Here is a 139,429-nt window from a genome sequence, read left to right on the forward strand (position 1 = left end):
CTGCATAATTGCCTAGCCAATCCCTTCCTTGCTGCAGGTATAAATACACTGTGCCTGAGCAAGGAAGACGTCAGTGCTTTGGTTGTCAAACCTAGTTCCTGTTTGTCTCTCTCCTGTGATTGTCTTCCAGGTTCCAGCTCCTGTCTCAAGACTTCCACCATAGAGACCCGCACCAGCATTCTACCTGCGGTGTAGCCTGACTCTCCAATCCATTGTGGATTCATCTGTTTCCAGCTACAACATTACCTGCTTCCAGCTCAGCTTCCAGCAGAGTACAGCTTCCCTTAAAGGGCCGGTGTCCTTTCTACACTTTACCACTCTCCACCGGTATTATTATTTCTCCGCTCTCAAGTTCTACATTTCAGTTCATATTTCATCGCTCCCAAGTTCATTTATTATTTAACTGGTTCCAGCCAGTATCCACTCCGTGCTAACAACAGTCTGGTTCCAGCCAGTATCCACAGCAGCTGTTTTACCTTCAGCAACCCAGCTTTTCCTGGAACACCAGCTGGCACAATCCTGGGTTATCTCCATTGCTACAGTCGGGCCTGGTAAGGACTTTCCATCTAGAAGATCATAAGAACTATCTCACACTACCAGTGCCCTGTGGCTCCTGCCATCCTGTAGTACCCAGGAACTGTATTTATTATTTGCTGACTTTTACGTTTTCTTTTACTGCTGCTGTGTTGCGGAGTTGTCATAATAAACATCATTGACTTTTATCCAAGTTGTCGTGGTCACGCCTTCGGGCAGTTATTATTCATGTTACTTACATGTCCAGGGGTCTGATACAACCTCCCAGGTTCCGGTACATCTCAGCCCCTACAACTGAGGCTGCCTCCCGTCAGCTCAGGCCCTCAGTTGTGACACATGTAGTGTGTGGCTGCAAACTGCATGGATCTGCTGCGTTGTAATGCTGATACTTTTTTTTTTCAAAGTACCAATAGCTTCATATAATGTTCACAATTTTTATGCAGGATCAAATAGCTCAATAGGTAGGGTGTTTGATTAGAATTCAACAGGTTATAGGTTTGAATCCTGGGTATGGTAGTTTGAGATGTGTTATTTAATAAAGTATGTTGTTCTGACTGCCGGCATCCTATCACCTGGGATATCATACTAAATAAATGGAGTTGATTAATTTTTTTTATTTTATTTTTAAACTAGGGACAATTTCCAGATACTTTTCTTTATAACTGAGATTGCCCCCTGGAACTTCACATCAGTTGACAACTATGCATGAGTGGGCAGTGCTTGCTCTGGATCTGCCCACCCATTTATGTGCCGTCATAAAAGTAAGCACAACTGACAGTTATCCTGGGCGTACACTACACAATTATCTGTCAGGCTATCTATCCAGTCTGGATGGATGGAATGAAAATCTGGTAATGTATAGGAGCAAATGTCAATTAACCATTTGCTCCCAAACACTAGAAAAGTGGTCAAAAATGGTCATTACACAAATTAGTTAAACCCAAAATTTAACCAATTTGTTTAGGGGACCATTTTTGTCCATTTTCTAGTGTTTGAGAGTAAATCGTTGATGGTCATTTGCTCACATAGATAACCGGATTTCTATTCCAACCAGCCAGTGTTGGAGATATGGTCTGCCAGATTACATAATGCATACCAGAGCCATAACTAGACTTTTTGGTGCCCTGTGACAGACAATTATATGCCCCCCCCTCCCCATTTTTGCAATATGGACAAAAGGCGCATGCCTTGTGGGGAAGGGGCATAACAAGATTGGTCTCAGAGAAAGCACATGAGATATGAAGATATATCTAGTATACTTGACACTCAATGGTTTGTGGTATTGCCGGGGTGCCCTCCTTAAATGCATATACAATCACACATGGCGTGTTTGTGCAAATGGCATATCAGCAGTCAGCACTAACTGGTGACATGCCATTTGTACAAGTAAGCCATGTGTGACTAATATATAAACATACTTTATTAAATAACACCTCAAACTATCATACCCAGGATTCAAACCTATAACCTGTTGAATTCTAATCAAATACCCTACCCATTGAGCTACTTGATCCTGCATCTATTCTAACCTCCAAAAACAGATTCAGTTGCATTTTCCAGCGTGTTTTGTTTGCGCCTTTGCAAATGTCTTACATCGACAAACTTATTTAGTACTATTTTGCAAATAGGGTTACATTGTCGCAACATTGTGTTCCCTAATTGCTTGATTTTTTTAAATGCAACAATTGATAAAGACACCTGATAATTGCTCTGTGGAGTCTTATTTTGTGTCTACTTCTTATCTACATTTAATTCCCTACCTCTAATCAAGGCATTTTTAAATGCTGGGGGCTGCCAGGACGTGAGGCCTACCTAGACTTTAGATCTGAATTTGAATGTACTTGTGAACTAACTTAATTTCCTACTTCTAAATTCATTCCTAAATTCACTACTTACATTAATCCTGTAGTTGGGCATTTTGAGCCTTCAATTGTGGGCATTGTTTTGTGTCCAGACCAGCAGCTGGTGGTGTGCATTTGCTGGAAAGGCATCGAAGACCTCCGATATGCTGCATCTCCTGATGTGTGTCTCCCTCAAGTGGCTGTCAGCAAATGCATGCTAGACACCCCATTCCAAGCTGATTGTGACATCACGGAACATGCATCATAGAACAGGCATGCTAGAATATGGGTCTTCAACCTGCGACCCTCCAGCTGCTGTGGAACTACATATACCAGCATGCCCTGCCTCAGTTTTAGCATACCTTAATAGCAAAACTGTGGCAGGGCATGCTGGGATGTGTAGTTTCACAGCAGCTGGAGGGCCACAGGATGAAGACCCATGTGCTAGAGCCAAGCCGCAGGTACATTGAATGCTAGCAAGCTGAATATTTAAATCCTTTTTGTTCCGCAGCATTCCAATGTGGAAGATTCCATGGAACCAGAGATTATTCCATTGAGAAGGACATGCTGCCTGGATGACTACACTGTGCAAATTAAATCACGGAGCCAGTTGGTTTGTGGGTGGCTCTGGTGACTGGGTGGTTGGGTGGGTGGTGTGTCGGAGGTGGAGCACATGCAAATGATTGTGTATCATCCAGCTAGTGAGAGAGAAAACTCATGCAGGAGTGTGCCTGCTTGTCAGTGGGTTATGCACCTTGCCAGACGTCAAATCTACATAGAGCAGCTGGAGGGGACAAGAGCAGGTTTGCAAAATATAGATAGAAGAGCATATATGCTGGCACATTCTCCATGATTGTGTCAGCTTATGTTTTGGTGCACTGCACTTTCCTCCACTAAGTTTTAGCCATTTTTGTTAAGCTCAAGTGTAGTTGCTTCTCGGCCTTTTGGCTGTGATCTTGTATCGTGGTTGAAGGGTCTGCTGGAGGGAGGGATTGTTTTCTTCATTGGCGAAAGACCAAAAATATTCCAGGATGGAAGGCTTGGGAACACTATCCGTTTTTCAGTTGTGGAAGAGCACAGAGGTCGGATTGGACTACATTCTATAGTAAAGGATACCTTTCTATTTATTGCCCCTCCCCTTATATGTGACTGTGTTACAATAAAGCTTCTGTCTTGTGATTCCCTCACCCTCTTACACTCCACACACATAGCCTTATTAACTGTTGTATTATTGTATAGTTTAAATGTATAGTGCAGTTCATGATTTATAGTGTAGGCTGGCCTGTGCTGTAGTTCTTGAACTGTACTATACCGACAGCATTTGTATTGTGTTTTGGCTGTGCTGCAACACAGTACTTATGTGTGTAATGTTTATGTATGTTTTTTTGCTTCTTTATGTCAATAAAGACTGCTTTTTCAATCCAATATCTGAAAACAATCAATGTTTATCTTTGATGGCAATAGAAGTGGTATGATATTTGCTGCTTTTGAAAGGCAATATCTGATATGTCCCCTATCTGGGAACCATATATTAAATGGCTTTTCAGAAAAGGAAGATGGTAGAAGAGCTTTCAGTACTTGTTGGACCGATGCACATTTCCTATTCTAGCCTCCAAAAACAGATTCAGTTGCATTTTCCAGTGTGTTTTAAATGCGCCTTTGCAAATGTCTTACATCGACAAACTTATTTAGTACTATTTTGCAAATAGGGTTACATTGTTGCAACATTGTGTTCCCTAATTGCTTGATTTTTTAAATGCAACAATTGATAAAGACACCTGATAACTGCTCTGTGGAGTCTTATTTTGCGTCTACTTCTTATCTACATTTAATTCCCTACCTCTAATCAAGGCATTTTTAAATGCTGGGGGCTGCCAGGACGTGAGGCCTACCTAGACTTTAGATCTGAATTTGAATGTACTTGTGAACTAACTTAATTTCCTACTTCTAAATTCATTCCTAAATTCACTGCTTACATGAATCCTGTAGTTGGGCATTTTGGGACTTCAATTGTGGGCATTGTTTTGTGTCCAGACCAGCAGCAGGTGGTGTGCATTTGCTGGAAAGGCATCGAAGACCTCCGATATGCAGCATCTCCTGATGTGTGTCTACCTCAAGTGGCTGTCAGCAAATGCCTGCTAGATACCCCATTCCAAGCTGATTGTGACATCACGGAACATGCATCATAGAACAGGCATGCTAGAACATGGGTCTTCAACCTGCGACCCTCCAGCTGCTGTGGAACTACACATCCCAGCATGCCCTGCCTCAGTTTTAGCATACCTTAATAGCAAAACTGTGGCAGGGCATGCTGGGATGTGTAGTTTCACAGCAGCTGGAGGGCCACAGGATGAAGACCCATGTGCTAGAGCCAAGCCGCAGGTACATTGAATGCTAGCAAGCTGAATGTTTAAATCCTTTTTGTTCCGCAGCATTCCAATGCGGAAGATTCCATGGAACCAGAGATTATTCCATTGAGAAGGACATGCTGCCTGGATGACTGCACTGTGCAAATTAAGTCACGAAGCCAGTTGGCTTGTGGGTGGCTCTGGTGACTGGGTGGTTGGGTGGGCGGTGTGTCGGAGGTGGAGCACATGCAAATGAATGTGTATCATCCAGCTAGTGAGAGTGAAAACTCATGCAGGAGTGTGCCTGCTTGTCAGTGGGTTATGCACCTTGCCAGACGTCAAATCTACATGGAGCAGCTGGAGGGGACAAGAGCAGGTTTGCAAAATATAGATAGAAGAGCATATATGCTGGTGCATTCTCCATGATTGTGTCAGCTTATGTTTTGGTGCACTGCACTTTCCTCCACTAAGTTTTAGCTATTTTGGTTAAACGCAAGTGTAGTTGCTTCTCGCCCTTTTGGCTGTGATCTTGTATCGTGGTTGAAGAGTCTGCTGGAGGGATTGTTTTCTTCATTGGCGAGAGACTGAAGATATTCCAGGATGGAAGGCTTGGGAACACTATCCGTTTTTAAGTTGTGGAAGAGTTGAAAGACCGGATTGGACTACATTCTATAGTAAAGGATATCTTTGTATTTATTAATCCTCCCTTTATATGTGTCTGTCTTTCAATAAAGCTTCGGGCTTGTGATTCCCTCACCCTCTTACACTCCACACCCATAGCCTTATTAACTGTTGTATTATTGTATTGTTTAAATGTATAGTGCAGTTCATGATTTATAGTGTAGGCTGGCCTGTGCTGTAGTTCTTGAACTGTACTATACCGACAGCATTTGTATTGTGTTTTGGCTGTGCTGCAACACGGTACTTATGTGTGTAATGTTTATGTATGTTTTTTTGCTTCTTTATGTCAATAAAGACTGCTTTTTCAATCCAATATCTGAAAACAATCAATGTTTATCTTTGATGGCAATAGAAGTGGTATGATATTTGCTGCTTTTGAAAGGCAATATCTGATATGTCCCCTATCTGGGAACCATATATTAAATGGCTTTTCAGAAAAGGGAGATGGGAGAAGAGCTTTCAGTACTTGTAGGACCGATGCTCATTTCCTATTCTAGCCTCCAAAAACAGATTCAGTTGCATTTTCCAGCGTGTTTTGGATGCGCCTTTGCAAATGTCTTACATCGACAAACTTATTTAGTACTATTTTGCAAATAGGGTTACATTGTGGCAACATTGTGTTCCCTAATTGCTTGATTTTTTAAATGCAACAATTGATAAAGACACCTGATAACTGCTCTGTGGAGTCTTATTTTGTGTCTACTTCTTATCTACATTTAATTCTCTACCTCTAATCAAGGCATTTTTAAATGCTGGGGGCTGCCAGGACGTGAGGCCTACCTAGACTTTAGATCTGAATTTGAATGTACTTGTGAACTAACTTAATTTCCTACTTCTAAATTCATTCCTAAATTCACTACTTACATGAATCCTGTAGTTGGGCATTTTGGGACTTCGATGGTGGGCATTGTTTTGTGTCCAGACCAGCAGCAGGTGGTGTGCATTTGCTGGAAAGGCATCGAAGACCTCCGATATGCTGCATCTCCTGATGTGTGTCTCCCTCAAGTGTCTGTCAGCAAATGCCTGCTAGACACCCCATTCCAAGCTGATTGTGACATCACGGTACATGCATCATAGAACAGGCATGCTAGAACATGGGTCTTCAACCTGCGACCCTCCAGCTGCTGTGGAACTGCACATCCCAGCATGCCCTGCCTCAGTTTTAGCATACCTTAATAGCAAAACTGTGGCAGGGCATGCTGGGATGAGTAGTTTCACAGCAGCTGGAGGGCCACAGGATGAAGACCCATGTGCTAGAGCCAAGCCGCAGGTACATTGAATGCTAGCAAGCTGAATATTTAAATCCTTTTTGTTCCGCAGCATTCCAATGTGGAAGATTCCATGGAACCAGAGATTATTCCATTGAGAAGGACATGCTGCCTGGATGACTACACTGTGCAAATTAAATCACGGAGCCAGTTGGTTTGTGGGTGGCTCTGGTGACTGGGTGGTTGGGTGGGTGGTGTGTCGGAGGTGGAGCACATGCAAATGATTGTGTATCATCCAGCTAGTGAGAGAGAAAACTCATGCAGGAGTGTGCCTGCTTGTCAGTGGGTTATGCACCTTGCCAGACGTCAAATCTACATAGAGCAGCTGGAGGGGACAAGAGCAGGTTTGCAAAATATAGATAGAAGAGCATATATGCTGGCACATTCTCCATGATTGTGTCAGCTTATGTTTTGGTGCACTGCACTTTCCTCCACTAAGTTTTAGCCATTTTTGTTAAGCTCAAGTGTAGTTGCTTCTCGGCCTTTTGGCTGTGATCTTGTATCGTGGTTGAAGGGTCTGCTGGAGGGAGGGATTGTTTTCTTCATTGGCGAAAGACCAAAAATATTCCAGGATGGAAGGCTTGGGAACACTATCCGTTTTTCAGTTGTGGAAGAGCACAGAGGTCGGATTGGACTACATTCTATAGTAAAGGATACCTTTCTATTTATTGCCCCTCCCCTTATATGTGACTGTGTTACAATAAAGCTTCGGTCTTGTGATTCCCTCACCCTCTTACACTCCACACACATAGCCTTATTAACTGTTGTATTATTGTATAGTTTAAATGTATAGTGCAGTTCATGATTTATAGTGTAGGCTGGCCTGTGCTGTAGTTCTTGAACTGTACTATACCGACAGCATTTGTATTGTGTTTTGGCTGTGCTGCAACACAGTACTTATGTGTGTAATGTTTATGTATGTTTTTTTGCTTCTTTATGTCAATAAAGACTGCTTTTTCAATCCAATATCTGAAAACAATCAATGTTTATCTTTGATGGCAATAGAAGTGGTATGATATTTGCTGCTTTTGAAAGGCAATATCTGATATGTCCCCTATCTGGGAACCATATATTAAATGGCTTTTCAGAAAAGGAAGATGGTAGAAGAGCTTTCAGTACTTGTTGGACCGATGCACATTTCCTATTCTAGCCTCCAAAAACAGATTCAGTTGCATTTTCCAGTGTGTTTTAAATGCGCCTTTGCAAATGTCTTACATCGACAAACTTATTTAGTACTATTTTGCAAATAGGGTTACATTGTTGCAACATTGTGTTCCCTAATTGCTTGATTTTTTAAATGCAACAATTGATAAAGACACCTGATAACTGCTCTGTGGAGTCTTATTTTGCGTCTACTTCTTATCTACATTTAATTCCCTACCTCTAATCAAGGCATTTTTAAATGCTGGGGGCTGCCAGGACGTGAGGCCTACCTAGACTTTAGATCTGAATTTGAATGTACTTGTGAACTAACTTAATTTCCTACTTCTAAATTCATTCCTAAATTCACTACTTACATGAATCCTGTAGTTGGGCATTTTGGGACTTCAATTGTGGGCATTGTTTTGTGTCCAGATCAGCAGCAGGTGGTGTGCATTTGCTGGAAAGGCATCGAAGACCTCCGATATGCTGCATCTCCTGATGTGTGTCTACCTCAAGTGGCTGTCAGCAAATGCCTGCTAGATACCCCATTCCAAGCTGATTGTGACATCACGGAACATGCATAATAGAACAGGCATGCTAGAACATGGGTCTTCAACCTGCGACCCTCCAGCTGCTGTGGAACTACACATCCCAGCATGCCCTGCCTCAGTTTTAGCATACCTTAATAGCAAAACTGTGGCAGGGCATGCTGGGATGTGTAGTTTCACAGCAGCTGGAGGGCCACAGGATGAAGACCCATGTGCTAGAGCCAAGCCGCAGGTACATTGAATGCTAGCAAGCTGAATGTTTAAATCCTTTTTGTTCCGCAGCATTCCAATGCGGAAGATTCCATGGAACCAGAGATTATTCCATTGAGAAGGACATGCTGCCTGGATGACTGCACTGTGCAAATTAAGTCACGAAGCCAGTTGGCTTGTGGGTGGCTCTGGTGACTGGGTGGTTGGGTGGGCGGTGTGTCGGAGGTGGAGCACATGCAAATGAATGTGTATCATCCAGCTAGTGAGAGTGAAAACTCATGCAGGAGTGTGCCTGCTTGTCAGTGGGTTATGCACCTTGCCAGACGTCAAATCTACATGGAGCAGCTGGAGGGGACAAGAGCAGGTTTGCAAAATATAGATAGAAGAGCATATATGCTGGCGCATTCTCCATGATTGTGTCAGCTTATGTTTTGGTGCACTGCACTTTCCTCCACTAAGTTTTAGCTATTTTGGTTAAACGCAAGTGTAGTTGCTTCTCGCCCTTTTGGCTGTGATCTTGTATCGTGGTTGAAGAGTCTGCTGGAGGGATTGTTTTCTTCATTGGCGAGAGACTGAAGATATTCCAGGATGGAAGGCTTGGGAACACTATCCGTTTTTAAGTTGTGGAAGAGTTGAAAGACCGGATTGGACTACATTCTATAGTAAAGGATATCTTTCTATTTATTAATCCTCCCTTTATATGTGTCTGTCTTTCAATAAAGCTTCGGGCTTGTGATTCCCTCACCCTCTTACACTCCACACCCATAGCCTTATTAACTGTTGTATTATTGTATTGTTTAAATGTATAGTGCAGTTCATGATTTATAGTGTAGGCTGGCCTGTGCTGTAGTTCTTGAACTGTACTATACCGACAGCATTTGTATTGTGTTTTATCTGTGCTGCAACACAGTACTTATGTGTGTAATGTTTATGTATGTTTTTTTGCTTCTTTATGTCAATAAAGACTGCTTTTTCAATCCAATATCTGAAAACAATCAATGTTTATCTTTGATGGCAATAGAAGTGGTATGATATTTGCTGCTTTTGAAAGGCAATATCTGATATGTCCCCTATCTGGGAACCATATATTAAATGGCTTTTCAGAAAAGGGAGATGGTAGAAGAGCTTTCAGTACTTGTAGGACCGATGCACATTTCCTATTCTAGCCTCCAAAAACAGATTCAGTTGCATTTTCCAGCGTGTTTTGGATGCGCCTTTGCAAATGTCTTACATCGACAAACTTATTTAGTACTATTTTGCAAATAGGGTTACATTGTTGCAACATTGTGTTCCCTAATTGCTTGATTTTTTAAATGCAACAATTGATAAAGACACCTGATAACTGCTCTGTGGAGTCTTATTTTGTGTCTACTTTTTATCTACATTTAATTCTCTACCTCTAATCAAGGCATTTTTAAGTGCTGGGGGCTGCCAGGACGTGAGGCCTACCTAGACTTTAGATCTGAATTTGAATGTACTTGTGAACTAACTTAATTTCCTACTTCTAAATTCATTCCTAAATTCACTACTTACATGAATCCTGTAGTTGAGCATTTTGGGACTTCGATTGTGGGCATTGTTTTGTGTCCAGATCAGCAGCAGGTGGTGTGCATTTGCTGGAAAGGCATCGAAGACCTCCGATATGCTGCATCTCCTGATGTGTGTCTCCCTCAAGTGTCTGTCAGCAAATGCCTGCTAGACACCCCATTCCAAGCTGATTGTGACATCACGGTACATGCATCATAGAACAGGCATGCTAGAACATGGGTCTTCAACCTGCGACCCTCCAGCTGCTGTGGAACTACATATCCCAGCATGCCCTGCCTCAGTTTTAGCATACCTTAATAGCAAAAATGTGGCAGGGCATGCTGGGATGTGTAGTTTCACAGCAGCTGGAGGGCCACAGGATGAAGACCAATGTGCTAAAGCCAAGCCGCAGGTACATTGAATGCTAGCAAGCTGAATATTTAAATCCTTTTTATTCCGCAGCATTCCAATGTGGAAGATTCCATGGAACCAGAGATCCTTCCATTGAGAAGGACATGCTGCCTGGATGACTACACTGTGCAAATTAAATCACGGAGCCAGTTGGCTTGTGGGTGGCTCTGGTCACTGGGTGGTTGGGTGGGTGGTGTGTCGGAGGTGGAGCACATGCAAATGATTGTGTATCATCCAGCTAGTGAGAGAGAAAACTCATGCAGGAGTGTGCCTGCTTGTCAGTGGGTTATGCACCTTTCCAGACATCAAATCTACATGGAGCAGCTGGAGAGGACAAGAGCAGGTTTGCAAAATATAGACAGAAGAGCTCTCCAGCCTAGTTTGCTGTCTGTTTCCACTTCTCTTTTCTTGAGCCGCTCCCTTCTATGCCCTTGCGCACTATCCTGACTTCTCCCATCTGCTTACTTTGTGCCTTCCAACGCACAATGCGAACTACAGGTAGTGCTGCAGGGCCCACACCCTTTTACTTGCCATACAGAGCAGCTCTGGAGCTGTTACAGTGCCCAGCTTCTGCAAGAAATCAGCTTGAATGCTTCAGGGGCTGGGGCATAGCCAACATGAGCCCCACACCGAAGGAGGGTGGAGGTGTTTAATGCGAACTAGGGGTCATCCAAGCGCCGCAAAAGGCCGCCATGCCCTGCACGCCCCTTTTCTCTTTTCATATGCAGACGAGGGTTGAAGCCAACTTTGACCCACTGCTTGGATGACATCACCATATGCAAATCCATCTGCTGCAGGTCTTCCCCCAGGAATGCTTGCACTAGTTGTTGCATTTGGTTTGTTGTTTGGGGGTGCTTCAGTATTAGGCAGCCTTCTGCCCTCCCATGTTCATCTGAAAATATGTGTTCTACCTGCAGTTGTTGTCCGCCGAATGAGAGTTCCCTTGTGCTGCCTCAGTGGAATCTTCTTTACTTGACAGAGATGTGCCTGAGCAGCGGCCCTCCCCAGCCCTATCCCAAATCATACTTATTTTGCATAGGAGATACCATGGTCATGAAGATTGTTCTCCCAGGTTGAGGTTCATTCATTGCATTCTTGGTATGCTGACCCCTGTGATTTCCCCAAATGTGGGAAACTTGACTGCATTATTTGTGGTAGTGGGGGACTGTGTTTGTGCTTTCCTCTGGTCAGCTCTGGTAAAAGTCAGATTTCTTTGTCTCAGATCTTCCTCTAGCCTTGTTCTTCTTTCGAGAGTTCCCTTGTGCTGCCTCAGTTGGATCTCCTTTACTTGACAGGGGGGTGCCCAAGCAGCGACCCTCCCCAGCTCTAGCCCAACTCCTACTTACCTGCCAGGTGAGATACTATGATCATGAAGGTGCTTCTCCCAGGGCAAGGCTTACCCATTGCTCTCTGGGTGTGCTGCCCCTGTGATTTCCCCAAATGTGGGAAACTTGACTGCATAATTTGTGTTTCCACTGGTCGGCTTTCATATAATTCAGATCTCTTTGTCTCAGGTCTCTCTCCAGCCTAGTTTGCAGTCTGTTTCCACTTCTTTTTTTTTGAGCCCCTCCCTTCTATACCCTTGTGCACTATCCTGACTTCTCCTCCTGTCTGCTTACTTTGTGCCTTCCAATGCACAATGCAAACTACAGGTAGTGCTGCAGGGCCCACAAACTTTTACTTGCATTACAGAGCAGCTCTGGAGCTGTTACAGTGCCAAGCTGCTGCAAGAAATCAGCTTGAATGCTTCAGGGGCTGGGGCATTGCCAACATGAGCCCCACACCGAAGGAGGGTGGGGGTGTTTAATGCGAACTAAGGGTCATCCAAGCGCCGCAAATGGCCGCCATTCCCTGCATACCCCTTTTCTCTTTCCATATGCAGATGAGGGTTCCAGCTAACTTTGGCCCACTGCTTGGATGACATCACTGTATGCAAATCCGTCTTCTGCAGACCTTCCCCCAGGAATGCTTGTACTAGTTGTTGCATTTGGTTTGTTGTTTGGGGGTGCTTCAGTATTAGGCAGCCTTCTGCCCTCCCATGTTCATCTGAAAATATGTGTTCTCCCTGCAGTTGTTGTCCCCAGATGAGAGTTCCCTTGTGCTGCCTCAGTTGAATCTCCTTTACTTGACAGAGATGTGCCTGAGCAGCGGCCCTCCCCAGCCCTATCCCAAAGCATACTTATTTTGCATAGGAGATATCATGGTAATGAAGACTGTTATCCCAGGGTGAGGTTCATTCATTGCATTCTGGGTATGCTGACCCCTGTGATTTCCCCAAATGTGGGAAACTCGACTTCATTATTTGTGGTAGTGGGGGACTGTGTTTGTGCTTTCCTCTGGTCAGCTCTGGTAAAAGTCAGATTTATTTGTCTCAGATCTTCCTCTAGCCTTGTTCTTCTTTCGAGAGTTCCCTTGTGCTGACTCAGTTGGATCTCCTTCACTTGACAGGGAAGTGCCCGAGCAGCGACCCTACCCAGCTCTAGCCCAACTCCTACTTACCTGCCAGGTGAGATACTATGATCATGAAGGTGCTTCTCCCAGGGCAAGGCTCACCCATTGCACTCTGGGTGTGCTGCTCTTGCGATTTCCCCAAATGTGGAAAACTTGACTGCATAATTTGTGTTTCCCCTGGTCGGCTCTCGTATAATTTAGATCGCTTTGTCTCAGGTCTCTCTCCAGCCTAGTTTGCTGTCTGTTTCCACTTCTCTTTTCTTGAGCCGCTCCCTTCTATGCCCTTGCACACTATTATGACCTCTCCTGTCTGCTTACTTTGTGCCTTCCAACGTCAATGCAAACTACAGGTAGTGCTGCAGGGCCCACACCCTTTTACATGCTTTACAGAGCAGCTCTGGAGCTGTTACAGTGCCCAGCTGCTGCAAGAAATCAGCTTGAATGCTTCAGGGGCTGGGGCATAGCCAACATGAGCCCCACACCGAAGGAGGGTGGAGGTGTTTAATGTGAATTAGGGGTCATCCAAGCGCCGCAAAAGGCCGCCATGCCCTGCACATCCCTTTTTTCTTTTCATATGCAGACGAGGGTTGAAGCCAACTTTGACCCACTGCTTGGATGACATCACCATATGCAAATCCATCTGCTGCAGGCCTTCCCCCAGGAATGCTTGCACTAGTTGTTGCATTTGGTTTGTTGTTTGGGGGTGCTTCAGTATTAGGGAGCCTTCTGCCCTCCCATGTTCATCTGAAAATATGTGTTCTCCCTGCAGTTGTTGTCCCCAGATGAGAGTTCCCTTGTGCTGCCTCAGTTGAATCTCCTTTACTTGACAGAGATGTGCCTGAGCAGCGGCCCTCCCCAGCTCTATCCCAAATCATACTTATTTTGCATAGGAGATACCATGGTCATGAAGATTGTTCTCCCAGGTTGAGGTTCATTCATTGCATTCTGGGTATGCTGACCCCTGTGATTTCCCCAAATGTGGGAAACTTGACTGCATTATTTGTGGTAGTGGGGGACTGTGTTTGTGCTTTCCTCTGGTCAGCTCTGGTAAAAGTCCGATTTCTTTGTCTCAGATCTTCCTCTAGCCTTGTTCTTCTTTCGAGAGTTCCCTTGTGCTGCCTCAGTTGGATCTCCTTCACTTGACAGGGGGGTGCCCGAGCAGCGACCCTCCCCAGCTCTAGCCCAACTCCTACTTACCTGCCAGGTGAGATACTATGATCATGTAGGTGCTTCTCCCAGAGCAAGGCTCACCCATTGCACTCTGGGTGTGCTGCCCCTGTGATTTCCCCAAATGTGGGAAACTTGACAGCATAATTTGTGTTTCCCCTGGTCGGCTCTCGTATAATTCAGATCTCTTTGTCTCAGGTCTCTCTCCAGCCTAGTTTGCTGTCTGTTTCCACTTCTCTTTTCTTGAGCCGCTCCCTTCTATGCCCTTGCGCACTATTCTGACCTCTCCTGTCTGCTTACTTTGTGCCTTCCAACGCACAATGCAAATTACAGGTAGTGCTGCAGGGCCCACACCCTTTTACATGCTTTACAGAGCAGCTCTGGAGCTGTTACAGTGCCCAGCTGCTGCAAGAAATCAGCTTGAATGCTTCAGGGGCTGGGGCATAGCCAACATGAGCCCCACACCGAAGGAGGGTGGAGGTGTTTAATGCGAATTAGGGGTCATCCAAGCGCCGCAAAAGGCCGCCATTCCCTGCACATCCCTTTTTTCTTTTCATATGCAGACGAGGGTTGAAACCAACTTTGACCCACTGCTTGGATGACATCACCATATGCAAATCCATCTGCTGCAGGCCTTCCCCAGGAATGCTTGCACTAGTTGTTGCATTTGGTTTGTTGTTTGGGGGTGCTTCAGTATTAGTCAGCCTTCTGCCCTCCCATGTTCATCTGAAAATATGTGTTCTCCCTGCAGTTGTTGTCCCAAGATTAGAGTTCCCTTGTGCTGCCTCAGTTGAATCGCCTTTACTTGACAGAGATGTGCATGAGCAGCGGCCCTCCCCAGCCCTATCCCAAATCATACTTATTTTGCATAGGAGATACCATGGTCATGAAGATTGTTCTCCCAGGGTGAGGTTCATTCATTGCATTCTGGGTATGCTGACCCCTGTGATTTCCCCAAATGTTGGAAACTCGACTGCATTATTGATGGTAGTGGGGGGCTGTGTTTGTGCTTTCCTCTGGTCAGCTCTGGTAAAAGTCAGATTTCTTTGTCTCAGATCTTCCTCTAGCCTTGTTCTTCTTTCGAGAGTTCCCTTGTGCTGCCTCAGTTGGATCTCCTTCACTTGACAGGGGGGTGCCCGAGCAGCGACCCTCCCCAGCTCTAGCCCAACTCCTACTTACCTGCCAGGTGAGATACTATGATCATGTAGGTGCTTCTCCCAGGGCAAGGCTCACCCATCGCACTCTGGGTGTGCTGCCCCTGTGATTTCCCCAAATGTGGGAAACTTGACTGCATAATTTGTGTTTCCCCTGGTCGGCTCTCGTATAATTCAGATGTCTTTGTCTCAGGTCTCTCTCCAGCCTAGTTTGCTGTCTGTTTCCACTTCTCTTTTCTTGAGCCGCTCCCTTCTATGCCCTTGCGCACTATCCTGACTTCTCCCGTCTGCTTACTTTGTGCCTTCCAACGCACAATGCGAACTACAGGTAGTGCTGCAGTGCCCACACCCTTTTACTTGCCTTACAGAGCAGCTCTGGAGCTGTTACAGTGCCCAGCTGCTGCAAGAAATCAGCTTGAATGCTTCAGGGGCTGGGGCATAGCCAACATGAGCCCCACACCGAAGGAGGGTGGGGGTGTTTAATGCGAACTAGGGGTCATCCAAGCGCCGCAAAAGGCCGCCATGCCCTGCACGCCCCTCTTCTCTATTCATATGCTGATGAGTGTTGAAGCCAACTTTGACCCACTGCTTGGATGACATCACCATATGCAAATCCATCTGCTGCAGGCCTTCCCCCAGGAATGCTTGCACTAGTTGTTGCATTTGGTTTGTTGTTTGGGGGTGCTTCAGTATTAGGCAGCCTTCTGCCCTCCCATGTTCATCTGAAAATATGTGTACCTCCTGCAGTTGTTGTCCCCAGATGAGAGTTCCCTTGTGCTGCCTCAGTTGAATCTCCTTTACTTGACAGAGATGTGCCTGAGCAGCGGCCCTCTCCAGCCCTATCCCAAATCATACTTATTTTGCATAGGAGATACCATGGTCATGAAGATTGTTCTCCCAGGGTGAGGTTCATTCATTGCATTCTGGGTATGCTGACCCCTGTTATTTCCCCAAATGTGGTAAACTTGACAGCATTATTTGTGGTAGTGGGGGACTGTGTTTGTGCTTTCCTCTGGTCAGCTCTGGTAAAAGTCAGATTTCTTTGTCTCAGATCTTCCTCTAGCCTTGTTCTTCTTTCGAGAGTTCCCTTGTGCTGCCTCAGTTGGATCTCCTTCACTTGACAGGGGGGTGCCCGAGCAGCGACCCTCCCCAGCTCTAGCCCAACTCCTACTTACCTGCTAGGTGAGATACTATGATCATGAAGGTGCTTCTCCCAGGGCAAGGCTCACCAATTGCACTCTGGGTGTGCTGCTCCTGCGATATCCCCAAATGTGGGAAACTTGACTGCATAATTTGTGTTTCCCCTGGTCGGCTCTCGTATAATTCAGATCTCTTTGTCTCATGTCTCTCTCCAGCCTAGTTTGCTGTCTGTTTACACTTCTCTTTTCTTGAGCCACTCCCTTCTATGCCCTTGCGCACTATCTTGACTTCTCCCGTCTGCTTACTTTGTGCCTTCCAACGCACAATGCGAACTACAGGTAGTGCTGCAGGGCCCACACCCTTTTAGTTGCCTTACAGAGCAGCTCTGGAGCTATTACAGTGCCTAGCTGCTGCAAGTAATCAGCTTGAATGCTTCAGGGGCTGGGGCATAGCCAACATGAGCCCCACACCGAAGTAGGGTGGAGGTGTTTAATGTGAATTAGGGGTCATCCAAGCGCCGCAAAAGGCCGCCATGCCCTGCACGCCCCTTTTCTCTTTTCATATGCAGACGAGGGTTGAAGCCAACTTTGACCCACTGCTTGGATGACATCACCATATGCAAATCCATCTGCTGCAGGCCTTCCCCCAGGAATGCTTGTACTAGTTGTTGCATTTGGTTTGTTGTTTGGGGGTGCTTCAGTATTAGGCAGCCTTCTGCCCTCCCATGTTCATCTGAAAATATGTGTTCTCCCTGCAGTTGTTGTCCCCAGATGAGAGTTCCCTTGTGCTGCCTCAGTTGAATCTCCTTTACTTGACAAGGGAGGCATTTTGGATTTTTTCTTTGGGTACCCTTACACCTGATGGGCTGAATGAGAGCATCGAACTGAACAACATTGGCAGTCTCTGAAGATTTTATCTATTGATTTACCTAATATATTATTTATTTAATATCCATTTATTGTATGTTTAATAAATAAACAAAATTATTAGAAGTAGCTATTTTGGAAACAGCTTTCCTCTTAGGATGAAACTGTATAATCCTGTTGTGTGTGTTCCTTTAAAGTTCTTTAGTAAAATCCACTAGTAATGATGAACATCAGATTTCTTCCTCCATCCTCTTTTTACACTTTCTCTTGGTTCTATATATATATTTTTTTTTTCTATTTTTATTTTCCCCCCCTCCTTCTCCCAAAAGGCCCCCCTCCCTCCCCCCCTCCCTGTTTTAAATTTTAAAATCTTTAAATATTTAAATCTTCGAATCCTTAAATTCTCTGTTTAATATTTATTTTTTCTTCAATTCTTTTTGTTGTTTAAACAGCAATGTAATTATTCCAGGGGTTAAAATAATGAAATATAGAAATAATATTAACAAAAATTAAAGGTAAAAGTGAATTGATAGAATGATCCCATTAAAAGTAAATAAATAATATGGATGTTAAGCTGAGCGGGTTGGATTCGAACATGGGACTAGCTGCATAGAGTGCATTTGATGTTTCCCCTGCGCCACAAGAAATGCTTTAGTAGTGGCATGGATTTATGTTACCCTAAAAGGTTTTGATAAAGCTAAATATTTATCTTACTTAAAACCCTTTAAGAGGCCTAAGAACACTGTACGCTATTGACGTATGGAGTACCGTAAGGGTACGCACGTTGCGTAGCAATCGCTTAGCGTAGCGTACGCTCGGGACCACGAGGAGATCACCAGCGGCGCAGACGCTCACAATGTTAAACCTTTACATGTAAACCATGAACAATGTATTATACAGGAAAAACCTTAGTGTAATAGTGGGGTGTAGATGCAACACAATGTAACCTTATTAACTTAAAGCTGTTCGAGCGTCTCCGACAGACCTGAGAATACTTAACACCATAAGAAATACACAAATGCCGGGCTTAGGGTCTAACGCCTTATATGAATGTTATACTTGCAAAAGAATAATACAATACAAATCATACACTACCAATATAACATAGACTAACTAACCAGATAACTACACAGGAAATACAATACAATACAAGTACGTTTAAGGAAAAAAATGAGAGAAAGAGGAGAGGAGAGAGAGAGAGATATGGCCCACAATACCAATAAATACAATATGATTGCGGAGAAAAACTTACGCACAAGGGGAACGATCGCATGCGCCTCTGGATATCCAGCTCCCGATTATCAGCAATGAGAACCGCTGAAGAGTGAGAGCTGGATATGATCGGCTTGTCTATTTATGCCCCACACACACAATACAATTCAATGGTCCCTACAATCTCATTGTTCATTGGACACAGGAATTCGTCTTCGCATTATAACAAAAGGTTATAGGTTGATTCATACAGGTGGGCTGTGACTATTTCCAACTGCTCAGGTGGGTGGGAAACTAGGTTTCCCGCCGCATGGATAAGTAAGTGCAAATAATAGTAAAAGTACATAAACTTCTTATGTCCATAACTATTCGCACGAGCGATTAATTTGCTTCAAACCAACACCGGAATATTGCTAATTAAATACTCTTCCGATGGATACTAAACACCACTGTATGACTCATGTCTGACCCTTCGTATCAAACAAAGAGGGATCTCTCTGTCCATGAACATGCTATATTAACTAAACTTTCAGATTCTATCAAAGGGACCATAATCTACAAAATACATTATATGGTTAAAATATATATCGATTGAGTCGCCCGCTAGACGCATACAAACTCTACCGTAAATCCGCATATCGTGCGCCTGCGGGTGCACGCGACTGCGAGTATGCGCACGCACGGGAGAGCTCTTGCACGCGCAGCGGGAGCTCGCATGAGGTGCAGATATGGCAGTGTGCATAGTGATATTTTTCTGACTTTGACAGTCCACCCTTTGGCAGTCAACAATAACTGCCACTTCCTAAAACATTTCAAAACGAGAAAAATATATATCAAGTGTAAATACATTTCTATGATTGGGTAAGGGAGGAGAGGAGAAGGTAGGAAAAGGGTATGACCTATTGAGATAGCAGAAGCATGTGTGTATGAATCCATGTTTGGGGGGTCATGTATCATCGTGCCGTACGTGTTTTAAATCAAGCTTCGAGGTATTGCGAAGTATACATTTGAATTCCTTCTTATCCCGTGGTACGGGTCTGTGGATGGGCTGTCAAACTTTACCGAGCTCTTTTCGGCTGTGGTTGTAACAAAATGGGGGAGCACATTTTAGTTGATGATACATGAATGGGGGAATATGTGAATGCTGATATCTGTGCGGGTATTCCCTATCGACTATGGGGTAAATTTACTAAGATTCGTGTTTTCCCGTTTCAGGTCAAAGTTCAATCACGAATGACATCGAAAGTGTAAAACTGCAACTTTTTAAATTTGTTACGACGGATTTACTAAGCTGTCGTATTCGGGTTTTTCTTTTGTTCCGATGTCGATGTCATTCGTGTTTTTTTTTTTATTTTTACGGCAGTGATTAGCAAAACACTGCCGACTTTTTTACAATGAATCTCGGCCGGATCTGTGTGATCCGTGCTGGGGTTCATTTTTTTTTTTTTTTAAATTAAACACTGTAAAATCCAAAAAAAAAATTGCGTGGGGTCCCCTCTCCTAAGCATAACCAGCCTCGGGCTCTTTGAGCCGATCCTGGTTGCAGAAATATGGGGAAAAAATTGACAGGGGTTCCCCCATATTTAAGCAACCAGCATCGGGCTCTGCGCCTGGTCCTGGTTCCAAAAATACGGGGGACAAAAAGAGTAGGGGTCCCCCGTATTTTTAAAACCAGCACCGGGCTCCACTAGCTGGACAGATAATGCCACAGCCGGGGGTCACTTTTATATAGTGCCCTGCGGCCGTGGCATCAAAAATCCAACTAGTCACCCCTGGCCGGGGTACCCTGGGGGAGTGGGGACCCCTTCAATCAAGGGGTCCCCCCCCCAGCCACCCAAGGGCCAGGGGTAAAGCCCGAGGCTGTCCCCCCCATCCAATGGGCTGCGGATGGGGGGGCTGATAGCCTTTTGTGATAATGAAAAGATATTGTTTTTAGTAGCAGTACTACAAGGCCCAGCAAGCCTCCCCCGCATGCTGGTACTTGGAGAACCACAAGTACCAGCATGCGGCGGAAAAACGGGCCCGCTGGTACCTGTAGTACTACTACTAAAAAAAATACCCAAAAAAAGACAAGACACACACACCGTGAAAGTAAAGATTTATTACATACATGCACACAAACATACATACATACTTACCTTATGTTCACACGAGGGTCTGTCCTCTTCTCCAGTAGAATCCAAGGGGTACCTGTTGAATAAATTCTACTCACCAGATCCCGGGTCCCAGGGTCCTCGGGGCAACCATTTGTAATCCAGGTACTTGCATAAAATAACAAAACGGAAAGCCGAGCCACGAACTGAAAGGGGCCCCATGTTTTCACATGGGACTCCTTTCCCCGAATGCCTGAAACCCACTCTGACTTCTGTCATAGTGGGTTTCTTCAGCCAATCAGGGAGCGCCACGTTGTAGCACTCTCCTGATCGGCTGTGTGCTCCTGTACTGAGTGACAGGCGGCACACGGCAGTGTTACAATGTAGCGCCTATGCGCTACATTGTAACCAATGGTGGGAACTTTCTGCCCTGCGGTTGACCTAAAGTGACATCACCGCTGAGCAGAAAGTTCCCACCATTGGTTACACTGGAGCGCATAGGCGCTACATTGTAACACTGCTGTGTGCCGCCTGTCACTCAGTACAGGAGCACACAGCCGATCAGGAGTGTGCTACAACGTGGCGCTCCCTGATTGGCTGAAGAAACCCACTTAGACAGAAGTCAGAGTGGGTTTCAGGCATTCGGGGAAAGGAGTCCCATGTGAAAACATGGGGCCCCTTTCAGTTCGTGGCTCGGCTTTCCGTTTTGTTATTTTATGCAAGTACCTGGATTACAAATGGTTGCCCCGAGGACCCTGGGACCCGGGATCTGGTGAGTAGAATTTATTCAACAGGTACCCCTTGGATTCTACTGGAGAAGAGGACAGACCCTCGTGTGAACATAAGGTAAGTATGTATGTATGTTTGTGTGCATGTATGTAATAAATCTTTACTTTCACGGTGTGTGTGTCTTGTCTTTTTTTGGGTATTTTTTTAGTAGTAGTACTACAGGTACCAGTGGGCCCGTTTTTCCGCCGCATGCTGGTACTTGTGGTTCTCCAAGTACCAGCATGCGGGGGAGGCTTGCTGGACCTTGTAGTACTGCTACTAAAAACAATATCTTTTCATTATCACAAAAGGCTATCAGCCCCCCCATCCGCAGCCCATTGGATGGGGGGGGACAGCCTCGGGCTTCACCCCTGGCCCTTGGGTGGCTGGGGGGGACCCAATGATTGAAGGGGTCCCCACTCCCCCAGGGTACCCCGGCCAGGGGTGACTAGTTGGATTTTTGATTCCACGGCCGCAGGGCACTATATCAAAGTGACCCCCGGCTGTGGCATTATCTGTCCAGCTAGTGGAGCCCGGTGCTGGTTTTAAAAATACGGGGGACCCCTACTCTTTTTGTCCCCCGTATTTTTGGAACCAGGACCAGGCGCAGAGCCCGATGCTGGTTGCTTAAATATGGGGGAACCCCTGTCAATTTTTCCCCCATATTTCTGCAACCAGGATCGGCTCAAAGAGCCCGAGGCTGGTTATGCTTAGGAGGGGGGACCCCACGCAATTTTTTTTAAGAAAATAACCACTTTCCAACCCCTTCCCACTGATATACATGCACGGATCTCAAGGATCCGTGCATGCCTATACAATCACGGATTAAAAAAGCAGGTCTGTTTTTTTTTAGCACTTTTTTACGAGTTGTAATTTTTCACGGCAGTGTTTGTTTTTTTTTTGCTTTGCACTTCTTAGTAAATTACCGAGATTCATACTTAAACAGCCGCGTTTTGACCGATGGTGTATTCATTTGTATTTTTTTTGTTGGACTTCCAAAAAATTACAAATGCCCTCATCACTGCCGTGATTATTGCTTAGTAAATTACCGAGATGACACTTTGATAAAAAAACGGCATCTTGGTCAAAATCGGGACCTTAGTAAATTTACCCCTATGTGTGTAATTACCTGAAGGTTGTAGAGATGAAGATAAGACACAATTATGGTAAATGCAGTGGTATTCTATGTCAGGTTAATGAACATTTGTCGGTTGAAGTCTTGTTCGGTGTCTGTTGAATGCAGTCTTCTTTGGGCTTTTGTCAAAAGGTGTGGGCAAAAAGCTTTGTCAATGTCCATAGACTTACAAAAGTGTTGGGCTAGCGTAATTTTAAAATTTCTAGGGAAACTGGGGGTCTATGGCATAGTTCATCAAATATCTGTGTATAAGGTTGTCAAAACTTCTTCTTTAATCCATCAGTTGTCTGTATACAGGGTCATCAAATTCCTCGTCAAAAAGTGGGTCTTTTTACCTTGGAAAAACCGGAAAAACAGGTGAAAGAAACGGACCGTATAATCGCATTTTCATCACATCATTGTTTCTACAGTTGGGTCATAAATCAAATCCATTGGAATTACAATTTCCTCACTCCTTAGACTCATTACCCTGGTACTACGTTTGCACTTCATTAAAGCCTGACTGCATCTAAATGTCAAGCCAATCGTTATGACAACACCTAAGATACATAGAAGAAACTTCCCTACATCCATTATGACTCCTTGAGCCCATTCTCCTAAACCAGAGAACCAATTTCACGGGTTCAACCATGACACCCAACCAGTCAGCTCATTACCCACAGCAGCAAGGGTGAGATTGTGTCTCCTGCGAAATTCCCACTTTAATTGGAGAATATCGTCCATCTTTTGGTCTATGACCTCGACCGGATCCTCGGTACTATTCGTTATATATGTGCAGCATTTCACGCCGTACTGCGTTGCCAGTGTGATACAATATCCACCTGTTACTGCTGTGAGATAATTAAGAACCATTCTATGCTGAACCAGTTCTGTTTTATAAGCTTGAAGCTCTCTTCCAGTATACCTAAAAGTGTCATCATACATTTCTGTGATATTGTCTAACAAATTTGCAAGCGCAGATATGTATTTATAATTCAACACTCCTCTGGCGGTGCGAGTGATGTCTAACGCGAGTAGAACCTGAATCCCGGTGGATTCATGGATCATGTCAGAGGCCGGATGCTCTGTTCTTTCTATCAGGTGCCGTTTAACTATGTGCTCGTAATGAGTATGAGTATAAGGAGCTTGGGCACCACGGTGTATATCTTTCATTTTGGCATGTGATACAGTCATTACTTCAGGCAGTACTTTTCCAATATAACACAATCCTTCAGAGTTTGGGGCAAGCCACTTATACGCCTTCCTCCCGCATATGAAATAGGCATCATCGGGGAGAACATATGGGACGGAGTAGGACATAACCATATTACACATCTTCCATGTGAAATCTCCTAACCCTAATTCTCCCATCTGTCTGGTACACGTATCAGTTTGTACGATATGTGCACAGTATCCTGGTGATACCTCTCCAACTCTCGTAATCCTACTTCCTAGGGTATACCTATATCGGAAAGATTTTTCTCTACTGGCTATGTGGCGTATAAGCTCTGTATCTGTCGGCATTCTATCTGCTCTATATGAAAAGGTCATGGTTTGGTTACTCCATGACACTTCCCAATTTCCCGGCTTTCGGGGATTGGAAATGTTAAAACATATTAGGGATCTATCCACATGATATTGGTGGAGCTTCAAACTAGGAGGACTGGAGATATTAAACCTCCTGTCCACCGGTCCCCCACCCTTTAGCTCAAGTACCTCCCCTACCATTAAAGGAAATGGTACTAGTCCTGATTTGCTATGACCTTGAGGTACTTGAGAGCATACCCAACAATCTGTTTGATTTAACACACTACCCACTAAGGAGTGATAGTCACTCAAGGGCTGCCGGTCCATGTGGATATTAAAACTGGATTGGCATTTCTTGATGCACCCATCCTCAACTACATTGTCACAGAGCCTACAGATACAGTTTTCTTCAGCTAACAATCCTTCACAATTCCTTCTATTGTCAATGCTATCGGATCGTTTTCTGATACTCGCCTTTACTTGTTGGTTAAGTTGTTCTTGGAAAACTACGCCTCCATCTTTGTCATCAGAACCCATTCCAGAACCTTTCTCGACCTCCATGGTACTCTCGCCGGAACAGACTGCTCTGGTCAACATCATGGTCAACAGGAAAATCCGGATCACAGTCTCTTTGGGCAAGTCCATCTTATAGGAGGAAACGAAGAAGAATGAGAAGGGGGAAAAATAATTTGAGGGAGAGGGGATGGGAAGTGGAGAAAAACAATAAAAGGGAACAGGGAATCGACAACTGCTTTTGATCTTGTGATTTTCAATGCTCAGGTGCCGCCTCAGTCCTCCTGGAACAGACACTCCAGTGATACAACTTCCTCTACCGTCTGTTCCTTATCACGGGACCTCTCTGGATCAGCAACCTTCTTACAATGGGACGAATGAACCCAAGTCTCTCTCTGGACAACCTTCAATGCTGTAGTGCTAGTCAATAAGACTTGGTATGGTCCTTCCCATCTGTCAATAAGGCAACCTGAGCGTAGAAAATTCCGTATCATTACATAATCCCCAGGTTCAATGTCATGACAATTACTATCTGGTAAATCAGGAATCAATAACTTCAAATTATCATTTTGATTCCTTAGCTGTTTACTCATGTTAATCAGGTACTTTACAGTCACTTCATTGTTACACTTCAAATCATCCTGAGGGTTAATCATAACATGCGGTTGTCGACCAAACAAGATTTCAAAGGGAGACAGATTAAGAGGGGACCTGGGAGTGGTTCTGATGCTGTACAGTACTATGGGTAAAGCTTCTGGCCATGCCAATCCTGTTTCTGCCATAACTTTGCTCAGTTTATTTTTAATAGTGCTGTTCACTCTTTCCACCTTCGCACTCGCCTGTGGACGGTATGGAGTGTGCAGCTTACTATCAATTCCCATCAACTTACACATTCCTTGAAAGACATCACCTGTAAAATGGGTACCCCTATCACTTTCGATTATTCTAGGGATACCATATCTACACACAAATTCCTGCACAATTTTCTTAGCAGTAAACATAGTGGTATTTGTGGCCGCAGGAAATGCTTCAACCCAATTTGAGAATACATCTATACAAACAAGTACATATTTCAAATTTCGACAAGGGGGTAATTGAATAAAGTCAATCTGTATTACCTGAAAAGGGCCGCCTGTAGGTGGGATATGAGATGGTTCTGTTGGTATTGCCTTTCCGATGTTCTTCCTCAAACAGGTAAGGCATGACATTGCTCTCTTACCTGCATGAGATGAAAATCCTGGGGCGCACCAATATGCTCTTACCAACTTGCACATTACCTCCTTGCCCAGATGAGTCAGCCCGTGTGCTGCCTCAGCTAAACATGGAAGATATGCTCTGGGGGCCACTGGTTTACCCTGTCCATCCGTCCAGAGTCCTGAGGACTCCTGGCCATATCCTTTTGCCTTCCAGACTGCCTTTTCCTGTGTGGAATACAAATTTTGCATCTCACACAACTTCTGTGTGTTGATGGTATTAAATACCATCAGTTGTGTGGTGTCTGTCTGTCTGGGGGTACCAGCTGCTAACTTAGCAGCTTCGTCTGCTCGGCTGTTACCAAGTGATACTGGGTCCTGGCTATATGTGTGTGCTTTACACTTGATAACAGCCACTCTGTCGGGTTCCTGTATCGCTGCTAGAAGCCTTTTGATGTGAGCTGCATGCGCTACCGGTGTACCAGCTGCCGTCATGAAATTTCTGAGGCGCCATAGGGCTCCGAAATCATGGACTACCCCGAATGCGTATCTAGAGTCGGTGTAGATATTGGCTGATTTGCCCTTAGCCAGTTCACATGCTCTGGTTAGGGCGACCAGTTCAGCAACCTGGGCTGAGTGAGGTGGGCCTAGCGGTTCTGCTTCTATGGTGCCTTGATCATCTACGACTGCGTATCCAGTACACAAGTCTCCCGAGTCCGACTGTCTGTGACAACTACCATCCGTGTAGAAGGTAAGATCTACATCTTCCAGTGGGTTGTCACTGATGTCAGGCCTTGCGGTAAAATTTTGGGTCAAATATTCCATACAATCATGTGTGTCCTCCTTTGTATTAAATTCTCCTTCCCCACCACTCTCATCCTCCACCCTTTGTGCCTGTCCAGGCACACCTGGGAGATATGTTGCAGGATTTAATGCACTGCATCTCCTTATGGTGATGTTTACGGGGGCCATTAGTGCCAATTCCCATCTTGTAAACCGCGCTGATGAGACATGTCTGGTTTGGGCAGAATTTAGCAAGGCTGACACTGCATGTGGTGTATGAATTGTGAGGTTGTGACCTAGCACTACATCTTCGCTTTTCGTTACTAGCAATGCTATCGCAGCAACGCTTCGCAAGCATGTGGGGAGGGATCGCGCTACCGTATCTAGCTGAGCGCTGTAGTATGCTACCGGCCTGCTGGCATCACCGTGCTTTTGGGTTAGGACGCCTGCTGCGCAACCAGCACTTTCTGTTCCGTACAGCTCAAAGGGTTTCCCATAGTCTGGCATACCTAATGCTGGTGCCTGCGTTAGGCACTGTTTAAGTCTCTCAAATGCCATCTCGGACTCGTCTGTGTGCGAAATCCGATCAGGCTTGTTTGAGGAGACCATCTCCTGCAAAGGTAATGCTAGAATGGAAAATCCTGGGATCCAGTTACGGCAATACCCACACATTCCTAAAAATGTTCTGATCTGTTGCTGGGTTTGAGTCAGAGTCATGTCTCTAATTGCTTGAATTCTATCAGCGGTCAGGTGTCTCAGTCCTTGTGTTAGACAGTGTCCCAAATATTTTACTTTAGTTTGGCATAATTGCAACTTGTCTTTGGAAACCTTGTGTCCTGTGTCTGAAAGATGAAACAGGAGCTGTTTCGTATCCTTCAGGGATGCTTCCAATGAATCTGAACACAGTAGTAAATCATCCACGTACTGTATCAATATTGATCCACTCTCTGGTTGGAAATACTGTAAACAATCATGCAAAGCCTGGGAAAATATACTTGGACTGTCTATGAAACCTTGTGGTAATCGAGTCCATGTGTATTGGACTCCTCTGTATGTAAATGCAAACAAATATTGGCTGTCAGGGTGCAGAGGTACCGAAAAGAAAGCGGAGCAGAGGTCAATAACAGTGAAAAATTTCGCAGTGGGAGGGATTTGCATAAGGATGACAGCTGGATTTGGCACTACGGGGAACTGACTCTCAACTATTTTGTTAATCCCCCTTAAATCCTGCACTAGCCTGTAACCCCTCCCCCCACTCTTTTTCACAGGGAAGATGGGACTATTGGCTGTGCTGGATGTTCTTACCAGGATGCCCTGTTGTAGCAAGCGCTCTATTACTGGGTATACTCCTAACTCCACCTCTGGCTTCAGAGGGTATTGTGGGATTTTTGGAGCTATCCTACCTTCTTTTACTTGCACAACTACTGGAGCTACGTTTGCCATCAATCCAGTGTCTTGTCCGTCTTTAGTCCACAGTGACTCTGGTATCTGGGATGTCATTTCTTCTACTTGGGATGGAGTCCTATTTGTCATAATGGTATGTGACATTAATTTTGATGGGGAGTCTAACATGTCTCGCACTTCCTGAGCGTGATTCTCAGGTATGTCCAAGAATACACCTTCAGGAGTACAATAAATGACGCACCCCATTTTACACAATAAGTCTCTTCCCAAGAGATTTGTCGGTGCCGATGCAGCCAGCAAAAAGGAATGCTTGGTATGTAAAGGCCCTATTGTAATCTCGGCTGGTTTGCTAACAGGGTAATGCTGGACTACTCCCGTTACTCCCATGGCTGGAATTGTCTTACCAGTGGTTCTCATGCCCACTGTCGAATTTATCACTGATTTGGCCGCCCCCGTATCTACAAGAAAGTTTAATGTTTTACCAGCTACATCAATTGCAATTTCGGGTTCACTACCAAGACTTGCAATCAATTTTACTGGCTGCAGATTACAGGTATGGCCACACCCCTATTGGGTATGGTGACCTCCCTGAATCCCGCTGGCAGCAACTACTTGTGAAGGGGTTAACTGGGAACTGCCAGAGGCTTGCCAGTCTCTGTTCGGGGGGTATCTTTTTGTTTCCCCTGCATGTGGCTCATAACTCCGTTTCTGCGGACCCTGCTCCCAATGTCGTGTGTCGTGTCGTTGTCTAGGGGGTTGATAAGACTTTTGTATGTTTCTCGATTTACAGTCTCGTGCAAAGTGTCCCTCTCTATGACAGAAATAACAGGTTACCACATTCGACTTACCCACAGGGTTTGGTGATTTATACAAAGGCTGCCTTGTGGTCAGGGCCTGTATACTTACGGCCATTAACTTATCACCTTGTAATTCCCTGTGTCTGGTGATATTCCGATCGTGATCCACAGCTGCCTCTCTCAAAGTAGCCACCGACAGACCTCGCCAACATGGTTGCGTGGTCTGTACCCTTGTCTTTAATGCCTCTTTTAAACCATCCATTAGTACAGATACTGCTACTTCTCGATGGTTTATGTTTGTTTTAATGTCCTCTATGCCTGTGTATTTTGCCATATCTAGTAATGCCCTGTGAAAATACTCTGCAGCTGTTTCTGACTCCTTTTGTTTAATGGAGAAAATCTTGTTCCATTTAACTACAGCTGGAAAATACTCCTTTAACTGTAAACTTATCCTTTTTACATTGTCTTTGTTGTACACATCTGTAAGAGGTACATCCTGATCCAATCCACAGTCAGCTAAAAATTGAGCCGAGTCGACATTGGAGGGTAAACAAGCCCTCAGCAATACCTGCCAGTCTTTGTTATTGGGCTCTAAAGTGTTCCCTAGGTCTCTGATGTATTTCTGGCTAGCAACTAAGTCTTTCCTAGGGTCAGGGAATTCAGACACTATGGTTCTTAATTCCATTCGGGAAAACGGGCTGTACATGGCAATGTTCCTGATAGGAGTGACTCCTGTAGTGTCCGTTTTCCCATTTGGAACTGCTATTACCCTAACGGGAGCAAGTTTAATAACATCATTCTGTGTAGATTCTACAGCCTGTGGTGAAATGGTTTCAGCATAGTGTATGGTGCCGTACTTACCTGTTGATACGACCTCACCTGTCCCTCCGCTAGGGGCCTTTGTTACTAATCTTAAGGGTTGGGCCGTGCCTACTGTTGTTTCTGATATGGTGGCTGCTAGAGAGAGCGCCGATATTGTTGCCGATTCGTCCTCTTGATCACACTCCTGGGGAAAGTTCAAAACAGGGTACAACTTGCACGGGTTAATACTTGCATTGGTTAACTTATTAACATTTACACAGTTGCTAAGTGTTTGTTTGTTACACCCTAATGCGTCATTCTCCGCAACCGATTTCTCTCCTGATATGTATGGTGGCGGCGGTGCCGTAGCTATCAGTTTCCTGATAGGGTTAGATCCCGCCGCCTGAGCCAATCCTCTCTGTATTTCACCCTCCTGTTGCCATAACTGCAAATAATCATAATGTTTAATCCGTCTCTTTGTTGATTTAATGAGACATATCCTCCTCCTTAGATTTTGTAACACTTCTGGGCTAAAGCTGCCTACTCTTGGGAACTTCTCCCCATCATGTACCGTCATTCTCTCCCATTCATCACATAAAACCTCTGTGTGTGAACCGTATTTTTCACACATTACGTACCTTGCCGACCCGATTGGTCTGTTTACTGAATCAACCCGAACCGAGGTTGATCGCCCCCTACCTGAACAATTGGCCCCCATACCTGTAGGTGTTGCTTTCACCACCTCTGACCTTCAATCAGGGTCTTCAGCGAACCCTTACAAAAACCAAAATGTTCAAGATAGGCTGACGGTGGCGGTTTACCGAGTACCCCACTCACTCGCCCAAGCCGACCAATACGACCTACACACTGCCCTAGTGCTGGCGTACTCGACCCAGGGCCCCTATGAACCTTCGTTTACTGGAACATGTGAGTGTGATCCGCAGAGCATTAACCCTTTCCAGTAACTGTTGGTTGTTGGATAATTCCTGAGTGACCAGCGAACTTCCCTTCAGAAAATAAAAAATTACACAAATCACGTCAGAATGTACAAATAGTGTTTATGACCCTTTTTGTACACAAATGGTACTGGTCAGATTAACTAATGCACACAATTACGTGCGGTACAATCAGTCTGCACATAAGCAACTAATCTTATGTGCAGAGCGACCAGTGGAATCGAAAATTGCGGCTGCGAATTCCTTCAGCATGAGCTTTAATGGCCTATATGGGTTCTGCACCAACCCCCTGGGTTGTGCTCTTTTCTCTATTTATAGCGGACTTCCTTGTCTGCTGTACCTGGACCTCCTGGTCAATTCCGGACCTCCTGGTCTGTGCTACAATAGACCTCCTGGTCTGCTATACTCTAATGCTCAGATTTTATGTTTAACAAAGGATGCCTCCCTTGCCACCATGCACGTCACTTACATGTATGTACCCTGCGAGAACTCGACTTCTTGTGGTTTAACCTCAAAAAATTGTATAAACTTATATATGCAAACACTCACTCACCACATGTACACTTTTGTTTCTATTTCTATTTCTGCGCAGAAATTTTCTTTCCTTTAGACCAGATGTGTTGTAAATTTGGAGAAGGATCTGTTAATCTAAATTTCGGACACTAAAATAGATTTGCGCTATTTATCGCGTTGCCACCTTTTCGCCTGTTACAATAACACTAGCGTGTGATTTGAGTTACGTGGGCGTACCCGGACGCTCCGTTGCGTAATATACGCTGCGTGCGTCGGCCTTTGAGTTGCGTACACGAGTCTCACCCTTTGTTAGAGACACGTGTACACAAAGCAAATATCCACCGTAACACAATTTTACACGTTTATCAATGTAGATGATCCTCGATCATCTACCGAACACCACACCAATCTCTCCTTGTATCTTTAGGTAGAGCTGCGTGCGTGCTTTTCAATTTACACCTTAATGTATTACTTTTACTCTTTAACTATGAAATAGCGGCAAATCTCTCTTAGCACGTTTATCAATTATAAAATGGCAAACAGAAGAGTGATATATGAAAATACACGAAAATGAAAAGAAATGCAGATATGTGCGTGCGTACGCAAGACAGAAATAAACAGTTTTAAAAGACACTAGCGTGTTGTTCTTACCTCCGGTTCCGGATTCCCTCAGCACCCTTTACTAAGCGAAGCAGACGCTTATCCAGACAGCACTACGAGGAATATGACCTCCCGCCCTTTGCTGATGGATAATGTCTGCTGAAATTACCTAGTGCAGATATGTGAAGGACGGACGAGCCGCCAATTGATAAAGCTAAATATTTATCTTACTTAAAACCCTTTAAGAGGCCTAAGAACACTGTACGCTATTGACGTCTGGAGTACCGTAAGGGTACGCACGTTGCGTAACAATCGCTTAGCGTAGCGTACGCTCGGGACCACGAGGAGATCACCAGCGGCGCAGACGCTCACAATGTTAAACCTTTACATGTAAACCATGAACAATGTATTATACAGGAAAAACCTTAGTGTAATGGTGGGGTGTAGATGCAACACAATGTAACCTTATTAACTTAAAGCTGTTCGAGCGTCTCCGACAGACCTGAGAATACTTAACACCATAAGAAATACACAAATGCCGGGCTTAGGGTCTAACGCCTTATATGAATGTTATACTTGCAAAAGAATAATACAATACAAGTCATACACTACCAATATAACATAGACTAACTAACCAGATAACTACACAGGAAATACAATACAATACAAGTACGTTTAAGGAAAAAAATGAGAGAAAGAGGAGAGGAGAGAGAGAGAGAGATATGGCCCACAATACCAATAAAGACAATATGATTGCGGAGAAAAACTTACGCCCAAGGGGAACGATCGCATGCGCCTCTGGATATCCAGCTCCCGATTATCAGCAATGAGAACCGTTGAAGAGTGAGAGCTGGATATGATCGGCTTGTCTATTTATGCCCCACACACACAATACAATTCAATGGTCCCTACAATCTCATTGTTCATTGGACACAGGAATTCGTCTTCGCATTATAACAAAAGGTTATAGGTTGATTCATACAGGTGGGCTGTGACTATTTCCAACTGCTCAGGTGGGTGGGAAACTAGGTTTCCCGCCGCATGGATAAGTAAGTGCAAATAATAGTAAAAGTACATAAACTTCTTATGTCCATAACTATTCGCACGAGCGATTAATCTGCTTCAAACCAACACCGGAATATTGCTAATTAAATACTCTTCTGATGGATACTAAACACCACTGTATGACTCATGTCTGACCCTTCGTATCAAACAAAGAGGGATCTCTCTGTCCATGAACATGCTATATTAACTAAACTTTCAGATTCTATCAAAGGGACCATAATCTACAAAATACATTATATGGTTAAAATATATATCGATTGAGTCGCCCGCTAGACGCATACAAATTCTACCGTAAATCCGCGTATCGTGCGCCTGCGGGTGCACGCGACTGCGAGTATGCGCACGCACGGGAGAGCTCTTGCACGCGCAGCGGGAGCTCGCATGAGGTGCAGATATGGCAGTGTGCATAGTGATATTTTTCTGACTTTGACAGTTTTATATAAGTAAATGGGGATCCTTAGTGCTGAGTCTCTGAATTATGTATATGTGATTATAGATATGAGGTATTGATTGAAAGATTATAGGTTAATCTGTATATAGATTATATATTTTCTGTTATTTTTTAAACCACCTTGTTGCTTATTTTATTATTATTTTTAATCACCATGTTGCTTATTTTTATATTATGAAATGCCTTTATATGTGCAATTGCAATTAGAAAGTTGTTCCATATGTGAGTCATTACATGTATGCATCCAATTAGTACATGTATGTATCCAATCAACTAATTAGTAATGCTATTGGTCCGGTGCATTTTAAAAAGAGCCTGCTAGGCTGCTGATGTATCCTCTGACGAAACCGCTCTTGGATAACAGCGGAGAAACGCGTAAGAAAGGTGATTACCGGACACTCTGATTGCTGAGATATAAGCCCGTTCATGAACGAGCTACATCACGGCGGACGTCTGATGTAAAGACAGCGGTGAAGGGGAAAAAGCAATTTGAGACCGAGCAAAAGGAGGTCTCTACCCCACGGCAGTGAGAAATATCCCGACCGCGAGTGCCAATATGATCCAGCCACGGTTAACGGGGGTCGTAGCATACCGCTGTGTTTCACCAACCATCACAGCGCTCTCCCCCTGTTTTCTTTCATTACTCACGTGAGTTACATATGAACTTTAACTGCAGTAAATAAGAGGCGTTGGTTACAACTGTTGCTGTTCATCCACAAGAAGGAATTTAATGTATCAATTACAATTGGAAAGTAACGATTAAATTACAACAGCTGTATCCAGGAGGATTTTTTGGACACTTTAATAAACATTCCGTTGTCATCAAGGGCAATATGAAATAGATCCTGATTACATTTAGATATGGATAGTGGTGCCTATATATGTTGACTCCATTGTATTTTATTGAATGTGGGTTTCTTCTGTCTATATATATTTTTTTTAAATAAAGAGCTTGTATATTTTATTTTTTGCGCTCCCTTTATAACAAATGTGATTATCTTTAAAATTTGGTTTATTATTGGTAGAACAGTACTACCTATGGGAGCAGCATTTTATAATATATGGTGAAAATTAATAGATGTATAAAGATTAAATAAGCAACAAATTGGTGAAATAGATAAGTTTTGATAGGAGCGCTGGGTTCTATATATATATATATTGACATTTGGTTATATATATGTATAGACTTTATAAATTCTTGACAGAGATGTGCCTGAGCAGCGGCCCTCCCCAGCCCTATCCCAAATCATACTTATTTTGCATAGGAGATACCATGGTCATGAAGATTGTTCTCCCAGGGTGAGGTTCATTCATTGCATTCTGGGTATGCTGACCCCTGTGATTTCCCCAAATGTGGGAAACTCGACTGCATTATTTGTGGTAGTGGGGGACTGTGTTTGTGCTTTCCTCTGGTCAGCTCTGGTAAAAGTCAGATTTATTTGTCTCAGATCTTCCTCTAGCCTTGTTCTTCTTTCGAGAGTTTCCATGTGCTGCCTCAGTTGGATATCCTTCACTTGACAGGGGGGTGCCTGAGCAGCGACCCTCCCCAGCTCTAGCCCAACTCCTACTTACCTGCCAGGTGAGATACTATGATCATGAAGGTGCTTCTCCCAGGGCAAGGCTCACCCATTGCACTCTGGGTGTGCTGCTCCTGCGGTTTCCCCAAATGTTGGACACTTGACTGCATAATTTGTGTTTCCCCTGGTCGGCTCTCGTATAATTCAGATCTCTTTGTCTCAGGTCTCTCTCCAGCCTAGTTTGCTGTCTGTTTCCACTTCTCTTTTCTTGAGTTGCTCCCTTCTATGCCCTTGCGCACTATCCTGACTTCTCCCGTCTGCTTACTTTGTGCCTTCCAACGCACAATGCAAACTACAGGTAGTGCTGCAGGGCCCACACCCTTTAACTTGCCTTACAGAGCAGCTCTGGAGCTGTTACAGTGCCCAGCTGCTGCAAGAAATCAGCTTGAATGCTTCAGGGGCTGGGGCATAGCCCCACACCGAAGGAGGGTGGAGGTGTTTAATGCGAACTAGGGGTCATCCAAGCACCGTAAAAGGCCGCCATGCCCTGCATACCCCTATTCTCTTTTCATATGCAGATGAGGGTTCCAGCCAACTTTGGCCCACTGCTTGGATGACATCACTGTATGCAAATCCGTCTTCTGCAGACCTTCCCCCAGGAATGCTTGTACTAGTTGTTGCATTTGGTTTGTTGTTTGGGGGTGCATCAGTATTAGGCGGCCTTCTGCTCTCCCATGTTCATTTGAAAATAAGTGTTCTCCCTACAGTTGTTGTCCCCAGATGAGAGTTCCCTTGTGCTGCCTCAGTTGAATCTCCTTTACTTGACAGAGATATGCCTGAGCAGCGGCCCTCCCCAGCCCTATCCCAAATCATACTTATTTTGCATAGGAGATACCATGGTCATGAAGATTGTTCTCCCAGGGTGAGGTTCATTCATTGCATTCTGGGTATGCTGACCCCTGTGATTTCCCCAAATGTGGGAAACTCGACTGCATTATTTGTGGTAGTGGGGGACTGTGTTTGTGCTTTCCTCTGGTCAGCTCTGGTAAAAGTCAGATTTCTTTGTCTCAGATCTTCCTCTAGCCTTGTTCTTCTTTCGAGAGTTCCCTTGTGCTGCCTCAGTTGGATCTCCTTCACTTGACAGGGGGGTGCCCGAGCAGCGACCCTCCCCAGCTCTAGCCCAACTCCTACTTACCTGCCAGGTGAGATACTATGATCAGGAAGGTACTTCTCCCAGGGCAAGGCTCACCCATTGCACTCTGGGTGTGCTGCTCCTGCGATTTCCCCAAATGTGGGACACTTAACCGCATAATTTGTGTTTCCACTGGTCGGCTTTCATATAATTCAGATCTCTTTGTCTCAGGTCTCTCTCCAGCATAGTTTGCTGTCTGTTTCCACTTCTTTTTTTTTGAGCCCCTCCCTTCTATACCCTTGTGCACTATCCTGACTTCTCCTCCTGTCTGCTTACTTTGTGCCTTCCAACGCACAATGCGAACTACAGGTAGTGCTGCAGGGCCCACACCCTTTTACTTGCCTTACATAGCAGCTCTGGAGCTGTTACAGTGCCAAGCTGCTGCAAGAAATCAGCTTGAATGCTTCAGGGGCTGGGGCATTGCCAACATGAGCCCCACACCAAAGGAGGGTGGGGGTGTTTAATGCGAACTAAGGGTCATCCAAGCACCGCAAAAGGCCGCCATGCCCTGCATACCCCTTTTCTCTTTTCATATGCAGATGAGGGTTCCAGCCAACTTTGGCCCACTGCTTGGATGACATCACTGTATGCAAATCCGTCTTCTGCAGACCTTCCCCCAGGAATGCTTGTACTAGTTGTTGCATTTGGTTTGTTGTTTGGGGGTGCTTCAGTATTAGGCAGCCTTCTGCCCTCCCATGTTCATTTGAAAATATGTGTTCTCCCTGCAGTTGTTGTCCCCAGATGAGAGTTCCCTTGTGCTGCCTCAGTTGAATCTCCTTTACTTGACAGAGATATGCCTGAGCAGCGGCCCTCCCCAGCCCTATCCCAAATCATACTTATTTTGCATAGGAGATACCATGGTCATGAAGATTGTTCTCCCAGGCTGAGGTTCATTCATTGCATTCTGGGTATGCTGACCCCTGTGATTTCCCCAAATGTGGGAAACTTGACTGCATTATTTGTGGTAGTGGGGGACTGTGTTTGTGCTTTCCTCTGGTCAGCTCTGGTAAAAGTCAGATTTCTTTGTCTCAGATCTTCCTCTAGCCTTGTTCTTCTTTCGAGAGTTCCCTTGTGCTGCCTCAGTTGGATCTCCTTCACTTGACAGGGGGGTGCCCGAGCAGTGACCCTCCCCAGCTCTAGCCCAACTCCTACTTACCTGCCAGGTGAGATACTATGATCAGGAAGGTACTTCTCCCAGGGCAAGGCTCACCCATTGCACTCTGGGTGTGCTGCTCCTGCAATTTCCCCTAATGTGGGACACTTAACTGCATAATTTGTGTTTCCACTGGTCGGCTTTCATATAATTCAGATCTCTTTGTCTCAGGTCTCTCTCCAGCCTAGTTTGCTGTCTGTTTCCACTTCTTTTTTTTTGAGCCCCTCCCTTCTATACCCTTGTGCACTATCCTGACTTCTCCTCCTGTCTGCTTACTTTGTGCCTTCCAACGCACAATGCGAACTACAGGTAGTGCTGCAGGGCCCACACCCTTTTACTTGCCTTACAGAGCAGCTCTGGAGCTGTTACAGTGCCAAGCTGCTGCAAGAAATCAGCTTGAATGCTTCAGAAGCTGGGGCATTGCCAACATGAGCCCCACACCGAAGGAGGGTGGGGGTGTTTAATGCAAACTAAGGGTCATCCAAGCACCGCAAAAGGCCGCCATGCCCTGCATACCCCTTTTCTCTTTTCATATGCAGATGAGGGTTCCAGCCAACTTTGGCCCACTGCTTGGATGACATCACTGTATGCAAATCCGTCTTCTGCAGACCTTCCCCCAGGAATGCTTGTACTAGTTGTTGCATTTGGTTTGTTGTTTGGGGGTGCTTCAGTATTAGGCAGCCTTCTGCCCTCCCATGTTCATTTGAAAATATGTGTTCTCCCTGCAGTTGTTGTCCCCAGATGAGAGTTCCCTTGTGCTGCCTCTGTTGAATCTCCTTTACTTGACAGAGATGTGCCTGAGCAGCGGCCCTCCCCAGCCCTATCCCAATCATACTTATTTTGCATAGGAGATACCATGGTCATGAAGATTGTTCTCCCAGGGTGAGGTTCATTCATTGCATTCTGGGTATGCTGACCCCTGTGATTTCCCCAAATGTGGGAAACTCGACTGCATTATTTGTGGTAGTGGGGGACTGTGTTTGTGTTTTCCTCTGGTCAGCTCTGGTAAAAGTCAGATTTCTTTGTCTCAGATCTTCCTCTAGCCTTGTTCTTCTTTCGAGAGTTCCCTTGTGCTGCCTCAGTTGGATCTCCTTCACTTGACAGGGGGGTGCCCGAGCAGTGACCCTCCCCAGCTCTAGCCCAACTCCTACTTACCTGCCAGGTGAGATACTATGATCAGGAAGGTACTTCTCCCAGGGCAAGGCTCACCCATTGCACTCTGGGTGTGCTGCTCCTGCGATTTCCCCTAATGTGGGACACTTAACTGCATAATTTGTGTTTCCACTGGTCGGCTTTCATATAATTCAGATCTCTTTGTCTCAGGTCTCTCTCCAGCCTAGTTTGCTGTCTGTTTCCACTTCTTTTTTTTTGAGCCTCTCCCTTCTATACCCATGTGCGCTATCCTGACTTCTCCTCCTGTCTGCTTACTTTGTGCCTTCCAACGCACAATGCGAACTACAGGTAGTGCTGCAGGGCCCACACCCTTTTACTTTCCTTACAGAGCAGCTCTGGAGCTGTTACAGTGCCAAGCTGCTGCAAGAAATCAGCTTGAATGCTTCAGGGGCTGGGGCATTGCCAACATGAGCCCCACACCGAAGGAGGGTGGGGGTGTTTAATGCGAACTAAGGGTCATCCAAGCACCGCAAAAGGCCGCCATGCCCTGCATACCCCTTTTCTCTTTTCATATGCAGATGAGGGTTCCACCCAACTTTGGCCCACTGCTTGGATGACATCACTGTATGCAAATCCGTCTTCTGCAGACCTTCCCCCAGGAATGCTTGTACTAGTTGTTGCATTTGGTTTGTTGTTTGGAGGTGCTTCAGTATTCGGCAGCCTTCTGCCCTCCCATGTTCATTTGAAAATATGTGTTCTCCCTGCAGTTGTTGTCCCCAGATGAGAGTTCCCTTGTGCTGCCTCAGTTGAATCTCCTTTACTTGACAGAGATATGCCTGAGCAGCGGCCCTCCCCAGCCCTATCCCAAATCATACTTATTTTGCATAGGAGATACCATGGTCATGAAGATTGTTCTCCCAGGGTGAGGTTCATTCATTGCATTCTGGGTATGCTGACCCCTGTGATTTCCCCAAATGTGGGAAACTCGACTGCATTATTTGTGGTAGTGGGGGACTGTGTTTGTGCTTTCCTCTGGTCAGCTCTGGTAAAAGTCAGATTTCTTTGTCTCAGATCTTCCTCTAGCCTTGTTCTTCTTTCGAGAGTTCCCTTGTGCTGCCTCAGTTGGATCTCCTTCACTTGACAGGGGGGTGCCCGAGCAGCGACCCTCCCCAGCTCTAGCCCAACTCCTACTTACCTGCCAGGTGAGATACTATGATCATGAAGGTGCTTCTCCCAGGGCAAGGCTCACCCATTGCACTCTGGGTGTGCTGCTCCTGTGATTTCCCCAAATGTGGGAAACTTGACTGCATAATTTGTATTTCCACTGGTCGGCTTTCATATAATTCAGATCTCTTTGTCTCAGGTCTCTCTCCAGCCTAGTTTGCTGTCTGTTTCCACTTCTTTTTTTTTGAGCCCCTCCATTCTATACCCTTGTGCACTATCCTGACTTCTCCTCCTGTCTGCTTACTTTGGGCCTTCCAATGCACATTGCAAACTACAGGCAATGCTGCAGGGCCCACACCCTTTTACTTGCCTTACAGAGCAGCTCTGGAGCTGTTACAGTTTCCAGTTGCTGCAAGAAATCAGCTTGAATGCTTAAGGGGCTGGGGCATAGCCAACATGAGCCCCACACCGAAGGAGGGTGGAGGTGTTTAATGCGAACTAGGGGTCATCCAAGCACCGCAAAAGGCCGCCAGGCCCTGCACACCCCTTTTCTCTATTCATATGCAGACGAGGGTTGAAGCCAACTTTGACCCACTGCTTGGATGACATCACCATATGCAAATCCATCTGCTGCAGGCCTTCCCCCAGGAATGCTTGCACTAGTTGTTGCATTTGGTTTGTTGTTTGAAGGTGCTTCAGTATTGGGCAGCCTTCTGCCCTCCCATGTTCATCTAAAAATATGTGTTCTCCCTGCAGTTGTTGTCCCCAGATGAGAGTTCCCTTGTGCTGCCTCAGTTGAATCTCCTTTACTTGACAGAGATATGCCTGAGCAGCGGCCCTCCCCAGCCCTATCCCAAATCATACTTATTTTGCATAGGAGATACCATGGTCAATAATGCAGTCGAGTTTCCCACATTTGGGGAAATCATATGGGTCAGCATACCCAGAATGCAATGAATGATCCTCACCCTGGGAGATCAATCTTCATGACCATGGTATCTCCTATGAAAAATAAGTATGATTTGGGATAGGGCTGGGGAGGGCCGCTGCTCAGGCACATCTCTGTCAAGTAAAGGAGATTCAACTGAGGCAGCACAAGGGAACTCTCATCTGGGGACAACAACTGCAGGGAGAACACATATTTTCAGATGAACATGGGAGGGCAGAAGGCTGCCTAATACTGAAGCACCCCCAAACAACAAACCAAATGCAACAACTAGTACAAGCATTCCTGGGGGAAGGTCTGCAGAAGACGGATTTGCATACAGTGATGTCATCCAAGCAGTGGGCCAAAGTTGGCTGGAACCCTCATCTGCATATGAAAAGAGAAAAGGGTTATGCAGGGCATGGCGGCCTTTTGCGGCGCTTGGATGACCCCTAGTTCGCATTAAACACCCCCACCCTCCTTCGGTGTAGGGCTCATGTTGGCCATGCCCCAGCCCCTGAAGCATTCAAGCTGATTTCTTGCAGCAGCTGGGCACTGTAACAGCTCCAGAGCTGCTCTTTAAGGCAAGTAAAAGGGTGTGGGCCCTGCAGCACTACCTGTAGTTTGCATTGTGCATTGTAAGGCACAAAGTAAGCAGACGGCAGGAGAAGTCAGGATAGTGCACAAGGGTATTGAAGGGAGGGGCTCAAGAAAAAAGAAGAGGAAAGAGACAGCAAACTATGCTGGAGAGAGACCTGAGACAAAGAGATCTGAATTATATGAAAGCCGACCAGGGGAAACACAAATTATGCAGTCAAGTTTCCCACATTTGGGGAAATCGTAGGGGCAGCACACCCAGAGTGCAATGGGTGAGCCTTGCCCTGGGAGAAGCAACTTCATGATCATAGTATCTCACCTGGCAGGTGAGTAGGAGTTGGGCTAGAGCTGGGGAGGGTCGCTGCTCGGGCACCCCCCTGTCAAGTGAAGGAGATCCAACTGAGACAGCACAAGGGAACTCTTGAAAGAAGAACAAGGCTAGAGGAAGATCTGAGACAAAGAAATCTGACTTTTACCAGAGCTGACCAGAGGAAAGCACAAACACAGTCCCCCACTACCACAAATAATGCAGTCGAGTTTCCCACATTTGGGGAAATCATAGGGGTCAGCATACCCAGAATGCAATGAATGAACCTCACCCTGGGAGAACAATCTTCATGACCATGGTATCTCCTATGCAAAATAAGTATGATTTGGGATAGGGCTTGGGAGGACCGCTGCTCAGGCACATCTCTGTCAAGTAAAGGAGATTCAACTGAGGCAGCACAAGGGAACTCTCATCTGGGGACAACAACTGCAATGAGAACACATATTTAAAGATGAACATGGGAGGGCAGAAGGCCGCCTAATACTGAAGCACCCCCAAACAACAAACCAAATGCAACAACTTATGCAAGCATTCCTGGGGGAAGGCCTGCAGCAGATGGATTTGCATATGGTGATGTCATCCAAGCAGTGGGTCAAAGTTGGCTTCAACCCTCGTCTGCATATGAAAAGAGAAAAGGGGCGTGCAGGGCATGGCGGCCTTTTGCGGCGCTTGGATGACCCCTAGCTCACATTAAACACCTCCACCCTCCTTCGGTGTGGGGCTCATGTTGGCTATGCCCCAGCCCCTGAAGCATTCAAGCTGATTTCTTGCTGCAGCTGGGCACTGTAACAGCTCCAGAGCTACTCTGTAAGGCAAGTAAAAGGGCGTGGGCCCTGCAGCACTACCTGTAGTTTGCATTGTGCGTTGGAAGGCACAAAGTAAGCAGACAGGAGAAGTCAGGATAGTGCGCAAGGGCATAGAAGGGAGCAGCTCAAGAAAAGAGAAGTGGAAACAGACAGCAAACTAGGCTGGAGAGAGAACTGAGACAAAGAGATCTGAATTATACGAGAGCCGACCAGGGGAAACACAAATTATGCAGTCAAGTTTCCCACATTTGGGGAAATCACAGGAGCAGCACAACCAGAGTGCAATGGGTGAGCCTTGCCCTGGGAGAAGCACCTTCATGATCATAGTATCTCACCTGGCAGGTAAGTAGGAGTTGGGCTGGAGCTGGGGAGGGTCGCTGCTCGGGCACCCCCCTGTCAAGTGAAGGAGATCCAACTGAGGCAGCACAAGGGAACTCTCGAAAGAAGAACAAGGCTAGAGGAAAATCTGAGACAAATAAATCTGACTTTTACCAGAGCTGACCAGAGGAAAGCACAAACACAGTCCCCCACTACCACAAATAATGCAGTCGAGTTTCCCACATTTGGGGAAATCACAGGGGTCAGCATACCCAGAATGCAATGAATGAACCTCACCCTGGGAGAACAATCTTCATGACCATGGTATCTCCTATGCAAAATAAGTATGATTTGGGATAGGGCTGGGGAGGGCCGCTGCTCAGGCACATCTCTGTCAAGTAAAGGAGATTCAACTGAGGCAGCACAAGGGAACTCTCATCTGGGGACAACAACTCCAGGGAGAACACATATTTTCAGATGAACATGGGAGGGCAGAAGGCTGCCTAATACTGAAGCACCCCCAAACAACAAACCAAATGCAACAACTAGTGCAAGCATTCCTGGGGGAAGGCCTGCAGCAGATGGATTTGCATATGGTGATGTCATCCAAGCAGTGAGTCAAAGTTGGCTTCAACCCTCGTCTGCATATGAAAAGAGAAAAGGGGCGTGCAGGGCATGGCGGCCTTTTGCGGCGCTTGGATGACCACTAGTTCGCATTAAACACCTCCACCCTCCTTTGGTGTGGGGCTCATGTTGGCTATGCCCCAGCCCCTGAAGCATTCAAGCTGATTTCTTGCAGCAGCTGGGCACTCTAACAGCTCCAGAGCTGCTCTGTAAGGCAAGTAAAAGGGTGTGGGCCCTGCAGCACTACCTGTAGTTCGCATTGTGCGTTGGAAGGCACAAATTAAGCAGACGGGAGAAGTCAGGATAGTGCGCAAGGGCATAGAAGGGAGCGGCTCAAGAAAAGAGAAGTGGAAACAGACAGCAAACTAGGCTGGAGAGAGACCTGAGACAAAGAGATCTGAATTAAACGAGAGCCGACCAGGGGAAACACAAATTATGCAGTCAAGTTTCCCACATTTGGGGAAATCACAGGAGCAGCACACCCAGAGTGCAATGGGTGAGCCTTGCCCTGGGAGAAGCACCTTCATGATCATAGTATCTCACCTGGCAGGTAAGTAGGAGTTGGGCTGGAGCTGGGGAGGGTCGCTGCTCGGGCACCCCCCTGTCAAGTGAAGGAGATCCAACCGAGGCAGCACAAGGAAACTCTCGAAAGAAGAACAAGGCTAGAAGAAGATCTGAGACAAATAAATCTGACTTTTACCAGAGCTGACCAGAGGAAAGAACAAACACAGTCCCCCACTACCACAAATAATGCAGTCGAGTTTCCCACATTTGGGGAAATCACAGGGGTCAGCATACCCAGAATGCAATGAATGAACCTCACCCTGGGAGAACAATCTTCATGACCATGGTATCTCCTATGCAAAATAAGTATGATTTGGGATAGGGCTGGGGAGGGCCGCTGCTCAGGCACATCTCTGTCAAGTAAAGGAGATTCAACTGAGGCAGCACAAGGGAACTCTCATCTGGGGACAACAACTCCAGGGAGAACACATATTTTCAGATGAACATGGGAGGGCAGAAGGCTGCCTAATACTGAAGCACCCCCAAACAACAAACCAAATGCAACAACTAGTGCAAGCATTCCTGGGGAAAGGCCTGCAGCAGATGGATTTGCATATGGTGATGTCATCCAAGCAGTGAGTCAAAGTTGGCTTCAACCCTCGTCTGCATATGAAAAGAGAAAAGGGGCGTGCAGGGCATGGCGGCCTTTTGCGGCGCTTGGATGACCCCTAGTTCACATTAAACACCTCCACCCTCCTTCGGTGTGGGGCTCATGTTGGCTATGCCCCAGCCCCTGAAGCATTCAAGCTGATTTCTTGCAGCAGCTGGGCACTGTAACAGCTCCAGAGCTGCTCTGTAAGGCAAGTAAAAGGGTGTGGGCCCTGCAGCACTACCTGTAGTTCGCATTGTGCGTTGGAAGGCACAAATTAAGCAGACGGGAGAAGTCAGGATAGTGCGCAAGGGCATAGTAGGGAGCGGCTCAAGAAAAGAGAAGTGGAAACAGACAGCAAACTAGGCTGGAGAGAGACCTGAGACAAAGAGATCTGAATTATACGAGAGCCGACCAGGGGAAACACAAATTATGCAGTCAAGTTTCTCACATTTGGGGAAGTCACAGGAGCAGCACACCCAGAGTGCAATGGGTGAGCCTTGCCCTGGGAGAAGCACCTTCATGATCATAGTATCTCACCTGGCAGGTAAGTAGGAGTTGGGCTAGAGCTGGGGAGGGTCGCTGCTCGGGCACCCCCCTGTCAAGTGTAGGAGATCCAACTGAGGCAGCACAAGGAAACTCTCGAAAGAAGAACAAGGCTAGAGGAAGATCTGAGACAAATAAATCTGACTTTTACCAGAGCTGACCAGAGGAAAGAACAAACACAGTCCCCCACTACCACAAATAATGCAGTCGAGTTTCCCACATTTGGGGAAATCACAGGGGTCAGCATACCCAGAATGCAATGAATGAACCTCACCCTGGGAGAACAATCTTCATGACCATGGTATCTCCTATGCAAAATAAGTATGATTTGGGATAGGGCTGGGGAGGGCCGCTGCTCAGGCACATCTCTGTCAAGTAAAGGAGATTCAACTGAGGCAGCACAAGGGAACTCTCATCTGGGGACAACAACTCCAGGGAGAACACATATTTTCAGATGAACATGGGAGGGCAGAAGGCTGCCTAATACTGAAGCACCCCCAAACAACAAACCAAATGCAACAACTAGTGCAAGCATTCCTGGGGAATGGCCTGCAGCAGATGGATTTGCATATGGTGATGTCATCCAAGCAGTGAGTCAAAGTTGGCTTCAACCCTCGTCTGCATATGAAAAGAGAAAAGGGGCGTGCAGGGCATGGCGGCCTTTTGCGGCGCTTGGATGACCCCTAGTTCACATTAAACACCTCCACCCTCCTTCGGTGTGGGGCTCATGTTGGCTATGCCCCAGCCCCTGAAGCATTCAAGCTGATTTCTTGCAGCGGCTGGGCACTGTAACAGCTCCAGAGCTGCTCTGTAAGGCAAGTAAAAGGGTGTGGGCCCTGCAGCACTACCTGTAGTTCGCATTGTGCGTTGGAAGGCACAAATTAAGCAGACGGGAGAAGTCAGGATAGTGCGCAAGGGCATAGAAGGGAGCGGCTCAAGAAAAGAGAAGTGGAAACAGACAGCAAACTAGGCTGGAGAGAGACCTGAGACAAAGAGATCTGAATTATACGAGAGCCGACCAGGGGAAACACAAATTATGCAGTCAAGTTTCTCACATTTGGGGAAGTCACAGGAGCAGCACACCCAGAGTGCAATGGGTGAGCCTTGCCCTGGGAGAAGCACCTTCATGATCATAGTATCTCACCTGGCAGGTAAGTAGGAGTTGGGCTAGAGCTGGGGAGGGTTGCTGCTCGGGCACCCCCCTGTCAAGTGAAGAAGATCCAACTGAGGCAGCACAAGAGAACTCTCGAAAGAAGAACAAGGCTAGAGGAAGATCTGAGACAAAGAAATCCGGCTTTTACCAGAGCTGACCAGAGGAAAGCACAAACACAGTCCCCCACTACCACAAATAATGCAGTCGAGTTTCCCACATTTGGGGAAATCACAGGGGTCAGCATACCCAGAATGCAATGTATGAACCTCACCCTGAGAGAACAATCTTCATGACCATGGTATCTCCTATGCAAAATAAGAATGATTTGGGATAGGGCTGGGGAGGGCCGCTGCTCAGGCACATCTCTGTCAAGTAAAGGAGATTCAACTGAGGCAGCACAAGGGAACTCTCATCTGGGGACAACAACTGCAGGGAGAACACATATTTTCAGATGAACATGGGAGGGCTGAAGGCTGCCTAATACTGAAGCACCCCCAAACAACAAAACACATGCAACAACTAGTACAAGCATTCCTGGGGGAAGGCCTGCAGCAGATGGATTTGCATATGGTGATGTCATCCAAGCAGTGGGTCAAAGTTGGCTTCAACCCTCGTCTGCATATGAAAAGAGAAAAGGGGCGTGCAGGGCATGGCGGCCTTTTGCGGCGCTTGGATGACCCCTAGTTCGCATTAAACACCTCCACCCTACTTCGGTGTGGGGCTCATGTTGGCTATGCCCCAGCCCATGAAGCATTCAAGCTGATTACTTGCAGCAGCTGGGCACTGTAATAGCTCCAGAGCTGCTCTGTAAGGCAAGTAAAAGGGTGTGGGCCCTGCAGCACTACCTGTAGTTCGCATTGTGCGTTGGAAGGCACAAAGTAAGCAGACGGGAGAAGTCAAGATAGTGCGCAAGGGCATAGAAGGGAGCGGCTCAAGAAAAGAGAAGTGGAAACAGACAGCAAACTAGGCTGGAGAGAGACCTGAGACAAAGAGATCTGAATTATACGAGAGCCAACCAGGGGAAACACAAATTATGCAGTCAACTTTCCCACATTTGGGGAAATCGCAGGAGCAGCACACCCAGAGTGCAATGGATGAGCCTTGCCCTGGGAGAAGCACCTTCATGATCATGAAGGTGCTTCTCCCAGGGCAAGGCTCACCCATTGCACTCTGTGTGTGCTGCTCCTGCGATTTCCCCAAATGTGGGAAACTTGACTGCATAATTTGTGTTTCCCCTGGTTGGCTCTCGTATAATTCAGATCTCTTTGTCTCAGGTCTCTCTCCAGCCTAGTTTGCTGTCTGTTTCCACTTCTCTTTTCTTGAGCCGCTCCCTTCTATGCCCTTGCACACTATCTTGACTTCTCCCGTCTGCGTACTTTGTGCCTTCCAACGCACAATGCGAACTACAGGTAGTGCTGCAGGGCCCACGCCCTTTTACTTGCCTTACAGAGTAGCTCTGGAGCTGTTACAGTGCCAAGCTGCTGCAAGAAATCAGCTTGAATGCTTCAGGGGCTAGGGCATGGCCAACATGAGCCCCACACCGAAGGAGGGTGGGGGTGTTTAATGAAAACTAGGGGTCATCCAAGCGCCGCAAAAGGCCGCCATGCCCTGCATACCCCTTTTCTCTTTTCATATGCAGATGAGGGTTCCAGCCAACTTTGGCCCACTGCTTGGCTGACATCACCGTATGCAAATCCATCTTCTGCAGACCTTCCCCAAGGAATGCTTGCACTAGTTGTTGCATTTGGTTTGTTGTTTGGGGGTGCTTCAGTATTAGGCAGCCTTCTGCCCTCCCATGTTCATCTGAAAATATGTGTTCTCCCTGCAGTTGTTGTCCCCAAATGAGAGTTCCCTTGTGCTGCCTCAGTTGAATCTCCTTTACTTGACAAGGGAGGCATTTTGGATTTTTTCTTTGGGTACCCTTACACCTGATGGTCTGAATGAGAGCATCGAACTGAACAACATTGGCAGTCTCTGAAGATTTTATCTATTGATTTACCTAATATATTATTTATTGAATATCCATTTATTGTATGTTTAATAAATAAACAAAATTATTAGAAGTAGCTATTTTGGAAACAGCTTTCCTCTTAGGATGAAACTGTATAATCCTGTTGTGTGTGTTCCTTTAAAGTTCTTTAGTAAAATCCACTAGTAATGATGAACATCAGATTTCTTCCTCCATCCTCTTTTTACACTTTCTCTTGGTTCTATATATATATATTTTTATTTTTATTTTATTTTTCCCCCTCCTTCTCCAAAAAGGCCCCCCTCCCTCCCCCCCCTCCCTGTTTTAAATTTTAAAATCTTTAAATCTTTAAATCTTCGAATCCTTAAATTGTCTGTTTAATATTTATTTTTTCTTCAATTCTTTTTGTTGTTTAAGCAGCAATGTAATTATTCCAGGGGTTAAAATAATGAAATATAGAAATAATATTAACAAAAATTAAAGGTAAAAATGAATTGATAGAATGATCCCATTAAAAGTAAATAAATAATATGGATGTTAAGCTGAGCGGGTTGGATTCGAACATGGGACTCACTACATAGAGTGCAGGTGACGTTTCCCCTGCGCCACGAGAGCAGCTTTAGTAGTGGCATGGATTTATGTTACCCTAAAAGGTTTTATATAAGTAAATGGGGATCCTTAGTGCTGAGTTTCTGAATTATGTATATGTGATTATAGATATGAGGTATTGATTGAAAGATTAGAGGTTAATCTGTATATAGATTATATATTTTCTGTTATTTTTTAAACCACCTTGTTGCTTATTTTATTATTATTTTTAATCACCATGTTGCTTATTTTTATATTATGAAATGCCTTTATATGTGCAATTGCAATTAGAAAGTTGTTCTATATATGAGTCATTACATGTATGCATCCAATTAGTATATGTATGTATCCAATCAACTAATTAGTAATGCTATTGGTCCGGTGCATTTTAAAAAGAGCCTGCTAGGCTGCTGATGTATCCTCTGACGAAACCGCTCTTGGATAACAGCGGAGAAACGCGTAAGAAAGGTGATTACCGGACACTCTGATTGCTGAGATATAAGCCCGTTCATGAACGAGCTACATCACGGCGGACGTCTGATGTAAAGACAGCGGTGAAGGGGAAAAAGCAATTTGAGAGCGAGCAAAAGGAGGTCTCTACCCCACGGCAGGGAGGAATATCCCGACCGCGAGTGCCAATAAGATCCAGCCACGGTTAACGGGGGTCGTAGCATACCGCTGTGTTTCACCAACCATCACAGCGCTCTCCCCCTGTTTTCTTTCATTACTCACGTGAGTTACATATGAACTTTAACTGCAGTAAATAAGAGGCGTTGGTTACAACTGTTGCTGTTCATCCACAAGAAGGAATTTAATGTATCAATTACAATTGGAAAGTAACGATTAAATTACAACAGCTGTATCCAGGAGGATTTTTTGGACACTTTAATAGACATTCCGTTGTCATCAAGGGCAATATGAAATAGATACTGATTACATTTAGATATGGATAGTGGTGCCTATATATGTTGACTCCATTGTATTTTATTGAATGTGGGTTTCTTCTGTCTATATATATTTTTTAAAAATAAAGAGCTTGTATATTTTATTTTTTGCGCTCCCTTGATAACAAGTGTGATTATCTTTAAAATTTGGTTTATTATTGGTAGAACAGTACTACCTATGGGAGCAGCATTTTATAATATATGGTGAAAATTAATAGATGTATAAAGATTAAATAAGCAACAAATTGGTGAAATAGATACGTTTTGATAGGAGCGCTGGGTTCTATATATATATTGACATTTGGTTATATATATGTATAGACTTTATAAATTCTTGACAGAGATGGGCCTGAGCAGCGGCCCTCCCCAGCCCTATCCCAAATCATACTTATTTTGCATAGGAGATACCATGGTCATGAAGATTGTTCTCCCAGGGTGAGGTTCATTCATTGCATTCTGGGTATGCTGATCCCTGTGATTTCCCCAAATGTGGGAAACTGGACTGCATTATTTGTGGTAGTGAGGGACTGTGTTTGTGCTTTCCTCTGGTCAGCTCTGGTAAAAGTCAGATTTCTTTGTCTCAGATCTTCCTCTAGCCTTGTTCTTCTTTCGAGAGTTCCCTTGTGCTGCCTCAGTTGGATCTCCTTCACTTGACAGGGGGGTGCCCGAGCAGCGACCCTCCCCAGCTCTAGCCCAACTCCTACTTACCTGCCAGGTGAGATACTATGATCATGAAGGTGCTTCTCCCAGGGCAAGGCTCACCCACTGCACTCTGGGTGTGCTGCTCCTGCGGTTTCCCCAAATGTTGGACACTTGACTGCATAATTTGTGTTTCCCCTGGTCAGCTCTCGTATAATTCAGATCTCTTTGTCTCAGGTCTCTCTCCAGCCTAGTTTGCTGTCTGTTTCCACTTCTCTTTTCTTGAGCCGCTCCCTTCTATGCCCTTGCGCACTATCCTGACTTCTCCCGTCTGCTTACTTTGTGCCTTCCAACGCACAATGCAAACTACAGGTAGTGCTGCAGGGCCCACGCCCTTTTACTTGCCTTACAGAGCAGCTCTGGAGCTGTTACAGTGCCCAGCTGCTGCAAGAAATCAGCTTGAATGCTTCAGGGGCTGGGGCATAGCCAACATGAGCCCCACACCGAAGGAGGGTGGAGGTGTTTAATGCGAACTAGGGGTCATCCAAGCGCCGCAAAAGGCCGCCATGCCCTGCACGCCCCTTTTCTCTTTTCATATGCAGACGAGGGTTGAAGCCAACTTTGACCCACTGCTTGGATGACATCACCATATGCAAATCCATCTGCTGCATGCCTTCCCCCGGGAATGCTTGCACTAGTTGTTGCATTTGGTTTGTTGTTTGGGGGTGCTTCAGTATTAGGCAGCCTTCTGCCCTACCATGTTCATCTGAAAATATGTGTTCTCCCTGCAGTTGTTGTCCTCAGATGAGAGTTCCCTTGTGCTGCCTCAGTTGAATCTCCTTTACTTGACAGAGATGTGCCTGAGCAGCGGCCCTCCCCAGCCCTATCCCAAATCATACTTATTTTGCATAGGAGATACTATTTTCATGAAGATTGTTCTCCCAGGGTGAGGTTCATTCATTGCATTCTGGGTATGCTGACCCCTGTGATTTCCCCAAATGTGGGAAACTCGACTGCATTATTTGTGGTAGTGGGGGACTGTGTTTGTGCTTTCCTCTGGTCAGCTCTGGTAAAAGTCAGATTTATTTGTCTCAGATTTTCCTCTAGCCTTGTTCTTCTTTCGAGAGTTCCCTTGTGCTGCCTCAGTTGGATCTCCTTCACTTGACAGGGGGGTGCCCGAGCAGCGACCCTCCCCAGCTCTAGCCCAACTCCTACTTACCTGCCAGGTGAGATACTATGATCATGAAGGTGCTTCTCCCAGGGCAAGGCTCACCCATTGCACTCTGGGTGTGCTGCTCCTGTGATTTCCCCAAATGTGGGAAACTTGACTGCATAATTTGTGTTTCCCCTGGTCGGCTCTCGTATAATTCAGATCTCTTTGTCTCAGGTCTCTCTCCAGCCTAGTTTGCTGTCTGTTTCCACTTCTCTTTTCTTGAGCCGCTCCCTTCTATGCCCTTGCGCACTATCCTGACTTCTCCCGTCTGCTTACTTTGTGCCTTCCAACGCACAATGCAAACTACAGGTAGTGCTACAGGGCCCACGCCCTTTTACTTGCCTTACAGAGCAGCTCTGGAGCTGTTACAGTGCCCAGCTGCTGCAAGAAATCAGCTTGAATACTTCAGGGGCTGGGGCATAGCCAACATGAGCCCCACATCGAAGGAGGGTGGAGGTGTTTAATGCGAACTAGGGGTCATCCAAGCGCCGCAAAAGGCCGCCATGCCCTGCACGCCCCTTTTCTCTTTTCATATGCAGACGAGGGTTGAAGCCAACTTTGACCCACTGCTTGGATGACATCACCATATGCAAATCCATCTGCTGCAGGCCTTCCCCCAGGAATGCTTGCACTAGTTGTTGCATTTGGTTTGTTGTTTGGGGGTGCTTCAGTATTAGGCAGCCTTCTGCCCTACCATGTTCATCTGAAAATATGTGTTCTCCCTGCAGTTGTTGTCCCCAGATGAGAGTTCCCTTGTGCTGCCTCAGTTGAATCTCCTTTACTTGACAGAGATGTGCCTGAGCAGCGGCCCTCCCCAGCCCTATCCCAAATCATACTTATTTTGCATAGGAGATACCATGGTCATGAAGATTGTTCTCCCAGGGTGAGGTTCATTCATTGCATTCTGGGTATGCAGACTCCTATGATTTCCCCAAATGTGGGAAACTCGACTGCATTATTTGTGGTAGTGGGGGACTGTGTTTGTTCTTTCCTCTGGTCAGCTCTGGTAAAAGTCAGATTTATTTGTCTCAGATCTTCCTCTAGCCTTGTTCTTCTTTCGAGAGTTTCCTTGTGCTGCCTCGGTTGGATCTCCTTCACTTGACAGGGGGGTGCCCGAGCAGCGACCCTCCCCAGCTCTATCCCAAATCTTACTTACCTGCCAGGTGAGATACTATGATCATGAAGGTGCTTCTCCCAGGGCAAGGCTCACCCATTGCACTCTGGGTGTGCTGCTCCTGCGATTTCCCCAAATGTGGGAAACTTGACTGCATAATTTGTGTTTCCCCTGGTCGGCTCTCGTATAATTCAGATCTCTTTGTCTCAGGTCTCTCTCCAGCCTAGTTTGCTGTCTGTTTCCACTTCTCTTTTTTTGAGAAACTCCCTTCTATGCCCTTGCGCACTATCCTGACTTCTCCCGTCTGCTTAATTTGTGCCTTCCAACGCACAATGCGAACTACAGGTAGTGCTGCAGGGCCCACACCCTTTTACTTGCCTTACAGATCAGCTCTGGAGCTGTTACAGTGCCCAGCTGCTGCAAGAAATCAGCTTGAATGCTTCAGGGGCTGGGGCATAGCCAACATGAGCCCCACACCGAAGGAGGGTGGAGGTGTTTAATGCGAACTAGGGGTCTTCCAAGCGCCGCAAAAGGCTGCCATGCCCTGCACGCCCCTTTTCTCTTTTCATATGCAGACGAGGGTTGAAGCCATCTTTGACCCACTGCTTGGATGACATCACCATATGCAAATCCATCTGCTGCAGGCCTTCCCCCAGGAATGCTTGCACAAGTTGTTGCATTTGGTTTGTTGTTTGGGGGTGCTTCAGTATTAGGCAACCTTCTGCCCTCCCATGTTCATCTGAAAATATGTGTTCTCCCTGGAGTTGTTGTCCCCAGCTGAGAGTTCCCTTGTGCTGCCTCTGTTGAATCTCCTTTACTTGACAGAGATGTGCCTGAGCAGCGGCCCTCCCCAGCCCTATCCCAAATCATACTTATTTTGCATAGGAGATACCATGGTCATGAAGATTGTTCTCCCAGGGTGAGGTTCAGTCATTGCATTCTGGGTATGCTGACCCCTGTGATTTCCCCAAATGTGGGAAACTTGACTGCATTATTTGTGGTAGTGGGGGACTGTGTTTGTGCTTTCCTCTGGTCAGCTCTGGTAAAAGTCAGATTTCTTTGTCTCAGATCTTCCTCTAGCCTTGTTCTTCTTTCGAGAGTTCCCTTGTGCTGCCTCAGTTGGATCTCCTTCACTTGACAGGGGGGTGCCCGAGCAGCGACCCTCCCCTGCTCTAGCCCAACTCCTACTTACCTGCCAGGTGAGATACTATGATCATGAAGGTGCTTCTCCCAGGGCAAGGCTCACCCATTGCACTCTGGGTGTGCTGCTCCTGCGGTTTCCCCAAATGTTGGACACTTGACTGCATAATTTGTGTTTCCCCTGGTCGGCTCTCGTATAATTCAGATCTCTTTGTCTCAGGTCTCTCTCCAGCCTAGTTTGCTGTCTGTTTCCACTTCTCTTTTCTTGAGCCACTCCCTTCTATGCCCTTGCGCACTATCCTGACTTCTCCCGTCTGCTTAATTTGTGGCTTCCAACGCACAATGCGAACTACAGGTAGTGCTGCAGGGCCCACACCCTTTTACTTGCCTTACAGATCAGCTCTGGAGCTGTTACAGTGCCCAGCCGCTGCAAGAAATCAGCTTGAATGCTTCAGGGGCTGGGGCATAGCCAACATGAGCCCCACACCGAAGGAGGGTGGAGGTGTTTAATGCGAACTAGGGGTCTTCCAAGCGCCGCAAAAGGCTGCCATGCCCTGCACGCCCCTTTTCTCTTTTCATATGCAGACGAGGGTTGAAGCCAACTTTGACCCACTGCTTGGATGACATCACCATATGCAAATCCATCTGCTGCAGGCCTTCCCCTAGGAATGCTTCCCTAGTTGTTGCATTTGGTTTGTTGTTTGGGGGTGCTTCAGTATTAGGCAGCCTTCTGCCCTCCCATGTTCATCTGAAAATATGTGTTCTCCCTGCAGTTGTTGTCCCCAGATGAGAGTTCCCTTGTGCTGCCTCATTTAGTCTCCTTTACTTGACAGAGATGTGCCTGAGCAGCGGCCCTCCCCAGCCCTATCCCAAATCATACTTATTTTGCATAGGAGATACCATGGTCATGAAGATTGTTCTCCCAGGGTGAGGTTCATTCATTGCATTCTTGGTATGCTGACCCCTGTGATTTCCCCAAATGTGGGAAACTCGACTGCATTATTTGTGGTAGTGGGGGACTGTGTTTGTGCTTTCCTCTGGTCAGCTCTGGTAAAAGTCAGATTTCTTTGTCTCAGATCTTCCTCTAGCCTTGTTCTTCTTTCGAGAGTTCCCTTGTGCTGCCTCAGTTGGATCTCCTTCACTTGACAGGGGGGTGCCCGAGCAGCGACCCTCCCCAGCTCTAGCCCAACTCCTACTTACCTGCCAGGTGAGATACTATTAAGTTGATTTTTGAAAGAAAACAATACTGTCAATATACTATTAAAACAAATTAAAATGGTAAAAGTTATTGTACTTTAAGTAAAAATAAAAGAGCTAAAATATCAATCCCAGTTTTGATTACTTAAATTAACAAAAAAAAATGCATATAGCAAAGGATAGTTTCAATCTGCCTACCTCTGGGTTATGGGCCCTGTATGCTTCCATTGCAGTACTCTGCTGCACATGTAAGTGCAAGAGATCCTGAAGCACTCACTCATCATGGGAAAGTACCAATGTGTTTCTTTGTTGGTTGATGGAAGAAACATTTTACAAAAACTCTCCAGATTATTGACTTTTTAAAGTTTTTCTAGGAAACGTTCTAGATGTATGCTTATTAGCCTTTGTCAGTATGTACTTTTTGTGAAGTGTCTCTGTGGTGCAATCGGTTAGTGTGTCTGGCTACTAACCAAAAGGTTGGTGGTTCAATCCCACCCAGGGACGTAATTGACCTTGTTATCAGATTTTGGTGATCTTTAAGTAGACAAGTCAAAATTTCAAACCCCCTGTTATGGTGTAGGGTACCTGGCCTTTAATGATGTAATCAGAGTTAGATTTGATTCAGTGATTTAATAAAAACAGCTAGGAAGCACAATTTAGCAGTGGGTTGCAGAGAAAAAGAAATATGCTGGCAAAAAAAATCCAATTGAGTGATTAAACAGCTCTTCATTTTCTGGCTTTATTTTTATGCTAACAAATTTGTTCTCTGAAAAGTGTCCACAAAGCCAAGTCTCTGATTAACACCTTTGTAGGGATGGTTTTTCACCTATTACTAAATTAAACGCTTCATTGGAAAGGCAGCAAGATGCATCCTCATTTCAATGTCTACTGAAATAATACAGGTTGACACAAGGAAACATTAACGCCACTGCATCCTTGCTGCTTTCTCATGTGGAAGTCTGTTTAATGTGAAAACAAGGTGATATCTAATTAGCACACAGGTAAGGAATTAAGAAAATCTTTATTTAAAGGTGAAGATGTTTCTCACAAAATCGTTGCCCCAATGCATCATTGAAATTCAAGCTGGAAAGATGATTTTAATATATCACTTGTACATTTTGTATTGCTCTTCTGGTGACAATGTAGTTTGTTTTTGTCAATTACCATTTTAATAATAGGGTAAAGAAAATTAAGTGGATTTTTGAAAGAAAACAATACTGTCAATATACTATTAAAACAAATTAAAATGGTAAAAGTTATTGTACTTTAAGTAAAAATAAAAGAGCAAAAATATCAATCCCAGTTTTGATTACTTAAATTAACAAAAAAAAAATGCATATAGCAAAGGATAGTTTCAATCTGCCTACCTCTGGGTTATGGGCCCAGCATGCTTCCATTGCAGTACTCTGCTGCACATGTAAGTGCAAGAGATCCTGAAGCACTCACTCATCATGGGAAAGTACCAATGTGTTTCTTCGTTGGTTGATGGAAGAAACATCTTACAAAAACTCTCCAGATTATTGACTTTTTAAAGTTTTTCTAGGAAACGTTCTAGATGTATGCTTATTAGCCTTTGTCAGTATGTACTTTTTACAAAGTGTCTCTGTGGCGCAATCGGTTAGTGTGTCTGGCTACTAACCAAAAGGTTGGTGGTTCAATCCCACCCAGGGACGTAATTGACCTTGTTATCAGATTTTGGTGATCTTTAAGTAGACAAGTCAAAATTTCAAACCCCCTGTTATGGTGTAGGGTACCTGGCCTTCTCTGATGTAATCAGAGTTAGATTTGATTCAGTGATTTTATAAAAACAGATAGGAAGCACAATTTAGCAGTGGTTTGCAGAGAAAAAGAAATATGCTGGTAGAAAAATCCAATTGAGTGATTAAACAGCTCTTCATTTTCTGGCTTTATTTTTATGCTAACAAATTTGTTCTCTGAAAAGTGTCCACAAAGCCAAGTCTCTGATTAACACCTTTGTAGGGATGGTTTTTCACCTATTACTAAATTAAACTTGCTTCATTGGAAAGGCAGCAAGATGCATCCTCATTTCAATTTCTACTGAAATAATACAGGTTGACACCAGGAAACATTAACGCCACTGCATCCTTGCTGCTTTCTCATGTGGAAGTCTGTTTAATGTGAAAACAAGGTGATATCTAATTAGCACACAGGTAAGGAATTAAGAAAATCTTTATTTAAGGGTGAAGATGTTTCTCACAAAATCGTTGCCCCAATGCATCATTGAAATTCAAGCTGGAAAGATGATTTTAATATATCACGTGTACATTTTGTATTGCTCTTCTGGTGACAATGTAGTTTGTTTTTGTCAATTACCCTTTTAATAATAGGGTAAAGAAAATTAAGTGGATTTAAACAAATTAAAATTGTAAAAATTATTGTACTTCAAGTAAAAATAAAAGAGCAAAAATATCAATCCCAGTTTTGATTACTTAAATTAACAAAAAAAATGCATATAGCAGAGGATAGTTTCAATCTGCCTACCGCTGGGTTATGGGCCCTGTATGCTTCCATTGCAGTACTCTGCTGCACATGTAAGTGCAAGAGATCCTGAAGCACTCACTCATCATGGGAAAGTACCAATGTGTTTCTTCGTTGGTTGATGGAAGAAACATTTTACAAAAACTCTCCAGATTATTGACTTTTTAAAGTTTTTCTAGGAAACGTTCTAGATGTATGCTTATTAGCCTTTGTCAGTATGTACTTTTTGTGAAGTGTCTCTGTGGCGCAATCGGTTAGTGTGTCTGGCTACTAACCAAAAGGTTGGTGGTTCAATCCCACCCAGGGACGTAATTGACCTTGTTATCAGATTTTGGTGATCTTTAAGTAGACAAGTCAAAATTTCAAACCCCCTGTTACGGTGTAGGGTACCTGGCCTTTTCTGATGTAATCAGAGTTAGATTTGATTCAGTGATTTAATAAAAACAGCTAGGAAGCTCAATTTAGCAGTGGGTTGCAGAGAAAAAGAAATATGCTGGCAAAAAAAATCCAATTGAGTGATTAAACAGCTCTTCATTTTCTGGCTTTATTTTTATGCTAACAAATTTGTTCTCTGAAAAGTGTCCACAAAGCCAAGTCTCTGATTAACACCTTTGTAGGGATGGTTTTTCACCTATTACTAAATTAAACGCTTCATTGGAAAGGCAGCAAGATGCATCCTCATTTCAATGTCTACTGAAATAATACAGGTTGACACCAGGAAACATTAACGCCACTGCATCCTTGCTGCTTTCTCATGTGGAAGTCTGTTTAATGTGAAAACAAGGTGATATCTAATTAGCACACAGGTAAGGAATTAAGAAAATCTTTATTTAAGGGTGAAGATGTTTCTCACAAAATCGTTGCCCCAATGCATCATTGAAATTCAAGCTGGAAAGATGATTTTAATATATCACTTGTACATTTTGTATTGCTCTTCTGGTGACAATGTAGTTTGTTTTTGTCAATTACCATTTTAATAATAGGGTAAAGAAAATTAAGTGGATTTTTGAAAGAAAACAATACTGTCAATATACTATTAAAACAAATTAAAATGGTAAAAGTTATTGTACTTTAAGTGAAAATAAAAGAGCCAAAATATCAATCCCAGTTTTGGATTACTTTAATTAACAAAAAAAAAATGCATATAGCAGAGGATAGTTTCAATCTGCCTACCGCTGGGTTATGGGCCCAGCATGCTTCCATTGCTGTACTCTGCTGCACATGTAAGTGCAAGAGATCCTGAAGCACTCACTCATCATGGGAAAGTACCAATGTGTTTCTTCGTTGGTTGATGGAAGAAACATCTTACAAAAACTCTCCAGATTATTGACTTTTTAAAGTTTTTCTAGGAAACGTTTTAGATGAATGCTTATTAGCCTTTGTCAGTATGGACTTTTGCAAAGTGTCTCTGTGGCGCAATCATTTAGTGTGCACGGCGATTAACCAAAAGGTTGGTGGTTCAATCCCACCCAGGGACGTAATTGACCTTGTTATCAGATTTTGGTGATCTTTAAGTAGACAAGTCAAAATTTCAAATCCCCCTGTTCTGGTGTAGGGTACCTGGCCTTCTCTGATGTAATCAGAGTTAGATTTGATTCAGTGATTTTATAAAAACAGCTAGGAAGCACAATTTAGCAGTGGGTTGCAGAGAAAAAGAAATATGCTGGCAAAAAAAATCAAATTGAGTGATTAAACAGCTCTTAATTTTCTGGCTTTATTTTTATGCTAACAAATTTGTTCTCTGAAAAGTGTCCACAAAGCCAAGTCTCTGATTAACACCTTTGTAGGGATGGTTTTTCACCTATTACTAAATTAAACGCTTCATTGGAAAGGCAGCAAGATGCATCCTCATTTCAATGTCTACTGAAATAATACAGGTTGACACAAGGAAACATTAACGCCACTGCATCCTTGCTGCTTTCTCATGTGGAAGTCTGTTTAATGTGAAAACAAGGTGATATCTAATTAGCACACAGGTAAGGAATTAAGAAAATCTTTATTTAAAGGTGAAGATGTTTCTCACAAAATCGTTGCCCCAATGCATCATTGAAATTCAAGCTGGAAAGATGATTTTAATATATCACTTGTACATTTTGTATTGCTCTTCTGGTGACAATGTAGTTTGTTTTTGTCAATTACCATTTTAATAATAGGGTAAAGAAAATTAAGTGGATTTTTGAAAGAAAACAATACTGTCAATATACTATTAAAACAAATTAAAATGGTAAAAGTTATTGTACTTTAAGTAAAAATAAAAGAGCAAAAATATCAATCCCAGTTTTGATTACTTAAATTAACAAAAAAAAAAATGCATATAGCAAAGGATAGTTTCAATCTGCCTACCTCTGGGTTATGGGCCCAGCATGCTTCCATTGCAGTACTCTGCTGCACATGTAAGTGCAAGAGATCCTGAAGCACTCACTCATCATGGGAAAGTACCAATGTGTTTCTTCGTTGGTTGATGGAAGAAACATCTTACAAAAACTCTCCAGATTATTGACTTTTTAAAGTTTTTCTAGGAAACGTTCTAGATGTATGCTTATTAGCCTTTGTCAGTATGTACTTTTTACAAAGTGTCTCTGTGGCGCAATCGGTTAGTGTGTCTGGCTACTAACCAAAAGGTTGGTGGTTCAATCCCACCCAGGGACGTAATTGACCTTGTTATCAGATTTTGGTGATCTTTAAGTAGACAAGTCAAAATTTCAAACCCCCTGTTATGGTGTAGGGTACCTGGCCTTCTCTGATGTAATCAGAGTTAGATTTGATTCAGTGATTTTATAAAAACAGATAGGAAGCACAATTTAGCAGTGGTTTGCAGAGAAAAAGAAATATGCTGGTAGAAAAATCCAATTGAGTGATTAAACAGCTCTTCATTTTCTGGCTTTATTTTTATGCTAACAAATTTGTTCTCTGAAAAGTGTCCACAAAGCCAAGTCTCTGATTAACACCTTTGTAGGGATGGTTTTTCACCTATTACTAAATTAAACTTGCTTCATTGGAAAGGCAGCAAGATGCATCCTCATTTCAATTTCTACTGAAATAATACAGGTTGACACCAGGAAACATTAACGCCACTGCATCCTTGCTGCTTTCTCATGTGGAAGTCTGTTTAATGTGAAAACAAGGTGATATCTAATTAGCACACAGGTAATGAATTAAGAAAATCTTTATTTAAGGGTGAAGATGTTTCTCACAAAATCGTTGCCCCAATGCATCATTGAAATTCAAGCTGGAAAGATGATTTTAATATATCACGTGTACATTTTGTATTGCTCTTCTGGTGACAATGTAGTTTGTTTTTGTCAATTACCCTTTTAATAATAGGGTAAAGAAAATTAAGTGGATTTAAACAAATTAAAATTGTAAAAATTATTGTACTTCAAGTAAAAATAAAAGAGCAAAAATATCAATCCCAGTTTTGATTACTTAAATTAACAAAAAAAATGCATATAGCAAAGGATAGTTTCAATCTGCCTACCGCTGGGTTATGGGCCCTGTATGCTTCCATTGCAGTACTCTGCTGCACATGTAAGTGCAAGAGATCCTGAAGCACTCACTCATCATGGGAAAGTACCAATGTGTTTCTTCGTTGGTTGATGGAAGAAACATTTTACAAAAACTCTCCAGATTATTGACTTTTTAAAGTTTTTCTAGGAAACGTTCTAGATGTATGCTTATTAGCCTTTGTCAGTATGTACTTTTTGTGAAGTGTCTCTGTGGCGCAATCGGTTAGTGTGTCTGGCTACTAACCAAAAGGTTGGTGGTTCAATCCCACCCAGGGACGTAATTGACCTTGTTATCAGATTTTGGTGATCTTTAAGTAGACAAGTCAAAATTTCAAACCCCCTGTTACGGTGTAGGGTACCTGGCCTTTTCTGATGTAATCAGAGTTAGATTTGATTCAGTGATTTAATAAAAACAGCTAGGAAGCTCAATTTAGCAGTGGGTTGCAGAGAAAAAGAAATATGCTGGCAAAAAAAATCCAATTGAGTGATTAAACAGCTCTTCATTTTCTGGCTTTATTTTTATGCTAACAAATTTGTTCTCTGAAAAGTGTCCACAAAGCCAAGTCTCTGATTAACACCTTTGTAGGGATGGTTTTTCACCTATTACTAAATTAAACGCTTCATTGGAAAGGCAGCAAGATGCATCCTCATTTCAATGTCTACTGAAATAATACAGGTTGACACCAGGAAACATTAACGCCACTGCATCCTTGCTGCTTTCTCATGTGGAAGTCTGTTTAATGTGAAAACAAGGTGATATCTAATTAGCACACAGGTAAGGAATTAAGAAAATCTTTATTTAAGGGTGAAGATGTTTCTCACAAAATCGTTGCCCCAATGCATCATTGAAATTCAAGCTGGAAAGATGATTTTAATATATCACTTGTACATTTTGTATTGCTCTTCTGGTGACAATGTAGTTTGTTTTTGTCAATTACCATTTTAATAATAGGGTAAAGAAAATTAAGTGGATTTTTGAAAGAAAACAATACTGTCAATATACTATTAAAACAAATTAAAATGGTAAAAGTTATTGTACTTTAAGTGAAAATAAAAGAGCCAAAATATCAATCCCAGTTTTGGATTACTTTAATTAACAAAAAAAAAATGCATATAGCAGAGGATAGTTTCAATCTGCCTACCGCTGGGTTATGGGCCCAGCATGCTTCCATTGCTGTACTCTGCTGCACATGTAAGTGCAAGAGATCCTGAAGCACTCACTCATCATGGGAAAGTACCAATGTGTTTCTTCGTTGGTTGATGGAAGAAACATCTTACAAAAACTCTCCAGATTATTGACTTTTTAAAGTTTTTCTAGGAAACGTTTTAGATGAATGCTTATTAGCCTTTGTCAGTATGGACTTTTGCAAAGTGTCTCTGTGGCGCGATCATTTAGTGTGCACGGCGATTAACCAAAAGGTTGGTGGTTCAATCCCACCCAGGGACGTAATTGACCTTGTTATCAGATTTTGGTGATCTTTAAGTAGACAAGTCAAAATTTCAAATCCCCCTGTTCTAGTGTAGGGTACCTGGCCTTCTCTGATGTAATCAGAGTTAGATTTGATTCAGTGATTTTATAAAAACAGCTAGGAAGCACAATTTAGCAGTGGGTTGCAGAGAAAAAGAAATATGCTGGCAAAAAAAATCAAATTGAGTGATTAAACAGCTCTTAATTTTCTGGCTTTATTTTTATGCTAACAAATTTGTTCTCTGAAAAGTGTCCACAAAGCCAAGTCTCTGATTAACACCTTTGTAATGATGGTTTTTAACCTATTACTAAATTAAACTTGCTTCATTGGAAAGGCAGCAAGATGCATCCTCATTTCAATGTCTACTGAAATAATACAGGTTGACACAAGGAAACATTAACGCCACTGCATCCTTGCTGCTTTTTCATGTGGAAGTCTGTTTAATGTGAAAACAAGGTGATATCTAATTAGCACACAGGTAAGGAATAAAGAAAATCTTTATTTAAGGGTGAAAATGTTTCTCACAAAATCGTTGCCCCAATGCATCATTGAAATTCAAGCTGGAAAGATGATTTTAATATATCACTTGTACATTTTGTATTGCTCTTCTGGTGACAATGTAGTTTGTTTTTGTCAATTACCATTTTAATAATAGGGTAATGAAAATTAAGTGGATTTTTGAAAGAAAACAATACTGTCAATATACTATTAAAACAAATTAAAATGGTAAAAGTTATTGTACTGTAAGTAAAAATAAAAGAGCCAACATATCAATCCCAGTTTTGGATTACTTTAACAAAAAAAAAATGCATATAGCAGAGGATAGTTTCAATCTGCCTACCTCTGGGTTATGTGCCCATCATGCTTCCATTGCAGTACTCTGCTGCACATGTAAGTGTAATAGATCCTGAAGCACTCACTCATCATGGGAAAGTACCAATGTGTTTCTTCATTGGTTGATGGAAGAAACATCTTACAAAAACTCTCCAGATTATTGACTTTTTAAAGTTTTTCTAGGAAACGTTTTAGATGAATGCTTATTAGCCTTTGCCAGTATGTACTTTTGCAAAGTGTCTCTGTGGCGCAATCAGTTAGTGTGTTTGGCTATTAACCAAAAGGTTGGTGGTTCAATCCCACCCAGGGACGTAATTGACCTTGTTATCAGATTTTGGTGATCTTTAAGTAGACAAGTCAAAATTTCAAACCCTCTCTTATGGTGTAGGGTACCTGGCCTTCTCTGATGTAATCAGAGTTAGATTTGATTCAGTGATTTTATAAAAACAGCTAGGAAGCACAATTTAGCAGTGGGTTGCAGAGAAAAATAAATATGCTGGCAAAAAAATCCAATTGAGTGATTAAACAGCTCTTCATTTTCTGGCTTTATTTTTATGCTAACAAATGTGTTCTCTGAAAAGTGTCCACAAAGCCAAGTCTCTGATTAACACCTTTGTAAGGATGGTTTTTCACCTATTACTAAATTAAACTTGCTTCATTGGAAAGGCAGCAAGATGCATCCTCATTTCAATGTCTACTGAAATAATACAGGTTGACACCAGGAAACATTAACGCCACTGCATCCTTGCTGCTTTCTCATGTGGAAGTCTGTTTAATGTGAAAACAAGGTGATATCTAATTAGCACACAGGTAAGGAATTAAGAAAATCTTTATTTAAGGGTGAAAATGTTTCTCACAAAATCGTTGCCCCAATGCATCATTGAAATTCAAGCTGGAAAGATGATTTTAATATATCACTTGTACATTTTGTATTGCTCTTCTGGTGACAATGTAGTTTGTTTTTGTCAATTACCATTTTAATAATAGGGTAAAGAAAATTAAGTGGATTTTTAAAAGAAAACAATACTTTCAATATACTGTTAAAACAAATTAAAATGGTAAAAGTTATTGTACTTTAATGAAAAATAAAAGAGCAAAAATATCAATCCCAGTTTTGGATTACTTTAACAAAAAAAATGCATATAGCAGAGGATAGTTTTAATCTGCCTACCTCTGGGTTATGGGCCCAGCATGCTTCCATTGCAGTACTCTGCTGCACATGTAAGTGCAAGAGATCCTGAAGCACTCACTCATCATGGGAAAGTACCAATGTGTTTCTTCGTTGGTGGATGGAAGAAACATCTTACAAAAACTCTCCAGATTATTGACTTTTTAAAGTTTTTGTAGGAAACGTTTTAGATGAATGCTTATTAGCCTTTGTCAGTATGTACTTTTGCAAAGTGTCTCTGTGGCGCAATCAGTTAGTGTGTACGGCTATAAACCAAAAGGTTGGTAGCTCAATCCCACCCAGGGACGTAATTGACCTTGTTATCAGATTTTGGTGATCTTTAAGTAGACAAGTCAAAATTTCAAATCCCCTCTTATGGTGTAGGGTACCTGGCCTTCTCTGATGTAATCAGAGTTAGATTTGATTCAGTGATTTTATAAAAACAGCTAGGAAGCACAATTTAGCAGTGGGTTGCAGAGAAAAAGAAATATGCTGGCAGAAAAATCCAATTGAGTGATTAAACAGCTCTTCATTTTCTGCCTTTATTTTTATGCTAACAAATTTGTTCTCTGAAAAGTGTCCACAAAGCAAAGTATCTGATTAACACCTTTGTAGGGATGGTTTTTCACCTATTACTAAATTAAACTTGCTTCATTGGAAAGGCAGCAAGAAGCATCCTCATTTCAATGTCTACTGAAATAATACAGGTTGACACCAGGAAACATTAACGCCACTGCATCCTTGCTGCTTTCTCATGTAGAAGTCTGTTTAATGTGAAAACAAGGTGATATCTAATTAGCACACAGGTAAGGAATTAAGAAAATCTTTATTTAAGGGTGAAGATGTTTCTCACAAAATCGTTGCCCCAATGCATCATTGAAATTCAAGCTGGAAAGATGATTTTAATATATCACTTGTACATTTTGTATTGCTCTTCTGGTGACAATGTAGTTTGTTTTTGTCAATTACCATTTTAATAATAGGGTAAAGAAAATTAAGTGGATTTTTGAAAGAAAACAATACTGTCAATATACTATTAAAACAAATTAAAATGGTAAAAGTTATTGTACTTTAAGTAAACATAAAATAGCTAACATATCAATCCCAGTTTTGGATTACTTTAATTAACAAAAAAAATGCATATAGCAGAGGATAGTTTCAATCTGCCTACCTCTGGGTAATGGGCCCAGCATGCTTCCATTGCAGTACTCTGCTGCACATGTAAGTGCAAGAGATCCTGAAGCACTCACTCATCATGGGAAAGTACCAATGTGTTTCTTCGTTGGTTGATTTAAGAAAATTCTTACAAAAACTCTCCAGATTATTGACTTTTTAAAGTTTTTCTAGGAAACGTTCTAGATGAATGCTTATTAGCCTTTGTCAGTATGTACTTTTTGCAAAGTGTCTCTGTGGCGCAATCGGTTAGTGTGTCTGGCTACTAACCAAAAGGTTGGTGGTTCAATCCCACCCAGGGACATAATTGACCTTGTGATCAGGTTTTGGTGATATTTAAGTAGACAAGTCAAAATTTCAAACCCCCTGTTATGGTGTAGGGTACCTGGCCTTCTCTGATGTAATCAGAGTTAGATTTGATTCATTGATTTTATAAAAACAGCTAGGAAGCACAATTTAGCAGTGGGTTGCAGAGAAAAAGAAATATGCTGGCAAAAAAAATCCAATTGAGTGATGAAACAGCTCTTTATTTTCTGGCTTTATTTTTATGCTAACAAATTTGTTCTCTGAAAAGTGTCCACAAAGCCAAGTCTCTGATTAACACCTTTGTAGGGATGGTTTTTCACCTATTACTAAATTAAACTTGCTTCCTTGGAAAGGCAGCAAGATGCATCCTCATTTCAATGTCTACTGAAATAATACAGGTTGACACCAGGAAACATTAACGCCACTGCATCCTTGCTGCTTTCTCATGTAGAAGTCTGTTTAATGTGAAAACAAGGTGATATCAAATTAGCACACAGGTTAGGAATTAAGAAAATCTTTATTTAAGGGTGAAGATGTTTCTCACAAAATTGTTGCCCCAATGCATCATTGAAATTCAAGCTGGAAAGATGATTTTAATATATCACTTGTACATTTTGTATTGCTCTTCTGGTGACAATGTAGTTTGTTTTTGTCAATTACCCTTTTAATAATAGGGTAAAGAAAATTAAGTGGATTTTTTAAAGAAAACTATACTGTCAATATACTATTAAAACAAATTAAAATGGTAAAAGTTATTGTACTTTAAGTAAAAATAAAAGAGCAAAAATATCAATCCCAGTTTTGATTACTTAAATTAACAAAAAAAAAATGCATATAGCAAAGGATAGTTTCAATCTGCCTACCTCTGGGTTATGGGCCCAGCATGCTTCCATTGCAGTACTCTGCTGCAAATGTAAGTGCAAGAGATCCTGAAGCACTCACTCATCATGGGAAAGTACCAATGTGTTTCTTCGTTGGTTGATGGAAGAAACATCTTACAAAAACTCTCCAGATTATTGACTTTTTAAAGTTTTTCTAGGAAACGTTCTAGATGTATGCTTATTAGCCTTTGTCAGTATGTACTTTTTGCAAAGTGTCTCTGTGGCGCAATCGGTTAGTGTGTCTGGCTACTAACCAAAAGGTTGGTGGTTCAATCCCACCCAGGGATGTAATTGACCTTGTTATCAGATTTTGGTGATCTTTAAGTAGACAAGTCAAAATTTCAAACCCCCTGTTATGGTGTAGGGTACCTGGCCTTCTCTGATGTAATCAGAGTTAGATTTGATTCATTGATTTTATAAAAACAGCTAGGAAGCACAATTTAGCAGTGGGTTGCAGAGAAAAAGAAATATGCTGGCAGAAAAATCCAATTGAGTGATTAAACAGCTCTTCATTTTCTGCCTTTATTTTTATGCTAACAAATTTGTTCTCTAAAAAGTGTCCACAAAGCCAAGTCTCTGATTAACACCTTTGTAGGGATGGTTTTTCACCTATAACTAAATTAAACTTGCTTCATTGGAAAGGCAGCAAGATGCATCCTCATTTCAATGTCTACTGAAATAATACAGGTTGACACCAGGAAACATTAACGCCACTGCATCCTTGCTGCTTTCTCATGTAGAAGTCTGTTTAATGTGAAAACAAGGTGATATCTAATTAGCACACAGGTTAGGAATTAAGAAAATCTTTATTTAAGGGTGAAGATGTTTCTCACAAAATTGTTGCCCCAATGCATCATTGAAAATCAAGCTGGAAAGATGATTTTAATATATCACTTGTACATTTTGTATTGCTCTTCTGGTGACAATGTAGTTTGTTTTTGTCAATTACCCTTTTAATAATAGGGTAAAGAAAATTAAGTGGATTTTTTGAAAGAAAACTATACTGTCAATATACTATTAAAACAAATTAAAATGGTAAAAGTTATTGTACTTTAAGTAAAAATAAAAGAGCAAAAATATCAATCCCAGTTTTGATTACTTAAATTAACAAAAAAAAAATGCATATAGCAAAGGATAGTTTCAATCTGCCTACCTCTGGGTTATGGGCCCAGCATGCTTCCATTGCAGTACTCTGCTGCACATGTAAGTGCAAGAGATCCTGAAGCACTCACTCATCATGGGAAAGTACCAATGTGTTTCTTCGTTGGTTGATGGAAGAAACATCTTACAAAAACTCTCCAGATTATTGACTTTTTAAAGTTTTTCTAGGAAACGTTCCAGATGTATGCTTATTAGCCTTTGTCAGTATGTACTTTTTACAAAGTGTCTCTGTGGCGCAATCGGTTAGTGTGTCTGGCTACTAACCGAAAGGTTGGTGGTTCAATCCCACCCAGGGACGTAATTGACCTTGTTATCAGATTTTGGTGATCTTTAAGTAGACAAGTCAAAATTTCAAACCCCCCCGTTATGGTGTAGGGTACCTGGCCTTCTCTGATGTAATCAGAGTTAGATTTGATTCAGTGATTTTATAAAAACAGATAGGAAGCACAATTTAGCAGTGGGTTGCAGAGAAAAAGAAATATGCTGGCAAAAAAAATCCAATTGAGTGATTAAACAGCTCTTCATTTTCTGGCTTTATTTTTATGCTAACAAATTTGTTCTCTGAAAAGTGTCCACAAAGCCAAGTCTCTGATTAACACCTTTGTAGGGATGGTTTTTCACCTATTACTAAATTAAACTTGCTTCATTGGAAAGGCAGCAAGATGCATCCTCATTTCAATTTCTACTGAAATAATACAGGTTGACACCAGGAAACATTAACGCCACTGCATCCTTGCTGCTTTCTCATGTGGAAGTCTGTTTAATGTGAAAACAAGGTGATATCTAATTAGCACACAGGTAAGGAATTAAGAAAATCTTTATTTAAGGGTGAAGATGTTTCTCACAAAATCGTTGCCCAAATGCATCATTGAAATTCAAGCTGGAAAGATGATTTTAATATATCACTTGTACATTTTGTATTGCTCTTCTGGTGACAATGTAGTTTGTTTTTGTCAATTACCATTTTAATAATAGGGTAAAGAAAATTGAGTGGATTTTTGAAAGAAAACAATACTGTCAATATACTATTAAAACAAATTAAAATGGTAAAAGTTATTGTACTTTAAGTAAAAATAAAAGAGCCAAAATATCAATCCCAGTTTTGGATTACTTTAATTAACAAAAAAAATGCATATAGCAGAGGATAGTTTCAATCTGCCTACCTCTGGGTTATGTGCCCAGCATGCTTCCATTGCTGTACTCTGCTGCACATGTAAGTGCAATAGATCCTGAAGCACTCACTCATCATGGGAAAGTACCAATGTGTTTCTTCGTTGGTTGATGGAAGAAACATCTTACAAAAACTCTCCAGATTATTGACTTTTTAAAGTTTTTCTAGGAAACGTTTTAGATGAATGCTTATTAGCCTTTGTCAGTATGTGCTTTTGCAAAGTGTCTCTGTGGCGCAATCAGTTAGTGTGTATGGCTATTAACCAAAAGGTTGGTGGTTCAATCCCACCCAGGGACGTAATTGACCTTGTTATCAGATTTTGGTGATCTTTAAGTAGACAAGTCAAAATTTCAAACCCCCTTTTATGGTGTAGGGTACCTGGCCTTCTCTGATGTAATCAGAGTTAGATTTGATTCAGTGATTTTATAAAAACAGCTAGGAAGCACAATTTAGCAGTGGGTTGCAGAGAAAAAGAAATATGCTGGCAAAAAAATCCAATTGAGTGATTAAACAGCTCTTCATTTTCTGGCTTTATTTTTATGCTAACAAATTTGTTCTCTGAAAAGTGTCCACAAAGCCAAGTCTCTGATTAACACCTTTGTAAGGATGGTTTTTCACCTATTACTAAATTAAACTTGCTTCATTGGAAAGGCAGCAAGATGCATCCTCATTTCAATGTCTACTGAAATAATACAGGTTGACACCAGGAAACATTAACGCCACTGCATCCTTGCTGCTTTCTCATGTGGAAGTCTGTTTAATGTGAAAACAAGGTGATATCTAATTAGCACACAGGTAAGGAATTAAGAAAATCTTTATTTAAGGGTGAAAATGTTTCTCACAAAATCGTTGCCCCAATGCATCATTGAAATTCAAGCTGGAAAGATGATTTTAATATATCACTTGTACATTTTGTATTGCTCTTCTGGTGACAATGTAGTTTGTTTTTGTCAATTACCATTTTAATAATAGGGTAAAGAAAATTAAGTGGATTTTTAAAAGAAAACAATACTTTCAATATACTATTAAAACAAATTAAAATGGTAAAAGTTATTGTACTTTAATGAAAAATAAAAGAGCAAAAATATCAATCCCAGTTTTGGATTACTTTAATTAACAAAAAAAATGCATATAGCAGAGGATAGTTTTAATCTGCCTACCTCTGGGTTATGGGCCCAGCATGCTTCCATTGCAGTACTCTGCTGCACATGTAAGTGCAAGAGATCCTGAAGCACTCACTCATCATGGGAAAGTACCAATGTGTTTCTTCGTTGGTGGATGGAAGAAACATCTTACAAAAACTCTCCAGATTATTGACTTTTTAAAGTTTTTCTAGGAAACGTTTTAGATGAATGCTTATTAGCCTTTGTCAGTATGTACTTTTTGCAAAGTGTCTCTGTGGCGCAATCGGTTAGTGTGTCTGGCTACTAACCAAAAGGTTGGTGGTTCAATCCCACCCAGGGACGTAATTGACCTTGTTATCAGATTTTGGTGATCTTTAAGTAGACAAGTCAAAATTTCAAATCCCCTCTTATGGTGTAGGGTACCTGGCCTACTCTGATGTAATCAGAGTTAGATTTGATTCAGTGATTTTATAAAAACAGCTAGGAAGCACAATTTAGCAGTGGGTTGCAGAGAAAAAGAAATATGCTGGCAAAAAAAATCCAATTGAGTGATTAAACAGCTCTTCATTTTCTGGCTTTATTTTTAAGCTAACAAATTTGTTCTCTGAAAAGTGTCCACAAAGCCAAGTCTCTGATGAACACCTTTGTAAGGATGGTTTTTCACCTATTACTAAATTAAACTTGCTTTATTGGAAAGGCAGCAAGATGCATCCTCATTTCAATGTCTACTGAAATAATACAGGTTGACACCAGGAAACATTAACGCCAATGCATCCTTGCTGCTTTCTCATGTGGAAGTCTGTTTAATGTGAAAACAAGGTGATATCTAATTAGCACACAGGTAAGGAATTAAGAAAATCTTTATTTAAGGGTGAAGATGTTTCTCACAAAATCGTTGCCCCAATGCATCATTGAAATTCAAGCTGGAAAGATGATTTTAATATATCACTTGTACATTTTGTATTGCTCTTCTGGTGACAATGTAGTTTGTTTTTGTCAATTACCATTTTAATAATAGGGTAAAGAAAATTAAGTGGATTTTTGAAAGAAAACAATACTGTCAATATACTATTAAAACAAATTAAAATGGTAAAAGTTATTGTACTTTAAGTAAACATAAAATAGCTAACATATCAATCCCAGTTTTGGATTACTTTAATTAACAAAAAAAAATGCATATAGCAGAGGATAGTTTCAATCTGCCTACCTCTGGGTAATGGGCCCAGCATGCTTCCATTGCAGTACTCTGCTGCACATGTAAGTGCAAGAGATCCTGAAGCACTCACTCATCATGGGAAAGTACCAATGTGTTTCTTCGTTGGTTGATTTAAGAAAATTCTTACAAAAACTCTCCAGATTATTGACTTTTTAAAGTTTTTCTAGGAAACGTTCTAGATGAATGCTTATTAGCCTTTGTCAGTATGTACTTTTCGCAAAGTGTCTCTGTGGCGCAATCGGTTAGTGTGTCTGGCTACTAACCAAAAGGTTGGTGGTTCAATCCCACCCAGGGACATAATTGACCTTGTGATCAGGTTTTGGTGATATTTAAGTAGACAAGTCAAAATTTCAAACCCCCTGTTATGGTGTAGGGTACCTGGCCTTCTCTGATGTAATCAGAGTTAGATTTGATTCATTGATTTTATAAAAACAGCTAGGAAGCACAATTTAGCAGTGGGTTGCAGAGAAAAAGAAATATGCTGGCAAAAAAAATCCAATTGAGTGATGAAACAGCTCTTTATTTTCTGGCTTTATTTTTATGCTAACAAATTTGTTCTCTGAAAAGTGTCCACAAAGCCAAGTCTCTGATTAACACCTTTGTAGGGATGGTTTTTCACCTATTACTAAATTAAACTTGCTTCCTTGGAAAGGCAGCAAGATGCATCCTCATTTCAATGTCTACTGAAATAATACAGGTTGACACCAGGAAACATTAACGCCACTGCATCCTTGCTGCTTTCTCATGTAGAAGTCTGTTTAATGTGAAAACAAGGTGATATCTAATTAGCACACAGGTTAGGAATTAAGAAAATCTTTATTTAAGGGTGAAGATGTTTCTCACAAAATTGTTGCCCCAATGCATCATTGAAATTCAAGCTGGAAAGATGATTTTAATATATCACTTGTACATTTTGTATTGCTCTTCTGGTGACAATGTAGTTTGTTTTTGTCAATTACCCTTTTAATAATAGGGTAAAGAAAATTAAGTGGATTTTTTAAAGAAAACTATACTGTCAATATACTATTAAAACAAATTAAAATGGTAAAAGTTATTGTACTTTAAGTAAAAATAAAAGAGCAAAAATATCAATCCCAGTTTTGATTACTTAAATTAACCAAAAAAAAAATGCATATAGCAAAGGATAGTTTCAATCTGCCTACCTCTGGGTTATGGGCCCAGCATGCTTCCATTGCAGTACTCTGCTGCAAATGTAAGTGCAAGAGATCCTGAAGCACTCACTCATCATGGGAAAGTACCAATGTGTTTCTTCGTTGGTTGATGGAAGAAACATCTTACAAAAACTCTCCAGATTATTGACTTTTTAAAGTTTTTCTAGGAAACGTTCTAGATGTATGCTTATTAGCCTTTGTCAGTATGTACTTTTTGCAAAGTGTCTCTGTGGCGCAATCGGTTAGTGTGTCTGGCTACTAACCAAAAGGTTGGTGGTTCAATCCCACCCAGGGATGTAATTGACCTTGAATCAGATTTTGGTGATCTTTAAGTAGACAAGTCAAAATTTCAAACCCCCTGTTATGGTGTAGGGTACCTGGCCTTCTCTGATGTAATCAGAGTTAGATTTGATTCATTGATTTTATAAAAACAGCTAGGAAGCACAATTTAGCAGTGGGTTGCAGAGAAAAAGAAATATGCTGGCAAAAAAAATCCAATTGAGTGATGAAACAGCTCTTCATTTTCTGGCTTTATTTTTATGCTAACAAATTTGTTCTCTGAAAAGTGTCCACAAAGCCAAGTCTCTGATTAACACCTTTGTAGGGATGGTTTTTCACCTATAACTAAATTAAACTTGCTTCATTGGAAAGGCAGCAAGATGCATCCTCATTTCAATGTCTACTGAAATAATACAGGTTGACACCAGGAAACATTAACGCCACTGCATCCTTGCTGCTTTCTCATGTAGAAGTCTGTTTAATGTGAAAACAAGGTGATATCTAATTAGCACACAGGTTAGGAATTAAGAAAATCTTTATTTAAGGGTGAAGATGTTTCTCACAAAATTGTTGCCCCAATGCATCATTGAAATTCAAGCTGGAAAGATGATTTTAATATATCACTTGTACATTTTGTATTGCTCTTCTGGTGACAATGTAGTTTGTTTTTGTCAATTACCCTTTTAATAATAGGGTAAAGAAAATTAAGTGGATTTTTTAAAGAAAACTATACTGTCAATATACTATTAAAACAAATTAAAATGGTAAAAGTTATTGTACTTTAAGTAAAAATAAAAGAGCAAAAATATCAATCCCAGTTTTGATTACTTAAATTAACAAAAAAAAAATGCATATAGCAAAGGATAGTTTCAATCTGCCTACCTCTGGGTTATGGGCCCAGCATGCTTCCATTGCAGTACTCTGCTGCACATGTAAGTGCAAGAGATCCTGAAGCACTCACTCATCATGGGAAAGTACCAATGTGTTTCTTCGTTGGTTGATGGAAGAAACATCTTACAAAAACTCTCCAGATTATTGACTTTTTAAAGTTTTTCTAGGAAACGTTCTAGATGTATGCTTATTAGCCTTTGTCAGTATGTACTTTTCGCAAAGTGTCTCTGTGGCGCAATCGGTTAGTGTGCCTGGCTACTAACCAAAAGGTTGGTGGTTCAATCCCACCCAGGGATGTAATTGACCTTGTTATAAGATTTTGGTGATCTTTAAGTAGACAAGTCAAAATTTCAAACTCCCTGTTATGGTGTAGGGTACCTGGCCTTCTCTGATGTAATCAGAGTTAGATTTGATTCATTGATTTTATAAAAACAGCTAGGAAGCACAATTTAGCAGTGGGTTGCAGAGAAAAAGAAATATGCTGGCAAAAAAAATCCAATTGAGTGATGAAACAGCTCTTCATTTTCTGGCTTTATTTTTATGCTAACAAATTTGTTCTCTGAAAAGTGTCCACAAAGCCAAGTCTCTGATTAACACCTTTGTAGGGATGGTTTTTCACCTATTACTAAATTAAACTTGCTTCATTGGAAAGGCAGCAAGATGCATCCTCATTTCAATGTCTACTGAAATAATACAGGTTGACACCAGGAAACATTAACGCCACTGCATCCTTGCTGCTTTCTCATGTAGAAGTCTGTTTAATGTGAAAACAAGGTGATATCTAATTAGCACACAGGTAAGGAATTAAGAAAATCTTTATTTAAGGGTGAAGATGTTTCTCACAAAATCGTTGCCCCAATGCATCATTGAAATTCAAGCTGGAAAGATGATTTTAATATATCACTTGTACATTTTGTATTGCTCTTCTGGTGACAATGTAGTTTGTTTTTGTCAATTACCCTTTTAATAATAGGGTAAAGAAAATTAAGTGGATTTTTTTAAAGAAAACTATACTGTCAATATACTATTAAAACAAATTAAAATGGTAAAAGTTATTGTACTTTAAGTAAAAATAAAAGAGCAAAAATATCAATCCCAGTTTTGATTACTTAAATTAACAAAAAAAAATGCATATAGCAAAGGATAGTTTCAATCTGCCTACCTCTGGGTTATGGGCCCAGCATGCTTCCATTGCAGTACTCTGCTGCACATGTAAGTGCAAGAGATCCTGAAGCACTCACTCATCATGGGAAAGTACCAATGTGTTTCTTCGTTGGTTGATGGAAGAAACATCTTACAAAAACTCTCCAGATTATTGACTTTTTAAAGTTTTTCTAGGAAACGTTCCAGATGTATGCTTATTAGCCTTTGTCAGTATGTACTTTTTACAAAGTGTCTCTGTGGCGCAATCGGTTAGTGTGTACGGCTATAAACCAAAAGGTTGGTGGTTCAATCCCACCCAGGGACGTAATTGACCTTGTTATCAGATTTTGGTGATCTTTAAGTAGACAAGTCAAAATTTCAAATCCCCTCTTATGGTGTAGGGTACCTGGCCTACTCTGATGTAATCAGAGTTAGATTTGATTCAGTGATTTTATAAAAACAGCTAGGAAGCACAATTTAGCAGTGGGTTGCAGAGAAAAAGAAATATGCTGGCAAAAAAAATCCAATTGAGTGATTAAACAGCTCTTCATTTTCTGGCTTTATTTTTAAGCTAACAAATTTGTTCTCTGAAAAGTGTCCACAAAGCCAAGTCTCTGATGAACACCTTTGTAAGGATGGTTTTTCACCTATTACTAAATTAAACTTGCTTTATTGGAAAGGCAGCAAGATGCATCCTCATTTCAATGTCTACTGAAATAATACAGGTTGACACCAGGAAACATTAACGCCAATGCATCCTTGCTGCTTTCTCATGTGGAAGTCTGTTTAATGTGAAAACAAGGTGATATCTAATTAGCACACAGGTAAGGAATTAAGAAAATCTTTATTTAAGGGTGAAGATGTTTCTCACAAAATCGTTGCCCCAATGCATCATTGAAATTCAAGCTGGAAAGATGATTTTAATATATCACTTGTACATTTTGTATTGCTCTTCTGGTGACAATGTAGTTTGTTTTTGTCAATTACCATTTTAATAATAGGGTAAAGAAAATTAAGTGGATTTTTGAAAGAAAACAATACTGTCAATATACTATTAAAACAAATTAAAATGGTAAAAGTTATTGTACTTTAAGTAAACATAAAATAGCTAACATATCAATCCCAGTTTTGGATTACTTTAATTAACAAAAAAAATGCATATAGCAGAGGATAGTTTCAATCTGCCTACCTCTGGTTAATGGGCCCAGCATGCTTCCATTGCAGTACTCTGCTGCACATGTAAGTGCAAGAGATCCTGAAGCACTCACTCATCATGGGAAAGTACCAATGTGTTTCTTCGTTGGTTGATTTAAGAAAATTCTTACAAAAACTCTCCAGATTATTGACTTTTTAAAGTTTTTCTAGGAAACGTTCTAGATGAATGCTTATTAGCCTTTGTCAGTATGTACTTTTTGCAAATTGTCTCTGTGGCGCAATCGGTTAGTGTGTCTGGCTACTAACCAAAAGGTTGGTGGTTCAATCCCACCCAGGGACATAATTGACCTTGTGATCAGGTTTTGGTGATATTTAAGTAGACAAGTCAAAATTTCAAACCCCCTCTTATGGTGTAGGGTACCTGGCCTTCTCTGATGTAATCAGAGTTATATTTGATTCAGTGATTTTATAAAAACAGCTAGGAAGCACAATTTAGCAATGGGTTGCAGAGAAAAAAAATATGCTGGCAGAAAAATCCAATTGAGTGATTAAACAGCTCTTCATTTTCTGCCTTTATTTTTATGCTAACAAATTTGTTCTCTAAAAAGTGTCCACAAAGCCAAGTCTCTGATTAACACCTTTGTAGGGATGGTTTTTCACCTATAACTAAATTAAACTTGCTTCATTGGAAAGGCAGCAAGATGCATCCTAATTTCAATGTCTACTGAAATAATACAGGTTGACACCAGGAAACATTAACGCCACTGCATCCTTGCTGCTTTCTCATGTAGAAGTCTGTTTAATGTGAAAACAAGGTGATATCTAATTAGCACACAGGTAAGGAATTAAGAAAATCTTTATTTAAGGGTGAAGATGTTTCTCACAAAATCGTTGCCCCAATGCATCATTGAAATTCAAGCTGGAAAGATCACTTGTACATTTTGTATTGCTCTTCTGGTGACAATGTAGTTTGTTTTTGTCAATTACCCTTTTAATAATAGGGTAAAGAAAATTAAGTGGATTTTTTAAAGAAAACTATATTGTCAATATACTATTAAAACACATTAAAATGGTAAAAGTTATTGTACTTTAAGTAAAAATAAAAGAGCAAAAATATCAATCCCAGTTTTGATTACTTAATTTAACAAAAAAAAAATGCATATAGCAAAGGATAGTTTCAATCTGCCTACCTCTGGGTTATGGGCCCAGCATGCTTCAATTGCAGTACTCTGCTGCACATGTAAGTGCAAGAGATCCTGAAGCACTCACTCATCATGGGAAAGTACCAATGTGTTTCTTCGTTGGTTGATGGAAGAAACATCTTACAAAAACTCTCCAGATTATTGACTTTTTAAAGTTTTTCTAGGAAACGTTCTAGATGTATGCTTATTAGCCTTTGTCAGTATGTACTTTTTTGCAAAGTGTCTCTGTGGCGCAATCGGTTAGTGTGTCCGGCTACTAACCAAAAGGTTGGTGGTTCAATCCCACCCAGGGACGTAATTGACCTTGTTATCAGATTTTGGTGATCTTTAAGTAGACAAGTCAAAATTTCAAACCCCCTGTTATGGTGTAGGATACCTGGCCTTCTCTGATGTAATCAGAGTTAGATTTGATTCATTGATTTTATAAAAACAGCTAGGAAGCACAATTTAGCAGTGGGTTGCAGAGAAAAAGAAATATGCTGGCAAAAAAAATCCAATTGAGTGATTAAACAGCTCTTCATTTTCTGGCTTTATTTTTATGCTAACAAATTTGTTCTCTGAAAAGTGTCCACAAAGCCAAGTCTCTGATTAACACCTTTGTAGGGATGGTTTTTCACCTATTACTAAATTAAACTTGCTTCATTGGAAAGGCAGCAAGATGCATCCTCATTTCAATGTCTACTGAAATAATACAGGTTGACACCAGGAAACATTAACGCCACTGCATCCTTGCTGCTTTCTCATGTAGAAGTCTGTTTAATGTGAAAACAAGGTGATATCTAATTAGCACACAGGTAAGGAATTAAGAAAATCTTTATTTAAGGGTGAAAATGTTTCTCACAAAATCGTTGCCCCCAATGCATCATTGAAATTCAAGCTGGAAAGATGATTTTAATATATCACTTGTACATTTTGTATTGCTCTTCTGGTGACAATGTAGTTTGTTTTTGTCAATTACCATTTTAATAATAGGGTAAAGAAAATTAAGTGGATTTTTAAAAGAAAACAATACTTTCAATATACTATTAAAACAAATTAAAATGGTAAAAGTTATTGTACTTTAATGAAAAATAAAGAGCAAAAATATCAATCCCAGTTTTGGATTACTTTAATTAACAAAAAAAATGCATATAGCAGAGGATAGTTTTAATCTGCCTACCTCTGGGTTATGGGCCCAGCATGCTTCCATTGCAGTACTCTGCTGCACATGTAAGTGCAAGAGATCCTGAAGCACTCACTCATCATGGGAAAGTACCAATGTGTTTCTTCGTTGGTTGATTTAAGAAAATTCTTACAAAAACTCTCCAGATTATTGACTTTTTAAAGTTTTTCTAGGAAATGTTCTAGATGTATGCTTATTAGCCTTTGTCAGTATGGACTTTTGCAAAGTGTCTCTGTGACGCAATCAGTTAGTGTGTACGGCTATAAACCAAAAGGTTGGTGGTTCAATCCCACCCATTGACGTAATTGACCTTGTTATCAGATTTTGGTGATCTTTAAGTAGACAAGTCAAAATTTCAAACCCCCTGTTATGGTGTAGGGTACCTGGCCTTCTCTGATGTAATCAGAGTTAGATTTGATTCATTGATTTTATAAAAACAGCTAGGAAGCACAATTTAGCAGTGGGTTGCAGAGAAAAAGAAATATGCTGGCAAAAAAAAATCCAATTGAGTGATTAAACAGCTCTTCATTTTCTGGCTTTATTTTTATGCTAACAAATTTGTTCTCTGAAAAGTGTCCACAAAGCCAAGTCTCTGATTAACATCTTTGTAGGGATGGTTTTTCACCTATTACTAAATTAAACTTGCTTCATTGGAAAGGCAGCAAGATGCATCCTCATTTCAATGTCTACTGAAATAATACAGGTTGACACCAGGAAACATTAACGCCACTGCATCCTTGCTGCTTTCTCATGTGGAAGTCTGTTTAATGTGAAAACAAGGTGATATCTAATTAGCACACAGGTAAGGAATTAAGAAAATCTTTATTTAAGGGTGAAGATGTTTCTCACAAAATCGTTGCCCCAATGCATCATTGAAATTCAAGCTGGAAAGATGATTTTAATATATCACTTGTACATTTTGTATTGCTCTTCTGGTGACAATGTAGTTTGTTTTTGTCAATTACCATTTTAATAATAGGGTAAAGAAAATTAAGTGGATTTTTGAAAGAAAACAATACTGTCAATATACTATTAAAACAAATTAAAATGGTAAAAGTTATTGTACTTTAAGTAAACATAAAATAGCTAACATATCAATCCCAGTTTTGGATTACTTTAATTAACAAAAAAATGCATATAGCAGAGGATAGTTTCAATCTGCCTACCTCTGGTTAATGGGCCCAGCATGCTTCCATTGCAGTACTCTGCTGCACATGTAAGTGCAAGAGATCCTGAAGCACTCACTCATCATGGGAAAGTACCAATGTGTTTCTTCGTTGGTTGATTTAAGAAAATTCTTACAAAAACTCTCCAGATTATTGACTTTTTAAAGTTTTTCTAGGAAACGTTCTAGATGAATGCTTATTAGCCTTTGTCAGTATGTACTTTTTGCAAATTGTCTCTGTGGCGCAATCGGTTAGTGTGTCTGGCTACTAACCAAAAGGTTGGTGGTTCAATCCCACCCAGGGACATAATTGACCTTGTGATCAGGTTTTGGTGATATTTAAGTAGACAAGTCAAAATTTCAAACCCCCTCTTATGGTGTAGGGTACCTGGCCTTCTCTGATGTAATCAGAGTCAGATTTGATTCATTGATTTTATAAAAAACAGCTAGGAAGCACAATTTAGCAATGGGTTGCAGAGAAAAAAAATATGCTGGCAGAAAAATCCAATTGAGTGATTAAACAGCTCTTCATTTTCTGCCTTTATTTTTATGCTAACAAATTTGTTCTCTAAAAAGTGTCCACAAAGCCAAGTCTCTGATTAACACCTTTGTAGGGATGGTTTTTCACCTATAACTAAATTAAACTTGCTTCATTGGAAAGGCAGCAAGATGCATCCTCATTTCAATGTCTACTGAAATAATACAGGTTGACACCAGGAAACATTAACGCCACTGCATCCTTGCTGCTTTCTCATGTAGAAGTCTGTTTATTGTGAAAACAAGGTGATATCTAATTAGCACACAGGTAAGGAATTAAGAAAATCTTTATTTAAGGGTGAAGATGTTTCTCACAAAATCGTTGCCCCAATGCATCATTGAAATTCAAGCTGGAAAGATCACTTGTACATTTTGTATTGCTCTTCTGGTGACAATGTAGTTTGTTTTTGTCAATTACCCTTTTAATAATAGGGTAAAGAAAATTAAGTGGATTTTTTAAAGAAAACTATATTGTCAATATACTATTAAAACAAATTAAAATGGTAAAAGTTATTGTACTTTAAGTAAAAATAAAAGAGCAAAAATATCAATCCCAGTTTTGATTACTTAAATTAACAAAAAAAATGCATATAGCAAAGGATAGTTTCAATCTGCCTACCTCTGGGTTATGGGCCCAGCATGCTTCCATTGCAGTACTCTGCTGCACATGTAAGTGCAAGAGATCCTGAAGCACTCACTCATCATGGGAAAGTACCAATGTGTTTCTTCGTTGGTTGATGGAAGAAACATCTTACAAAAACTCTCCAGATTATTGACTTTTTAAAGTTTTTCTAGGAAACGTTCTAGATGTATGCTTATTAGCCTTTGTCAGTATGTACTTTTTGCAAAGTGTCTCTGTGGCGCAATCGATTAGTGTGTCCGGCTACTAACCAAAAGGTTGGTGGTTCAATCCCACCCAGGGATGTAATTGACCTTGTTATCAGATTTTGGTGATCTTTAAGTAGACAAGTCAAAATTTCAAACCCCCTGTTATGGTGTAGGGTACCTAGCCTTCTCTGATGTAATCAGAGTTAGATTTGATTCATTGATTTTATAAAAACAGCTAGGAAGCACAATTTAGCAGTGGGTTGCAGAGAAAAAGAAATATGCTGGCAAAAAAAATCCAATTGAGTAATTAAACAGCTCTTCATTTTATGGCTTTATTTTTATGCTAACAAATTTGTTCTTTGAAAAGTGTCCACAAAGCCAAGTCTCTGATTAACACCTTTGTAGGGATGGTTTTTCACCTATTACTAAATTAAACTTGCTTCATTGGAAAGGCAGCAAGATGCATCCTCATTTCAATGTCTACTGAAATAATACAGGTTGACACCAGGAAACATTAACGCCACTGTATCCTTGCTGTTTTCTCATGTGGAAGTCTGTTTAATGTGAAAACAAGGTGATATCTAATTAGCACACAGGTAAGGAATTAAGAAAATCTTTATTTAAGGGTAAAGATGTTTCTCACAAAATCGTTGCCCCAATGCATCATTGAAATTCAAGCTGGAAAGATGATTTTAATATATCACTTGTACATTTTGTATTGCTCTTCTGGTGACAATGTAGTTTGTTTTTGTCAATTACCCTTTTAATAATAGGGTAAAGAAAATTAAGTGGATTTTTTAAAGAAAACTATACTGTCAAAATAATATTAAAACAAATTAAAATGGTAAAAGTTATTGTACTTTAAGTAAAAATAAAAGAGCAAAAATATCAATCCCAGTTTTGATTACTTTAATTAACAAAAAAAATGCATATAGCAGAGGATAGTTTCAATCTGCCTACCTCTGGGTAATGGGCCCAGCATGCTTCCATTGCAGTACTCTGCTGCACATGTAAGTGCAAGAGATCCTGAAGCACTCACTCATCATGGGAAAGTACCAATGTGTTTCTTCATTGGTTGATGGAAGAAACATCTTACAAAAACTCTCCAGATTATTGACTTTTTAAAGTTTTTCTAGGAAACGTTCTAGATGTATGCTTGTTAGACTTTGTCAGTATGTACTTTTTGCAAAGTGTCTCTGTGGCGCAATCGGTTAGTGTGTCTGGCTACTAACCAAAAGGTTGGTGGTTCAATCCCAACCAGGGACGTAATTGACCTTGTTATCAGATTTTGGTGATCTTTAAGTAGACAAGTCAAAATTTCAAACCCCCTGTTATGGTGTAGGGTACCTGGCCTTCTCTGATGTAATCAGAGTTAGATTTGATTCAGTGATTTTATAAAAACAGCTAGGAAGCACAATTTAGCAGTGGGTTGCAGAGAAAAAGAAATATGCTGGCAAAAAAAATCCAATTGAGTAATTAAACAGCTCTTCATTTTATGGCTTTATTTTTATGCTAACAAATTTGTTCTTTGAAAAGTGTCCACAAAGCCAAGTCTCTGATTAACACCTTTGTAGGGATGGTTTTTCACCTATTACTAAATTAAACTTGCTTCATTGGAAAGGCAGCAAGATGCATCCTCATTTCAATGTCTACTGAAATAATACAGGTTGACACCAGGAAACATTAACGCCACTGTATCCTTGCTGTTTTCTCATGTGGAAGTCTGTTTAATGTGAAAACAAGGTGATATCTAATTAGCACACAGGTAAGGAATTAAGAAAATCTTTATTTAAGGGTGAAGATGTTTCTCACAAAATCGTTGCCCCAATGCATCATTGAAATTCAAGCTGGAAAGATGATTTTAATATATCACTTGTACATTTTGTATTGCTCTTCTGGTGACAATGTAGTTTGTTTTTGTCAATTACCATTTTAATAATAGGGTAAAGAAAATTAAATGGATTTTTGAAAGAAAACAATACTGTCAATATACTATTAAAACAAATTAAAATGGTAAAAGTTATTGTACTTTAAGTAAAAATAAAAGAGCCAAAATATCAATCCCAGTTTTGGATTACTTTAATTAACAAAAAAAAATGCATACAGCAGAGGATAGTTTCAATCTGCCTACCGCTGGGTTATGGGCCCAGCATGCTTCCATTGCAGTACTCTGCTGCACATGTAAGTGCAAGAGATCCTGAAGCACTCACTCATCATGGGAAAGTACCAATGTGTTTCTTCGTTGGTTGATGGAAGAAACATCTTACAAAAACTCTCCAGATTATTGACTTTTTAAAGTTTTTCTAGGAAAAGTTTTATATGAATGCTTATTAGCCTTTGTCAGTATGGACTTTTGCAAAGTGTCTCTGTGGCGCAATCAGTTAGTGTGCACGGCTATTAACCAAAAGGTTGGTGGTTCAATCCCACCCAGGGACGTAATTGACCTTGTTATCAGATTTTGGTGATCTTTAAGTAGACAAGTCAAAATTTCAAACCCCCTGTTCTGGTGTAGGGTACCTGGCCTTCTCTGATGTAATCAGAGTTAGATTTGATTCAGTGATTTTATAAAAACAGCTAGGAAGCACAATTTAGCAGTGGGTTGCAGAGAAAAAGAAATATGCTGGCAAAAAAAATCCAATTGAGTGATTAAACAGCTCTTAATTTTCAGGCTTTATTTTTATGCTAACAAATTTGTTCTCTGAAAAGTGTCCACAAAGCCAAGTCTCTGATTAACACCTTTGTAAAGATGGTTTTTAACCTATTACTAAATTAAACTTGCTTCATTGGAAAGGCAGCAAGATGCATCCTCATTTCAATGTCTACTGAAATAATACAGGTTGACACCAGGAAACATTAACGCCACTGCATCCTTGCTGCTTTCTCATGTGGAAGTCTGTTTAATGTGAAAACAAGGTGATATCTAATTAGCACACAGGTAAGGAATTAAGAAAATCTTTATTTAAGGGTGAAAATGTTTCTCACAAAATCGTTGCCCCAATGCATCATTGAAATTCAAGCTGGAAAGATGATTTTAATATATCACTTGTACATTTTGTATTGCTCTTCTGGTGACAATGTAGTTTGTTTTTGTCAATTACCATTTTAATAATAGGGTAAAGAAAATTAAGTGGATTTTTGAAAGAAAACAATACTTTTAATATACTATTAAAACAAATTAAAATGGTAAAAGTTATTGTACTGTAAGTAAAAATAAAAGAGCCAACATATCAATCCCAGTTTTGGATTACTTTAATTAACAAAAAAAAATGCATATAGCAGAGGATAGTTTCAATCTGCCTACCTCTGGGTTATGTGCCCAGCATGCTTCCATTGCTGTACTCTGCTGCACATGTAAGTGCAATAGATCCTGAAGCACTCACTCATCATGGGAAAGTACCAATGTGTTTCTTCGTTGGTTGATGGAAGAAACATCTTACAAAAACTCTCCAGATTATTGACTTTTTAAAGTTTTTCTAGGAAACGTTTTAGATGAATGCTTATTAGCCTTTGTCAGTATGTACTTTTGCAAAGTGTCTCTGTGGCGCAATCAGTTAGTGTGTATGGCTATTAATCAAAAGGTTGGTGGTTCAATCCCACCCAGGGATTTAATTGACCTTGTTATCAGATTTTGGTGATCTTTAAGTAGACAAGTCAAAATTTCAAACCCACTCTTATGGTGTAGGGTACCTGGCCTTCTCTGATGTAATCAGAGTTAGATTTGATTCAGTGATTTTATAAAAACAGCTAGGAAGCACAATTTAGCAGTGGGTTGCAGAGAAAAAGAAATATGTTGGAAAAAAAATTCAATTGAGTGATTAAACAGCTCTTCATTTTCTGGCTTTATTTTTATGCTAACAAATTTGTTCTCTGAAAAGTGTCCACAAAGCCAAGTCTCTGATTAACACCTTTGTAAGGATGGTTTTTCACCTATTACTAAATTAAACTTGCTTCATTGGAAAGGCAGCAAGATGCATCCTCATTTCAATGTCTACTGAAATAATACAGGTTGACACCAGGAAACATTAACGCCACTGCATCCTTGCTGCTTTCTCATGTGGAAGTCTGTTTAATGTGAAAACAAGGTGATATCTAATTAGCACACAGGTAAGGAATTAAGAAAATCTTTATTTAAGGGTGAAAATGTTTCTCACAAAATCGTTGCCCCAATGCATCATTGAAATTCAAGCTGGAAAGATGATTTTAATATATCACTTGTACATTTTGTATTGCTCTTCTGGTGACAATGTAGTTTGTTTTTGTCAATTACCATTTTAATAATAGGGTAAAGAAAATTAAGTGGATTTTTAAAAGAAAACAATACTTTCAATATACTATTAAAACAAATTAAAATGGTAAAAGTTATTGTACTTTAATGAAAAATAAAAGAGCAAAAATATCAATCCCAGTTTTGGATTACTTTAATTAACAAAAAAAATGCATATAGCAGAGGATAGTTTTAATCTGCCTACCTCTGGGTTATGGGCCCAGCATGCTTCCATTGCAGTACTCTGCTGCACATGTAAGTGCAAGAGATCCTGAAGCACTCACTTATCACGGGAAAGTACCAATGTGTTTCTTCGTTGGTGGATGGAAGAAACATCTTACAAAAATTCTCCAGATTATTGACTTTTTAAAGTTTTTCTAGGAAACGTTCTAGATGTATGCTTATTAGACTTTGTCAGTATGTACTTTTGCAAAGTGTCTCTGTGGCGCAATCAGTTAGTGTGTGTGGCTATAAACCAAAAGGTTGGTGGTTCAATCCCACCCAGGGACGTAATTGACCTTGTTATCAGATTTTGGTGATCTTTAAGTAGACAAGTCAAAATTTCAAACCCCCTGTTCTGGTGTAGGGCACCTGGCCTTCTCTGATGTAATCAGAGTTAGATTTGATTCATTGATTTTATAAAAACAGCTAGGAAGCACAATTTAGCAGTGGGTTGCAGAGAAAAAGAAATATGCTGGCAAAAAAAATCAAATTGAGTGATTAAACAGCTCTTCATTTTCTGACTTTATTTTTATGCTAACAAATTTGTTCTCTGAAAAGTGTCCACAAAGCCAAGTCTCTGATTAACACCTTTGTAGGGATGGTTTTTCACCTATAACTAAATTAAACTTGCTTCATTGGAAAGGCAGCAAGATGCATCCTCATTTCAATGTCTACTGAAATAATACAGGTTGACACCAGGAAACATTAACGCCACTGCATCCTTGCTGCTTTCTCATGTAGAAGTCTGTTTATTGTGAAAACAAGGTGATATCTAATTAGCACACAGGTAAGGAATTAAGAAAATCTTTATTTAAGGGTGAAGATGTTTCTCACAAAATCGTTGCCCCAATGCATCATTGAAATTCAAGCTGGAAAGATGATTTTAATATATCACTTGTACATTTTGTATTGCTCTTCTGGTGACAATGTAGTTTGTTTTTGTCAATTACCCTTTTAATAATAGGGTAAATAAAATTAAGTGGATTTTTTAAAGAAAACTATACTGTCAATATACTATTAAAACAAATTAAAATGGTAAAAGTTATTGTACTGTAAGTAAAAATAAAAGAGCCAACATATCAATCCCAGTTTTGGATTACTTTAATTAACAAAAAAAAAAATGCATATAGCAGAGGATAGTTTCAATCTGCCTACCTCTGGGTTATGTGCCCAGCATGCTTCCATTGCTGTACTCTGCTGCACATGTAAGTGCAATAGATCCTGAAGCACTCACTCATCATGGGAAAGTACCAATGTGTTTCTTCGTTGGTTGATGGAAGAAACATCTTACAAAAACTCTCCAGATTATTGACTTTTTAAAGTTTTTCTAGGAAACGTTTTAGATGAATGCTTATTAGCCTTTGTCAGTATGTACTTTTGCAAAGTGTCTCTGTGGCGCAATCAGTTAGTGTGTATGGCTATTAACCAAAAGGGTGGTGGTTCAATCCCACCCAGGGACGTAATTGACCTTGTTATCAGATTTTGGTGATCTTTAAGTAGACAAGTCAAAATTTCAAACCCACTCTTATGGTGTAGGGTACCTGGCCTTCTCTGATGTAATCAGAGTTAGATTTGATTCAGTGATTTTATAAAAACAGCTAGGAAGCACAATTTAGCAGTGGGTTGCAGAGAAAAAGAAATATGCTGGCAAAAAAATCCAATTGAGTGATTAAACAGCTCTTCATTTTCTGGCTTTATTTTTATGCTAACAAATTTGTTCTCTGAAAAGTGTCCACAAAGCCAAGTCTCTGATTAACACCTTTGTAAGGATGGTTTTTCACCTATTACTAAATTAAACTTGCTTCATTGGAAAGGCAGCAAGATGCATCCTCATTTCAATGTCTACTTAAATAATACAGGTTGACACCAGGAAACATTAACGCCACTGCATCCTTGCTGCTTTCTCATGTGGAAGTCTGTTTAATGTGAAAACAAGGTGATATCTAATTAGCACACAGGTAAGGAATTAAGAAAATCTTTATTTAAGGGTGAAAATGTTTCTCACAAAATCGTTGCCCCAATGCATCATTGAAATTCAAGCTGGAAAGATGATTTTAATATATCACTTGTACATTTTGTATTGCTCTTCTGGTGACAATGTGGTTTGTTTTTGTCAATTACCATTTTAATAATAGGGTAAAGAAAATTAAGTGGATTTTTAAAAGAAAACAATACTTTCAATATACTATTAAAACAAATTAAAATGGTAAAAGTTATTGTACTTTAATGAAAAATAAAAGAGCAAAAATATCAATCCCAGTTTTGGATTACTTTAATTAACAAAAAAAATGCATATAGCAGAGGATAGTTTTAATCTGCCTACCTCTGGGTTATGGGCCCAGCATGCTTCCATTGCAGTACTCTGCTGCACATGTAAGTGCAAGAGATCCTGAAGCACTCACTCATCATGGGAAAGTACCAATGTGTTTCTTCGTTGGTGGATGGAAGAAACATCTTACAAAAACTCTCCAGATTATTGACTTTTTAAAGTTTTTCTAGGAAACGTTTTAGATGAATGCTTATTAGCCTTTGTCAGTATGTACTTTTTGCAAAGTGTCTCTGTGGCGCAATCGGTTAGTGTGTCCGGCTACTAACCAAAAGGTTGGTGGTTCAATCCCACCCAGGGACGTAATTGACCTTGTTATCAGATTTTGGTGATCTTTAAGTAGACAAGTCAAAATTTCAAACCCCCTGTTCTGGTGTAGGGCACCTGGCCTTCTCTGATGTAATCAGAGTTAGATTTGATTCATTGATTTTATAAAAACAGCTAGGAAGCACAATTTAGCAGTGGGTTGCAGAGAAAAAGAAATATGCTGGCAAAAAAAAATCCAATTGAGTGATTAAACAGCTCTTCATTTTCTGGCTTTATTTTTATGCTAACAAATTTGTTCTCTGAAAAGTGTCCACAAAGCCAAGTCTCTGATTAACACCTTTGTAGGGATGGTTTTTCACCTATTACTAAATTAAACTTGCTTCATTGGAAAGGCAGCAAGATGCATCCTCATTTCAATGTCTACTGAAATAATACAGGTTGACACCAGGAAACATTAACGCCACTGCATCCTTGCTGCTTTCTCATGTAGAAGTCTGTTTAATGTGAAAACAAGGTGATATCTAATTAGCACACAGGTAAGGAATTAAGAAAATCTTTATTTAAGGGTGAAGATGTTTCTCACAAAATCGTTGCCCCAATGCATCATTGAAATTCAAGCTGGAAAGATCACTTGTACATTTTGTATTGCTCTTCTGGTGACAATGTAGTTTGTTTTTGTCAATTACCCTTTTAATAATAGGGTAAAGAAAATTAAGTGGATTTTTTAAAGAAAACTATATTGTCAATATACTATTAAAACAAATTAAAATGGTAAAAGTTATTGTACTTTAAGTAAAAATAAAAGAGCAAAAATATCAATCCCAGTTTTGATTACTTAAATTAACAAAAAAAAATGCATATAGCAAAGGATAGTTTCAATCTGCCTACCTCTGGGTTATGGGCCCAGCATGCTTCCATTGCAGTACTCTGCTGCACATGTAAGTGCAAGAGATCCTGAAGCACTCACTCATCATGGGAAAGTACCAATGTGTTTCTTCGTTGGTTGATGGAAGAAACATCTTACAAAAACTCTCCAGATTATTGACTTTTTAAAGTTTTTCTAGGAAACGTTCTAGATGTATGTTTATTAGCCTTTGTCAGTATGTACTTTTTTGCAAAGTGTCTCTGTGGCGCAATCGGTTAGTGTGTCCGGCTACTAACCAAAAGGTTGGTGGTTCAATCCCACCCAGGGACGTAATTGACCTTGTTATCAGATTTTGGTGATCTTTAAGTAGACAAGTCAAAATTTCAAACCCCCTGTTATGGTGTAGGGTACCTGGCCTTCTCTGATGTAATCAGAGTTAGATTTGATTCATTGATTTTATAAAAACAGCTAGGAAGCACAATTTAGCAGTGGGTTGCAGAGAAAAAGAAATATGCTTGCAAAAAAAATCCAATTGAGTGATTAAACAGCTCTTCATTTTCTGGCTTTATTTTTATGCTAACAAATTTGTTCTCTGAAAAGTGTCCACAAAGCCAAGTCTCTGATTAACACCTTTGTAGGGATGGTTTTTCACCTATTACTAAATTAAACTTGCTTCATTGGAAAGGCAGCAAGATGCATCCTCATTTCAATGTCTACTGAAATAATACAGGTTGACACCAGGAAACATTAACGCCACTGCATCCTTGCTGCTTTCTCATGTAGAAGTCTGTTTAATGTGAAAACAAGGTGATATCTAATTAGCACACAGGTAAGGAATTAAGAAAATCTTTATTTAATGGTGAAAATGTTTCTCACAAAATCGTTGCCCCCAATGCATCATTGAAATTCAAGCTGGAAAGATGATTTTAATATATCACTTGTACATTTTGTATTGCTCTTCTGGTGACAATGTAGTTTGTTTTTGTCAATTACCATTTTAATAATAGGGTAAAGAAAATTAAGTGGATTTTTAAAAGAAAACAATACTTTCAATATACTATTAAAACAAATTAAAATGGTAAAAGTTATTGTACTTTAATGAAAAATAAAGAGCAAAAATATCAATCCCAGTTTTGGATTACTTTAATTAACAAAAAAAATGCATATAGCAGAGGATAGTTTTAATCTGCCTACCTCTGGGTTATGGGCCCAGCATGCTTCCATTGCAGTACTCTGCTGCACATGTAAGTGCAAGAGATCCTGAAGCACTCACTCATCATGGGAAAGTACCAATGTGTTTCTTCGTTGGTGGATGGAAGAAACATCTTACAAAAACTCTCCAGATTATTGACTTTTTAAAGTTTTTCTAGGAAACGTTTTAGATGAATGCTTATTAGCCTTTGTCAGTATGGACTTTTGCAAAGTGTCTCTGTGGCGCAATCAGTTACTGTGTACGGCTATAAACCAAAAGGTTGGTGGTTCAATCCCACCCATTGACGTAATTGACCTTGTTATCAGATTTTGGTGATCTTTAAGTAGACAAGTCAAAATTTCAAATCCCCTCTTATGGTGTAGGGTACCTGGCCTTCTCTGATGTAATCAGAGTTAGATTTGATTCAGTGATTTTATAAAAACAGCTAGGAAGCACAATTTAGCAGTGGGTTGCAGAGAAAAAGAAATATGCTGGCAAAAAAATCCAATTGAGTGATTAAACAGCTCTTCATTTTCTGGCTTTATTTTTATGCTAACAAATTTGTTCTCTGAAAAGTGTCCACAAAGCCAAGTCTCTGATGAAAACCTTTGTAAGGATGGTTTTTCACCTATTACTAAATTAAACTTGCTTCATTGGAAAGGCAGCAAGATGCTTCCTCATTTCAATGTCTACTGAAATAATACAGGTTGACACCAGGAAACATTAACGCCAATGCATCCTTGATGCTTTCTCATGTGGAAGTCTGTTTAATGTGAAAACAAGGTGATATCTAATTAGCACACAGGTAAGGAATTAAGAAAATCTTTATTTAAGGGTGAAGATGTTTCTCACAAAATCGTTGCCCCAATGCATCATTGAAATTCAAGCTGGAAAGATGATTTTAATATATCACTTGTACATTTTGTATTGCTCTTCTGGTGACAATGTAGTTTGTTTTTGTCAATTACCATTTTAATAATAGGGTAAAGAAAATTAAGTGGATTTTTGAAAGAAAACAATACTGTCAATATACTATTAAAACAAATTAAAATGGTAAAAGTTATTGTACTTTAAGTAAACATAAAATAGCTAACATATCAATCCCAGTTTTGGATTACTTTAATTAACAAAAAAAATGCATATAGCAGAGGATAGTTTCAATCTGCCTACCTCTGGTTAATGGGCCCAGCATGCTTCCATTGCAGTACTCTGCTGCACATGTAAGTGCAAGATATCCTGAAGCACTCACTCATCATGGGAAAGTACCAATGTGTTTCTTCGTTGGTTGATTTAAGAAAATTCTTACAAAAACTCTCCAGATTATTGACTTTTTAAAGTTTTTCTAGGAAACGTTCTAGATGAATGCTTATTAGCCTTTGTCAGTATGTACTTTTTGCAAATTGTCTCTGTGGCGCAATCGGTTAGTGTGTCTGGCTACTAACCAAAAGTTTGGTGGTTCAATCCCACCCAGGGACGTAATTGACCTTGTGATCAGGTTTTGGTGATATTTAAGTAGACAAGTCAAAATTTCAAACCCCCTCTTATGGTGTAGGGTACCTGGCCTTCTCTGATGTAATCAGAGTTAGATTTGATTCAGTGATTTTATAAAAAACAGCTAGGAAGCACAATTTAGCAATGGGTTGCAGAGAAAAAAAATATGCTGGCAGAAAAATCCAATTGAGTGATTAAACAGCTCTTCATTTTCTGCCTTTATTTTTATGCTAACAAATTTGTTCTCTAAAAAGTGTCCACAAAGCCAAGTCTCTGATTAACACCTTTGTAGGGATGGTTTTTCACCTATAACTAAATTAAACTTGCTTCATTGGAAAGGCAGCAAGATGCATCCTCATTTCAATGTCTACTGAAATAATACAGGTTGACACCAGGAAACATTAACGCCACTGCATCCTTGCTGCTTTCTCATGTAGAAGTCTGTTTAATGTGAAAACAAGGTGATATCTAATTAGCACACAGGTAAGGAATTAAGAAAATCTTTATTTAAGGGTGAAGATGTTTCTCACAAAATCGTTGCCCCAATGCATCATTGAAATTCAAGCTGGAAAGATCACTTGTACATTTTGTATTGCTCTTCTGGTGACAATGTAGTTTGTTTTTGTCAATTACCATTTTAATAATAGGGTAAAGAAAATTAAATGGATTTTTGAAAGAAAACAATGCTGTCAATATACTATTAAAACAAATTAAAATGGTAAAAGTTATTGTACATTAAGTAAAAATAAAAGAGCCAAAATATCAATCCCAGTTTTGGATTACTTTAATTAACAAAAAAAAATGCATATAGCAGAGGATAGTTTCAATCTGCCTACCGCTGGGTTATGGGCCCAGCATGCTTCCATTGCAGTACTCTGCTGCACATGTAAGTGCAAGAGATTCTGAAGCACTCACTCATCATGGGAAAGTACCAATGTGTTTCTTCGTTGGTTGATGGAAGAAACATCTTACAAAAACTCTCCAGATTATTGACTTTTTAAAGTTTTTCTAGGAAAAGTTTTATATGAATGCTTATTAGCCTTTGTCAGTATGGACTTCTGCAAAGTGTCTCTGTGGCGCAATCAGTTAGTGTGCACGGCTATTAACCAAAAGGTTGGTGGTTCAATCCCACCCAGGGACGTAATTGACCTTGTTATCAGATTTTGGTGATCTTTAAGTAGACAAGTCAAAATTTCAAACCCCCTGTTCTGGTGTAGGGTACCTGGCCTTCTCTGATGTAATCAGAGTTAGATTTGATTCATTGATTTTATAAAAACAGCTAGGAAGCACAATTTAGCAGTGGGTTGCAGAGAAAAAGAAATATGCTGGCAAAAAAAATCCAATTGAGTGATTAAACAGCTCTTAATTTTCTGGCTTTATTTTTATGCTAACAAATTTGTTCTCTGAATAGTGTCCACAAAGCCAAGTCTCTGATTAACACCTTTGTAAAGATGGTTTTTAACCTATTACTAAATTAAACTTGCTTCATTGGAAAGGCAGCAAGATGCATCCTCATTTCAATGTCTACTGAAATAATACAGGTTGACACCAGGAAACATTAACGCCACTGCATCCTTGCTGCTTTCTCATGTGGCAGTCTGTTTAATGTGAAAACAAGGTGATATCTAATTAGCACACAGGTAAGGAATTAAGAAAATCTTTATTTAAGGGTGAAAATGTTTCTCACAAAATCGTTGCCCCAATGCATCATTGAAATTCAAGCTGGAAAGATGATTTTAATATATCACTTGTACATTTTGTATTGCTCTTCTGGTGACAATGTAGTTTGTTTTTGTCAATTACCATTTTAATAATAGGGTAAAGAAAATTAAGTGGATTTTTGAAAGAAAACAATACTTTTAATATACTATTAAAACAAATTAAAATGGTAAAAGTTATTGTACTGTAAGTAAAAATAAAAGAGCCAACATATCAATCCCAGTTTTGGATTACTTTAATTAACAAAAAAAAATGCATATAGCAGAGGATAGTTTCAATCTGCCTACCTCTGGGTTATGTGCCCAGCATGCTTCCATTGCTGTACTCTGCTGCACATGTAAGTGCAATAGATCCTGAAGCACTCACTCATCATGGGAAAGTACCAATGTGTTTCTTCGTTGGTTGATGGAAGAAACATTTTACAAAAACTCTCCAGATTATTGACTTTTTAAAGTTTTTCTAGGAAACGTTTTAGATGAATGCTTATTAGCCTTTGTCAGTATGTACTTTTGCAAAGTGTCTCTGTGGCGCAATCAGTTAGTGTGTATGGCTATTAACCAAAAGGTTGGTGGTTCAATCCCACCCAGGGACGTAATTGACCTTGTTATCAGATTTTGGTGATCTTTAAATAGACAAGTCAAAATTTCAAACCCCCTCTTATGGTGTAGGGTACCTGGCCTTCTCTGATGTAATCAGAGTTAGATTTGATTCAGTGATTTTATAAAAACAGCTAGGAAGCACAATTTAGCAGTGGGTTGCAGAGAAAAAGAAATATGCTGGCAAAAAAATCCAATTGAGTGATTAAACAGCTCTTCATTTTCAGGCTTTATTTTTATGCTAACAAATTTGTTCTCTGAAAAGTGTCCACAAAGCCAAGTCTCTGATTAACACCTTTGTAAGGATGGTTTTTCACCTATTACTAAATTAAACTTGCTTCATTGGAAAGGCAGCAAGATGCATCCTCATTTCAATGTCTACTGAAATAATACAGGTTGACACCAGGAAACATTAACGCCACTGCATCCTTGCTGCTTTCTCATGTGGAAGTCTGTTTAATGTGAAAACAAGGTGATATCTAATTAGCACACAGGTAAGGAATTAAGAAAATCTTTATTTAAGGGTGAAAATGTTTCTCACAAAATCGTTGCCCCAATGCATCATTGAAATTCAAGCTGGAAAGATGATTTTAATATATCACTTGTACATTTTGTATTGCTCTTCTGGTGACAATGTAGTTTGTTTTTGTCAATTACCATTTTAATAATAGGGTAAAGAAAATTAAGTGGATTTTTAAAAGAAAACAATACTTTCAATATACTATTAAAACAAATTAAAATGGTAAAAGTTATTGTACTTTAATGAATAATAAAAGAGCAAAAATATCAATCCCAGTTTTGGATTACTTTAATTAACAAAAAAAATGCATATAGCAGAGGATAGTTTTAATCTGCCTACCTCTAGGTTATGGGCCCAGCATGCTTCCATTGCAGTACTCTGCTGCACATGTAAGTGCAAGAGATCCTGAAGCACTCACTCATCATGGGAAAGTACCAATGTGTTTCTTCGTTGGTGGATGGAAGAAACATCTTACAAAAACTCTCCAGATTATTGACTTTTTAAAGTTTTTCTAGGAAACGTTTTAGATGAATGCTTATTAGCCTTTGTCAGTACGTACTTTTGCAAAGTGTCTCTGTGGCGCAATCAGTTAGTGTGGACGGCTATAAACCAAAAGGTTGGTGGTTCAATCCCACCCAGGGACGTAATTGACCTTGTTATCAGATTTTGGTGATCTTTAAGTAGACAAGTCAAAATTTCAAACCCCCTGTTCTGGTGTAGGGTACCTGGCCTTCTCTGATGTAATCAGAGTTAGATTTGATTCAGTGATTTTATAAAAACAGATAGGAAGCACAATTTAGCAGTGGGTTGCAGAGAAAAAGAAATATGCTGGCAAAAAAAATCCATTTGAGTGATTAAACAGCTCTTCATTTTCTGGCTTTATTTTTATGCTAACAAATTTGTTCTCTGAAAAGTGTCCACAAAGCCAAGTCTCTGATTAACACCTTTGTAGGGATGGTTTTTCACCTATTACTAAATTAAACTTGCTTCATTGGAAAGTCAGCAAGATGCATCCTCATTTCAATTTCTACTGAAATAATACAGGTTGACACCAGGAAACATTAACGCCACTGCATCCTTGCTGCTTTCTCATGTGGAAGTCTGTTTAATGTGAAAACAAGGTGATATCTAATTAGCACACAGGTAAGGAATTAAGAAAATCTTTATTTAAGGGTGAAGATGTTTCTCACAAAATCGTTGCCCCAATGCATCATTGAAATTCAAGCTGGAAAGATGATTTTAACATATCACTTGTACATTTTGTATTGCTCTTCTGGTGACAATGTAGTTTGTTTTTGTCAATTACCCTTTTAATAATAGGGTAAAGAAAATTAAGTGGATTTTTTAAAGAAAACTATACTGTCAATATACTATTCAAACAAATTAAAATGGTAAAAGTTATTGTACTTTAATGAAAAATAAAAGAGCAAAAATATCAGTCCCAGTTTTGGATTACTTTAATTAACAAAAAAAATGCATATAGCAGAGGATAGTTTTAATCTGCCTACCTCTGGGTTATGGGCCCAGCATGCTTCCATTGCAGTACTCTGCTGCACATGTAAGTGCAAGAGATCCTGAAGCACTCACTCATCATGGGAAAGTACCAATGTGTTTCTTCGTTGGTGGATGGAAGAAACATCTTACAAAAACTCTCCAGATTATTGACTTTTTAAAGTTTTTCTAGGAAACGTTTTAGATGAATGCTTATTAGCCTTTGTCAGTATGTACTTTTGCAAAGTGTCTCTGTGGTGCAATCAGTTAGTGTGTACGGCTATAAACCAAAAGGTTGCTGGTTCAGTCCCACCCAGGGACGTAATTGACCTTGTTATCAGATTTTGGTGATCTTTAAGTAGACAAGTCTAAATTTCAAACCCCCTGTTATGGTGTAGGGTACCTGGCCTTTTCTGTTGTAATCAGAGTTAGATTTGATTCAGTGATTTAATAAAAACAGCTAGGAAGCACAATTTAGCAGTGGGTTGCAGAGAAAAAGAAATATGCTGGCAAAAAAAATCCAATTGAGTGATTAAACAGCTCTTCATTTTCTGGCTTTACTTTTATGCTAACAAAGTTGTTCTCTGAAAAGTGTCCACAAAGCCAAGTCTCTGATTAACACCTTTGTAGGGATGGTTTTTCACCTATTACTAAATTAAACTTGCTTCATTGGAAAGGCAGCAAGAAACACTAGACTAATTGGAGGTGCGCCCTAAAGCAAATTACAATGTTAGGATTAGGGGGTTCGGAAAGACCTCTAGTGTATACTGTCACGATCCGGGTATCTGGACGCCATAACTTACCTTTCAGATGCCTCCTAAGGCTGGCTCAGCGCTCCAGGACCGGATCCCATCTGTTATTCTGATGTCCCCATTCCTGCCTCCTCTCCTGTCACTCTGAGACGCTGTCACAGCGGCGCCATGTTACATCTTGAATGGCATCTCCCGTGGCCTCCGCCGCCGTCCCTGAGTTTCTGCATGCAGGATGTCAGAGTGGCGCTTATGTCAGCCGCGGCCTCCGCTGTTGCACGCGTGGTTCAAATGTGCACTCATCAGTCTGGCGTCTCCTGTTTACTGTGGCCGGCGCCGCCATTGCTGTTAAAGTTCCCACATGGATTATCAAACCAATCTTCCCTCCAAGTGTCTGCATGGGCGCAGCCATGTTGGATTCTGTCACCTGTTCATTTCCACCAATCCGCTGTTTCCATTGTAATCTGCATAATTGCCTAGCCAATCCCTTCCTTGCTGCAGGTATAAGTATTCTGTGCCTGAGCAAGGAAGGCGTCAGTGATTTGGTTGTCAAACCTAGTTCCAGTTTGTCTATCTCCCGTGGTTGTTTTCCAGGTTCCAGTTACCATCTCCAAACCTCCACTAAAGAGACCCGCTCTAGTCTACCACCTGCGGTGCAGCCTGACTCTCCAGTCCTCTGGGACTCATCTGTTTCCAGTTACAGATTTACCTGCTTCCAGCCTAGCTTCCAGCAGAGATCAGCTCTTCTTAAAGTGCCGGTATCATTTCCGCAGATTACCACTCACCACCGGCACTATTATTTCACCGCTCTCAAACGCCATATATCAATCATATTTCATCGCTCTCAAGCTTCATTTATTATTTGGCTGGTTCCATCCAGCAATCCACTCCGTGCTTACATCAGTCTGGTTTCAGCCAGTACCCACAGCAGCCATTTTATCCACAGCAGCCCAGCTTTTCCTGGAACACCAGCTAGTATGATCCTGGGCTATCTCCATTGCTACAGTCGGGCCTGGTAAGGACTTTCCAACTAGAAGATAATAAGAACTGTCTCATACTACCAGAGCCCTGTGGTCCTTGTCCTCCTGTAGTACCCAGGAACTGTATTATTTCTCTGCTGATTTTATGTTTCTCTTTTATTACTGCTGTGATGCATGGAGTTTGTCAAAATAAACATCATTGACTTTTATCCTGGTTGTCGTGGGCACGCCTTCGGGCAATTCTTCTACATTTAACTTACATGTCCAGGGGTCTGATACAACCTCCCAGGTTCCACTACACCTCAGCCCCTACAACTGAGGCTGCCTCCAGTCAGCTCAGGCCCTCAGTTGTGACATATACACTGTATATAAATTTTAAGATAGGAAGGTACAAATTACATATTCACATTGCATCTATGGGCTGGATTCAAATGTCCCTTTCCTCCCTCAATCGTGCCCGTCAGCAGCTATTCTATTCTATATAAGGAGCCACGAGTCGCCGCCATTTTCACTTGTGCATTGGAGATGATAGGGAGAGGACGTGCAGCGTTTTCTCAGTTTCTGTGTTCAGTGTGCTGCAAATATCTGTGCTCAGTGTGCTTGCAAATATCTGTGCTCAGTGTGCTGAAAATATCTACGTTCTCTGCCTGAAAAATGCTCCATATCTGTGCTGCATTGTATTATATAGTATGAGGACAGGGCAGAATTTTGCTGACCACCAGTATATAATATATAGCAGTACGGTACAGTAGGCCACTGCTCTACCTACCTCTGTGTCGTCAAGTATACTATCCATCCATACCTGTGGTGTATTTTAGTAGTTGTGCGCAGTATATATAGTAGGAGGACAGAGCAGAATTTTGCTGACCACCAGTATATAATATATAGCAATACGGTACAGTAGGCCACTGCTCTACCTACCTCTGTGTCGTCAAGTATACTATCCATCCATACCTGTGGTGTATTTTAGTAGTTGTGCGCACTATATATAGTAGGAGGACAGTGCAAAATTTTGCTGACCACCAGACTTCTACTTAAGTCCAATGGTGTAGGATGTGCAAAGCTGTGTGGCTGTGCATTTATTGATCAAAGCATGCATTTTTATCAAAGCGTGATAAAATTGACACATAACGCAGCGTTCAATCAGCGTTAATTTATCTTCAGCTGATATCGATTGTGAATTGACGTTTCTTCTCTTCTTGTCACCTACAGGTAATTACAATTGACTACAACCACCAATCTATTCTGCTGCACTATATCTATATATGCAAAGCTAATTCTGCTGGGTAATGCAAATTGAAACATTATTGCATAGAATGTGATTTTGAAGTACTTTTTTAAAGTTTTGAATGATATAGACCCAGTTTAATCTTTGTGGAATGCCTGGTTGTTGTTTTTAAGGTAATTTATTGCCTGGCATTTGAGGGGGTGGGGTGTGGTTACAGATTTCAATTATTGGTTTCACTTGTAATAGTCTTCTACTAAAGTCCAATGGTGTAGGCTGTGCAAAGCCATTTGGCTGTGCATTTATTGATCTAAGCGTGCATTTTTATAAAAGCGTGATAAAATTGACACATAACAGCAGTGTTCAATTAGCGTTCAATCGAAGTGAAAAAGAAGGAAAACAGAAGCACACCAATCTAACAAAACAAAGAAAACTGAAGAACTAATAACAAATGTGAGTCACTTACTCCTCAGATCACTCACCTCCTGATTGTTGCATCTGATTACATAGCACAGAACTACCTTACTTGGACATTTCATAAACCATCCATTTCACCTACAAATGCCTGTATCTGTATTATTGTAATTTTGTTTTTTAAGCACAGCTGCACCAATGCAATTTTACCTGCAAACACTTAAAACATCTAACATAATTACCATTGCTTCTTAAACCTCTCACAATCCTTTCATTTCTTACACTCCAAATACATTTCTGCACCCACTTTATCTACGCTTTTGACTCATTTCATACTAAATCTACACCCCTTGAGCCTACACTGCTTTTCTCACCTGCATTTCTACAATTCTTCTGCTCGGATTCCCTTACAGTCTCCTCTCCTACTTCCACTTTCCCTCAACCTATTTACCTACTTAACACTATGTGAATGCTTTCTTATACTCCCCACATCACTCAGTGTCTACCTAATAATGTATCTTTATCCTTCCCCCCTAGTCTCCTCCACCTCCTCCTCTGTCTCCCCTCCATCCCTCTGTTTCCTTCCCCCACCTTTCCTGTTACCCCACTTTCATTCACCTCTGCCCCATGGTCCTGCTACCCCACAACTCAGCCCTGCTCCCTCTCTCCCTTCCCTGTCACCTCCCCACACCCCCATCCACATCACACTGACCTCCCTCCCTGCCCACCTCCTGCAGTTTCCCCTCCTATCTCAGGCACCCGTACCATCACTACTCTCTCATCCCTGCCCTCAAAGTTAATCCCACCTCATCGCTACAGCAACCCTGAACATCTAATTCACATCTCTCCCACAAACTCATACCCCCTACCCTGTGCCCTCTGGAATGCCAGATCCGTTTGTAACAAACTGGTCCCCACTCATGACCTTTTCATTTCCAACTCCCTACACCTACTAGCCATTACTGAAACTTGGATTACGCCCTCTGACACTACTTCTGCTGCTGCTCCTCTCTCTGCTGGGGGCCTTACATTCACACACACCCCCCGACCTGGGGGTCGCCATGGGGGTGGTGTTGGGGTCCTTTTACCTTCTAGTTACTCCTACCAACTCATACCACCAGAACCATCCCTTATATTATCTACATTTGAGGTCCACTCCATATGTCTCTTCCAACCAGTCCATCTTAGAGTAGCTGTCATTTACCGCCCCCCTGGCACTGCTTCCAAATTCATCGACAACTTTGCTTCCTGGCTTCCTCACTTCCTCTCTTCTGACATTCCCACCATTATCCTAGGCGATTTCAACATCCCTATTGACATCCCCACACAATCCCCTGCCTCTAAACTCCTTAACCTCACCTCTTCACTTGGTCTCTCCCAGTGGACCTCCTCACCCTCCCATGTGAATGGGAGCTCACTGGATCTGGTCTTCACTCACCGCTGTGATATTTCTGATTTTTCCAACTCCCCATTTCCCCTCTCTGACCACCACCTGCTCTCCTTCAACCTATCTCTCTCGACTTCCCCATCTCAACTTCCTAAGGCTACCATCACTAAGCGTAACATTGAAGCTATTGACACCACATTCCTTTCCTCCCTGTTTGACTCACTTCTCTCTCCTATTCTCTCTCTCTCTCATGCCCTGAACAAGCCACTTCCACATACAATGCTTCCCTTACTTCTGCTCTTGACTCTGTTGCTCCACCAACCACTGTTCACCCTCGCAAATTAACACCTCAACCCTGGCACACCAAATGCACCAGATATCTGCAAAAATGCTCACGTACTGCTGAGCGACACTGGAGGAAATCACGCTCTAAGGCAGACTTCCTCCATTTCAAACTTATGCTCTCATCCTTCAGTGCTGCCCTTTCTCTTGCTAAACAGTCATACTTCAAGAACCTCATCTCCTCCCAGTCTTCCAACCCCCGGCGCCTCTTTGCCACTCTCAACTCACTCCTCTGCCCACCTCCACCTCGTCTCCCTTCCTCACTCTCTGCTCTTGACTTTGCCACTTACTTCACATCCAAAATTGACTCCATACGTCAGGACATCACATCACACCAGACTATCAGTAACCAGCCTTCTCCCATCCCTTACCAACACCCTCCCCATCCCTCGCACCAACTCTGTCATCTTTCTCCCATGCATCTGGAGAGGAAGTCATGGCCCTCATTCGTTCCTGTCCCCTCACCACCTCCCCACTTGACCCTATCCCCTCCCGCCTCCTCTGCCACATCTCTTCTTCTGCTTGTTCCCATCTTACCCACCTTCTCAATCTCTCCCTCTCATCAGGCACTGTCCCCTCTGCCTTCAAGCACGCTCTCATCTCTCCTATTCTTATAAAACCTACCCTTGATCCAAACACTCTCTCCAACTACCGACCCATCTCTCTTCTCCCTTTTGCCTCCAAACTCCTTGAGCGTATTGTCTACAACCGCCTTACTTCCCTCACACTCACTGCTTGACCCATTCCAGTCTGGCTTCCGTCCTCTCCACTCCACTGAAACTGCCCTTACAAAAGTATGCAATGACCTCCATGCTGCTAAATCTAAGGGACACTACTCTCTACTTATTCTACTTGATCTCTCTGCTGCTTTTGACACTGTGGACCATCCTCTCCTACTGCAAATCCTTCACTCCATTGGTCTGCGTAACACTGCCCTCTCTTGGTTGTCGTCCTACCTTTCTGACCGTTCATTCTCTGTCTCCTCTCATGACTCCACCTCCCCCTCACTTCCACTAACTGTAGGGGTACCCCAAGGTTCTGTCCTTGGTCCTCTTCTCTCTCTATACGTCCTCACTAGGTAAGCTCATTAGTTCTTTTGGTTTCCAATATCATCTCTATGCTGATGACACTCAAATCTATCTTTCCTCTCCAGACCTCTCCCCTACTCTCCTCACTCGTATCTCCAACTGTCTCTCTGCTATCTCTTCCTGGATGTCCCAGCGCTTTCTTAAACTTAACATGTCTAAGACCGAGCTGATCATCTTCCCTCCCTCCCGCATAACCTCACCTCCTACAATCTCATTATCTATTGATGGCACTACTATCTCCTCTACCCCCCAAGTGCGCTGTCTTGGAGTAATCCTTGACTCCTCCCTCTCCTTCAAACCACACATTCAGCACCTCTCACAAACCTGCCGTTTTCATCTAAAAAATATTTCCAGGATCAGACCCTTTCTGACCCAGGATGCTACTAAGACTCTTATCCACTCACTGGTCATCTCCAGACTGGACTACTGTAATCTCCTCCTGACTGGCATTCCTGACAAATACCTCTCTCCACTCCAATCTATCCTCAATGCTGCTGCCCGGCTCATTTTCCTCACCAAATGCACTACGTCCACCTCTCCTCTCTTACTAGTCCTTCACTGGCTCCCCTTCCCTTTCAGAATCCATTTCAAGCTTCTCACACTTGCTTACAAAACCCTCACCCACTCCTCTCCCATCTACATCTCTGATCTTATCTCGCTTTACACTCCCACCCGTCCTCTTCGCTCTGCTAATGCACGCCGACTCTCCTGCCTACGGATTACTTCCTCCCACTCCTACCTCCAAGATTTTTCACGTGCTGCACCACTTCTCTGGAATTCCCTACCTCTCCCCCTCAGACTCTTCACCTCTCTACAAAACTTCAAATGGGCTCTCAAGACCCACTTCTTCACCAAACCCAGCCAAATCTCATCCTAAACCTCTGTTCCACGCTCTCTATGTACCCCATCTGTCTCACCCCTGTCTGTCTACCCCTCCCCTTTAGAATGTAAGCTCTCATGAGCAGGGCCCTCTTCCCTCATGTGCTTACTCTTTTCTTACTTTAATAATCTTCAGCTGCACCAAATCCAGCAGTCTTCTGCCACCTGATACTTATTCCAGTGTCATCTGCTGATGTAGCTATGTTTATTTACCCTGTACTTGTCCTATATTGTCATCAACTGTAAGTTGCTGTTTTCCTGTTTGATTATTTGTTTATGTACTCTGTAATTTGGTGCTGCGGAACCCTTGTGGCGCCATATAAATAAAGGATAATAATAATAATAAATAATATAATATATAGCAGTACGGTACAGTAGGCCACTGCTCTTCCTACCTCTGTGTCGTCAAGTATACTATCCATCCATACCTGTGGTGCATTTTAGAAAAAAAACATATCTCGGCAGAGCAATCTATAAATCCATCATTTTTCAGACAGCAACAGTGGGTATTGTAATAGTCACCCAATCCATCACTTTTATAGGGTTACATGCATCCACATGCTACAGCCTGTCTCAATAATTTTACTGTCACGGTGTGTGTGTTTGTGTTTTTATTTGGGTATTTTTTGTTGTTGTAGAACTACAGGTACCAGCGAGCCTGTTATTTCCCCGCCTGCTGGTACTTGAGGTTCTCCAAGTACCAGCAAGTGGGGGAGGCTTGCTGGGCCTTGTAGTTCCACAACAAAAAAACAATATTCTTTTTTTACACATATGGCTATCAGCCCGGCACCCACCACCCAGGGGTGCTGGGGACAGCCTCGGGCTTCACCCCTGGCCCTTGGGTGCCTCGAGGGGAGGAACCTCTTGATTTAAGGGATCCCCACTCCTCCAGGGAACCCCGGCCAGGGGTGACTAGTTGGAGGGGTAATGCCAGGGCCGCAGGGACCTACATAAAAGTGTCCCCTGGCTGTGGCATTATCTCTCTGGCTAGTGGAGCCCGGTGCTGGTTTTAAAAATATGGGGTACCCCTACATCTTTTGTCCCACGTATTTTTGGAACCAGGACCCGTATAAGAGCCCGGTGCTGGTTGTCTAAATACGGGGAACCTCGTCCAATTTTTCCCCCAGTATTTAAATAACCAGGACCGGCTCAAAGAGGCTGGTTATACTAAGGAGGGGGGACCTCACACATTTTTTTTAACCCATTCAGACCCTTCTCCTTTAAGTTAATGGAAGCCCTGGACAACAAAATTGCATTCATGTCCTCCTCCCTCACCATTCCCAGTCCCAAACACTCATTTTTTTTCTTTAAAAATGTATAATATATCACAAGAACAATGAGCAGGCAGGCAGCGGGCATTGGCGGCATCGGACTGAGATAGAAATTAGTGGTGGAGGGCTGGGTCAGTTGATTGTGGGAGAGTTTGTAAGCCATTGGCGGTGGCAGTTGGTATCGGCTCAGAGGCAGTAGCGGGCATTGGCTAAGGGTCATCGGCAGGATTCGGCGGACATTATGGCTGTAGTGCCTCACTAGCCACTGACCTCACCGCACGCCACTGTGGGACAGATGTAACATGCAGAGAGAGGTAGATTTTGGGAGAAGGAATGACCTAGCATAACTGTTAATTGCAGTGTAATACTGTAATTCAACTGTGCAGCATTTGTGGCTAAATGTCAAAGAAGCCAGTATTTACCCTGCAAGCAAAACAATAAATGTATTTGCACATACCTCCCAACTAACCCAATTTTTGCAGGACAGTCACTTTTTTTGGGAATGTCCAGCTAACCCAAATAACCCCCCCCCCCCAGCGTCCCATAGTCTTGGGGAAGGGGGGGGGGGTTGGAAGGCTCCCTGTAGCTTGTTGCTCGGCAAATATGCACATTGTGGGTAATTCAGACCTGATCGCTAGGGTGTGTTTTTTGCATCCCTGTGATCAGGTGGTTGCCGCCTACAGCGGAAGGGAAAATTTGCTGTGCAGGTGTGTGATCACATGTGCACAAGAGCTGCACAGCTCAGCACTTACTCAGCCATTGAGGTGACGTCACAAATCCTCCCACAAAACGCCGGGTCCCTCCAGTGTTTTTCCGGACACTCCCTAGAAACATTCAGTTGCCACCCACACAAACACCCTCTTCTTGTCAATCTTCTTGTGATCTCCGGACCGTCGCACCTACGCATTGTGGCGCATACGCATGTGCAGTGCAGACCTGATTGCCCGCTGGGTGAAAATAAATTGAAGCGATCTGGTCTGAATAAGCCCCAATGTCTATTCACGGGAGACCGAGGGGCTGGGGCATTGTCAGCAGCTCACAGAGCACCTATAATGACAAAAATGGGAGACATGGCTCATGATCGCGATATACCTGCGAAGGTACGCCCTCTATTGATTGACAGGCAGAGGCATTCGCATTTTCTGCGGGGCACCCGGAGAAAATGTAGGCACATGCACAGGATGGACCCTGCGTATATGCCCCCATCCTCTTCATAGTTTTTGGGGTTGGAACGAGCAGTGTGAAAACATCAATCGATGGGGGTAATTCCAAGTTGATCGCAGCAGGAATTTTGTTAGCAGTTGGGCAAAACCATGTGCACTGCATTTACGAACAGATGATTTTTTATATAAATTTTAAAATGTTAGTAAATATGTGTTGTTTTCAACCTGGAAGCCCAACATCGATTAAGATCGATCTTAAATAGACCCCTGGGTTTTAAGGATAACCATGGTTGAGTCCAATAATTAATTCACATTGACCAAAGTTCTAATTAAGTAGTGATGTGCACCGGAAATTTTTCGGGTTTTGGTTTTGGGTTCGGTTCCGCGGCCGTGTTTTGGGTTCGGACGCGTTTTGGCAAAACCTCACCGAAATTTTTTTGTCGGATTCGGGTGTGTTTTGGATTCGGGTGTTTTTTTCAAAAAACCCTAAAAAACAGCTTAAATCATAGAATTTGTTGGTCATTTTGATCCCATAGTATTATTAACCTCAATAACCATAATTTCCACTCATTTTCAGTCTTTTTTGAACACCTCACACCTCACAATACTATTTTGATTGGTATTTGGTACCGGGGACACAGTACCTCAATCAAGTCTATAGTTGGCTCTGAAATCAGCATTAAACTGGATCCACACTTAGATTATCTGTCCAATTTTTTTTTCTAGTTGAAACAAAATTATGCTAATATGTGGCAGCAAATGACAATTGACCATTTGCTCCCAAACACTGGAAAACATCCAAAAATGGTCATTTAGATAAATTGGTTAAATCCATTTCATTTAGCTAATTTATCCAAACTACCTTTATTGTATCTTTGTGGGTGAATGATGTGTGGGTCAGTGTTGAGGGTGGTGGAGGAGATGGGTAATAGGCACAGCAGGGTGTGGACAGTCAAATAGTGTGCTTAGAGGTGCAGATAAATAGGGATATCTAATAATTCACCCACTATTCTATAGAATTATTAGATATCCCTATTTATCTGCATTACTCACCTAACACTCAGCATTTATCTACATGCTGATGCTATTCATAGCACTTAGCTTGCAAGTATTTTACCCATAAGGAGACACATTAGATGTTCCCTCTCTTTTCATTAAAGACGTCCCCAGCAACCATACTGTACTATACTACAACAGGAATAATTACTGTGGGGGATTATACCATTTGATCTGGAATAAAGGGAAAATATTGTGGAAAGAGTGCTGTAAGTGTATGATATGTAGAACTATTGCCAGGTTCTGACATTTGTCAAGTGAATTACTAATATACATTCAACTAATATTACATAGTGTCCAGTAATTCAGTATCAGACTAATTGATATAGTCAATTTGGATCAATAATAAAGACACAACACAGGTAGCGAACCTTGATATTAATAAATGTATTTCCATTTATTATATATGGTAATTACATTATACAAACTTATTGTACTTTATTTCGTGTTTAGACAATTTTAACGAATTTATTAAAAGTTAATTTTTAAATCATCATTTGTGCGCCAGCAAAAGAGACATTCTTTTCTCTTCTCCTTTCCTGCATAACATTACTTGTCTCTGGTAGCACCCCCGAACGTCCTACAATTAATATTTAATATAACTGATGGACTTTTATTGGGGCCTCTTCATACAAATATTTAGAATTTAATAGCTGGTGCAGAACACATCCCCTTTCCCCCATTCCCTGTATATCTGGATTCACCAAGGAAATGCTGATACTGACTCCAAGAAGAAAGGGAGTCTCTTCCCTATGAAGGTGAAGCCTTGTTTGGTGACGGCCTAGTTAATTTGATCTCGGCAGCTCCCGCAGGTAAGTCAACCTTCTTGCACTATGTTCCCTCTCAACGGATAAAGACGCATCATTATCTGATGCAGTCATTTCGGCCCAATAGATATGCAAGAAGTTAAGATTCCTCTTTCTTTGCAGGTAGAGGAAGTAGAAGAGGGAAGAGGTCTGTAGCCTCTTCAAGATTGCAGGATCAGAGATTGTCCTCTGCTTCTGCCAAATCCACTGCATGACGCTAGGGCTTTCTTGCAGGAGCCCGCACCAGTGGGGGCACGTCTAAAACTCTTCAGTCAGTTCTGGATTCATTCGGACCTGGACTCGTGGGTTTTATAAATAGTGTTCCAAGGGTACAAACTGGGGTTTCAAGACGTTCCCCCTCACCGATTGTTCAAATCAGCCTTAGTCAGCAGGGAGAAGGTTTTTATTCAAGCCGCTTCGTGGTCCCGAAGCCGGACTGCTCAGTCAGACCAATCTGAAATCTGAAATCCCTCAATTTCTACCTAAAGAAATTCAATTTCAAGATGGAATCTCTCACGGTAGTGATCTCCAGTCCGGAGGAAGGAGATTTCATGGTTTTGGTAAACTTAAAGGATGCCTACTTACATTTCCCATTTAGCCACTGCATCAAGCTACCTGAGGTTTGCAATTCAGGATTGTCATTACTAATTTCAGACATTGCCATTTGGTCTGTCCACGGCTCCGAGGATTTTCACCAGGGTGATAGCGGAAATGATGGTTGTCCTTCGCAAGCAAGGAGTCACAATTATCCCGTACTTGGATGTTCTCCTGATAAAGGCGAGATCCAGGGACCAGTTGGTGCAAAACATTGCACTCTCCCTGACAGTTCTTCAACAACATGGTTGGCTCCTAAACTTGCCAAAATCGCAGTTGGTCCCAATGACGCGGTTGTTGTTTTTGGGAGTGATACTGGACACAGAAGAGGTTTTCCTCCAGTGGAAAGGCTATGGAGATCCAGAGTCTGGTCAAACAAATTCTGAAACCAGCAAGAGTGTTAATCCATCAATGCATTCGGTTGCTGGGGAAAATGGTTTTGGCCTACGAGGCCATTCAGTTTGGCAGATTCCATGCCAGAGTGTTCCAGTGGGACCTGTTGGACAAGTGGTCCGGATCCCACTTACACATGCACCGGAGTATAATCCTGTCTTCCAAGACCAGAATCTCACTCCATTGGTGGCTGCACAGTTCTCACCTCCTAGAGGGGCGATGGTTCGGGATCCAGGACTGGATCCTAGGGACCACGGATGCAACCCTTTCGAGGTGGGGAGCAGTCACACAGGGGGAAAACGTCCAAGGAAGATGGTCAAGTCAGGGAAGTTGTCTCCACATAAATGTTCTGGAGTTAAGGGCCATTTAATAACAGCAGACACAGTACGCACTGGGACGGGTGCCCAGCATCCTCTACGGACTAAGAGAAAAGGATTTACCGGTAGGTATTAAAATTCTAGTTTCTCTAATGTCCTAGAGTATGCTGGGGACTCCGTAAGGACCATGGGGATAGACGTGCTCCGCAGGAGACATGGGCACTTTAAGAAAGACTTTAGTTCTGGGTGTGCAGTGGCTCCTCCCTCTATGCCCCTCCTCCATACCTCAGTTTGATACTGTGCCCAGTTGAGACTGGGTGCTTTTCAGGAGCTCTCCTGAGCTTTCTGACAGAAAGTATTTTGTTAGGTTTTTAATTTTCAGGGAGCACTGCTGGCAACAGACTCCCTGCATCGAGGGACTGAGGGGAGAGAAGCAGCCCTACTCTCTGAGTTGCAAGGTTCTGCTTCTTAGGCTACTGGACACCATTAGCTCCAGAGGGATTGGTACGCAGGATCTCACCCTCGCCGTCCGTCCCAGAGCCGCGCCGCCGTCCCCCTCGCAGATTCAGAAGATAGAAGCCGGGTGAGTATGAGAAGAAAAGAAGACTTCAGAGGCGGCAGAAGAGTTCATGATCTTCACTGAGGTAACGCACAGCACTGCAGCTGTGCACCATTGCTCCCATACACCTCACATACTCCGGTCACTGTAAGGGTGCAGGGCGCAGGGGGGGCGCCCTGGGCAGCAATATAAACCTCTTTTTGGCAAAAATATAACATATATACAGCTGGGCACTGTATATGTATGAGCCCCTGCCAATTTTACAGTTTAAGCGGGACAGAAGCCCGCCGCCAAGAGGGCGGGGCTTCTCCCTCAGCACTCACCAGCGCCATTTTTTCTCCACAGCACTGCTGAGAGGAAGCTGCCCGGACTCTCCCCTGCTTATACTATGGTAGACAAGAGGGTTGAAAAGAGAGGGGGGGCACATAATTCGGCGCAAATGACATACAGCAGCGCTACTGGACAAACATTAAGTTACTGTGTTATTCCTGTGTTATATAGCGCTTGGGTGTGTGCTGGCATACTCTCTCTCTCTCCAATGGGCCTTGTGGGGAAACTGTCTTCAGAAAAAGCATTCCCTGTGTGTGTGTGGTGTGTCGGTACACGTGTGTCGACATGTCTGAGGAAGAAGGCTATATTAGAGAGGAGCGGGAGCAAATGAATGTGGTGTCTCCGCCGACACCTGATTGGATGGATATGTGGAATGTTTTAAATGCTAGTGTAAACTCATTGCACAAAAGATTAGACAAGGCTGAAGCTTTGGGACAGTCAGGGTCTCAACCCATGCCTGATCCTATGTCGCAGGGACTGTCAGGGTCTCATAAGTGCCCACTATCCCAGATTGTTGACACAGATACCGACACGGATTCTGACTCCAGTGTCGATTACGTTGATGCAAAGTTACAGCCAAAATTGGCAAAATCCATTCGATATAGGATTATGGCAATAAAAGATGTTTTGCACATCACAGAGGAACCCCCTGTCCCTGACAAGAGGGTACATATGTACAAGGGAAAGAAGCCTGAGGTAACCTTTCCCCCCTCACACGAGCTGAACGAGTTATGTGAAAAAGCTTGGGAATCTCCAGATAAAAAACTGCAGATTTCCAAAAGGATTCTTATGGCGTATCCTTTCCCATCAACGGAGAGGTTACGATGGGAATCCTCCCCTAGGATGGACAAAGCATTAACACGCACAGCTACAGCTGGAAAATCAAATTTTTTACCTTATGTTCCCTCACAGCATAAGAAAGCTCTGCATTATCAAATGCAGTCCTTTCGGTCACAAAGAAACAAGAAAGTGCGAGGTGCGTCCTTTCTTGCCAGAGGTAGGGGCAGAGGAAAAAAGATGCACAACACAGCTAGCTCCCAGGAACAGAAGTCCTCCCCGGCCTCTACAAAATCTACTGCATGACGCTGGGGCTCCACTGGCGGAGTCCGGCCCATGTGATGTCATGCAGCTGCTCTGACCACGCCTCCTGTTTCTCCGTTGCCGACCCAATATTGAAACCCTGCCCCCGCACCGCTCCATCTCCGACTTGGAAATGGAGTGTTGTTGACCCCCCTCCCCCCCCCTGCACCGATTGACAGGCAGAGGCGATCGCATTATCTGCAGGCGGATGCGTATGCTCTTAGCAATTTTTGCAGTTGGATTGCTTATTGCGATTGCAATCCAACCTGAATCAGGCCCTATTACCTATCACAATGCACTGCGGGTAGTACAAAATGGGGTTAATATAGGAGAAAAACCCCCAGAGCTGTGCTCCTTAACTGTCCCTGGTGGCTAGTGGAGCAGCTGCCCAGTAATCAGTGTCCACGCCAGTGCGCACACGGCCCGCCCCCTACAGCCACGCTGGATCACGGTATAAAGTGGGCACAGAAGCCCCTTACCACCCTTTCATCAGCGGCCTCGTGATCCCGGAGGGCGGTGTGTGTGTGACTGACCTTAGGAAGAAACCGGAGCCTCCGCTGCAGTGACCCAGCAACCGGGGCACTGGAGTATACTGTGCCGCTGGGAGTGATGGAGCTGCAGTAAATATGTCTATTAGACCTAGCCTGCTGCAGCCCTTGTAGATTCTTATTAAAAAAGTTCTTCTTTTCTTGTCAAAATTAATAGCTAAGAATAGGATGCCTGAGGCAGCCCCCTGTTAAGTGGCCTGCTACTGAAGGCACCAACTACAAACTGAGCTCCCTGTTCATGGAAGCGAGGTTATAGAGGAGGGGGCGCTGAGTATCTTGTGAACAGTCAAAAGCTTTGAGCTTGTTGGTGCCTCAGATCAAGATCCTACTCTACACCCCAATATGAATCCTTGTGGAGTCCAGTGTACCCCACAGAAGAAAAAAATGTGTCACAACCATTGGCAGCAACATAAGAATAGCTGCTGATGGGCACAATTGAGAAAGGAAGGGGGGAAAACATTTGAATCCAGCACATATATGTAATTCGAATATGTAATTTGTACCTTCCTACTTTAAAATGTAATGGATGAACCTCACCCTGTGAGAACTATCTTCATGATCAAGAGATCTCATATGCAAGATAAGTATGTGTTGGGATAGGGCTGTGGAGGGCGGCTGCTCGGGCACACCCCCGTCAAGTTAAGGAGATTCAACTGAGGAAGCACAAGGGAACTCTCATCTGGGGACAACAACTGCAGGGAGAACACATTTTCAGATGAATGTGGGAGGGCAGAAGGCTGCCTAATACTGAAGCACCCCCAAACAACAAACCAAATGCAACAACTAGTGCAAGCATTCCTGGGGGAAGGCCCGCAGCAGATGGATCCAATAACAGCTCCAGAGTTGCTCTACAAGACAAGTAAAAGGGTGTGAGCCCTGCAGCACCACCTGTACTTTGCATACACACATATAGGACAGCATCTCTTATATGCCCCAGGGTCAATAAAATAGTATCCTTATCTAGGGTATCCATCCCCTCAGATAAGGTATCCGTCCATGCTGCTACAGCACTACACACCCAGGCCGACGCAATTGCCGGTCTGAGTAAGGTACCCGAATGTGTATAAATGGACTTCAGGGTTATCTCCTGTTTGCGGTCAGCAGACTCTTTGAGGGTAGCCGTATCCTGGGACGGGAGGGCTACCTTCTTGGATAAGCGTGTTAATGCTTTGTCCACCCTAGGGGAGGATTCCCATCTTAACCTATCCATTGATGGGAAAGGATACGCCATAAGAATCCTTTTGGAAATCTGCAGTCTTTTATCTGGAGATTCCCAGGCTTTTTCACATAACTCGTTCAGCTCGTGTGAGGGGGGAAAGGTTACCTCAGGCTTCTTTCCCTTGTACTTATGTACCCTCTTGTCAGGGACAGGGGGTTCCTCTGTGATGTGCAAAACATCTTTTATTGCCATAATCCTATATCGAATGGATTTTGCCAATTTTGGCTGTAACTTTGCATCATCGTAATCGACACTGGAGTCAGAATCCGTGTCAGTATCTGTGTCAACAATCTGGGATAGTGGGCGCTTATGAGACCCTGACAGTCCCTGCGACATAGGATCAGGCATGGGTTGAGACCCTGACTGTCCCAAAGCTTCAGCCTTGTCTAATCTTTTGTGCACTGAGTTTACACTAGCATTTAAAACATTCCACATATCCATCCAATCAGCTGTCGCAGAGACACCACATTAATTTGCTCCCGCTCCTCTCTAATACAGCCTTCTTCCTCAGACATGTCGACACACGTGTACCGACACACCACACACACAGGGAATGCTTTTTCTGAAGACAGTTTCCCCACAAGGCCCTTTGGAGAGACAGAGAGAGAGAGTATGCCAGCACACATCCCAGCGCTATATAACCCAGGAATAACACAGTAACTTAATGTTTGCCCAGTAGTGCTGCTGTATGTAATTTGCGCCGAATTATGTGCCCCCCCCCCTCTTTTCAACCCTCTTGTCTACCGTGGTTTCAGCAGGCGAGAGTCTGGGGAGCTGCCTCAGCGGTGCTGTGGAGAAAAAATGGCGCTGGTGAGTGCTGAGGGAGAAGCCCCGCCCCCTCAGCGGCGGGCTTCTGTCCCGCTTAAACTGTAAAATTGGCGGGGGCTCATACATATATACAGTGCTCAGCTGTATATATGTTATATTTTTGGCAAAAAGAGGTTTATATTGCTGCCCAGGGCGCCCTGCACCCTTACAGTGACCAGAGTATGTGAGGTGTATGGGAGCAATGGCGCACAGCTGCAGTGCTGTGCGTTACTTCAGTGAAGATCATGAAGTCTTCTGCCACCGCTGAAGTCTCTTTTCTTCTCATACTCACCCGGCTTCTATCTTCCGGCTCTGCGAGGGGGACGGCGGCGCGGCTCTGGGACGGACGGCGAGGGTGAGATCCTGCGTACCAATCCCACTGGAGCTAATGGTGTCCAGTAGCCTAAGAAGCAGGACCTTGCAACTCAGAGAGTAGGGCTGCTTCTCTCCCCTCAGTCCCTCGATGCAGGGAGTCTGTTGCCAGCAGTGCTCCCTGAAAATTAAAAACCTAACAAAATACTTTCTGTCAGAAAGCTCAGGAGAGCTCCTGAAAAGCACACAGTTTCCACTGGGCACAGTATCAAACTGAGGTATGGAGGAGGGGCATAGAGGGAGGAGCCACTGCACACCCAGAACTAAAGTCTTTCTTAAAGTGCCCATGTCTCCTGCGGAGCCCGTCTATCCCCATGGTCCTTACAGAGTCCCCAGCATCCTCTAGGACGTTAGAGAAAATAGGATTTTAATACCTACCGGTAAATCCTTTTCTCTTAGTCCGTAGAGGATGCTGGGCACCCGTCCCAGTGCGTACTGTGTCTGCAGTTATTAAATGGCCCTTAACTCCAGAACATTTATGTGGAGACAACTTTCCCGACTTGACCATCTTCCTTGGATGTTTTCCCCCTGTGTGACTGCTCCCCAGCCTCGGAGGGTTGCATCCGTGGTCCCTAGGATCCAGTCCTGGATCCCGAACCATCGCCCCTCTAGGAGGTGAGAACTGTGCAGCCGCCAATGGAGTGATATTCTGGTCTTGGAAGACAGGATTATCCTCCGGTGCATGTGTAGGTGGGATCCGGACCACTTGTCCAACAGGTCCCACTGGAACACTCTAGCATGGAACCTGCCAAACTGAATGGCCTCGTAGGCCGCAACCATCTTCCCCAGCAACCGAATGCATTGATGGATTAACACTCTTGCTGGTTTCAGAATTTGTTTGACCAGACTCTGGATCTCCATAGCCTTTCCACTGGAGGAAAACCTCTTCTGTGTCCAGTATCACTCCCAAAAACAACAACCGCGTCATTGGGACCAACTGCGATTTTGGCAAGTTTAGGAGCCAACCATGTTGTTGAAGAACTGTCAGGGAGAGTGCAATGTTTTGCAACAACTGGTCCCTGGATCTCGCCTTTATCAAGAGATCATCCAAGTACAGGATAATTGTGACTCCTTGCTTGCGAAGGAGAACCATCATTTCCGCCATCACCCTGGTGAAAATCCTCGGAGCCGTGGACAGACCAAACGGCAACGTCTGAAATTGGTAATGACAATACAGAATTGCAAACCTCAGGTAGCTTGATGCAGTGGCTAAACGGAACATGTAAGTAGGCATCCTTATGTCTACCAAAACCATGAAATCTCCTTCCTCCGGACTGGAGATCCCTACCCTGAGAGATTCCATCTTGAAATTGAATTTCTTTAGGTAGAAATTGAGGGATTTCAGATTGGTCTGACTGAGCCTTCCGGCTTCGGGACCACGAAGAGGCTTGAATAAAAGCCTTCTCCCTGCTGACTAAGGCCGATTTGAACAATCGGTGAGGGGGAACGTCTTGAAACCCCAGTTTGTACCCTTGGGACACGATTTGTAAAACCCACGAGTCCAGGTCCAAATTAATCCAGAACTGACTGAAGTGTTTTAGACGTGCCCCCACTGGTGTGGGCTCCTGCAAGAGAGCCCCAGCGTCATGCAGTGGATTTGGCAGAGGCAGAGGACGATCTCTGCTCCTGCGATCTTGAAGAGGCTACAGACCTCTTCCCTCTTCTCCTTCCTCTACCTGCAAAGAAAGGGGAATCTTAACTTCTTGCATATCTATTGGGCCAAAATGACTGCGTTAGATAATGATGCGTCTTCATCCGTTGAGAGGGAACATAGGGCAAGAAGGTTGACTTACCTGCGGGAGCTGCCGAGATCAAATTAACTAGGCCGTCGCCAAACAAGGCTTCACCTTCATAGGGAAGAGACTCCCTTTCTTCTTGGAGTCAGCATCAGCATTCCCTTGGTGAATCCACAATGCCCTCCTATCCGAGACTGCCATGAAATTGGCCCGTGAACTCAAGAGTCCTATATCCCTTGCAGTCGTAAGTATGCTGCAGTGCCCTTGATATGATCCAACGTAAGGAGCATCCCATGTCTCCAGGATATCTATATCGGATGACAAGGTATTCGACCAATTCTTGAATACTACTACTCACCCATGCGCATGTAATGGCAGGTCTAAGTAATGTACCCGTGGTTACATAACTAGAAATAATGTAGCTTCCTGCATACGATCCGCTGGATTTGTGACAGGGCCCCGTGCAGAACAGGAGGTGATTCCCACTTTATTCTGTCCGCGGCAGGAAATGAATAAACAACCGGAAACCTTTTGGGGATTTGAAACCATCTTGTCGAGCTGGCCCAGACTTTCTCAAACAGAGATGGAGGAACGTTACATCAGCTTTCATTATATATCTATATATACATACATATAGACCCCTTTGTCAGGAACAGCAGGGTCCTCAGTGATGTTAATATGTCCTTAATATCCACAATCATGTACTGAATGCTCCTTGCCAATATTGGATCTAATCAGGAAATATTATGGTCGACATAGGAATCAGTATCCGAGTCAGTATCAGTGTGTAGTAACTGGGCAAAATAACATACAATACAAAATATGGGGAGGTTCACAAGCGCTACAATATACTAGTCAAACAGTATCATATAGTATCATGGTTGTAATCTCCAGAACTCTTGGACCACAGGAATCCCACGATTTCTTTGACCTCACAGTTTGGAAAAGGTTCGCACCTTTCGACTAACCTCCTCCAAGCGTGATATATACTTCAAAAGGTTTCTTTAAAATTCTCCTCAGATAACCATATTCTTCCGACACGTGATTTACCACCACCCCGTCCCTCAGAAAGGGCACTCACCTTTCAACAATGCCCTATATTCCTTGAAAGGTTTCTTTCGCTGCTGGTGGAGACCTGAGTTTTCACCGGTGAGCCGCCAGTATATAGTAGATATGTGGATAAAAACGATGGATATCCCAAAAATACATAAATTTATTATATCTTAAAAAGATATATCCATATACACTCAAATGCACCAAAAATAAAAAATAACAAAAATAGATAAAATATAACACCAAATCACTGGTACCCTCGGTCAGATAGGTAATGCTATTACCCCCAAAATGCCATAGAATTCCAAACACTCTAAAATTGTCCGCACAATTTAAAGTAGAAATCGAGTGTGGGTTCTTTACAGCAGAACAAGGCAAATGGAGAAGACCATACGACCTGGGGTACACAGGATACACACCGACGCGTTTCGGATTCAAGATCCTTCCTCAAGGTGTCTAATGGAGTCAGACAGTGGGGATTTTATACCCCCTGTTCACTCCTCCCTGCCCGATTGGCCAATCAAAATTTATAAATCAATATCTCCACATAATAACTACAATTAAAAATAATATCCACATATCTCATTTCCTTCTCTAATAAGCAAATACATTTTCTCCTAAAACCATTATAAATATAAAAGGTAAACACTTAAAATCTAGATTATAAGTAAATTGGTAAACAATAAAACAGACGCTGGATCATCACCGGGACATTCATGCTATATAGTCCATTGTCACTGTCCGGATTTTAAGTCCTCTTTTTATCTTTACCCCACCGTATCCCACAAGTCCTTGGGATCTTCACAGAACTTTATTCCTACTCTTTAATGTTCCACATGCGGTTCTCTGTCCGGCATACTGTGTAGTTCTTCTTCCGTTACTCGGAACGCAGTGTTTCCCTGAGCCGCAGACACGTGACTTCCGCTTCCACCGGAAGTGCGGGTCACTCGGTCCGTGTTGTGGAACGCAAATGACGGGGGATGTTTATTCTGTTATGTATGATCCAGACGTCTTTTGTTCTTAATTCATCTTCATGGCAGCTCATAAATTCACATAAAACAATTAAACAAAAAAAAATAAATAAATAAAAACTGTTAGTATTATACCAGGGATATTTCAACAAGTAATATATTAATGTAAAAACCATTTCATTTCGAAATCAATGTTTAGACCCTTCGGATCCAATGTCTGCATTTCATATATAGTGCGCATTTCTATTTTAGCAAGTTGGACTTCACCATCATTGGTTCGCCAACTTGGAACCACACTTTTTATTCCACAGAAGTTCACCATATGTTTAATATCACAGTCATGCACTTTTTTAAAATGCAGAGATTCATTGTGGGTTTCTACCCCCTTCTTTATGTTTCGTACATGCTCCGCCATGCGGGTTTTAAGCATTCGAGTTGTACGACCTATATACTGAGCACCACATGTACATTCCAACAGATATACACAATTTTTTGTATTACAGGTCACAAAGTCGTTAATAGTATATACCACCCCGGTTTGGTTGGATTTATACTGAACAATTTTACTTTGTTTGCTCATACAGGTGCGACACATAATACATGTGCCGCATCTGAAAAAACCTTTAGATTTATTTCTAGTGAGCATTTTTGGAGGAACACTCACACTCCTCACCACACTTTCTTTGACATTTTTTGCCCTTCTATATATAAATTTAGGGATTTCAGATATATGTTCTTTCAATAGAACATCTTTACTTAGGATAGACCAATGTCGCTTAATAATCCGTTCCACCTGTCTGTATTGACTATTATATCCCGTAATAAACGGGATATCAGTACCAAACTCATTTTTGTTTACAGATGTGTTTTGAAGCATATCGGAGCGATTTTTTATGCCACTCTCAGTCATTGCAACTTGAATTGTCTCCTTATTGTAACCTTTTGCTTCAAATTGATCACCCAATCTACGTGCTTGTTTCCAATATACCTCTACATCTGAACAGTTTCTTCTTATTCTATGGAATTGGCTCATAGGGATGCTCTTGAGCCAGTTTTTGTGGTGGTTACTTGTAAAATCAATAAAGGAGTTACAATCTGTAGTCTTAGTGAAGTTGCTCGTTTTAATTTCATCATTTTCAATGTACACCCTTAGATCTAAGAAGTTAATTTCTACTTCACTGATGTTAAATGTGAGTTTTATTCCAGAGGAATTATTGTTGAGATGGTTACAAAAGGTGTCAAGGGTGGATCGATCACCCCCCCAAATGAATATTACATCATCTATATACCGGTTCCAGGTCACCAGACTGGCTCCCAGCTCATGGCCATTCCATACCTGTTGTTCCTCCCAATGTGCCATGAAAAGATTTGCATAACTGGGAGCCAGCCTGGTGCCCATAGCTGTTCCGGTCTGTTGCATATAGAAGGAGTCATCATACCAAAAGAAATTGTTATGGAGGATAAGGGAAGTTCCCTCCAAAACAAAATTCCTCTTTTCCTCCGGCATTTCATTCCTCTCCATGAAGAAAGATAGTGCCTCTAATCCCAATTCATGGTCTATAATCGTATATAACGAGGTGACATCTGCTGTCACTAATATAAACCCTGGTTGCCACTTTACCGTCATAAGTTTATTGATGGTGGAAATGGTATCCTTTAAATAGGATTTGGTTTCTTTTACCATAGGTTGGAGTATGTGGTCCAAATAACATGACAGGTTAGATAGACAGGAATTTGTTCCAGCTACTATGGGACGACCTGGGGGGTATTCTTTATTCTTATGTATTTTTGGCAATACGTACAATACAGGTATTGACGGGTGTTCTATCATCATATATAGCTGTTCCTCCTCTGTTATAATTCCTTTAGTTAAGTACAGTGCCAAAAATACCTCTAATTTCTTTATAACATTTGTACTTGGATTGCCCCGCAATTTCTGGTAGGTTCCCCTATCCATTAATTGACGCATTACCTCTCTGTTGTAGTCTTCCAAATTTAAAATAACAATGCTCCCCCCCTTATCGGCGGGTTTGATTACTATCTCCTTATTCCCACGTAATGTTTGAATGGCCTTCCTCTCGTCTTTAGATAAATTGTTTTTCCTGTTAGGTTTAAACGTTATTTTTTCCAGATCAGTTTTTACTAATTTCTCAAAAGACTCAATAAAACTGCCCTTCTTATGTTTAGGGTAAAAAGTGGACTTCCTTTTAAATTTATGTACTTCATTCCCCTCTATTATGTTGTCCTTTGGTTTTTCACCGAAGAACCTTTTCAGGGTGAGACGTCTAATAAATTTCTCTATGTCAATAAAGACCTCAAATTTGTCACACCTATTTACAGGGGCAAACTTGAGGCCCTTCTCGAGGACAGATCTCTCATGCATATTTAATTCATAATGGCTAAGATTATAGATACTTGTGGTTTTTACACCTCCCTCATTATCCTCACTGACCTGCTTTGTTTCCTCCAGGGTTTCAACCTGTTCTTCGATATTAGTGATAGTATCTCTTGATTTCTTAATGGCTCTTCTTCTTTTATTGAGGGAGATACGTTTCCCACCCCTTTTTCCCCGTTTCTTGTATCTAGTTTTTACCTCCATCTCGGTGATCTGTGGGGACCTCTCTCTAAAAAAGGAGATGCAGGGGAAAGTGGGAGGTCCTCATCTATGGGTGATCTATCTCTCCTCCAATCTTTGGTAAAGTTTTGATTTCCTTTATTTGGATACCTCTTTCCGCTATTAGTGCGGTAAGTTCTACCTCTCCCAAAGCTTCCATCGGGTCTAAACTGGTGATTCTCCCCTTCCCATCTAACCTCTCTTTGTACTCTATTTCCTCTGTTTCCCAACCCTTCTCTACTATTATACCTAGGTATGTAGGAGCGATGGAAATCATCTCCTTTCCTAGGGTTGGTTACTCCCTCATTGATTATATAGCCATTCCTGCCATTAGCCCTCCAATTATTGGTTTTGTTATAAGCCTTCCCATTAGGGCGGCGTAACGATTGTACGGGTTCTACTAATTCTTCTTCTTCCTCCCCTCTTTTATTCGTACTGCATGTTTCTTCATCCCTATCTTTTTTGTCTCTGAAATACTTTTTCTGTTTTTTAATCTTTATATCTTTCTCACTTTTCTTAACCCTAGTGGAGATCACATCCTCCATTTCTTTGTAATCTTTAGATCCTGAGTAGGGTTCTGCTAAAGACTTGAAGGTTTCAAGTTCTTCTTCAATTTTTACTAGATCTCTCCTTTTTTCTTTAACAATTAATTCCATCAGGGAGAATGCACAGGAGTCAAGGATTTTATTCCATTCTTTCAAAAATTCCCCTGATTCTCTTTCAAAGGATGGATTTTTACTTATCCTTAAACCTCTTGGGATGAGGTTATCCCTCCTGTATCTTTCTAATGTTGCTATTTCCCACCATACTTTCCCCTCCCTGATTAATAATTTTTCCAGTTTGGACATCACATCCTCCAAATTAGTGTCCATTAACTCCACCTCGTTATATACGATTATAGACCATGAATTGGGATTAGAGGCACTATCTTTCTTCATGGAGAGGAATGAAATGCCGGAGGAAAAGAGGAATTTTGTTTTGGAGGGAACTTCCCTTATCCTCCATAACAATTTCTTTTGGTATGATGACTCCTTCTATATGCAACAGACCGGAACAGCTATGGGCACCAGGCTGGCTCCCAGTTATGCAAATCTTTTCATGGCACATTGGGAGGAACAACAGGCATGGAATGGCCATGAGCTGGGAGCCAGTCTGGTGACCTGGAACCGGTATATAGATGATGTAATATTCATTTGGGGGGGTGATCGATCCACCCTTGACACCTTTTGTAACCATCTCAACAATAATTCCTCTGGAATAAAACTCACATTTAACATCAGTGAAGTAGAAATTAACTTCTTAGATCTAAGGGTGTACATTGAAAATGATGAAATTAAAACGAGCAACTTCACTAAGACTACAGATTGTAACTCCTTTATTGATTTTACAAGTAACCACCACAAAAACTGGCTCAAGAGCATCCCTATGAGCCAATTCCATAGAATAAGAAGAAACTGTTCAGATGTAGAGGTATATTGGAAACAAGCACGTAGATTGGGTGATCAATTTGAAGCAAAAGGTTACAATAAGGAGACAATTCAAGTTGCAATGACTGAGAGTGGCATAAAAAAATCGCTCCGATATGCTTCAAAACACATCTGTAAACAAAAATGAGTTTGGTACTGATATCCCGTTTATTACGGGATATAATAGTCAATACAGACAGGTGGAACGGATTATTAAGCGACATTGGTCTATCCTAAGTAAAGATGTTCTATTGAAAGAACATATATCTGAAATCCCTAAATTTATATATAGAAGGGCAAAAAATGTCAAAGAAAGTGTGGTGAGGAGTGTGAGTGTTCCTCCAAAAATGCTCACTAGAAATAAATCTAAAGGTTTTTTCAGATGCGGCACATGTATTATGTGTCGCACCTGTATGAGCAAACAAAGTAAAATTGTTCAGTATAAATCCAACCAAACCGGGGTGGTATATACTATTAACGACTTTGTGACCTGTAATACAAAAAATTGTGTATATCTGTTGGAATGTACATGTGGTGCTCAGTATATAGGTCGTACAACTCGAATGCTTAAAACCCGCATGGCGGAGCATGTACGAAACATAAAGAAGGGGGTAGAAACCCACAATGTATCTCTGCATTTTAAAAAAGTGCATGACTGATATTAAACATATGGTGAACTTCTGTGGAATAAAAAGTGTGGTTCCAAGTTGGCGAACCAATGATGGTGAAGTCCAACTTGCTAAAATAGAAATGCGCACTATATATGAAATGCAGACATTGGATCCGAAGGGTCTAAACATTGATTTCGAAATGAAATGGTTTTTACATTAATATATTACTTGTTGAAATATCCCTGGTATAATACTAACAGTTTTTTTTTTTTTTTTTTGTTTAATTGTTTTATGTGAATTTATGAGCTGCCATGAAGATGAATTAAGAACAAAAGACGTCTGGATCATACATAACAGAATAAACATCCCCCGTCATTTGCGTTCCACAACACGGACCGAGTGACCCGCACTTCCGGTGGAAGCGGAAGTCACGTGTCTGCGGCTCAGGGAAACACTGCGTTCCGAGTAACGGAAGAAGAACTACACAGTATGCCGGACAGAGAACCGCATGTGGAACATTAAAGAGTAGGAATAAAGTTCTGTGAAGATCCCAAGGACTTGTGGGATACGGTGGGGTATAGATAAAAAGAGGACTTAAAATCCGGACAGTGACAATGGACTATATAGCATGAATGTCCCGGTGATGATCCAGCGTCTGTTTTATTGTTTACCAATTTACTTATAATCTAGATTTTAAGTGTTTACCTTTTATATTTATAATGGTTTTAGGAGAAAATGTATTTGCTTATTAGAGAAGGAAATGAGATATGTGGATATTATTTTTAATTGTAGTTATTATGTGGAGATATTGATTTATAAATTTTGATTGGCCAATCGGGCAGGGAGGAGTGAACAGGGGGTATAAAATCCCCACTGTCTGACTCCATTAGACACCTTGAGGAAGGATCTTGAATCCGAAACGCGTCGGTGTGTATCCTGTGTACCCCAGGTCGTATGGTCTTCTCCATTTGCCTTGTTCTGCTGTAAAGAACCCACACTCGATTTCTACTTTAAATTGTGCGGACAATTTTAGAGTGTTTGGAATTCTATGGCATTTTGGGGGTAATAGCATTACCTATCTGACCGAGGGTACCAGTGATTTGGTGTTATATTTTATCTATTTTTGTTATTTTTTATTTTTGGTGCATTTGAGTGTATATGGATATATCTTTTTAAGATATAATAAATTTATGTATTTTTGGGATATCCATCGTTTTTATCCACATATCTACTATATACTGGCGGCTCACCGGTGAAAACTCAGGTCTCCACCAGCAGCGAAAGAAACCTTTCAAGGAATATAGGGCATTGTTGAAAGGTGAGTGCCCTTTCTGAGGGACGGGGCGGTGGTAAATCACGTGTCGGAAGAATATGGTTATCTGAGGAGAATTTTAAAGAAACCTTTTGAAGTATATATCACGCTTGGAGGAGGTTAGTCGAAAGGTGCGAACCTTTTCCAAACTGTGAGGTCAAAGAAATCGTGGGATTCCTGTGGTCCAAGAGTTCTGGAGATTACAACCATGATACTATATGATACTGTTTGACTAGTATATTGTAGCGCTTGTGAACCTCCCCATATTTTGTATTGTATATTGTGTCAAGGAGTAGTGCTCTTGGGGGTTGGTACCGAGCTGCCACAAAGGCGCAAGTTATTCTTTTCTGTCTGTTTGGGCAAAATAACATGTTTGCGGGGCCTGAGGGAAAAGAAGCATAGCCATGAACATCACATCTTTTCTCTACGTCTGTGTCTGGGACACTGATTTATCCAACCTCACTCTGATATTACTGAAACTTTCACCCAGTCAGTTATTGGTGGTGCCAACAGGGCCACCATCATATGTCTGCATTCCTAATATAGTTTCCTCTTGGGAAAAACATTCAGCCACCGACATGTTGACACACATGTACCAAGTACCCACAGACACATCGGCTTATGGGGGATAGACCTACAGTAAATCTGTCAGAGGGACAGATGGGATTTTTCAGCTCACAACCCAGCGTCAAAAGTACACAGTCTGGGAAATAATAAACTCTATAGTGATAGACTTGTAACGCTCTATAGATGTGCTGGTGAGGTGAGGAAGAAGCCCCGCCGCTGTAATGGCACGCTTCTGTCCCGCTCAGAAACAAATAATTAATTACGCTGGTGGGGTAAGGACAGTGCCCAGGCACTAATGTCCACTTTTGCCAGCCTTTTGTGAGGAATTTATGCTGCCCAGGGTGCCCCCCCCAACGCCCTGCACCCTGCAGTGCCTGTGTTTGTGTGGGAGCATGGCGCACAGCATTCCGCTCGCTGCGTGGTACCTCAGAATGCCATCTGTTCTTCTGCTACTCGCCTGTCTTCTGACTTCTGGCTCTGTAAGGGGGTGATGGCAGGCTACGGGAGTGGGCATCTAGGCGTACCAAGCGATCAGCACCCTCAGGAGCTAATGGTGTCCTGTCTGCCAGAAGTAGAGCCATTGAACTCACTAGAAGTTGGTCATACTTCTCTCCCCTAAGTCCCACGAAGCAGGGAGACTGTTGCCAGCAGCCTCCCTGAAAATAAGAAAAACTAACATAAGTCTTTTCAGAGAAACTCAGTAGAGCTCCCCTGTAGTGCATCCAGTCTCACTGGGCACAATTCTAAAACTGGAGTCTGGAGGAGGGGCATAGAGGGAGGAGACAGTTCACACCCTTTGAAAGTCTTAAAGTGCCCATGTCTCCTGCGGATCCCATCTATACCCCATGGTTCTTAATGTGATCCCAGCATCCTCTAGGACGTATGAGAAAACAAATAACGCACACACGAGGAGAGAACAAAGGAAGCTGTAAGGAGGGGAGGGGGGGGGTAAGGTAAGGTAGTAAAGGCATATTGGATAAACTACAACCTTATACATATTCATTAATGTACCAGTAGTTAGAAGTGGAAGAGCTCTAACAGAAACCACAAAGCTTATCTAAAGCCACACCACACTGGATATGCCCAATCTCATTTGATCTTTGAAGCAAAGCAGTATTGGACTTTGTTACTACCAAGCAGTCTCCCATCCATGTATTATCAGATTCTTTAGGTGTTTTTAAACTACCAACACCCTTTTCTTGGTACATTTAATTTTTACACGTATTCTTTTATGTACCAGAAGTTAGAAGTAGAAAAGCTCTAACAGAAACCACCAGCTCATCTACAGCCACAGCACACTGGATTTGCCCAATCTCTCCTGATCATGGAAGCTGAGCAGTGTTGGTCCTGGTTTTAGTACTTGGATGGGAGACCACCAGGAAATACCAGGAGCTGTGTGTATTTTTACAATACATACACCGTTCTCTTGATGCATTCCATTTTGAAACATTGGGGCAGATCTATTAAGCCTGGTGAACTGATAAAGTGCAAGGTGATAAAGTACCAGCCAGTCAGCTCCTAACGGTCATTTTTCAAACCCAGCCTGTGACATGGCAATTAGGAGCTGATTGGCTGGTACTTTATCACCATGCAAATTATCATTCCACCAGGTTTAATAAATCGGCCGCTTATTCATTTATGTACTAGTAGTTAGAAGTAGAAGAACTCTAACAGAAACCACTAAGCTCATCTACAGCCACACCACACTGTATATGCCCAATATCACCTGATCTTAGGCCTGGTTTGTTCTTGGATGTGAGACCACCTGGGAATACCAGGTGCTGTAGGTAGTTTTATACTACCAACACCGTTCTCTTGATGCATTCTATTTTGAAACTTATTCATTGATGTACCAGTAGTTAGAAGTAGAAGTTAGAAACAGCAAAAATCATCTACAGCCGCATCACACTGGATATGTCCAATCTCATCTGATGTTGGAAGCTAAGCAGTGTTGTGCCTGGTTAGTTTTTGGATTTCAGGTCCTGCCTTCTGGTTTGGCCACGGCACCTCGGAAATTCACCAAGGTCATGGCCGTGATGACGACCCTTCACCATCGGTGGACCAGGGAGGAATCTCTCCTCCCGATAAACATTCTGGAATTGCGGGCAGTGTTCAATTAATTGATACTGGCCCTGCCTCTAGTACAGAACAGGCCTGTTCAAGTACAATCGGACAACGCCACCACGGTAGTGTACACAAATCATCAAGTCGGCACTCGAAACTGCATGGCAAAGCTGGAAGTATAAAAAAAATCCTCAGTTGGGTAGAACGTCATCTGCCAGCAATATCGGCAGTGTTCATTCCCGGAGTCCTCAACTGGGAAGCGGATTTCCTCAGTCGTCAGGACGCTCACGCTGGAGAGTGGAGAGGCTGCAGCAGAAATATCTGCACTGGTGTCAGTAGGTGACTGAGGCAGGGATGACTGGGAGATAGTGGGTGACTGAAGCATGTATGAGTGGGATATAGTGGGTGACTGAAGCCGGGGTGACTGGGAGATAGTGGGTGACTGATGCAGGGGTGACAGTGATAGTGGGTGACTTAGGCAGGGGTGACAGGGAGATAGTGGGTTACTGAGGGAGGGGTGATAGGAAGGGGTTGGGTAAGTATGGGAAGAAAGTGGGTGACAGGGATAATAAATGAATAAGGCAGGGATGATAGGGAGATAGTGGATGACTGTGGCAGGGGTGACAGGGACAGTAAGAGACTGAGGCAGGGTTGACAGGGATAGTGGGCGACTGAGGCAGGGGTCGCAGGTATAGTGGTTGACTGAGGCAGCGGTGACTGGGAGATAGTGGGTAACTGAGGCAGGGGTGACGGGGAAAGTGTGCGACTCAGGCAGGGGTGATAGGGGGATAGTGGGCAGCATATCTCTGCCTCACTGCAGCAGCACATTCCTGCTTCACTGACAGCAGCACATCCCTGCAACGTTGACAGCAACACATCCCTGCAACATTGACGGCAGCACATCCCTGCCTCATTGACGGCAGCACATCCCTGCCTCATTGACGGCAGCACATCCCTGCCTCACTTATAGCAGCACATCCCTGCCTCGCTGACAGCAGCACATCACTGCCTCGCTGACAGCAGCACATCAGTGCTTCACTGACAGCAGCACATCACTGCTTCACTGACAGCAGAACATCCCTGCCTCACTGGCAGCAGCACATCCCTGCTTTACTGACAGCTGTATATAGGGCCTAATTCAGACCTGATCCCTGCTGTGCATATTCACACAACAGGAGATCAGGTCTGAAGTGCGTGTGCTGGTGCCACAGTGCACCGGCACATGCCAGAGATGCGATCAGCATCTCTGCCCAGTGAGCGCCTCTGCCTGATTGACAGGTAGAGGCGGTCACTGGGCAGGAGGAGTCGGGCCAGCGGCATTGTGCCGCCATTTTGGGGGCACAGTCAGGACAACGCAGACATGACCGGACCGTATGGGGGCGGGGCCGTGACGGCTGTGTGACCCGGACAGCAACGGGCCTTATTTACTAAAATCTCAGATAAATTTTATGGCATTTATGTGCAGTCTAGTTTGCACAGTTGATAGAGTGTTGATCTTGCACTATCAATGTAAGCCTCACATAGGTTTGATACACATGTAAGTTTGTTTTTATTTTACTACATTGTGGTTTGTGGCTCTATACCAGGTAATGCATGTCTTTTAACAGTAGTCAAGTCTTCCAATGTGCTTGTTAGTGAAACCCAATACATAGCTTTATTTTATTTTGTTTCTTCAAATATTACATAGTAACATAGTATCTGAGGTTGAAAAAAGACAATTGTCCATCGAGTTCAACCTATTTGTGGTGTCCTATGCATGATGATTTTACTAAAATTTCTGACTGATGCTGCTGTCAGCCATTGCATTTTGGCCCTCATTCCGAGTTGATCGCTCGCAAGGCGATTTTAGCAGAGTTACACACGCTAAGCCGCCGCCTACTGGGAGTGAATCTTAGCTTCTTAAAATTGCGACCGATGTATTCGCAATATTGCGATTACTAACTACTTAGCAGTTTCAGAGTAGCTTCAGACTTACTCTGCCTGTGCGATCAGTTCAGTGCTTGTCGTTCCTGTTTTGACGTCACAAACACACCCAGCGTTCGCCCAGACACTCCCCCGTTTCCCCGGCCACTCCTGCGTTTTTTCCGGAAACGGTAGCGTTTTTTCCCGCACGCCCATAAAACGGCCTGTTTCCGCCCAGTAACACCCATTTCCTGTCAATCACATTACGATCGCCGGAGCGATGAAAAAGCCGTGAGTAAAAATACTATCTCCATTGTAAAATTACTTGGCGCAGTCGCAGTGCGAATATTGCGCATGCGTACTAAGCGGAATTTCACTGCGATGCGATGAAAAATACCGAGCGATCAACTCGGAATGAGGGCCCTTATCCCTATTTATAGTAACTATAATGCATGACTATGCACCATACCCCTGGATATCCTTATCCAATAGGAATTTATCTAACCCATTCTTAAAGGTGTTGACAGATTCCGCCATTACAACTCCCTCGGGCAGGGAATTCCACACACGTATTGTCCTTACCGTGAAAAAGCCTTTACGCTGTATTGTGCGGAATCTCCTCTCCTCTAACCTGAGCGAGTGTCCACGAGTCCTCTGTGTTGATCTAACCAGAAACAGGTCCCGCGCAAGCTCTGTGTATTGTCCCCTTATATATTTGTAGATGTTGATCATATCCCCTCTTAGTCTCCGCTTTTCCAATGTAAACATGCCTAGTCTTTCACGCCTTTCCTTGTATTCCATCATCTCCATGCCCTTAATTAGTTTGGTCGCCCTCCTCTGTACCTTTTCAAGCTCCAGGATATCCTTTTTGTAGTACGGTGCCCAGAACTGTACACAGTATTCAAGGTGTGGCCTCACTAGTGATTTATATAACGGGAGTATAATACTCTCGTCCCTAGCATCAATACCCCGTTTTATGCATGCTAATATCTTATTAGCCTTCTTTGCTGCAGTCCTACTTTGGGTACTACTGCTTAGCTTGCTATCTATGAGGACACCTAAGTCCTTTTCCAGTACAGAATCCCCTAATTTTACCCCATTTAGTAGGTAGGCATATGTCTTATAACTTTTTTTTTCAATATATAAACATTTTTATTATAAGATTTTCAATGACACAAGTACATCCAAGTTGCAGATTATGGATTGTGAAGGACAAATCAACCATATAAACAATTTAAGCAATTTAAATTGCATGCAGGTAGTAGAATATCAAACTCCTTGGATGAAAGTTGGTCGTAATAAACTAGGATAGAAAAGAATAAAGTAGAAAATAACATTTTAAACCTACCGGTAAATCTTTTTCTCGTAGTCCGTAGAGGATGCTGGGGACTCCGTAAGGACCATGGGGATAGACGGGCTCCGCAGGAGACATGGGCACTTTAAGAAAGACTTTAGTTCTGGGTGTGCACTGGCTCCTCCCTCTATGCCACAGTTAGAGAAACTGTGCCCAGAGGAGACTGACAGTATGAGGAAAGGATTTTGTTAATCCAGGGCAAGATTCATACCAGCCACACCAATCACACCGTATAACTTGTGATAAACTACCCAGTTATGAGTACGAAAAAACAACATACTGTAGCATCAGTGCAGGACCGATGCAACTCTAACATAACCCTTATTGAAGCAATAACTATATACAAGTATTGCAGAAGTAGTCCGCACTTGGGACGGTCGCCCAGCATCCTCTACGGACTACGAGAAAAAGATTTACCGGTAGGTTTAAAATCTTATTTTCTCTAACGTCCTAGAGGATGCTGGGGACTCCGTAAGGACCATGGGGATTATACCAAAGCTCCAAAACGGGCGGGAGAGTGCGGATGACTCTGCAGCACCGATTGAGCAAACATTAGTTCCTCCTCAGCCAGGGTATCAAACTTATAGTATTTTGAAAAGGTGTTTGAACCTTACCAAGTAGCAGCTCGACACAGCTGTAGTGCCGAGACCCCTCGGGCAGCCGCCCAAGAAGAGCCCACTTTCCTCGTGGAATGGGCCTAGACCGATTTCGGTAACTGCAATCCAGCCATAGAATGCGCTTGCTGAATCGTGTTACAAATCCAGCGAGCAATAGCCTGCTTTGAAGCAGGGGCACCAATCTTGTTGGTTGCATACAGGACAAACAGCGCTTCAGTTTTCCTGACTCTAGCCGTCCTGGCCACGTAAATTTTCAAAGCCCTGACCACATCAAGTAACTCGGAATCCTCCAAGTCACGCGTAGCCAAAGGCACCACAATAGGTTGGTTCATATGAAAAGATGAGACCACTTTTGGTAGGAATTGAGGACGGGTCCGCAATTCCGCTCTATCCACATGGTACACCAAATATGGTCTTTTATGTGACAAAGCCGCTAATTCCGACACTCGCCTAGCCGAAGCCAAGGCTAATAACATGACCACCTTCCATGTGAGATATTTTAACTCCACCGTTTTAAGTGGTTCAAACCAGTGTGATTTTAGAAAACTTAACACCACGTTAAGGTCCCAAGGTGCCACCGGAGGCACAAAAGGAGGCTGAATATGCAGCACTCCTTTTACAAAAGTCTGAACTTCTGGAAGAGAAACCAATTCTTTTTGAAAGAAAATGGATAAGGCCGAAATCTGGACCTTAATAGAGCCTAATTTTAGGCCCAAATTCACTCCAGTTTGTAGGAAGTGAAGGAAACGGCCCAGATGGAATTCTTCCGTAGGAGCATTCCTGGCCTCACACCAAGAAACATAATTTCGCCATATACGGTGTAATGTTTTGACGTTACATCCTTCCTAGCCTTTATCAGCGTAGGGATGACCTCAACCGGAATGCCTTTCACTGCTAGGATCCGGCATTCAACCGCCATGCCGTCAAACGTAGCCGCGGTAAGTCTTGGAACAGACAGGGCCCCTGATGCAACAGGTCCTGTCTTAGAGGAAGAGGCCACGGATCTTCTGTGAGCATTTCCTGCAGATCCGGATACCAGGTCCTCCGTGGCCAATCTGGAACAATGAGGATTGTTCTCACTCCTCTTTGTCTTATTATCCTTAACACCTTGGGTATGAGAGGAAGAGGAGGAAATACATAGACCGGCCGAAACACCCACGGTGTCACTAGGGTGTCTACAGCTACTGCCTGAGGGTCTCTTGACCTTGCGCAATACCTCTGTAGCTTTTTGTTGAGCCGGGACGCCATCATGTCTATCTGTGGCAGTTCCCACCGACTTGTAATCTGTGCAAAGACTTCCTGATGAAGTCCCCACTCTCCCGGATGTAGGTCGTGTCTGCTGAGGAAGTCTGCTTCCCAGTTGTCCACTCCCAGAATGAACACTGCTGACAGTGCGCTTGCGTGATTCTCCACCCAGCGAAGAATTCTGGTGGCTTGTGCCATCGCCACTCTGCTCCTTGTGCCGCCTTGGCGGTTTACATGAGCCACTGCGGTGACGTTGTCTGACTGGATCAGAACCGGTTGGTCGCGAAGTAAGGTCTCCGCTTGACGTAGGGCATTGTATATGGCCCCTAGTTTCAGGATGTTGATGTGAAGACAAGTCTCTTGACTTGACCAAAGACCTTGGATATTTCTTCCCTGTGTGACTGCTCCCCAACCTTGGAGGCTTGCCTCTGTGGTCACCAGGATCCAGTCCTGAATGCCGAATCTGCGTCACTCGAGAAGGTGAGCACTCTGCAGCCACCACAGGAGTGATACCCTGACCCTGGGGGACAGGGTGATCAACCAATGCATCTGCAAATGTGACCCAGACCACTTGCCCAAGAAAGACAGACGAGTCGTAGAAACCAACTGCGACTTTGGGATATTGAAAATCCAGCCGTGTTGCTGTAACACTTTCAGTGAAAGTGATACGCTGTTCAGCAACTGCTCTCTTGATCTCGCTTTTATGAGATCGCTCAAGTACGGGATAATTGTGACACCTTGCTTACGCAGGAGAACCATCATTTCCACCATTACCTTGGTGAAAATTCTCTGGGCCGTGGAGAGACCAAACAGCAACGTCTGAAATTGGCAATGACAGTCCTGTACCGCAAATCTGAGGTACGCCTGATGAGATGGATAAATGGGGACATGAAGGTATGCATCCTGTACACAAATGCGGACAACAGGTGTCAAGCCGTGTGTTGCCTTTGTCAAGCTGTAATAAGTAGGGGTAAGGACGTTAACCACCTCAGAACATCCTCCCTTATACGTCACCTGCAGCGCATTAATCATAAGTCAGTGACAAGTTCAAAAACTTTGGATGACAGCGGAAGCAGTCCACTGACCACTAAATCCCTTCCTCTTGTAACCAAGCTCCTGCAAACCACACCACCAACTCCCTCAGTGTCAATTTCCTCCTTAGACAGGAAAGCCAATAGTCCTGCAGGCCATGTCACTGGCAAGTCTGACGAGTCCTCTCCTGCCTGTGATTCCGCCGATGCATCCTTGAGTGTAACGCCTACTGCTGCTGGCGCTGCTGTTGTTGCTGCTGAGAGTCGATCGTCATCCCAGAGGGGAAGTCGGAAGACCACTTGTACTACTTCCAGTAGGCAATTGACTGTCCAACAGTCCTTTGCGAGGAAGATGAAATATCACAGCAGTCATCCTGCTGCAAAGCGGATAACTCAGGTCTTGTCAGCCTGGGTGGTGAGAAACGTGGTTCCGGTATCCATCGTTAATTCAGAGGCAACTAGAGACTTGATTGAGGTACTGTGTCCCCTGTACCAAATGCCATCTAGGTTCCATTTCTCTAGGCAGGCGATACCGAAAATGTACACAGACCTCAGAAAAAGAGTCACCAGTGTCCTAAAAAATGCAGTTGTACCCAAGGTCCACTAGTCCACATGTCCGTGGTTAAGTGGAGCAGGGCAGACTCAGGACTATATGACTGTGACAGCCCACTGGGTAGATGTATTGCCTCCCGCAGCAAGAACAGCAGCGGCGGCACCAGTAGCAGCATCTCGCAAATGCCAACTCGTTCCTAGGCAGACTACGCTTTGTATCACCGCTTTCCATAAGAGGCACACAGCTGACAACCTCTTACGGAAACTGAGGAACATCATCGCAGAATGGCTTACCCCAATTGGACTCTCCTGGGGATTTGTGACATCGGACAATGCCACCAATATTGTGCGTGCATTACATCTGGGCAAATTCCAGCACGTCCCATGTTTTGCACATACATTGAATTTGGTGGTGCAGAATTATTTAAAAAAAACGACAGGGGCGTGCAAGAGATGCTGTCGGTGGCCCGAAGAATTGCGGGCCACTTTCTGCATTCAGCCACCGCGTGCCGAAGACTGGAGCACCACCAAACATTCATGTACCTGCCCTGCCATCCTCTGAAGCAAAAGGTGGTAACGAGGTGGAATTCAACCCTCTATATGCTTCAGAGGATGGAGGAGCAGCAAAAGGCCATTCAAGCCTATACATCTACCCACGATATAGACAAAGGAGGGGGAATGCACCTGACTCAAGCGCAGTGGAGAATGATTTCAACGTTGTGTAAGGTTCTGTAACCCTTTGAACTTGCCACACGTGAATTCAGTTCAGACACTGCCAGCCTGAGTCAGGTCATTCCCCTTATCAGGCTTTTGCAGAAGAAGCTGGAGACATTGAAGGAGGAGCTAAAACAGAGCGATTCCGCTAGGCATGTGGGACTTGTGGATGGAGCCCTTAATTCGCTTAACCAGGATTCAATCTGTTGAAATCAGAGCAATACATTTTGGCCACCGTGCTCGATCCTAGATTTAAAACCTACATTGTATCTCTCTTTCCGGCAGACACAAGTCTGCAGAGGTTCAAAGACCTGCTGGTGAGAAAATTGTCAAGTCAAGCGGAACGTGACCCGTCAACAGCTCCTCCTTCACATTCTCCCGCAACTGGGGGTGCAAGGAAAAGGCTAAGAATTCCGAGCCCACCCACTGGCGGTGATGCAGGACAGTTTGGAGTGAGTGCTGACATCTGGTCCGGACTGAAGGACCTGGCAACGATTACTGACATGTCGTCTACTGTCACTACATATGATTCTGTCACCTTTGAAAGAATGGTGGAGGATTATATGAGTGACCGCATCCAGGTAGGCACGTCAGACAGTCCGTATGTATACTGGCAGGAAAAAGAGGCAATTTGGAGGCCCTTGCACAAACTGGCTTTATTCTACCTAAGTTGCCCTCCCTCCAGTGTGTACTCCAAAAGAGTGTTTAGTGCAGCCGCTCACCTTGTCAGCAATCGGCGTACGAGGTTACTTCCAGAAAATGTGGAGAAGATGATGATCATCAAAATGAATTATAATCAATTCCTCCGTGGAGACATTTACCAGCAATTGCCTCCAGAAAGTACACAGGGATCTGAGATGGTGGATTCCAGTGGGGACGAATTAATAATATGTGAGGGGGGCGATGTACACAGTGAAAGGGGTGAGGAATCGGAGGATGATGAGGTGGACATCTTGCCTCTGTAGAGCCAGTTTGTGCAAGGAGAGATTGATTGCTTCTTTTTTGGTGGGGGCCCAAACCAACCAGTCATTTCAGTCAGCCGTGTGGCAGACCCTGTTGCTGAAATGATGGGTTCGTCAATGTTTTTCTTTTCAATCTAAGCCCCTGCAGTTTTCTGTAAGAATCTGCTTCGCTATGATGATCAACAAGTCACAAGGGCAAACACTCAGGGCTGGAGGTGTAGATCTTAGGACCAGCTGCTACAAGCATGGCAAAGGTGTCACTATCATTGGTGACACCCAGAGAGGCAGCGAGGGAGATTGTAATGCAGTGCGCGCAGATAAGCAGCGCAATGGTAAAAAGGAGGCATGGTCTCATAGGTAGGGGTGTGGCCTGTTTTCCTGAATCTCCATTTTGTTGCTCCGGGTATCCCGGGGGTTGAGTGCTGCACCCGGGGACTAGTGTGTGAGTGGTGCTGGCTCCTGCACAGTGACAGAAACTGGGTGTTGCACGTAATGTTACAGTGAAATACCCATATTCTGTCACTGAAGAGGAGCCGGCACTTTGGTGTCACCCCCCTTGGCGGGTGACACTCGGGTGTGGGCCGCAACCCCGTTGTGATGCCACTGACCCATGGGAAGCTTTACGTGGCTTACCCATGTGTTAGTAGCCCCAAGCATCTTTTGTGTTAGTCCCTGAAGAAAAACTTCAAATATTTACAAATACATTTTGTAATCAATGGGCCTAATTCAGTAAGGATTGCAAATTCTGCTAAGTAACAGAATTTGCAATCCTTTGGTTCGCATGCTGGGGCCACCCAGCATGCCGCCTCCCTTCTTGACCACGCTGAAATTGCAGTCTCAGTGTAGTTCAGCGTGATCATAAAAAATGGGTTAGCCTCCTGTTGGTGCAGACTGTATGTGTGCGCAGGAAGCCGCCACCATTTTTGTGATCGCAGCTGCTGCATGTGATGTCATGCAGCAGCTCTGACCACGCCTCCTGTTTCTCCGTTGCCGACCCCATTTTGTAGCCCTGCCCATGCACCGCTCCATCTCCGACTTGGAAATGGATTGTTGCTGACCCCCCCCCCAGCACCGATTGACAGTCAGAAGCGATCGCATTATCTGCGGGGTGCGGCAGAAAATGCAGGCGCATGCGTATGCTCTTAGCAATTTTTGCAGTTGGATTGCTTATTGCGATTGCAATCCAACCTGAATAAGGCTCTATTACCTATCACAATGCACTGCGGGTAGTACAAAATGGGGTTAATATAAGAGAAAACCCCCCCAGAGCTGTGCTCCTTAACTGTCCCTGGTGGCTAGTGGAGCGGCTGCCCAGTAATCAGTGTCCACGCCAGTGCGCACATGGCCCACCCCCTACAGCCACGCTGGATCACGGTATAGTGTGGGCACAGAAGTCCCTTACCTCCCTTTCATCAGCGGCCTCGTGATCCCGGAGGGTGGTGTGTGTGTGACTGACCTTAGGAAGAAACCGGAGCCTCCGCTGCAGTGACCCAGCAACCAGGGCACGGGAGTATACTGCGCCGCTGGGAGTGATGGAGCTGCAGTAAAGATGTCTATTAGACCTAGCCTGCTGCAGCCCTTGTAGATTCTTATAAAAAAAGTTCTTCTTTTCTTGTCAAAATTAATAGCTAAGAATAGGCTGCCTGAGGCAGCCCCCTGTTAAGTGGCCTGCTACTGAAGGCACCAACTACAAACTGAGCTCCCTGTTCATGGAAGCGAGGTTATAGAGCAGGGGGCGCTGAGCATCTTGGGAACAGTCAAAAGCTTTGAGCCTGTTGGTGCCTCAGATCAAGATCCTACTCTACACCCCAATGTGAATCCTTGTGGAGTCCAGTGTACCCCACAGAAGAAATGAATGTGTCACACCCATTGGCAGCAACATTAGAATAGCTGCTGATGGGCACAATTGAGAAAGGAAGGGGGGAAAACATTTGAATCCAGCACATATATGTAATTTGAATATGTAATTTGTACCTTCCTACTTTAAAATGTAATGGATGAACCTCACCCTGTGAGAACTATCTTCATGATCAAGAGATCTCATACGCAAGAAAAGCATGTGTTGGGATAGGGCTGTGGAGGGCGGCTGCTCGAGCACACCCCCGTCAAGTTAAGGAGATTCAACTGAGGAAGAACAAGGGAACTCTTGTCTGGGGACAACAACTGCAGGGAGACCACATCTTTTCAGATGAAAATGAGAGGGCGGAAGGCTGCCTAATACTGAAGCACCCTCAAACATCAAACCATATGCAACAACTAGTACAAGCATTCCTGGGGAAAGGTCTGCAGCAGACGGATTTGCATACGGTGATGTCATCCAAGCAGTGGGCCAAAGTTGTCTGGAACCCTCATCTGCATATGAAAAGAGAAAAGGGGCGCTTGGATGACCCCTAGTTCGCATTGAACACCCCCCACCCTCCTTTGGTGTGGGGCTCATGTTGGCCATGCCCCAGCCCATGAAGCATTCAAGCTGATTTCTTGCAGCAGCTGGGCACTGTAACAGCTCCAGAGCTGCTCTGTAAGGCAAATAAAAGGGTGTGGGCCCTGCAACACCACCTGTAGTTCGCATTGTGCGTTGGAAGGCACAAAGAAAGCAGACGGGAGAAGTCAGGATAGTGCGCAAGGGCATAGAAGGGAGGGGCTCAAGAAAAGAGAAGTGGAAACAGACAGCAAACTAGGCTGGAGAGAGACCTGAGACAATGAGATCTAAATTATACCAGACCCAACCAGGGGAAAGCACAAATGCAGTCCCCCCCCCCCTACCACAAATTATGCAGTCGAGATTCCCACATTTGGGGAAATCACAGAGGTCAGCATACCCAGAATGCAATGAATGAACCTCACCCTGGGAAAACAATCTTCATGGCCATGGTATCACCTAAGCAAAATAAGTATGATTTGAGATAGGGCTGGGGAGGGCCGCTGCTCAGGCACACCTCCGTCAAGTAAAGGAGATTCAACTGAGGCAGCACAAGGTAACTCTCATCTGGGGACAACAACTGCAGGGAGAGCACATTTTCAGACGAATGTGTGAGGGCAGAAGGCTGCCTAATACTGAAGCACCCCCCAAACAACAAACCAAATGCAACAACTAGTGCAAGCATTCCTGGGGGAAGGCCTGCAGCAGATGGATTCGCATATGGTGATGTCATCCAAGCAATGGGTATAGTTGGCTGCAACCCTCGTCTGCATATGAAAAGAGAAAATGGTCACTCAGGGCATGGCGGCCTTTGTGGGGTTGCGCTTGGATGACCCCTAGATCGCTTTATACACCCCCATCAGTGTGGGGCTCATGTTGGCCATGCCCCAGCCCCTGAAGCATTCAAGCTGATTTCTTGCAGCAGCTGGACCCAGTAACAGCTCCAGAGTTGCTCTACAAGACAAGTAAAAGAGTGTGAGCCATGCAGCACCACCTGTAGTTTGCATACACACATATATAGGACAGCATCTCTTATATGCCTCAGGGGCAATAAAATAGTATCCTTATCTAGGGTATCCGTCCATGCCGCTACAGCACTACACATACACACCCAGGCCGACGCAATTGCCGGTCTGAGTAAGGTACCTGAATGTGTATAAATGGACTTCAGGGTAATCTCCTGTTTGCGGTCAGCAGACTCTTTGAGGGTAGCCGTATCCTGGGATGGGAGGGCTAACTTCTTGGATAAGCGTGTTAATGCTTTGTCCACCCAAGGGGAGGATTCCCATCGTTACCTATCCGTTGATGGGAAAGGATACGCCATAAGAATCCTTTTAGAAATCTGCAGGAGATTCCCAAGCTTTTTCACATAACTCGTTCAGCTCGTGTGAGGGGAAAAGGTTACCTCAGGCTTCTTTCCCTTGTACATATGTACCCTCTTGTCAGGGATAGGGGGCTCCTCTGTGATGTGCAAAACATCTTTTATTGCCATAATCATATATCAAATGTATTTTGCCAATTTTGGCTGTAACTTTGCATCATCGTAATCGACACTGGAGTCAGAATCCGTGTCGGTATCTGTGTCAACAATCTGGATAGTGGGCACTTATGAGACCCTGACAGTCCCTGCGACATAGGATCAGGCATGGGTTGAGACCCTGACTGTCCCAAAGCTTCAGCCTTGTCTAATCTTTTGTGCAATGAGTTTACACTAGCATTTAAAACATTCCACATATCCATCCAATCAGGTGTCGGCGGAGACACCACATTCATTTGCTCCCGCTCCTCTCTAATATAGCCTTCTTCCTCAGACATGTCGACACACGCGTACCGACACACCACACACACAGGGAATGCTTTTACTGAAGACATTTCCCCCACAAGGCCCTTTGGCAGAGCTGGCCCTAACCAATATGATGTCCTCGGCAAGATATTGCCTGGTGCCCCCTAGCACCACCGCTGGTTCCGCCTCTGACCTTGCACCTCTTTCCCAGCACCATCAACCCTCACCCATAACAGTACTTATTTTGGTGTTTGTACCCCCTATATTTTAAACAGGAACAGTTCGCACATTTGGCGCACAGTCCAAAAAGGGGTGTGTTTTTGCTGGCAATGGGCATGTCCACACAATAGTACCCCCAATTAAAATTCCGCCACACAGTACTGCAATTTTATTCACATTTGATCACGCGATAGTGTCCATAACTCACATTACATCCCACAGTAGTATCACTTTACCTTATAAACGTTACTTCTCACAGTAGTGCTCCTTATTCACATTACATCACACTGAATTGCTCCTTATTTACATTACACCACACCCTATTGCTCTTTATTCACATTAGACGACACAGTAAATGCCCTTTCTATACGCAACGCTACATATTAGAGCACCTTATACACATAATGCCACACATTAGTAATGCATTTATACACATAATTCCACACAGTAATGCCCCTTACACATATGAGACACATCATTAATGTCCTTATAAACATAATGCGTCTTACACATTATGACAACCTTTATTAATGCCCTTTTACACATAATGGCCCTCATTCCGAGTTGTTAGCTCGCAAGCTGCTTTTAGCAGCATTGCACATGTTAAGCTGCCGCCTACTGGGAGTGAATTTTAGCTTATCAAAATTGCGAACGAAAGATTAGCAGAATTGCGAATAGACACTTCTTAGCAGTTTCTGAGTAGCTCCAGACTTACTCGACAACTGTGATCAGTTCAGTCAGTTTCGTTCCTGGTTTGACGTCACAAACACACCCAGCGTTCGCCCAGACACTCCCCCGTTTCTTCAGACACTCCCGCGTTTTACCCAGAAACGGCAGCGTTTTTTCACACACACCCATAAAACGGCCAGTTTCCGCCCAGAAACACCCACTTCCTGTCAATCACACTACGATCAGCAGAACAAAGAAAAAACCTCGTAATGCCGTGAGTAAAATACCTAACTGCATAGCAAATTTACTTTGCGCAGTCGCAGAGCGAACATTGCGCATGCGCAATTAGCGGAAAATCGCTGCGATGCGAAGAAAATTACAGAGCGAACAACTCGGAATGACCACCCTTGCGCATGCGCAATTAGCGGAAAATCGCTGCGATGCGAAGAAAATTACCGAGCGAACAACTCGGAATGACCACCAATGTCCCTTACACATATGCCGCACATTATTAATGCCCTT

General features: G+C 42.5%; 56 non-coding genes and 1 pseudogene across 56 annotated transcripts; 45 read left to right on the forward strand and 12 right to left on the reverse strand.

Moving 5' to 3' along the window:
* Positions 1 to 11,533: 11,533 nt before the first annotated feature.
* LOC135034411 (U1 spliceosomal RNA) lies at positions 11,534 to 11,697 on the forward strand. Its single transcript, XR_010229649.1, has one exon. It is a non-coding gene; the product is annotated as a U1 spliceosomal RNA (small nuclear RNA).
* Positions 11,698 to 11,849: 152 nt separating this feature from the next.
* LOC135034350 (U1 spliceosomal RNA) lies at positions 11,850 to 12,012 on the forward strand. Its single transcript, XR_010229594.1, has one exon. It is a non-coding gene; the product is annotated as a U1 spliceosomal RNA (small nuclear RNA).
* Positions 12,013 to 12,686: 674 nt separating this feature from the next.
* Positions 12,687 to 12,850, forward strand: LOC135034337 (U1 spliceosomal RNA). The gene has a single exon (XR_010229582.1). It is a non-coding gene; the product is annotated as a U1 spliceosomal RNA (small nuclear RNA).
* A 152-nt stretch (positions 12,851 to 13,002) lies between these two features.
* Positions 13,003 to 13,144, forward strand: LOC135034344 (U1 spliceosomal RNA; annotated as a pseudogene).
* Positions 13,145 to 13,835: 691 nt separating this feature from the next.
* LOC135034397 (U1 spliceosomal RNA) lies at positions 13,836 to 13,999 on the forward strand. Its single transcript, XR_010229636.1, has one exon. It is a non-coding gene; the product is annotated as a U1 spliceosomal RNA (small nuclear RNA).
* Positions 14,000 to 14,151: 152 nt separating this feature from the next.
* LOC135034371 (U1 spliceosomal RNA) lies at positions 14,152 to 14,314 on the forward strand. The gene has a single exon (XR_010229614.1). It is a non-coding gene; the product is annotated as a U1 spliceosomal RNA (small nuclear RNA).
* A 670-nt stretch (positions 14,315 to 14,984) lies between these two features.
* Positions 14,985 to 15,148, forward strand: LOC135034409 (U1 spliceosomal RNA). Its single transcript, XR_010229647.1, has one exon. It is a non-coding gene; the product is annotated as a U1 spliceosomal RNA (small nuclear RNA).
* Positions 15,149 to 15,300: 152 nt separating this feature from the next.
* Positions 15,301 to 15,463, forward strand: LOC135034357 (U1 spliceosomal RNA). The gene has a single exon (XR_010229601.1). It is a non-coding gene; the product is annotated as a U1 spliceosomal RNA (small nuclear RNA).
* Positions 15,464 to 16,134: 671 nt separating this feature from the next.
* LOC135034404 (U1 spliceosomal RNA) lies at positions 16,135 to 16,298 on the forward strand. The gene has a single exon (XR_010229642.1). It is a non-coding gene; the product is annotated as a U1 spliceosomal RNA (small nuclear RNA).
* A 152-nt stretch (positions 16,299 to 16,450) lies between these two features.
* Positions 16,451 to 16,613, forward strand: LOC135034368 (U1 spliceosomal RNA). Its single transcript, XR_010229612.1, has one exon. It is a non-coding gene; the product is annotated as a U1 spliceosomal RNA (small nuclear RNA).
* Positions 16,614 to 34,327: 17,714 nt separating this feature from the next.
* Positions 34,328 to 34,491, forward strand: LOC135034379 (U1 spliceosomal RNA). The gene has a single exon (XR_010229618.1). It is a non-coding gene; the product is annotated as a U1 spliceosomal RNA (small nuclear RNA).
* A 152-nt stretch (positions 34,492 to 34,643) lies between these two features.
* On the forward strand, positions 34,644 to 34,806 carry LOC135034359 (U1 spliceosomal RNA). Its single transcript, XR_010229603.1, has one exon. It is a non-coding gene; the product is annotated as a U1 spliceosomal RNA (small nuclear RNA).
* A 661-nt stretch (positions 34,807 to 35,467) lies between these two features.
* LOC135034380 (U1 spliceosomal RNA) lies at positions 35,468 to 35,631 on the forward strand. The gene has a single exon (XR_010229619.1). It is a non-coding gene; the product is annotated as a U1 spliceosomal RNA (small nuclear RNA).
* Positions 35,632 to 35,783: 152 nt separating this feature from the next.
* On the forward strand, positions 35,784 to 35,946 carry LOC135034364 (U1 spliceosomal RNA). The gene has a single exon (XR_010229607.1). It is a non-coding gene; the product is annotated as a U1 spliceosomal RNA (small nuclear RNA).
* Positions 35,947 to 36,620: 674 nt separating this feature from the next.
* LOC135034403 (U1 spliceosomal RNA) lies at positions 36,621 to 36,784 on the forward strand. The gene has a single exon (XR_010229641.1). It is a non-coding gene; the product is annotated as a U1 spliceosomal RNA (small nuclear RNA).
* A 152-nt stretch (positions 36,785 to 36,936) lies between these two features.
* On the forward strand, positions 36,937 to 37,099 carry LOC135034348 (U1 spliceosomal RNA). Its single transcript, XR_010229592.1, has one exon. It is a non-coding gene; the product is annotated as a U1 spliceosomal RNA (small nuclear RNA).
* Positions 37,100 to 37,772: 673 nt separating this feature from the next.
* On the forward strand, positions 37,773 to 37,936 carry LOC135034389 (U1 spliceosomal RNA). The gene has a single exon (XR_010229628.1). It is a non-coding gene; the product is annotated as a U1 spliceosomal RNA (small nuclear RNA).
* A 152-nt stretch (positions 37,937 to 38,088) lies between these two features.
* LOC135034349 (U1 spliceosomal RNA) lies at positions 38,089 to 38,251 on the forward strand. Its single transcript, XR_010229593.1, has one exon. It is a non-coding gene; the product is annotated as a U1 spliceosomal RNA (small nuclear RNA).
* Positions 38,252 to 38,925: 674 nt separating this feature from the next.
* On the forward strand, positions 38,926 to 39,089 carry LOC135034381 (U1 spliceosomal RNA). Its single transcript, XR_010229620.1, has one exon. It is a non-coding gene; the product is annotated as a U1 spliceosomal RNA (small nuclear RNA).
* Positions 39,090 to 39,241: 152 nt separating this feature from the next.
* On the forward strand, positions 39,242 to 39,404 carry LOC135034347 (U1 spliceosomal RNA). Its single transcript, XR_010229591.1, has one exon. It is a non-coding gene; the product is annotated as a U1 spliceosomal RNA (small nuclear RNA).
* A 1,507-nt stretch (positions 39,405 to 40,911) lies between these two features.
* LOC135034352 (U1 spliceosomal RNA) lies at positions 40,912 to 41,074 on the reverse strand. The gene has a single exon (XR_010229596.1). It is a non-coding gene; the product is annotated as a U1 spliceosomal RNA (small nuclear RNA).
* A 152-nt stretch (positions 41,075 to 41,226) lies between these two features.
* Positions 41,227 to 41,390, reverse strand: LOC135034383 (U1 spliceosomal RNA). Its single transcript, XR_010229622.1, has one exon. It is a non-coding gene; the product is annotated as a U1 spliceosomal RNA (small nuclear RNA).
* Positions 41,391 to 42,061: 671 nt separating this feature from the next.
* Positions 42,062 to 42,224, reverse strand: LOC135034346 (U1 spliceosomal RNA). Its single transcript, XR_010229590.1, has one exon. It is a non-coding gene; the product is annotated as a U1 spliceosomal RNA (small nuclear RNA).
* Positions 42,225 to 42,376: 152 nt separating this feature from the next.
* Positions 42,377 to 42,540, reverse strand: LOC135034382 (U1 spliceosomal RNA). The gene has a single exon (XR_010229621.1). It is a non-coding gene; the product is annotated as a U1 spliceosomal RNA (small nuclear RNA).
* A 671-nt stretch (positions 42,541 to 43,211) lies between these two features.
* On the reverse strand, positions 43,212 to 43,374 carry LOC135034342 (U1 spliceosomal RNA). The gene has a single exon (XR_010229587.1). It is a non-coding gene; the product is annotated as a U1 spliceosomal RNA (small nuclear RNA).
* A 152-nt stretch (positions 43,375 to 43,526) lies between these two features.
* LOC135034386 (U1 spliceosomal RNA) lies at positions 43,527 to 43,690 on the reverse strand. Its single transcript, XR_010229625.1, has one exon. It is a non-coding gene; the product is annotated as a U1 spliceosomal RNA (small nuclear RNA).
* A 671-nt stretch (positions 43,691 to 44,361) lies between these two features.
* On the reverse strand, positions 44,362 to 44,524 carry LOC135034361 (U1 spliceosomal RNA). Its single transcript, XR_010229605.1, has one exon. It is a non-coding gene; the product is annotated as a U1 spliceosomal RNA (small nuclear RNA).
* A 152-nt stretch (positions 44,525 to 44,676) lies between these two features.
* Positions 44,677 to 44,840, reverse strand: LOC135034387 (U1 spliceosomal RNA). The gene has a single exon (XR_010229626.1). It is a non-coding gene; the product is annotated as a U1 spliceosomal RNA (small nuclear RNA).
* Positions 44,841 to 45,511: 671 nt separating this feature from the next.
* On the reverse strand, positions 45,512 to 45,674 carry LOC135034363 (U1 spliceosomal RNA). Its single transcript, XR_010229606.1, has one exon. It is a non-coding gene; the product is annotated as a U1 spliceosomal RNA (small nuclear RNA).
* A 152-nt stretch (positions 45,675 to 45,826) lies between these two features.
* LOC135034395 (U1 spliceosomal RNA) lies at positions 45,827 to 45,990 on the reverse strand. The gene has a single exon (XR_010229634.1). It is a non-coding gene; the product is annotated as a U1 spliceosomal RNA (small nuclear RNA).
* A 671-nt stretch (positions 45,991 to 46,661) lies between these two features.
* Positions 46,662 to 46,825, reverse strand: LOC135034376 (U1 spliceosomal RNA). Its single transcript, XR_010229616.1, has one exon. It is a non-coding gene; the product is annotated as a U1 spliceosomal RNA (small nuclear RNA).
* LOC135034377 (U1 spliceosomal RNA) lies at positions 46,766 to 46,929 on the forward strand. Its single transcript, XR_010229617.1, has one exon. It is a non-coding gene; the product is annotated as a U1 spliceosomal RNA (small nuclear RNA).
* A 2,624-nt stretch (positions 46,930 to 49,553) lies between these two features.
* Positions 49,554 to 49,717, forward strand: LOC135034408 (U1 spliceosomal RNA). Its single transcript, XR_010229646.1, has one exon. It is a non-coding gene; the product is annotated as a U1 spliceosomal RNA (small nuclear RNA).
* A 152-nt stretch (positions 49,718 to 49,869) lies between these two features.
* Positions 49,870 to 50,032, forward strand: LOC135034366 (U1 spliceosomal RNA). Its single transcript, XR_010229609.1, has one exon. It is a non-coding gene; the product is annotated as a U1 spliceosomal RNA (small nuclear RNA).
* A 671-nt stretch (positions 50,033 to 50,703) lies between these two features.
* LOC135034388 (U1 spliceosomal RNA) lies at positions 50,704 to 50,867 on the forward strand. The gene has a single exon (XR_010229627.1). It is a non-coding gene; the product is annotated as a U1 spliceosomal RNA (small nuclear RNA).
* Positions 50,868 to 51,019: 152 nt separating this feature from the next.
* Positions 51,020 to 51,182, forward strand: LOC135034341 (U1 spliceosomal RNA). The gene has a single exon (XR_010229586.1). It is a non-coding gene; the product is annotated as a U1 spliceosomal RNA (small nuclear RNA).
* Positions 51,183 to 51,853: 671 nt separating this feature from the next.
* On the forward strand, positions 51,854 to 52,017 carry LOC135034402 (U1 spliceosomal RNA). Its single transcript, XR_010229640.1, has one exon. It is a non-coding gene; the product is annotated as a U1 spliceosomal RNA (small nuclear RNA).
* A 152-nt stretch (positions 52,018 to 52,169) lies between these two features.
* On the forward strand, positions 52,170 to 52,332 carry LOC135034339 (U1 spliceosomal RNA). The gene has a single exon (XR_010229584.1). It is a non-coding gene; the product is annotated as a U1 spliceosomal RNA (small nuclear RNA).
* Positions 52,333 to 53,003: 671 nt separating this feature from the next.
* Positions 53,004 to 53,167, forward strand: LOC135034391 (U1 spliceosomal RNA). Its single transcript, XR_010229630.1, has one exon. It is a non-coding gene; the product is annotated as a U1 spliceosomal RNA (small nuclear RNA).
* A 152-nt stretch (positions 53,168 to 53,319) lies between these two features.
* LOC135034360 (U1 spliceosomal RNA) lies at positions 53,320 to 53,482 on the forward strand. Its single transcript, XR_010229604.1, has one exon. It is a non-coding gene; the product is annotated as a U1 spliceosomal RNA (small nuclear RNA).
* Positions 53,483 to 54,151: 669 nt separating this feature from the next.
* Positions 54,152 to 54,315, forward strand: LOC135034392 (U1 spliceosomal RNA). Its single transcript, XR_010229631.1, has one exon. It is a non-coding gene; the product is annotated as a U1 spliceosomal RNA (small nuclear RNA).
* A 587-nt stretch (positions 54,316 to 54,902) lies between these two features.
* TRNAS-ACU (transfer RNA serine (anticodon ACU)) lies at positions 54,903 to 54,976 on the forward strand. The gene has a single exon. It is a non-coding gene; the product is annotated as a tRNA-Ser (tRNA).
* A 1,095-nt stretch (positions 54,977 to 56,071) lies between these two features.
* TRNAS-ACU (transfer RNA serine (anticodon ACU)) lies at positions 56,072 to 56,145 on the forward strand. The gene has a single exon. It is a non-coding gene; the product is annotated as a tRNA-Ser (tRNA).
* Positions 56,146 to 57,206: 1,061 nt separating this feature from the next.
* TRNAS-ACU (transfer RNA serine (anticodon ACU)) lies at positions 57,207 to 57,280 on the forward strand. Its single transcript has one exon. It is a non-coding gene; the product is annotated as a tRNA-Ser (tRNA).
* Positions 57,281 to 59,546: 2,266 nt separating this feature from the next.
* TRNAS-ACU (transfer RNA serine (anticodon ACU)) lies at positions 59,547 to 59,620 on the forward strand. Its single transcript has one exon. It is a non-coding gene; the product is annotated as a tRNA-Ser (tRNA).
* Positions 59,621 to 60,681: 1,061 nt separating this feature from the next.
* TRNAS-ACU (transfer RNA serine (anticodon ACU)) lies at positions 60,682 to 60,755 on the forward strand. The gene has a single exon. It is a non-coding gene; the product is annotated as a tRNA-Ser (tRNA).
* Positions 60,756 to 65,351: 4,596 nt separating this feature from the next.
* TRNAS-ACU (transfer RNA serine (anticodon ACU)) lies at positions 65,352 to 65,425 on the forward strand. The gene has a single exon. It is a non-coding gene; the product is annotated as a tRNA-Ser (tRNA).
* A 1,097-nt stretch (positions 65,426 to 66,522) lies between these two features.
* On the forward strand, positions 66,523 to 66,596 carry TRNAS-ACU (transfer RNA serine (anticodon ACU)). The gene has a single exon. It is a non-coding gene; the product is annotated as a tRNA-Ser (tRNA).
* Positions 66,597 to 67,693: 1,097 nt separating this feature from the next.
* TRNAS-ACU (transfer RNA serine (anticodon ACU)) lies at positions 67,694 to 67,767 on the forward strand. The gene has a single exon. It is a non-coding gene; the product is annotated as a tRNA-Ser (tRNA).
* A 2,265-nt stretch (positions 67,768 to 70,032) lies between these two features.
* TRNAS-ACU (transfer RNA serine (anticodon ACU)) lies at positions 70,033 to 70,106 on the forward strand. The gene has a single exon. It is a non-coding gene; the product is annotated as a tRNA-Ser (tRNA).
* Positions 70,107 to 71,203: 1,097 nt separating this feature from the next.
* On the forward strand, positions 71,204 to 71,277 carry TRNAS-ACU (transfer RNA serine (anticodon ACU)). Its single transcript has one exon. It is a non-coding gene; the product is annotated as a tRNA-Ser (tRNA).
* A 1,098-nt stretch (positions 71,278 to 72,375) lies between these two features.
* On the forward strand, positions 72,376 to 72,449 carry TRNAS-ACU (transfer RNA serine (anticodon ACU)). The gene has a single exon. It is a non-coding gene; the product is annotated as a tRNA-Ser (tRNA).
* Positions 72,450 to 74,716: 2,267 nt separating this feature from the next.
* On the forward strand, positions 74,717 to 74,790 carry TRNAY-AUA (transfer RNA tyrosine (anticodon AUA)). Its single transcript has one exon. It is a non-coding gene; the product is annotated as a tRNA-Tyr (tRNA).
* A 1,096-nt stretch (positions 74,791 to 75,886) lies between these two features.
* On the forward strand, positions 75,887 to 75,960 carry TRNAS-ACU (transfer RNA serine (anticodon ACU)). The gene has a single exon. It is a non-coding gene; the product is annotated as a tRNA-Ser (tRNA).
* A 3,422-nt stretch (positions 75,961 to 79,382) lies between these two features.
* Positions 79,383 to 79,456, forward strand: TRNAS-ACU (transfer RNA serine (anticodon ACU)). The gene has a single exon. It is a non-coding gene; the product is annotated as a tRNA-Ser (tRNA).
* Positions 79,457 to 91,052: 11,596 nt separating this feature from the next.
* On the forward strand, positions 91,053 to 91,126 carry TRNAS-ACU (transfer RNA serine (anticodon ACU)). The gene has a single exon. It is a non-coding gene; the product is annotated as a tRNA-Ser (tRNA).
* A 45,418-nt stretch (positions 91,127 to 136,544) lies between these two features.
* On the reverse strand, positions 136,545 to 136,712 carry LOC135034410 (U1 spliceosomal RNA). Its single transcript, XR_010229648.1, has one exon. It is a non-coding gene; the product is annotated as a U1 spliceosomal RNA (small nuclear RNA).
* Positions 136,713 to 139,429: the final 2,717 nt, after the last annotated feature.

The sequence above is a fragment of the Pseudophryne corroboree genome, unplaced genomic scaffold (genome assembly GCF_028390025.1).
Source record: "Pseudophryne corroboree isolate aPseCor3 unplaced genomic scaffold, aPseCor3.hap2 scaffold_581, whole genome shotgun sequence".
NCBI lineage: Eukaryota > Metazoa > Chordata > Amphibia > Anura > Myobatrachidae > Pseudophryne > Pseudophryne corroboree.